The 139,368-nt window shown below is 43.2% G+C and overlaps 13 protein-coding genes and 1 long non-coding RNA gene across 18 annotated transcripts in view; 8 read left to right on the forward strand and 6 right to left on the reverse strand.

The window, feature by feature from the left end:
* Nucleotides 1-1,064: 1,064 nt before the first annotated feature.
* Nucleotides 1,065-23,544, forward strand: slc7a8a (solute carrier family 7 member 8a). Its single transcript, XM_083993238.1, has 11 exons — nt 1,065-1,820; nt 7,840-8,044; nt 11,370-11,521; nt 16,766-16,891; nt 17,665-17,818; nt 18,342-18,465; nt 18,674-18,777; nt 19,196-19,292; nt 19,390-19,539; nt 19,865-20,042; nt 20,689-23,544. Exons 1-11 carry the CDS (start codon nt 1,688-1,690, stop codon nt 20,853-20,855), a joined length of 1,590 nt encoding a protein of 529 aa, XP_083849364.1. The 5' UTR covers nt 1,065-1,687; the 3' UTR covers nt 20,856-23,544.
* Nucleotides 23,545-23,736: 192 nt separating this feature from the next.
* nedd8 (NEDD8 ubiquitin like modifier) lies at nt 23,737-27,034 on the reverse strand. Its single transcript, XM_083993237.1, has 4 exons — nt 26,824-27,034; nt 26,630-26,677; nt 26,427-26,509; nt 23,737-25,118 (listed from the first exon to the last, which is right to left on the reverse strand). Exons 1-4 carry the CDS (start codon nt 26,839-26,841, stop codon nt 24,989-24,991), a joined length of 279 nt encoding a protein of 92 aa, XP_083849363.1. The 5' UTR covers nt 26,842-27,034; the 3' UTR covers nt 23,737-24,988.
* Nucleotides 27,035-27,330: 296 nt separating this feature from the next.
* On the forward strand, nt 27,331-30,431 carry gmpr2 (guanosine monophosphate reductase 2). Its single transcript, XM_083993230.1, has 10 exons — nt 27,331-27,417; nt 27,920-28,060; nt 28,213-28,332; nt 28,418-28,501; nt 28,594-28,767; nt 28,901-28,982; nt 29,335-29,441; nt 29,630-29,672; nt 29,826-29,985; nt 30,089-30,431. The coding sequence occupies exons 2-10, from the start codon at nt 27,974-27,976 to the stop codon at nt 30,276-30,278; spliced, it is 1,047 nt and encodes a 348-aa protein (XP_083849356.1). The 5' UTR covers nt 27,331-27,417; nt 27,920-27,973; the 3' UTR covers nt 30,279-30,431.
* A 1,508-nt stretch (nt 30,432-31,939) lies between these two features.
* Nucleotides 31,940-34,563, forward strand: LOC311002039. 2 transcript variants are annotated; one of them, XR_014596215.1, is made up of 3 exons: nt 31,940-32,010; nt 32,548-32,864; nt 33,240-34,563. It is a non-coding gene; the product is annotated as an uncharacterized lncRNA (long non-coding RNA). The 2 variants fall into 2 exon arrangements; XR_014596216.1 differs by having other exon boundaries at nt 32,548-32,846.
* A 297-nt stretch (nt 34,564-34,860) lies between these two features.
* On the reverse strand, nt 34,861-36,789 carry LOC311001916 (uncharacterized protein; the record flags this gene model as incomplete). Its single annotated transcript, XM_083993094.1, has 2 exons — nt 35,352-36,789; nt 34,861-34,878 (listed from the first exon to the last, which is right to left on the reverse strand). The coding sequence occupies exons 1-2, from the start codon at nt 36,672-36,674 to the stop codon at nt 34,861-34,863; spliced, it is 1,341 nt and encodes a 446-aa protein (XP_083849220.1). The 5' UTR covers nt 36,675-36,789.
* Nucleotides 36,790-43,254: 6,465 nt separating this feature from the next.
* Nucleotides 43,255-46,183, reverse strand: cideb (cell death inducing DFFA like effector b). The gene is made up of 5 exons (XM_083993233.1): nt 46,027-46,183; nt 45,415-45,529; nt 44,911-45,069; nt 44,591-44,781; nt 43,255-44,102 (listed from the first exon to the last, which is right to left on the reverse strand). The coding sequence occupies exons 1-5, from the start codon at nt 46,050-46,052 to the stop codon at nt 43,961-43,963; spliced, it is 633 nt and encodes a 210-aa protein (XP_083849359.1). The 5' UTR covers nt 46,053-46,183; the 3' UTR covers nt 43,255-43,960.
* Nucleotides 46,184-46,774: 591 nt separating this feature from the next.
* Nucleotides 46,775-52,292, forward strand: tinf2 (TERF1 (TRF1)-interacting nuclear factor 2). The gene is made up of 10 exons (XM_083993227.1): nt 46,775-47,136; nt 47,963-48,165; nt 48,273-48,392; nt 48,769-48,864; nt 48,968-49,078; nt 50,020-50,143; nt 50,238-51,024; nt 51,558-51,613; nt 51,726-51,805; nt 51,979-52,292. Exons 1-10 carry the CDS (start codon nt 47,109-47,111, stop codon nt 52,096-52,098), a joined length of 1,725 nt encoding a protein of 574 aa, XP_083849353.1. The 5' UTR covers nt 46,775-47,108; the 3' UTR covers nt 52,099-52,292.
* A 133-nt stretch (nt 52,293-52,425) lies between these two features.
* Nucleotides 52,426-65,000, reverse strand: dhrs4 (dehydrogenase/reductase (SDR family) member 4). Of its 2 annotated transcripts, none has more exons than XM_083993232.1 (9): nt 64,812-65,000; nt 54,246-54,361; nt 53,891-54,068; nt 53,606-53,707; nt 53,406-53,476; nt 53,267-53,318; nt 52,993-53,127; nt 52,827-52,882; nt 52,426-52,724 (listed from the first exon to the last, which is right to left on the reverse strand). In XM_083993232.1, the coding sequence occupies exons 2-9, from the start codon at nt 54,356-54,358 to the stop codon at nt 52,610-52,612; spliced, it is 822 nt and encodes a 273-aa protein (XP_083849358.1). In that variant the 5' UTR covers nt 54,359-54,361; nt 64,812-65,000; the 3' UTR covers nt 52,426-52,609. The 2 variants fall into 2 exon arrangements, with proteins under 2 accessions (XP_083849358.1, XP_083849357.1); XM_083993231.1 differs by lacking the exon at nt 64,812-65,000 and adding an exon at nt 54,670-54,805.
* efs (embryonal Fyn-associated substrate) lies at nt 55,227-67,304 on the forward strand. Its single transcript, XM_083993225.1, has 8 exons — nt 55,227-55,391; nt 55,915-56,123; nt 56,936-58,198; nt 58,362-58,478; nt 60,072-61,022; nt 61,161-61,217; nt 63,389-63,646; nt 64,855-67,304. The coding sequence occupies exons 2-8, from the start codon at nt 56,112-56,114 to the stop codon at nt 65,038-65,040; spliced, it is 2,844 nt and encodes a 947-aa protein (XP_083849351.1). The 5' UTR covers nt 55,227-55,391; nt 55,915-56,111; the 3' UTR covers nt 65,041-67,304.
* A 234-nt stretch (nt 67,305-67,538) lies between these two features.
* acin1b (apoptotic chromatin condensation inducer 1b) lies at nt 67,539-92,747 on the forward strand. 2 transcript variants are annotated; one of them, XM_083993223.1, is made up of 17 exons: nt 67,539-67,727; nt 69,970-70,035; nt 70,141-70,252; nt 70,345-70,418; nt 71,526-72,959; nt 73,075-73,160; nt 78,180-78,300; nt 83,866-83,911; nt 85,133-85,278; nt 85,493-85,639; nt 85,781-85,952; nt 86,155-86,300; nt 87,774-87,881; nt 88,230-88,337; nt 89,187-89,595; nt 89,680-89,777; nt 91,056-92,747. In XM_083993223.1, the coding sequence occupies exons 1-17, from the start codon at nt 67,593-67,595 to the stop codon at nt 91,446-91,448; spliced, it is 3,801 nt and encodes a 1,266-aa protein (XP_083849349.1). In that variant the 5' UTR covers nt 67,539-67,592; the 3' UTR covers nt 91,449-92,747. The 2 variants fall into 2 exon arrangements, with proteins under 2 accessions (XP_083849349.1, XP_083849350.1); XM_083993224.1 differs by having other exon boundaries at nt 71,529-72,959.
* A 1,099-nt stretch (nt 92,748-93,846) lies between these two features.
* ajuba (ajuba LIM protein) lies at nt 93,847-102,834 on the reverse strand. The gene is made up of 8 exons (XM_083993226.1): nt 100,875-102,834; nt 97,895-97,996; nt 97,173-97,240; nt 96,923-96,985; nt 96,078-96,208; nt 94,591-94,642; nt 94,256-94,324; nt 93,847-94,071 (listed from the first exon to the last, which is right to left on the reverse strand). The coding sequence occupies exons 1-8, from the start codon at nt 102,472-102,474 to the stop codon at nt 93,940-93,942; spliced, it is 2,217 nt and encodes a 738-aa protein (XP_083849352.1). The 5' UTR covers nt 102,475-102,834; the 3' UTR covers nt 93,847-93,939.
* Nucleotides 102,835-109,009: 6,175 nt separating this feature from the next.
* On the forward strand, nt 109,010-111,361 carry mrpl52 (mitochondrial ribosomal protein L52). Its single transcript, XM_083993234.1, has 5 exons — nt 109,010-109,046; nt 109,466-109,535; nt 110,562-110,629; nt 110,890-110,954; nt 111,062-111,361. The coding sequence occupies exons 1-5, from the start codon at nt 109,013-109,015 to the stop codon at nt 111,218-111,220; spliced, it is 396 nt and encodes a 131-aa protein (XP_083849360.1). The 5' UTR covers nt 109,010-109,012; the 3' UTR covers nt 111,221-111,361.
* Nucleotides 111,362-118,593: 7,232 nt separating this feature from the next.
* Nucleotides 118,594-134,278, reverse strand: mmp14a (matrix metallopeptidase 14a (membrane-inserted)). 2 transcript variants are annotated; one of them, XM_083993229.1, is made up of 10 exons: nt 133,045-133,180; nt 125,627-125,775; nt 124,637-124,759; nt 123,725-124,032; nt 123,468-123,629; nt 122,696-122,835; nt 121,935-122,073; nt 121,658-121,808; nt 121,089-121,204; nt 118,594-120,740 (listed from the first exon to the last, which is right to left on the reverse strand). In XM_083993229.1, the coding sequence occupies exons 2-10, from the start codon at nt 125,680-125,682 to the stop codon at nt 120,424-120,426; spliced, it is 1,512 nt and encodes a 503-aa protein (XP_083849355.1). In that variant the 5' UTR covers nt 125,683-125,775; nt 133,045-133,180; the 3' UTR covers nt 118,594-120,423. The 2 variants fall into 2 exon arrangements, with proteins under 2 accessions (XP_083849355.1, XP_083849354.1); XM_083993228.1 differs by lacking the exon at nt 133,045-133,180 and adding an exon at nt 133,821-134,278 and having other exon boundaries at nt 118,595-120,740.
* Nucleotides 134,279-136,689: 2,411 nt separating this feature from the next.
* lrp10 (low density lipoprotein receptor-related protein 10) overlaps nt 136,690-139,368 on the forward strand; it is an 11,963-nt gene continuing 9,284 nt past the window's right edge. The window contains exons 1-5 of the mRNA XM_083992704.1: nt 136,690-136,711; nt 138,040-138,221; nt 138,392-138,424; nt 138,712-138,856; nt 139,284-139,368. The exon at nt 139,284-139,368 is cut by the window's right edge and continues 109 nt beyond it. Of these exons, the coding sequence (XP_083848830.1) occupies nt 138,173-138,221; nt 138,392-138,424; nt 138,712-138,856; nt 139,284-139,368 (312 nt within the window). The 5' untranslated portion in view covers nt 136,690-136,711; nt 138,040-138,172. The remainder of the gene's footprint in view (nt 136,712-138,039; nt 138,222-138,391; nt 138,425-138,711; nt 138,857-139,283) is intronic.

Raw genomic sequence — 139,368 nt, forward strand, 5'->3', positions numbered from 1 at the left:
TTACAGAAGTGAGCTGGATGGACTCTCAGTGCTTTGACCTCCTTGAAGAGATGGGATCTTGTTTTGCACAACAATGTGCAGTAGTGACAGGCTAAAAAAAGCATCATTGCTCATGAGGGAAGGAACCCATTTGCACGACATGTGTGTGTATATGCTGAAAGTATGAAAGTAAGTTTTTCGTTTAAGAAAAACTATTATAGCACAAGTTAATACAGTAGATATACATTTAAACAGTAAAGCCTAAACGTTACTGTAAACTGAGATTGAAATATTAGTTATGGATTGCATCATGAAAATGTATCAAGGAGGAAATTACTCATCTGTCAAAAAATGTTTTGACAATTCACCTGAAGGAAGTCAAGAGGCTTTGATGAGTGTATGAGCGTAACAAGCGTCTGTATTAGTGTGTAGAACCACAAACCATCTGCACGCACTTTAGGGACATTATGAAGGACAGGCAGCAGGGAGCAAACATTTTACATTCAGACAATGTTGAACAACGGCGAGGTCATGAAACCGCAGACAGGGGAGTCTCTCATTGTCTCACTGAGAGAGCAGAAATCTCCCAGGTGCTGTCTTCACCATGTGGCCAGGAAATGTGTTTATTCTGTCTTAATGAAGGAACTTGGTCATAAAGAAAAAAAGAAGCATTGTATAGAGTGTGGTGTGTGTGTGTGTGTGTGTGTGTGTGTGTGTAGCTATGTGTGCCAGCCATATAGAGGATGGAAACAGCAGCAGCAGTGTTGCAGCATGCAGACTGACTGAGGAGCTAAATTTAGACTCGGGCTTCTGCTGCATGTTGCTGAATAATAAGTGTGAATGAGTGATAGTGAGAGTGAGTTGGAGACAGTGACAGTGGGAGGAAGCGTAAAGGCAGAGGGAGCTGTAAAGTAAAGACGGCGCGTGCAGTGCGCGCGGTGGAGGAGTGAGTTCGGGAACAGCTGAGAGAGAGAGAGGATTAAAAAAAACAGATGGGAGGGTCTGAAGGAGGAAAAACAAGGGAGGAGGGGGTATAGGCAGACGGGGGCGGGGTCCTACTGTAGACCTACTCATATGAAGGAGCACGAAATGTGCATTTACTCTAATACAACCTCTCTGAGTACAGGTTGGATGTTTTTAAAACAGACCTGAGCGACTTTACACGAGAGTTATCCGTTTTTTTTGTTGTTGATACCCGGAGCAGCTCGTGCAGAGAGGATGCTTTTTCTCTCTTGATCTCACACCTGGAACAAAGAAACAGTGAAGGGCTCGTTCTTGTCTTTGTTGTTGTTTTTTAACGAGCCTCTTTGCTTTGCTGCTGTTTTTTTTTTTTTGCGTGCAGGACTAAGTTATTTCCTTTCTGTCACTTTGAAGCGATGCCACTGGAGTACGCGCTTTGGACTTGATGTGCGCTTAGAGACCTGTGGGAACCTGTGGCACCACCTGTGACAACACCAGCAGCACCGCAGACAGTTCAGCTCGGCTGTCGGCACCGCACAGACCTTGAAAAAGAAGAAGAAGGAGAAGAAGATCCAGCTGCACGGTGCAGGTCGCTGACTTTCACCCGGCAGATAAAGCTGCAGCGCGTCTCGACGCGTAAAAGGAGGACATTAGGAGCGCACGGGGTGCAGGTGCTGCGAGAGGTGGGACAAGAAGGTCGCCTATAGAGTCGGTTCGTGTTTACCCATAAACTCCCAACCATCACACAATGACGGACGGACCGAGGCAACGAAGCAGCACAGCGGGATCCGGGAAGGATGCTGCCGGCGAGGAGTCGTCGGGAGGCGGGGTGGCGCTCAAGAAGGAGATCGGACTCGTCAGCGCTTGTGGTATCATTGTAGGTGAGTGAGTGTCACTGTGGAGGTGATGATGGTGACGGTAGGCTAACAGATACAGATACAATGTGGTGCTTTTCAATTCCCGTGTTTGTCTCACAGTTGGACTCCACCCTGCATTAGTGTAGTGTAACAGCAGGCGTCCCACAAAGTTACCTGTGTGGACAAAGAGTAGAAATAACAACACACACACACAGTCCTCCTGGAGCTGCTCTGGGATCAGATTTCACCCATTCAACCTACAGCTGCTCTAATAGTCTGTGTGAACACGTTGACTTTTGGACCCTACTGTATGCAAAGACTCGGATGTTGTGCATGGTTATGGTTTGTTTGACCACACACAGGGAGTGATATGTGATGCTCAGACAGTTTAAAGTGAGCATGTGCTGAGTCTTCACTCATGTATAAAAAGAAAAACCTCCATGTGACTGAGTTTTAAAAATAACACCATACAGTCCTCACACTCATATAACATACCAACCTTAAAGGACACATGTGTGTAACTGAAACTTTCTGTCCCTGTCATGTTTTCTTGCATCATGGCTCTTTGCTGTCGTTAATCAGTCTCAGTCTTTCATCATCCTTCCTCTTCTGATGGTGGTGATGATGATGATGATGATCTTGTCACACTCACTCATGTCTTGAAGCTCTCAGGATTTTTGCCCATTCAGAGAAATCTGCAGGCTTCATCACATGACATGATGAAGCCAGTTGGACAGAGCTGCCATATTCTTAAATATTCTTAAATATACACACGGCAGCACAGCCTCTGGTGGTGACTTGTGGGACCCGGTGTTTATCTTGGCATCTGTTGCATCATATCATATCGCACCATTCATTCTGTAATCTGTCCCCTGCAAGCCTCTCAACTTAATTACTAAGTCTAAAGCAGCCTACTTGCTCTAATTACTTGAGTGGCCCTTTAATTTGCATTGTGGAAGTGGACAAATACCGACCTACATTCAGTTAATCTGCATTTATAGGGAAAGTTTTTAAACTTCTTTTCATGCCTGCATGGAGGCAGAATAGTTTAAGTTGATTGTTGGACAATGGTGATGTTTAAAGTCTTAATACTAGGGCTAAAGCTAATCTAATTTTAATTATCAGTTAATCAACAGATTATTTTCCATAACTGATTAATAAGTAGGCTAATATGATATGGCGTCTTTCCAGATCAACAAAAACACTTTATAATACTATAAGGGGACTATTTGTAAGTTTTTCTATTGCTAAATAACAAACAGTAGTAGTAGTAGTAGTAGTAGTACTGTAGTAGGCTAGTTTGTTTCGGTCCATTCAACAGACACATAGCGATGGACTGGACTATACATTACCAAGTTTATTACGAATCAATACATTCGTTACTCATTAGTAATTAATGCATTAATGCTTGTTTATCATATTTTGGTTGTAACTTGTCATTATACGTTATTACATTATAACATTATTTATTTGCTAGTTGAAGAAACGCTGTGAGTTCAGCATCAAACTCGGTTCCTTTTCTCGCTCAGTGATGGTATCTTGTTTTGTTGGAAACTATCCTGTTTTGTGTCTTTGTTTATCACTTTTTCTCTTCTACTGAAGTCAGCATGCTAACCAGCTGGCCTCAGCCCAGTTGGCTCATCACTTACTAATACAGAGTCACCAAAGTGATAGCCTACTTTCAGTAGATGTTTCATTTAAACCTTCTGTAATGTAAGTGTAACAATGACTGAAGCTTTTGCTCTTTTTTAAAAAAAACAATTATTAAACTAATAATTCAGATTTTATGAAAAAGTAACACAGCTCTAACTACCATGTCTGTATCACACAGACTTTATTACAGTGGCAGACCAGTCGATGCACACGATCGGCCGGCAGGAATAAACACCATCAGACAACCGGCCGATCGATACATAAGCAGGGACGAAATATAGCACAGGTTGTCCAGATGGGACTGAGCCGTGTGTGTGTGTGTGTGTGTGTGTGTGGTCTACGTGTTGACCTTGACAGGCTGAAGAGAGAAGGGAGGGGATGAGTCATTCATGCTTGTGTTTCCACGGCAACGGGAGGAGAGAGGCACGGAGACGTGTGTGTGTGTGTGGATGTGTAAGTGCACATGGGAATTCCCAAGTGTTTTTTAGAGAAAGAGAGAGGGAGAGGAGAAAGGAGGTGATGAAGGAGGAGATGCAGGGAGCTGACGACCTTCAGTTTGTTCGCCCCCTCCCCAGGTTGCAGTTGCACTGGAAAGTAGCACAGAAGTCGACCGCCACACATTTGTATTCATGTTCTCACACCTCTCCAGAGTGATGATCACGCTCCGATCACTGACAGATCAGTGAAGAGGCCTGTCAAAGTCGTAGCCCCACCCTTCAGCATCTTTGCACCCACATTGAGATAACTTAATCACTTCTTTTATCGCCCTCCATTCATCTACCGAAGAAACAAGTTGGCAGCGCTGAGCTTCTCATGCCATCTTAGAAGATTTTCTTTTTCTTTTTTTTTTTTTTTTTATGGCCGTCCAGAGTTCGGCACAGTCACCAGACTGTTAATGGCCGCGGCTTTTGTCCTTGACCAAGTTCGTTCGTTCATTCATGCTCATTCAGCTCACATTGTCATGTGCGGCGGAGACGTGAGCTCAGGTGACTCGTCTGATCCTTTCACTGCGAACATGCCCCGCTGGGTTTCCATGAAAAGGGCCAAGCACACAAGGACATCAAACGCTTTTTATGGCCTTATTGTACAGTACAGGCATTTATCACCCACCCACTCACTCACACACACACACACACACACGTATAAATCCCAAAAAAATGTGCAAAGCCAGGAATTGGAATTAGCAGTGAACTTTTGGCCACGTGGAAGAGAAGGCCCCGCCCTGATAATGCTGTTTTATTAGCTCTCCTGGCTTAGCCGCGTCTGAGCTGGACTCCAGTCTCTGTGCTTTGTAACAGAATTGCTGAATAGTTTCTAATCCACATCACTTTTATTAAACATCTAATTCAATTTTAACCTCGTCTTCTTAAAATCGAATCGCCCTGCAGAACGCAAGTCCTTAATTGACAGAAATACAAACGAGCCGAGGTTTGATCCAAGAAAACAGGGAACCGCTAGTTTGTCCTGGGGTCTAATTGATGTAATTACCTTCATTACAACATTACTATTAGTGGTTCTGTCTCCTGTAAATTGCCTCAGTGTAATAATAGGCTGCATGCATGTGCACAGGGCCTGCAGGATCCGAGGGTCAAGCAGCAGGTTTCCTCGGCTTGGTGGCTGTTTGAACAGGGATTTAACACTGAGAGGAAAAGCAAGAACTAATCTAACAGGGATTTATAAAGGCTGATTAGCGTTATACCATAATGCTGCACAAACACACACACACAAACGCTTGTTAATATTCATAGCCTGCTGTTAGTGTGAGTGGTGTTTGGCTGAGAGGTGGTATTCAGTCATGTGCCATGGAGAGGCCCAAATAACTAACACAAATAACAGCTTATTTCTCTCTCTGGTTCCTTCTTGTGTGTTTGCTCCACTTAAATATACTTAACAGGTATTAGCTTCATGACATATAAGCTGAAATCTTTGACATTTTTGAAATGATTGTTGTTGTTTTCCAATTAGATATGACCAATGTGCCAATAATTGTTGATATGAAACAGAAAAATCCCATTATACGATTAGGCAGAGATTACCCGCTCGAGATGCCCAATAATTAAAACAATTATTTGATGCAAAAATTAATCAGCATCCGGTTTGATTATCAGTTAACAAATGAGATCAAACAAAGTCCAGAGAGCATGTCTGAGTCCAATCCTCTCCCTCGACGAGACACCAATTCAATAACGATGCAGGATATCAAAGTATCCAGTGACAGAGGAGGCTGAGGCCTGGAGCCAGCTGTAAAAAAAAAAAAAAAAAAAAAAAAAAAAAAGACACAGACTACAGTTCAGATGTTTTATTCTTGATACAAATATCCAGTTGGTCTTCGATCAAGGTCAAGAGACAGTCAGCGGTGGCAGCACTGCAGCACATTGAGGGCAGAAAAAGAAAAAAGAAAAGTTCCCCCTTTTGCCTGGTTGGAGACAAAAGGATGTAAAAACTGCAAGAACAGGAAACATCAAGATTCCACGAGTCAGCATTGGTCTCACATAGTTGTGTGTGTCTGTGTGTGTGATAATGCACATGACATGAACACACAACATGCAAGCGTGCACATTTGATCACCCCCCTCTCACCCTTCACTCGCATCACCTCTGCAGGTTTACGCTGCAGGAGTCTTAGCACGGAGCAGGGAGGGAGATAGCAGCAGAGAAAAAAGTGCTGAGTCAGCACACAACTGTTTTCTCTCTTTTCCACCCTCCTTGATGTCAAAGGTCACGCACCGAGGACCCCTTTTACCTTTCACCTGCAGCTGCTGGAGTTACATAAGGGAGCGGCCATCGCTCGCCGCTCACATGATGCATGTGGAATCCGTTAAAGTTGAACAACGTTGCATCTCCTCATGCTTCAGTTGAGCACATGGTTTGGCAAGTGCTCACATTTTGCTTTGGATTAAACTGATCTGAGAGAGCAGATCCTTTTTTTTTATGTTTGCAGGCTGATTATTTTTAACCTTTTTTAGCCATTTCCTCAAAGCAGCTGCAGTTGTTTATATTATTATTATTATTATTATTGATTAATCTGCTATTAATCTGTTAATTTAGAGTAGTTTAGCCCAACGCTGATAAAGAATAATCCAATTCTTTTTCTCATTGGCTGCACTTCACTCAACTCTTCCGGCTGAACGTGTCCGTATCATTCATATCTTTGACTTTTGTACCTCCAGTCGACTTGTTACGATTCAAAACCTTCAACCTTTGACCCTGCCGCCTTTTTTTATTATTTTTATTTTATTTTATTGGCTGCACGAGTTGAAGCACAGTCGGCCGAATCTGATCGCAGGCTCCTGACCTCCGACCTCGGCTTTGTCAGAGGTGTGAATCCTTTTCACGCCGGGGGGATTGTTGCGTCCGACTCCCACCGTCTCTCTCCGCTGCCTATATAAACTGCCTGGCACGCTGATGCTCATTGAATATGTCAGATCGTCCTCTTCTCATCACGCCTCCCTCTTTGCACTCTTTCACCCCGCTCCCTTGTCTTGCTCCATCTCTTCATCAATCTGTGCGAGTCAGCAGATTGCAGGTTCCCACTTCGCCTGCCTCATCATCACCGTTCAAACTGTGCTCGCTCTCTCTCTCTCCCTCGCTCTCTCTCTCCCTCTGTCTTTGTACACATGACCTAATTCTTTTTCCTGTTCACTTTGTCTCCTTCCTGTTCCACTTGTCTGTCTGTCCAGTGTCCACAATCACCACAGCAACTACATTAACAATTAACAATTGCATCGGTCGGCCTTATGTCCATGTGCAATGTGGTGAACATTGCACATGGACACAGGCATTTGTATTGTTACCCGGCTCCAGTATAAAACTAAACACACAATATAGGAAGTATTTTTTAACAGTAGGCTCAATGTTTTTAGATTATTTACCTACTTTTGCAAACAGCTACTTCTTCATTCACTTCCATATGATATCAACATGTACTTAACAGACTCTTGACATCTCCTGAGTCTGTACAGTATATAAACAGCTGTTTGGTGATTTTAGGCTGAGTTATAGGGTTAACTGTCAGGTGCACTGAGCCTTGTTGTCTTGGCGCGGTTGCCAGGTTTGGCACAACTCCCTGAAACCTGTGCTGCACGCCGACTGGCAACTGTTGTATGTAGCTCCTTGTCAAACCAAAGACGTGTTGATCCATGCTTTATTTATTATTTCCACCTGTTTCCAGTCTTTCAGAGTGGTTACAAGAAGAAGAAAAGAAATATTGCACTATTTGTTTGAGTTTTTTCCCTGGAGGACATGCAAAGTTAGTTTGAAAAAATACCTTCAATTATGATTTAGATAATAATATTAATAGACTAGAAACATGAAAAACATCTGATACAGCTCCTAAGCGTTCCCAGCTTGAGACTTGACACCTCTCTGTCCTCCCTCTCCTCCTCCGCCAGGTAACATCATCGGCTCAGGTATCTTCGTCAGTCCGAAGGGAGTGATGGAGAACGCCAGCTCCGTGGGCGTGGCCCTGCTCGTCTGGGTCATCACGGGCGTCATCACGGCCATCGGAGCGCTGTGCTACGCCGAGCTGGGCGTCACCATCCCCAAGTCCGGAGGAGACTACTCCTACGTCAAGGACATCTTCGGAGGCCTGGCTGGGTAAGAAAACACTTCACATCACCACGGTTCCCATTCACTAGTTTTGATCCGAGTCACTTTTTCTTTTCCTTTTCCTTTTTTTTTTTTTTACATATGTGCCGACTCTGGGGTCAGCGAGGTTCGATCACCTGTAGTAGCACCCTGTGAGAATATGACCCAGTTTTAAAGAAGGGGCCTCTCAAATAATGGAAGTTAATTTGACAGGGATTTAGGTGAGCATACCGACATGTCTAGATTCCTCTCTTTATCCTGGTGGATGAGCTTTCTGATGTAGGTCAGACATCTTGATCCAAAGCAGGAGGTCTCTTCAGCTCGTAGCCAGGTACAGGAGTTACGGGGAGAATAAAAGATATTAAGACTCACATGGACACAGACAAAAGCAGCCGGCCAAGGTGACTCTCAGAGGTAGAGAAGTCATTTGTTTATTTGTTTATTTGTTTATTAAGATCCCCATTAGCTGCAGCAAAGCCACAGCTATTCTTCCTGGGGTCCAACAGTATCAAATATACAGTTGAAAACACAAAACATAAACATTATAAAAATTTAAAACAAAAAAAACAAGTGAGCGATATGCTTAACCTAACAAAACAAAAACAGAATAAGTGTTTACATTTCTTAACTGTGCTTCATTCATTCTTCGTTATATTAATTGTTCACATACTAATCCTATTACCCACATTTCTACATATCATATATGTATACATCATTACACATCACACATCATACTTGTATATACATTCATTCTACAGAATATACATTATAATAACACATATCCTATATCCATCGAAATATACTCCATATATAAATATACCATGTTGTCTTACTATACCATGTTGTCATGCTGCTGCTGCTGCTGCTGCTGCCGGCGCGTTATTAACCTATTTCAAACCCTTCATCCGTCTTCCAGTCGACCATAAATGGTTCGCTTTACGGTAACAGTAGCCTAAACGCTTGGGAACCACGCTAGGTTAATTTCCTCACAAAAACAACATTGTTTGTTAGAGTAGATTTCACACACACACTGTGCCTCTGCCCAGACTGTAAACACAGATTAGACCATTGTGTGTGTGTGTGTGTGTGTGTGTGTGTGTTTTTTTTTAACTATCAAAAGGATGCATAGCCTATTATCAGGCCGTTTCGGGAGAGGAATTCGAGCAGACAAAACAGCCAATGATTGTTTTCGTCCCTTTGTGCAGTGGCTATCAATACACATCAATGAACCCTAACCTTCAGATGCTTGGTTTGAAGTGTTGAGGCCACACCGTTTCCCTGTGCCCTCCGTCTAGGATAAATAAACTGTGGTCAAGGGGCGTTTGTTTTTGTTAATCTGAGCTGCTTTTATCCCCTATGCCTGTGTGTGTGTGTGTGGTGGGGGAGGGGGGGCTTCAGTTGTGTTTGCATGTGTATATAAGTCAATAACGACAGCGGCGGAAATACTTACATCACCTGGTCGCCGCCGGATGAAGGCGGGCTCGTAGGAAAGAGGAAGCGCTCGTAAAGTCGTACTCTCCAAGACAACGTGATTGGATGATGTTTAAAGTACAAAGGCTCTTTGTTACCGTCACATGAGGGCTGCGTTACACCCAGAAAGTGGAGTATAGAGGAATGCAGCAAAAGGGGGGCGGCCTAATTATTGTAAATATCACATTTACCTTTATTAATTCTGTGTCTCATTATTTATATTTGTCTACGAGTGAGTCTATGAGACGTTCAGGTTCTTTACTCGGTTAAAACTAGTAGCAGGGAAATAGTTTTCTGAATTTATTTGGATTTTGAACTGTTGGGCTACAAGACAAGAAACTATTTGAATATGTAAATTTGGTCTAAAGGAAATTAAGTGAGAAGAAATACCACTAAATCCTTTATAAGCTCTGCAGCAGACTTTAATTAAAGTACAATTAGAGAGCAATTATTAACCTTTAACCATATGTAATAAGTCATGTCTTATGCAGGACTTCTGTCAGTGTGATTATTGACACATTGACCTGCAAACAGCTTTTTTATATAGTGACACTTAAATAATGTATACTAGGCTTTCTAGGCATCGTTTTATCATATATAAAAACTTTTAAAAGTGCATTATCTAAGATGAAGTAAAAATGTTGCACAAATTGTTGCAAAGGTTGGTCTACATTTTTTACGTACACACACACATACACACACACATTCCAGCGGGACACAATCCCGTTAACGCAGTCAGGTGTAATGATCCCTCTATAAGCTTTCGGAGAATTTCATGGAAATACCACACGTCTGGTCTCTCCTGCTCCACTCGGCTAAACCCCAGCCCCATGTCATCTCACATCTGTACAACCGCCTCCTCCTCCTCCTCATTCATCATACATCAGTGTCAGCTTCCGTACGCAGGCTCTAAAATGTTTTCAAGCCAACTGATACCAATAGTGAGTTTTTCTTTCTCGACGTTCCTCCTACTTAAACAGACTTTCACAGTTTGACAGGAACGAGTCACTGCAGTTAAACCAGCTGCCAAACATACATTTTTATTAGTCTTTTTCGCCGCAGCTTGGTCTAAATGTTGTGTCGCTGACTGACTGACTCTGCAGCAGCAAAGAAAAGAAAAAAGAAAATTCACAGACGCCTGTAGCTGAGAGTTAAAGTAGGTTAAAATTGTTGTATTTGAAGTTTCTCGAACAGCCTGTAACCGACAGCCCGGGCTCTCCCCCTTTTGTTTTGTCTTGAGGGCTCAAACAGCCTCGTATTTGCATTGCCTTTATCTCCCGGCTTATTTATTTTTTTCTTCTACTGATTGTGTAAACTGTGAAATCTTACAAAAGAGGGGAAAAATATCCAAGTTGAATTCCCAGAGCCAAAAGAGACCAAAAGAGTTGCTTAAAACACAATATTCAACATACTGTGATATGAAATAGAAGAAAAGCAGTAATATTCAACTTTGGGAGGCTTAAACCTATAAATGCCTCCAAATGATCAATTCATTATCAGCAATAAATCATTGTATATATGCTTCTCACAGCTACATGACAGTGGCTTGTAATAGAGGCCAAGAATACATAGTAAGGAAGACAAAGAAAGAGTAAACATAGAGTAGGCTATACATTCATGGAGGCCTCAACCATAAATAACCTGCTTTGAATGGGAATCTGTAAATGAAAGGATGTATATGTGCTGTATATGTAGCTCTGTGGTGTGTTTCCTCCTGTTTATTCTCACCTGTTCGTGGTCCTACACACTGTATTTGATCCCAACACCCTGCTGTTTCTCACATGCCTCTGTGTTTCTAACCACCACCACCCCCTCCTTCCCCTCCCCCCCCTACCTACCCCTCCTGTCCCCTTTTTTGTTCCAGGTTCCTGCGTCTCTGGATCGCCGTGCTCGTCATCTACCCGACCAATCAGGCCGTGATCGCGCTGACGTTCTCCAACTACGTCCTGCAGCCTCTCTTCCCCACCTGCTTCCCCCCGGAGAACGGCCTGCGCCTGCTGGCTGCCGTCTGCCTCTGTGAGTAGCAGCAACGTCAGCTCTCAGACTGATTACGCTGTAGTTTTATTTCTTTCCTCAATGAAAGTTGAAGAGAGAAAGAGAAAAAATAACCCTTTATCACCTGAACCATTTGTTGGTGCGGATGCATTGGCTCCCTGAAGGAACAGACATGCACAAAATGCCCAACAATCTTAACACAATGACAAGTCTGTCTAGTAACAGCAAAAAAATCAAATCGACAAAAAAGCACATTGAAGCAATAGTCTGTTGAATTTTTTTTTTTTAATTAATATAGTAGCAAATATTGTCAAAAAAGTCTGGAAAAAATTTAAAACAAGTTGCCCTAACCATAAAAGAAAATACATATATGTGCAGTTAATAATCTCAGATGCGATTTGGAGACAACACGTGATTAACACAAACTGCAAAGTGATGATAGAGAACATAAAAGTAAAAATTTCACTAAATATTCAACTATCTGCTAATACCAGCTACAGAAATATATAATTTTATCATGGTTATGTATAAAGGAGCTATTTGCATATTTGCTATTTGCATGCATATTGAATTTGCAGCTCACAGCTGTTTACTTATTAGTGTAAAAGAAACATTGCAAGTTTTGGATCAAGCTTCTTTCTTTTATTAAGAGGAAAGTCAAATGTTGATTCTTGTCTCCGTCGCAACTTTTCTGCTACTGGAGTTAGCAGTTAGCTGTTTAGCCCGTCTATTTACAGACAAAACAAAAACATACAAATGGCCCCTTTAAACAAACGTTGGCCTGTGTTGCTTAATGTCATTTCTAAGAGACAGACCTGTACTTGAAAATGACTCATCACATACGATAAAGGTTTTACAGTTTAATAACACTTCTTTCTTTCATCAATCCGCTAAAAGCTGCGTCTTCTCACGGACTCGGGTTTGATAAAGCAAAGATAAAGTAGCAGCGACACAGTGTAAACAGACACAGACACAGAGGGACACGGCGTCCTTTGGCTGTTGTGACGAGCTCAGAAGTTGAAAAGCAGCCAGCCAGCGAATCTAAGAGGCTGCACTGTAAAATGGATCAATAAAAAACAAATGGGAATGAATGCAATTAACCAGAAGCGATTTGGTGCACAAATGCTGACACGGGTCGGAGTCGGCGTTGAGACACTATAGCTGCTGCTGGATAAAGTGTGAAAACAAAACGGTCTGCAGGAGTGGTTACATCATCAGAGTCGTCTAATTTAAGATATTTAAAGTGTCACAGTTATGTCTTTATGTCCGTCTTCTCCTCCTTCTGCGGCGCTCTCCTGTTATTTAACGTTTGGCGGTCAGAGGGGCAGCGGGGGGTTAAAGGTGGTGGCAGGGCAGCTGGCAGCGAGTAGTGAATGCATGAAGACAAATGGATGGATGTGTTTGGCGCTGACATGACGGTGGTTGATTTGAATCCGTCAACAAAGTTCACACTCACTAGTCAAATACTGCAGGCAGCCTTCAGACAGAGACAGAGACAGAGACAGACGGGGGAGAAGAAGGAGAAGAAGAAGAAGACAAGATGTTTACTGTCCGCCGGTGTTTGTGCATCACTATGGAGCAATCCTCGCGGTTGATTACAAAATACGCGGTTCACCGTTAATACCTCCGTCCGTCCTGTCGGATAAACAAACCCCACAATTTCATCATTCATCATAACAACTGTGTGTCTCAGCCCACGTAACCGCATCTTGTTTAAATAACCACTGAATGTTTTTTGAGGGGAGAAAGAAAACAACTTTGTCCCCTTTTTTTTTTTTTTTTGGTTTTTCCTCCAAAATATCGTCGGTCTGGTTTTGAGCTCAACTGGAAACGGGTTTGTCCATTTTTAGCTCCTGTAGGTGAGCGACCCAAAGATAAGTAGGAGCTGGTAGAACTGGAGGAACTGGAGCTGTCATGTTAATGTATGTAGTACTAATGCAACAGTGTCACTGGGTTTGTGTAGGAAGGAGACATAGAGGCTACTGTATTTAATATCTGTTGTCCCTCAAATCCTGTGACAGATGGTCAGACAGTAACAAGCAACACATTTAAGAAGTGAGAGATCCATCACTTCTCTCAGAAACGTTAGTTATGTTTTCACTTTCACATCTCTGTCATGCGGGAACTCTCACAAACGGTTGAACAGACCTCATGCATCATCATCAATCATCATTTATGATTCATTTAACAAGAAAAACATTCGCAACAGAAATGTCGAAACACAACAGTTTTTGTTTTGACGTTTGGATGAAATTTGAAAAGGTGCATTTGCATTAAATCCCAGCAGCAGAAAGCCTGTATAGGTAGAATAGAAGATTAGATGAGGTCTATTATGATTAGATATTAGTTAAAGGAATACATTTAGGGAAAGAAAATTATATTCAGATTCTTCTTAGGTGGTAATGGGTGAAATCTACTCTGGTCTCTACTAGTTAAAGCAGAGTAGAAACTATAGAGGAACAGAAACTGAATGTGTAGGCAGAAAACATGAAGTGGTCCATAGGGTCACACAAAGTGAGAAGACGACTGGTTTCTTTCGAGCTTCTTCTCTTCTCTTGTTTGATGAGATGCTCTGACAGCTTTTCATTTTAGTTACAGACATCGACCTACATTCACCTGTCACTTCTGTCCCACTTTCAGAGCAGAAAAAAAAAGAAAGAAGGAAAATCTCAGTTCTGACAGGAACCGCTCGCAGTCATTTTATTACACAACTCTGGATTGTTGTTTTTTTTAGGAAAGACTGATTTTCATTGGCTGAGTCGGCAGAGTGATGTGAGTCAGCTGTGCAGATGTTGTCAGGCAGAAAAGTTGAGGGTTTTTGTGCATCTGTTTTATCCAGTTGTTATTGTTGTTGTTGTTGTTCAGGGGGAAAGTGGGTGAGAGGTAAAAGCTGTTTCTCCACAACTCTGATTGATGTCATCCTTGTTGTTTATAGGTGTGCGTGTGTGCGTTAAGACCTTCGTGTGAAGGGTTGGATACTGTATAATAGCGTGCAAGATATATATCCTTACTTTATTTTACCTAGAAAACCGCCCATAACCAGATCGAGTCACACCGCCGGCGGCCCCGATTGGTTCGCTCGTTTCAATCCACAAAAGGGAGAAGGTTTTCCAAAGGTGTACCGTTACAAAAAAACACACGTTGGGTTGGGAGTCTCCCTGGGGTGCGTCTCTTCCTACAGATGCCAGAGCACGAGGTCATAACTGTCGTGTTTTCCAGCCGACTCGCAGTTAACTCAGCAAGTTTCCACACACATGCACATGCACACACACATGTACATATCTAAATGCATAACACATTTTGTATACTCAGCTTACAGGCAGCTGAGCGGCCCCCACAGCTCAGAGATTCGAAGAATGTGTGTGCAGGTGTTTACCCGAACCCTGCTGGTCGTGTGTGTTGTTACTGTAACGTTGTGTAGTGACAGAGAGATCATCTGGTTCCTAAAACAAGTCTGTTTACCGGCGGGTTGAGGTAAGAGGTTTAAGATGTATCAGGTGGATCAGACAGAGCTCGTTTATTGTGTCTCTGTGTCTCTCTGTGTGTGTGTATACACCACACACCACACAAATCAAGTCATGAGACGGACTGTGTCTGTACAGTCTCACATTTCCTGTTTTTTATGTGGAGGGAGCTGCAGCAGCAGGTCTCCCCCCACCACCACCACCACCACCACAACTGCGGTTCTGTCTGCTGAAGTCATTTTGTTTTTGTGGGGAAACACATGCAATTTATGCCTCAATTTTACCCGCCTTTAAACCCCCTCCCCCCCTTCCACTCTCCTACCTAAAAGCCTCCAAAACGCCGCCCCGCAGCACGTGCAAACCAGCTCAATCCGCAAAACTCCATCTACAGTAACACACATACACACATCTGCAGAGACATGCATGTCTGTTCATGTGCATCTGCCGTTTGTTCCCTGCAGTGGCAGCTCAGCCCAGAGTTATTTAATGTGATGAACTTAATCCCACGGAGTCAAACAGGCCCATTATTTAATGGCACCCCACTGGCCTGAACCCACTGGCCTGTTGTACGCAGCAGTACAGATCAAATCCATTATCTTTGTCTGTGTTAGCTCGGCCTCGAGCTCGGGGGCAGTGGAGCTGTATGTACAAAAAAATGTCCCAGTTTTTAAAATCAATAAACCAAATAACTGATAAAAAAGCAAATGTCAGGCGATCGGTTTGTCAAACATGTAAAAAATATATAATTTTTTTTTATAATTTATTACCCAACAGCCATTAGGTGATACACCAGAGTAACATAGTATAATATATTATACTCATAAGCATCATAAAGCGATAAGAAGATGCAATTATGTGATATTAATCTTAGAATCATTATTAAAACTGAGAAAGTAGCAGAAATACAAACTGTAATATTTGTTTAAAAAGAAAATCTCAACACTTTTATTCAGCAACATGAGTTATAACCTTAATTATTTAGTATTTTTCCAGTCTAATAGTTGTTGCTGGGTCATGTAATAAAGTAAAAGTGAGATGTTTCTGTAGTTTTTCTGATAAATATAAAAAAAAATGTAAAACAAAGCTAATTGTGTGACTGAAGTTTGTGTAACCTTAACCCTTCTAAAGAAAAACACCAGTGCAGCGCCGCAGGTTGGAGGAGATAACGGCTCAAGTTCAATGCGATGATGCAGCAACAGAGTCAAAGGTCGCGGCTGCGTTTATGACACGTCACATAGGCTACGTTCAACTGTGCAGCTTTTAATCTCTCTCTCTCGTTTTACTGTCCTGAGATCAGTTCACTCGCCTTCGAGAAAACGTCAAGGTTATTGGCTTTTATCAGCGACAATAACCACTTTCACAACTTCTTTTCTTGGGCAATTTTACGACGACTGTTACTACAAACGATGCAGTGACAGTGTTTTGTTTTACAACACCAATTAAACACAACGATCCTCTGCTTCTTCTTTTACTAATTTCACTGCCTGGCCTCACCTTCAACTCTCATACTAGAGAACAGTCTGTCCAAAGTCGTGTTGTGCAGCCAAATGTCATTTAAACGAGCATTAATTTATTTCCAATTCCCCTCTAGGTGCAAAAATTTCGAAAAATATAAAAATTTCACAATGAATTTTGGAGGAAAAATGCATAAAATGATGCACAAGACATGTAGAATAGACTGAAAAAACAATATAAGTGTGGAAAAATGGTGATTTAAAGCGGAAACACAATGATAAACGTGTTTTTTAATGGATAAGATAAAAGCTAATTGTGCGTTTTGTTGCGTTTGTGTGTGTTTTAGTGCTGCTGACGTGGGTGAACTGCTCCAGCGTGCGGTGGGCCACCAGGGTGCAGGACATCTTCACCGCCGGCAAACTGCTGGCCCTCGCCCTCATCATCGTCATGGGCATCGTGCAGATCTGCAAGGGTGAGCTGTCCGATGCCATCTGTGCATCCACACATACATACACACACATACACACACACACACACACACACACACACACACACACACACACACACACACACACACACACACACACACACACACACACACACACACACACACACACACACACACACACATTTTGCGGTCAACGGGGACGTCCTCGGTCACGTGGGAGTGGGGCCGTATGGACTCCCCGCGGACGCCATAAGGGTTCAGTAAGTTTCTGGGGGCCCCCTATCTGGTTAAAACTCACATCGCCAACATCAGCACGCCCGGGTGGGTTTGCAGTTCAAACATGGCCGAGGGCCAGTTATTACAGGGGCCACAGAGCGTAAGGCCCCTGAAACAACACGATGGGGGTTCCTGTGTGACTGTTTGAAGATGGTGAAGAGTTCAGTGGCGGATTTGACGGGAGATTTTTAGAGTGTATATATGAGAGAGCAGAGAGAGACGACATACTTTCATGCTTTCTAGAAATAATGCCAAATGAAAAAAAAGATTTATGAAGATTATTTATGATTTAGACGTTCGCCCCAGTGCAGGATTAGACAGCGTCTCAGTCATTTTCAGGGGGATCACAGTGGGGAGACACACTGATTACATTGGAAAATGGTTTTCAGCTGGATTTCCTCACAGCAAGAATGAACATTAGCGAAACTCAGTCCTGTTTGCAAATGTTGTTTGTTGTTAATAAAGCAAAATGATCCTGATTATTCATGTTTGTTTGTTCCTCCTCTTCTCCACCCGTATAGGAGAGTACTACTGGCTGGAGCCCGCCAACGCCTTCGAGCCCTTCCAGGAGTACGACGTGGGTTTGATAGCCTTAGCCTTTCTACAAGGCTCCTTCGCCTACGGAGGGTGGAACTTCCTCAACTACGTCACAGAGGAGCTGGTCGACCCCTATGTGTACGTTACTCTTCTACGCGTTGTATCGTTGTGTGTGTGTGTGCTTAGAGAACGACTTCTTTCTTTCTCCAGCGCTGAACGGGTCATACAGCTGATGCAAAAAGCTGCTTGTAGCTATTTTCGGTGATTAGCAGTCGCATACCAACTGAGCTTCCCAGTTTAATCCCTGATCCTTTTTGTTAAAGCTCTCTGAAATTTAGTCAATTTAGCATGAAGGAAACTCTCACTGTCTTTCCCTAATGTCTGGCTGCTGACCTAGAACAACGTCCCCGTGATATGAAAAGGTTTATTTTTTAATTTCCTTTCAGTTTTCTGTCTATTTTTCTGTTATTTTTTTGGAAACTCACATTTTTAATAACCTTGGTTTCCATTAATACACCTACCCTGAGATATCATTTTTAATTTCCTGCTTCAAATCCCCCCGACCCCCCACTCCTCGCCCTCCTTTTTTTAAAATTTCCTCCTCATCCAAACATGACTCTTTTTTTTTTTCATAACATTTTCTTTTATTGTCTCCGTGCAGGAACCTTCCTCGTGCCATCTTCATCTCCATCCCCCTCGTGACCTTCGTTTACGTCTTCGCCAACATCGCCTACGTCACGGCCATGAGCCCAACGGAGCTGCTTGCCTCAAACGCTGTTGCCGTGGTGAGTAGGTCTGATCATGACGCAGGGTGGTCCCATGACTTCATTCAAACACACACACTCACACACACCTTGATGGTTGAATGGCTCTGTCGCCCCCTCTAGTGGTCCCTCCAGGCGAATGCAAGTCAAACGATGTGTTTGCATCTCAGTAGTTGCATTAATAGCCTATATATATATATTTTTTTAAACTTCTGTGTTTGTTTGACAGACGTTTGGTGAGAAGCTGCTGGGAGTGATGGCGTGGATCATGCCCATTTCTGTGGCGCTCTCCACCTTCGGAGGAGTCAACGGTTCCCTCTTTACCTCTTCAAGGTGAGTTGGCTCAATATTGACACATTGCACCTCTGGATCACCGTCAGACCATCTTTGTCTTTGTTTTTTTCAAAATACACAAACAACACCAACACAATGTCAAGAAATAGCCAAGAAATAACAATTCATTCCGTCATAATGTCTAGAAATAGACTAGAAATAACGGTTAATTGCGTAGAAATAGCCCAGAAATAATTGATTGTAATTGCCAATTGCAAGGACTTTGCATGAAATTCTGGTCTTTCCAAAAAAAAAAACATGAAAAGCATGTGAAAAACATGACATTACTATGAAATTGACAGTTATTTTGAGGCTATTTCTTGACATTATCATGTAATTAGCAAAACACCTTATGACTCATTACATTGTAATGACCACATTTCCCCGCTGAAATTCACCGTGTCTCCGTCTTGTATAGATTGTTCTTCGCCGGAGCCAGAGAGGGCCACCTCCCCAGTCTGCTGGCCATGATTCACGTGAAGCGCTGCACTCCCATCCCTGCTCTGCTCTTCACTGTGAGTCCTGCTCCTCAACAACATGATCTCCTTCATATAAGTGAGATTCAGTCTTTTGTTGTGACACTAACAAACCTTCTTCCCCCCACCACCACAGTGTCTATCCACGCTGCTCATGCTGTGCACCAGTGACATGTACACTCTCATCAACTACGTGGGCTTCATCAACTACCTCTTCTACGGCGTCACTGTCGCCGGGCAGATCGTCCTGCGCTTCAAACAGCCCGACATGCACCGACCGATCAAGGTTTGTTAATGTGTTGTTGTTGTTGTTTTATCTATCATTATCTTTTGTACTTTACTCATGAATACACAGGACTATACCACTTTGAGTTTTCAGAGGAGTATAATGTGCAGTGATTCTACTTTAAAGCAGCCAAAGACTTGTTATTGAAAGCTGCTCTCTAGTGGCAGGACAGATGTACTGTCAGAGAGATGAGTATGCAAAAGGATGAATAAAAAGAGACTAAATAAAAAGACTAATGCAGTTTTCAAAGAGCCTGTTGAAGCATCATCATACCAGATTATTCTCAGTATTTGACTGTGAACCTGTGCTGCTGTGCTCCCTCCAGATCAGCCTGATATGGCCGGTGATTTACCTCGTCTTCTGGGCCTTCCTGCTCATCTTCTCCCTCTACTCTGAGCCCGTGGTGTGCGGCATCGGCCTGGCCATCATGCTGACCGGCGTCCCCGTCTATTTCCTGGGAGTCTACTGGGACAACAAGCCACAGTGCTTTGACGCCTTCGTTAGTAAGTAGTTGGTTTATATCCCGGGCTTGGTGGTGTTAATAAAGTTGTTTTAGGGTTGTTGTTTTGTTGGTTTGTTTTAAATAATATTGTTAAATAAATATGCAACAATCAACAAACACGCAAAACACCACTCATGTCATATTTGCATCAAGTTGGCAGCTAGATTTGGTTAGCATAATGTAGCATAACAACTGGGAGGTGCTAACCTATAGCTCTGTTAGGTTTTATGAATGTATCTAATAGCACCTTTAAAACTAAATTTAAAAACAGATTATATATTGTTTGTTTTAAATCCAGTGAAATAGTCTTATATCAAATACCATATTATATTTTAGAGGGAGTAACATAGCTATTTTTCGGGCCGGGACAGCTGTTTCCCCCTTGCTTCCAGGGTTTTTGCTAAACGAGGCTATTCCCCTGTTAATTTCAGTTCTGTTCTCATTGTACACATATACAGTGATGTTGCACTTGTAGAAGTAGCAAAATGTGTCATAAAATGTATTTTTTTCCAAATGTTCTACAAATCCTGTGTCTAATTTAAAGAAAAGAAAACCCAATAATTCCTCATACACACTGGTTATGCATTATTAAAAAGCACATTTACTGCCCCATCCCTAAAACCTCTTATTGTTTTGTTTTTTTCCAGACAAGATGACGTATCTGGGCCAGAAGTTCTGCGTGGTGGTTTATCCTGCAGAAACCGGCAGCGGCGGCGGCGGCAGCGGGAGTGGAGAGGAAGGAGAGGAAATGAAGGAGGCCAGGTCTCCTCTGTCCAAGGAGGACGGAGACAACCACAAGTCAGCGGACTGCTAAAGTCTTTATCACCCATCGACCCCCCACTCCCCTTCGCCCCCAAAAGAAAATCAACGGGCAAAAAAAACCGACGCACACGTGGGCGCACACATAACACAAAGACACATGCAGACGTACTACACCACGGTTTGTAGTGGGTTTACTGATCAACAACTCGCGCCCCCTCCCACCACCACCACCACCACCACGATTTGTCTTTCGGATTTTTATTTTTTTTTTAATCTGGTTTTCAGCATCGCATCAATCAATCGTTTCTGTGCCAAATATAGTTTGAGATGTTGAGAGTAACACGACCTCAAGCCTTTTCAATCTGGGGTCCTTCAAATGTGCAAAAAGGAAAGGTTAGCACCTTCCAACTCCTCAGCGCATTTACCTACTCATCATCATCATCATCATCATCGTCGTCGTCGTCATCCTCCACCTCCACACACTCTCTGCACACTCCTACTGTAAGAGCGACCTTTCTTTTTTTTTATTTAGTATTTTTTATTATTATCAAAAAGACTCTTACTGTACTGTGATGGCTACGCAAACAGTTTTTTGTTTTGTTTTGTTTTGTTTGTTTTGTCTTTTTTTTTTTGCCACATTGTAAATTTTTTTTGCTTTGTCATACATTCAACACCAAAGCTGTATTTTGATTGTCGAAGCAAAGAAAATCAGATTCAGATCAAGTCATTTCATGTCGTGAAGTCGTACACCAAGTGCTGTTGTTTCGTTTTTAAAGGTGACTGTGATTCCTAAATGTTTCTCTCATATATTTTTTTTTTTTTTGTAATTGTGATAATTGTTTATATCATTTGCCTTTTGTTGTTATTTTAGTTTTTATATGTTAATTTCAGATTTGTTGATATTCTTCTTTTTTTTTCTATTGGACATCATATTCATCTGGGCCTATTTTTTACTCTTGAAACTGCGGATGTGTACACCTGAGAGATGACGTGTGATCTGTGCTTTGCATTTGGTGAATGTGCTGGTCAATGATGCACACTTAATTGTTAATTGCCTTAATAATTAGAATATATTCTGTACTTGGGTGCCATTGTAGCTGTGTTGTTTTGACTGAGGCAGTGAGATAATTAACCCATTAAAACTGAGGGTGCAGCGTAGACTTTAGACAACTAGAGAGAAGAAGAAATAGACCTGATAGTTTTCACCATCACGTTTGCATCGTTAATGTGCAAAATCCCGACACCGACACATGTGAATGCCCGTGTGAAAACAGTTTAAACAAGGTATTGATTGTCTTTCATGTTTTACAGCAAAAGTATTTTTGTAGCTTGACATCTAGCTGTGTTTAGTTTTTTTTTTTTGCTTTTTGCTTTATTTAGAGGAATAGAAAAGAGGCTTTACTTTAAAAAAAAAAGTTTTGATTCACTAAAAAATTATTTTATAGTGCAATATTAGTGCAGGCACCAGCAAAAACTGAACATACAACGCTAATGAACCCATTCTGTGTTATGTTATCTACACCTATGATGTATGTTATTGTAATGACACCCCTTCATTCATAAAAACACACATTTATTATTATATTCTTTTAATGTCTGCAGCCTTTCTATAAACCTTGTGTCTCAGGGCATCCCCACTGCCTTCTCCTTACATACACTGCCTAAAACCTCCAGACCATGAAAACTCAACAGAGCTGCTTCATCGCTTCTTTGAAATCCGAGTCTGTTTCGTGGTAAATGTCTTTACTGGTGCTTCTAGATATTTATTTCCTCAGGAGTCTCAATTTTACAACTGATTCCCCCCTCCCTCCCTCCCTCCCTCCCTCCCCTGCAGAAAAAGTTCACACAGGATGTGTTGGATAATTAAATCTATGGGTGTACCATTTAAAATAGGCAAGTAATGCAAAGGTTGCTGTTGTAAAACTCTAAGGGGAACAGGGTGTCTTGGATGTCTTTACACGTACAATGATTGTGTGTGTTGTGCCTGTACAGTTATTGTGTATTTACAGTATGCACAGATGTCATGATGGTCTGTATTTTGTCTCTTAGTAAATAAAAACCACTGGCTAATGTTTGAAACTGTAATTCAGGGCCTCATTTATCTAAATATCTAAATATCTTTATCTTCATCCCATTGTTCAATCATTTGAAAAATGTGATTAATATTTTTCTTAAGACAATGCTTTCTATAATGAGAAGATATTTAGAGACATAGACTTTGTGAATTTCTAAGCAGGACCCTTACTGTGCATAAATGAGGCCTGAAATGTTTCCACCTCAGAATTCAAATGCTGCAACTTTGCATCTCAGATCCTGTACGATGCGATGCACGACTGAAAATGTCAAGAAAGCACAACACAACCGAACCGTGCCCGTATATTTCTCGCTAATGTCGTAACTTCCTCACTGTTTAGGGTTTTTTATCTGCTGCAACGTCCATCAGTGCTTTAATTCAGACCAAAACAACCTTCAACATGGAGGAAATATGAAGTTTTCTTTGTTGTAATGTGATTTTAAAGTGATTCTTCTCTTGCCGATATAGTATCATCACACTACAACAACAACCTGCCTGATGACGATGGTCATTTTCAATCATTTTGTGTCTACATTTGCCTTTTGTAGTCCACCATTTCCACCGATGTATCTCTCAAACTTGTGTCTATTTTTGTGTTAAAAGTGTAAATGTACATATTGGTGTGTGTGAGTGTGAGTGTGTGTATGTGTGTGTGGCAAGAATAAAAAAAAAGTACACAAATATATCAGACTTTTCATGTCTCCTTTGTTCAAATGTACACACACAGAGGAGAGTGTGAGGCATTTTCAGCATCGACATGAGTTTTTATTCTACTCACAAACTAAACCACAGCAAAGGCCAGTTTCACACAACCCTGTGTGACTTTAATGGGGGGTGATGGGGGGGCTGCATACAAACACAGCAAACACTGCTTCTCTGCACATACATACAAACCAACCTAACAATATTCATGTACAGTCAACTGAAGCTTCCTTTTCTTCTTCTCGCAGCAGTAAAAATATGCAATCGGCACAAAAACAAGTGATTCTCAACAAAATGAAGCCACATGAAATGTTATAAAACATAATCCTATTGAGTGAACATGTTGTCTGTTTATGAAGCGGGTGGGTTGACACACAATAGGAACTTCTAATAGGAACAGTTTGACATTTTGGGGAATGATCTTTTCTTCCATTAAGAGCTGTTTATTAGCACAAAACGACTGGAAACCGATTGTCTGGCTCCAATGATGAGAAACTTCAACTCGACTACTGTAATTAACATGTTTTATTGTGTTTTATTTTTGCATCTTTGACAGAGTTTAATTCATTAATCATTTCATGGAGGGTTACACAGCAGACCTGTCAAGTCGCCTGGTAGCCGCTGAGAACCGAGAACCAATCCAGCACATAATCCTCCCTAAAGCTTCAACAGGCATTTCAAACTTTATTTATTGTATTTTCTATGGATTAAACAAACTAGTTACAATGTTAAACTTCAGAGGTGACGAACGGCGAGTTAAGAGTGTTTCCCATCCTCCTCTCACAAATCTAAACTGAGCTTCACAGGAGAGGATGACGTCTGATATGTTGAATCAGCAGCTTTGGATAATTATACTACGTACGTGCATGTGGGGAGCGACGTGTGTGTGTGGGAACAGAATAAAACAAGCATGAAGCAGAACAAGCAAACTAACTTCCCCACAGCATCTCTATATGTCCGTTATCTCTGCTCCGCTGATGAACACAGATAACATCTTTGTTTGAATACCTTGGGGAAACTCTGCTCCTCCTGTTTCAGAACTGTAGAAATAAACACAAAAGTATTTCCAGCAATCAAATGAGCTCTGGGTTGTGGATCTATTACCAAATATTGTCTAATTTTTGAAAGTAACGTGGCCTTTTCCTCGCCAGTTTGGCTTAAACATGAGGAGTGTCAGTGGGGAAAATGTTTTTTACAACATTTTTTGTTTTGTTTTTTTGGCTGAGGAAAGGAGCGGCCACCACAAACAGAGCCCGATTGATCTAACTCTTTCTACCAACGGCTCCGTTGTTGCCTACAATGCCACCAGGTGACTCTGCAGCTGGTGGTGGTGGGGGGGCTGTGTGACTTCAGTGTATCCTCTTTAAGTGTAGGCATTGCAAAAGCTAAGGCAGGTTTTGTAGTGACGGCTACAACGCAGGCGCAGAGTAGAGGCACCTTGGAGAGCGGAGCGCGTGGTGGCCTCCTCGCAGAGCAAGGACCAGATGGAGAACGGAGCCTCCCTGGATTTTGTAGTCTGCAGCTGTTTTCTCATCGTTCCTAAAGGAATAAGATGCAGAGCAAAAAACATGTCAGGAAGCAGAATAACATCTTTTTAAAAAACTTTACTTTACTGAGACAGGATTTCACAACCACATAGCTTTCAGAAGCCAATTCCATAGAAAACAAAAACATTAAAGCAGAAGTAAGTGGTCCAGTCGTTTTCGCTAATGCTGCGTTCCAGGCAGGCTTTTGAAATCGTAAATTACAGCTTCAAGTCACAACTTACGACTTTGTAGCGTTCCAGGCAACCCACTTGTGTTTTTCCGACCTGTTTTACCGGTGAAAGTCACTATAACGGCCACTCGTAACTTCCGACCAGTGAACTCGTACCAGATCGAACTGGTACCACTTCACGGTCGGAAAAATACGAGTTTCCTTGAACGCACCATAACAGTCCTCGTCCCTACGTCACCACATTCACGGCGTCCCTTGGCTGCACACACAGCCCTGCATGCCGTTCTCTCTCCTCATTGGATAAAAACTGTAGGATACGATAAATGTTTTCTCTTCGGCTCAGAGCAGAGCAGAGTGACTGACAGACCCGTGTTTCAGACCAAACACTCTATGTAAGTGATTGCTGTCGGAAGATATAACTATTTAAGACTTATATTAACACAAATATATCACTTACTTCTGCTTTAATTATCAGATATTATAAAACATACTTCTAATTATTGTCAATAAACCCCCAGATGTGCTGAACGACACTGGGTTAAGGACCGGGGATATTTGGAATCAGGTGCGGAGGTGCCTATTGTCATCGCAAATGCTGTTTTGAAGGACTTTAAAAGTGGAGTTTGTTTTGTTTTGTCAATGTCAATGTTTTGTTGTTATTGTCGCTATGTGGTTAGCTCTGTTTGTCTTTTGCTTGTATGTACTGTTAACTATAAATATTCAAAATGTAAATAATTAAAAAATAAAATAAAAATAAATCCCCTGAAAAGAAACAAGACTGGTCAGTCTTGCAATAATGGGTTGTATTATTATGACAGGGTGTAGTAGTCTTTTATAAAATGCCAGCACTTGATAAAAGCTGCTAGTTTTAGTTCTAGTTTTAATTCATTTTTATGTATCTTAAACCTCTAAGACTGTTTTCTGCACCACACATTTATTTCCCCTGGTTACAATAAACTAAAGTCAATGCTGAGCTGAAGTTGAATATTTTCCAACTTCTCATGCACTCAACACATTTGTTACTATTGAAGGTGCAAATCATTAAAAAAAAAAAAAAAAAACTTGTATCCGGAATCTGCCCAACTTTATGCTTTTAATTAAGTATAAATTAAAAGTCTGTCTTTATCTTACATCTGTTTTCCACTGTAGATCAACCTCTGCTGCTGTGGAGGAATCCCTTCCTTCTCCTCCACCCTTTCTTTAATCCGCTCCACCTGGATGGGCATGATTGCAGAAAAACATTTAACACACATTTATGAACTGCTTGTTATTATATATATATATATAACACACAGCGATAAAAGGGATGAAATAATGGATAAGGCTACCAATACCTTATCTGTGGGCTCTATGTCAATCTCTATCTCCTTGCCAGTGAGCGTCTGTGATAGAGATAATGTCAGGTTATTGTTAAGAAATGCATGACCATAGATTAAACTCAGTGACTCAGTAATATTTTCTGTTTCTTAAATGACTGGCTAACAGGTAAAAAAAAACCGTGCTAATCGTTGTACTTGCTCTGTCTTACCTTCACTTTTATCAGCATCTTTGTTGACTTGTTTTTATAAACTCCACTGGTGCGGGATCACTGGTGTTATTATGTTAACTGGATCTAGATGATTTGACCAAAAACGGGTTGAGATGTTAATGTTGATACGGTGTTTAATGAAGAAACTCGATATTCCCTTACAAAAAAAAATGTTCAATGGGTGTTTCCTGTGTTTCTCGTTGGATCCTACCGACCCCCTTTTTTCTGTTGTCAACGGTTCCGCTTCGGCTAATGTCAGACTTAGCATTAGCTTAATTTACCGTCGAAAAAGCGACTAAATAACATCCTAAAATAACGCGTATTAACGTGAGCATTGTGTTGACAAAAACAAGGCGAAATGTGTTTTATAAATACCTTGAAAAAATAACCGTTACGACATCAGCACAACGTGACGTAAAGCGAGTCTCGTATTTGTAGTTTTTCTCTACGCACCGCCCACACGACGCGGACCGTAAAGAACTACACGGCGGCCGTCAGTTGGTGTCCGCCATCGTAAAGCTTCCCACGGAAACAGGAGGAAGGGAAACAAGGCAGCGCCACAGAGAAAAAAAAATCAATCATACTTTTCTGAAGGTAAATACAGAATTGTTTGCTAAATATGTAAGAAAAGTAATTATCTGGCTAACATATATCTTATGCTAAGGTTACTTGTGATATGCAAGTGGGATAAATTATGACGTTTTAACTGGTGTAACCTTGAATTTTGACGTGGGAGCAGAAGAAGCGACGTTGTTCTGATCTGTGTCGTGTGGGCTAGAGTCAGTAGCATTAGCAATAGCAACTCCAGTAGCCTGTAAGCTGCTGAAACTGTCTTATTACACTTGTAAGTTATATAGAAATGTAAGTGTAAGCACTGATCTAGCGAATAATGCCACATCTTAAAAAAAAAAAAAAAGATATTTGCTTTTGATGATTTTAATGGGCTCCTTTCCTCCCATACAGCATGTCTGTGTAGTTACTGTCATTTAAACCATATGTCATTGTGTGATTGTATGAAGAGGAGTTAAAAAAAGGTGCAGGAAAAGCTACAGCACAAAGCACCCATCCTGATCTTTGACCTCCTTCTTTTTCACAGATTCAGGGACACACTACTTTGTTTCTCTCTTTTTTTTAAAATCCTGTTTCCAAAATGCCTCGCATTGAGAATGACATCAAGCTGGACTTCAAGGATGTGCTCCTACGTCCAAAGCGAAGCACACTAAAGTCTCGGAGTGAGGTGGGGTTTTCTTTTTTATTACCTACCACATGAAAACTGACTGACCTAAATGCAGATATTTCCATTCCCTGAATGATTAGTCATCCCTTAGTTATGACAGATCGTTATCACCACTTGAACAAATCTACAAGTTCTCGTTGTTTTTGTTCCAGGTGGACCTGATGAGGAGCTTCACCTTCAGGAACTCTAAAGGGACCTACAGAGGGATCCCCATCATCGCTGCTAACATGGACACTGTGGGGACTTTTGAGATGGCCCTGGCCTTGCACCAGGTAGTGCCATGGGATGTGTGTAAAATGACTTATTAATCACAAAGCAGATGTAAATATCTTCATTAATGTGTTGCTCTTTGCCTAGTTCACCCTCTTCACCACGATTCACAAACATTACTCCGTGGACGACTGGGTGGAGTTTGCAGCAAAACATCCTGAATGCGTAGAGGTACAAATTCGTCATATTGGCCTTTTCATTTCAGTGTTTTGTAATGATGGCGTTGTTGACACATCTTGACACATTTTCTGTTTATCTCCCAGAGTGTAGCAGTCAGCACAGGGACCGGTGACAATGACTTTGAGAGGATTTCAGCCATCGTGGCGGCGGTGCCTCAGCTGAAGTACATCTGTGTCGACGTGGCAAACGGCTACTCTGAACACTTTGTCCACTTTGTCAAAGACGTCAGGGAAAAGTTCCCCACACACACCATAATGGTTTGTAGAAGTCTGTTTAACCTTTAATCTACAGTGTGCTGGGCTGGGAAAAAAAGAAAGATTGTTCACTAGTTACCATTTCCTGGATGAGTCATCATGACGGAGACATTTTCTTTTAAATATTTTTTCTCAGGCAGGAAATGTGGTGACAGGAGAGATGGTGGAGGAGCTCATCCTGGCTGGTGCTGACATCATCAAAGTAGGCATCGGGCCAGGTGAACAAAACCTAACACTTACTAACACAGTCCATCCATGCAGACAAATCATAATTACTTTATCGTGCCAAACAGATGTTCACTTTAAACTTTTAATAGGCCTCAGGGTTGTTTTCATAACCATTTACTATTTCTTAACACAAAAGCATCCTTACCTGTGACACATTGTTAATTTGTAAATACACTTCATACATAACAATGCATTTCATTATGCAAATAATTGAAACTGCCTAACTGTCTTCATATAGGATTAGAGGACTATTCCTCCTTGGGAATAATTGGCTATAGGCAAGAAGTTGTACAATATATATTATTATTAGTCATCCTTTTGTCCCTGTGTCTTCCTGCACAGGCTCTGTGTGCACCACCCGTAAGAAGACAGGGGTGGGCTACCCTCAGCTGAGCGCTGTGATTGAGTGTGCAGATGCAGCCCACGGACTGGGCGGCCACATCATCTCTGTAAGTGACTCTCCGATTAACTGTAAAACCTTAAATAATGTCCCTTTACACTGTTATTATTAGATATGAGGTGTTACTGTTGTGAGCTGTTTGCCACCGTTTGTCTAAGAGTCTGCACACATGCAGCATGATGAACATGAAGTCACATGTGGTTGGTTTTGTCTTCTCATCTCCTCTCTCTCTCACAGGATGGAGGATGCACTTGTCCAGGAGACGTCTCAAAGGCCTTTGGTCAGTTGTTTTCTTTTTCTCTTTTATTCTGTGTTCAAATAAACTTTCATTCATTCTTTTTTTCTTTTTTTTTAATTGAACTCAAAATCCAGCCATAACAAGAATTATTTCTATTAAAACTAGTTTGTTTGGCTTTTTAAATGTGACTCTCAGGTGCCGGAGCAGACTTCGTGATGCTGGGTGGGATGCTGGCAGGTCACTCAGAGAGTGGCGGCGAGGTCATTGAGAAAAACGGCAAGAAGTACAAACTGTTCTACGGAATGAGCTCCGACACAGCGATGAAGAAACATGCAGGCGGCGTGGCTGAGTACAGGTCAGTGGTTTTCTGGTTGTTTTCCAGTTTCACTGATCACTAACCTACAGTGTGCATTGACGATAACACTTGTATTTTATGTTTCTATATTTCTTCCATTCAGGGCTTCAGAAGGCAAGACAGTCGAAGTTGTTTACAAAGGTCCAGTGGACGTGACAATACGAGACGTCCTGGGTGGGGTTCGCTCCACCTGCACCTATGTTGGAGCAGCAAAGCTGAAGGAACTGAGCCGCAGGACCACCTTCATCAGGGTCACCCAGCAGCTCAACACCGTCTTTGGCAACGACAGCTGAACGTCTCAGTCCTGCTTCAGATCGAAGGAGAGGTCCTCTTCACTGCCTGTCTGACCGCGACAACCTGTTTATCCATTGGTCATGTCTACACACAAGTGCATAGACACATACATTAATATAAACTCACTGTCTTTTTAACCTTTTTTAAAAAAGCACACAGACCCTGAGTCAAATAACATGAATGTTAAATCCCTCTGTGTTTCAGGTCTCTGTGTGTTTACACAGTAAGATGGAAACTAGAGCTGTAACTCTTCATCTTCCTTTGTCTTATTATTCCAATGCAAGATCCTGAGTGATGGTATGCAATTCAGTTTATTCTACATGTTTCTAGTCTGTGCTGGGAATACTAAAAGCCTTTATTACTCATATATAGCAGATTATTTAATAGTTCTGGCTAATTTGGAAACTAAAGTATTTTTTAGAAATGCAATCATTCCCTCACTCATGATGTTTTGCACTTTAATGATTTGAGAACCTAATATTTAGTTTCTGTTATTGTTTCATTGAAATGTTGGTTTGTTCTGGCTCCTACTTTCATGATTCCTTTTTTCTAATAGCAGGTGAATTAGATTTGAGATAATATATGACCCAGTGCACTCTGAATGCAAGTACAGAGGGAACATGCAGTAACTAGTCTTTTAAGGCCAACTTGATAGTAAAAGTGTTATTCATTATAATATGCAGATTTTGTATTCTCTTGTTCTAGCTTCCACTGATCCATACCAAAGTCTGTGTGGGCCAAATTAATTTACGATTTGTAGCCTTTAAAACAACTGGTCATTCCTTGAATTAGCCGTGGGAGTTTTGCACTGCAGGTATTGGGTGTGGTGTCACAGTGTTGGATTTGTAGTTACTCAATTTAAAACAGTTCTCATATGATCTGTGTTGTTTCATTTTGTTTCATTATTGTCATGTGGGTGTGAAAGTGGTGTTTTTATGTTGGCAAAACATAGAATTATACTGCAGTTTATATATCTCTTTTTTCATTTCACCTTTTATCCGGTCAATAAAAACATTCCACATTTTACAATTTTACTGGCTTTATTACTGATTGAAACATTCATAATTTATACATGTTTATGACCCAAAAACCAAGGATTTAATTGTTGCATTTTTGCTGAAAGATCCTGTACATTTGAGTGCAATGACAAATTGACCACCACAAGATGGCGACAAACACCTTACCTTGCTGGGTGCATTACAAGCAGTCTAACAAATTAACATTGCAAAGATATTACTATGCTCATGGAGAAGTGGATTCATATTGAATTTTGCATTCAAGAACTGTGTCTATGCGTTCACTTGTATGTGTTTGTATCTGTAAAGTGTGAGGAGTCTCTGAGAAACAGGAGGAAATAATAAAGGCATAGGAATGTGCATAGGAAATTTAATACAATAATCTGTCATTTATGCACACAGTCTTTATCATGCTCATCACAGAAACCTGCCTCTTTTTTTATTTACATCTTACAAAGGGTTTGATGCTACATATAAAAAGCAGTCATTGGATAATGGTAATAAGAATAAAGTTTCATTGATTAAGCACTTTTCATACAACATGATTGTTAAGAATTCTTCAAGTTAGAGATGGTTTTGTATTCATGCTTTTATTTTTGAAGTGAGTGGGCGTTTTATTTTGAAGACAGTTTATGCAGTTTTTCTTCCTGCCTCACGTTCTCTGATTGACCTGTTGTGTGTTGTGGTACCCGCTGTCACCGAAGTCACTGACGATGTAAGTTATGGTCATAGTGATGTGAAATGAATATGTACATGTGGCTTAATTACCTTTTCTGATAATGATGTGTAGCTCCTGGTGTATAGTTTTGCACTCGTTATTAAAATGTCCGTTTTCTCCATAAGCATGGTAGCCTTCATATTACTTTCGGTTTACATGTGTGTGCTACATAACTAAAAGTTAAAGCTACATTCATGAATACTAAGTGATTGACACTGAGATAAATGTATTTTATTTACTGCGGAGCAATTGTTTAGCCTACTGTGTTGAATTGCATATGTTTAAAGCAGTACACAGTGATAATTAAGTCCTTTATTTCTTGTGATTTCTTGTGTCTCGTGTGCTTTCTGGCCGAAGCCTGCAGTGGTCAATTAGGCTAAAATCAGCATCAGAGGTCACACTACACTCCTCAACAATGATGTAATACTATGAGCTTCACAAACCATAATATATATGAACACAAGACAAACAGGAGTTAAACCAGTCACACAAAGAATCACACTGACCTAACAGGCCTGTTTTAAATTGTTCTAGACGCTGACTGCACATGAAGAGGAGCAACTATTTTTACAGGTTAAAGTGAAAGTGTCAACAGTTGTTCACGCTGCTTTACCTGAACAAAGTCCATTGAAGACACTGCAGCAGAGGGGAAAGGAGCAGCAACGACTCAAACACTCAAACAACACACAAGATGCAAAGATACACAGTTTTTGTGCAGGGTGTGAGAGGGGAGAAGATGTATGTGGACCTGTGTGAGACAGAGGAGCAGTTCAAGAGCATGACTGTGCTCCAGCTGAAGGAGAAGATATATCAGAGGCTGCAATACGACATAGGTAAACGCACCGACTGAAGTAAAGAGCCACTGCTGACACTGACAGTACAACACAGTTAACATGAACATTAATGATTGATTAACATTTAGAGGAAGGAAGCTGGAGCAAGTTAAAGCATTTTAATAAGGTGCTGCTGCTGTTGTTGGATTAATCAGTTTGTCCAATAATGTAAGACAAGAAATAAAAAGATGGCTTAAGTTCAGGAAGTAGTGGAGCTGGGCATAAAAGCCCCCCCCCCCTTCTTTTTACTGACACTTACAGGCCTCAACTGTACCGTTCACATGAACATTTTATTGTCGTTAAAATGCTAATTTCTGTGAGTAGGTGAGTTAATTAATTTAGCAAGATGAAGAAGGAGAAATAAAATTTACTTATGGTTTTATTTTTGATCAGATGTGGAGGCTCTGAGGTTGATCTTCATTGACAAGCTCCTGTACGAAGACTCCCGCCTGCTGTGTGAATATGGAATCCAGCACATGTCAGACATTTATGTGGCTCTAAAGGTGTGTGGTGGTGGAGGACCGCTGCCTCCTGACAGAGAACATGGTGGTATGGGAGACAAGGACGGTCGAAACCGAAGCATGGAAAAGCTCTCTAATTTTCATAGCTGTAACTGATTTGTGACAAACTGACATGTGTGAATGAAAATCGCAATATGCTCAGTTTAATCCATATGTGAAGAAGTAGGCTAGCACCCTGTAGCAGACACAGCAAATTTTAGAAGGAAAAAAGAAATTTTGACGCATGAAAGTATTTTTTCCCCTCCATTTATTTTTGTGATAGCACTGCCTGCTTTGTAGGTCAACTCATCAAACTTACATCAACTGTGTGTCTATGTAGATATCTTTCATGCAAGTTGTTTGTGCTAATGTTTTAGTTGTTAGCTGTAAGGTAAGCAGGTTACTTTACGTTCGTGGCTACAAGGGTCTGTGTTACGGCAATTTAGTATGTGAACCTTTCCAACCAAAAATTTTATTGCATTATATGTTTTCTTTGAATTTCAGTTTGCCTAGGTCGTGAAAGACAAACACAAAAGGGTTAGGGTTAAGGTAATGATCAGACTATGGTTGACAGTAACTAATATAGGCTACTTGAGGGATACACACACACGCACACACAAACATCAATTATGTTAAAAAGTTAAATGTTAAAGGTTTTTGATTACAATGTTACATTTCACCCCGGGGTGTGTTACAACTAACCCAGACTATGGGTGAAGTGTAACAATTCACTCCTTATGTTTGAGACTAAACCATGCATTTTCTACATTGCAGAGATAACAGCTACGCCATTTAACACACATGTAACTTTGTCTCACAAAGTCTCATTTTGAACGCACTGGCTTAAAAGAGCTCCAGGAAACAAACAGAAATGTCAAACATGTTACAACCATGGGGTGCCATTGAGCTCAGTGGGTAGAGCAGGCACCCCCAGATCAAATCCCGACTCCAGTGGCCCTTTGCTGCATGTTGTTCCCCCTCTCTCAACTTGATAGCAGAAGTGTTATTTGTTATCATATGCAGATTTTGTATTCTCTTGTTTTAGCTTCCACTGATATACCAAAGTCTGTGTGGGCCAAATTAATTTATGATTTGTAGCCTTTAAAACAACTGGTCATTCCTTGAATTAGCCTTTGGAGTTTTGCACTGCAGGTATTGGGTGTGGTGTCACAGTGTTGGATTTGTAGTTACTCCATTTTAAACAGTTCTCATATGATCTGTGTTGTTTCATTTTGTTTCATTATTGTCATGTGGGTGTGAAAATTGTGTTTTTATGTTGGCAAAACATAGAATTATACTGCAGTTTATATCTCTCTTTTTTCATTTCACCTTTTATCCAGTCAATAAAAACATTCCACATTTTAAAAGTTTACCTGCTTTATTACTTATTGAATCATTCACAATTTATATATGTTCATGATCCAAGAGTCACAGATTGTATTTTGCATATATGAGTTTACACCAAAATGCTGAGAGAGCTTGTACATTTGAGCGCAATGACATATTTACCACCACTAGATGGCGACAAACACCTTCAACACACAGGCAGAAAACCATAGCAATATACAGTGATGTTACTGGGTAAGTTAGAAGCAGTCTGGCTAATGAAAATTGCCACAATTAAATATATATTGATCATGATAGTACATTGCCCATAGTGTATGATAAAAATCACCTAATGACTGATATTTGCACTAACATAATATTTTTATTCACATCACCTTAATGCAAATCAATGACATTGATACCTTTGTACCTCTTAGCTTTAATGATCAATAGGTCCCACTTATTACAGCAGTTCACAAACTAGCTCTGTAATGAACTCGCCACCAATTGTTTTTCCACAGGAACATTGAGGCCTCTGAGGTTGCTGTGAAAGTGATGATCCAAATAAGCCCCCTTTTTTGGTATTCAACAAGCTATTTTGCCCACAGGAACACCTCCAATAATGCTGCCAGTTGTCACTACTTTGGTCACTTTCTGCCCCCAGTTGAACAAAGGGGACTAGGTCCTGGTTGTTGAGGCTCATGGTGATTGTGGGTATTTCTTCCCTCTGGTACTGCCCAGTTCTTCTGAAAAAAGACAATGTGGAAGCAGCAAAGTTCCAAAATACTTCCAATATTTCAGGTCGTGGTACGTCCTCTTCTCCATTTTCCCCCTGACGTATGATAAATGCAGGGGAAACCCTGTACTGTTTTCCTGTTTTGGCCATGTTACCTGCCTGCATCCTAGCACCTTGTGAAGTGCTGGATGCATCACCACAATCATTGTACCCTGTCATGAGACAGCTCAGCTGGTTATCTTTGTAGCGAAGACCATAGACTGGTCCATCCCTCAAGTTTTTGTCACATAAACCAATGGTCCAATCAGACTCTTTGGGAAGACGAACCAGCCATCTCTGGAAGTTCGTTACTGGCTTAGTGCTACGGATTAGGAGAGTAGCAGAGCATTGTCCCATCCAACTGTTGTAGAAAACTGACCTGTTGTCTTTGGACAGTGACATGTTGGGGCTGAATGTCTGTGGCTCAAAGATCAGGTCTGAACCAGTGGAAAAGATCTCCTGGTGGTTTTCTGGATCAACCAGCATCAACAAGTCTCCCCTGAACTCTTCTGCTTGCCTCAACATAATTTCACCACTCTGTCTGATCTCCTGGACTAGTTTGTCACGGTCGCTGCCAGGCTCCAAGCCTTTTCTCAGATCCACGGCCTTGGCCTTTTCCACATCCTGGTGCACCTGTGAATACATCTGCAGGAACCTGAAGGTATCTTTCTCATTCTGTGCTGCTTGCATGCTGCTCTTGCTGGTTTTGATGGACACCATACGAGCAGAGACTGAACTTTGGATGCTGGTCAGGGAAATATCACGCAGCTTGGTCACAGCCTCAATCAGACGGACACTAGACTGACTCAGCTTCTCCCTCTCACTCTTCTCCCACTTCTCCAAACTCACGTTCTTGTCATCAGTTTTCACCAGGAGAGCCTTCTGCTCATCTTTGAGCTTTTCCATGAGATCTTTGTGGGCTGTGGAGAAGGTCTTCATGTTGTGTAGGCGGTGCTGGTCCTCAATGGCGCAGGAAACGCAAATACAAGTCATGTCATCCAAGCAGTAGTACTCCAGGAGTTTGCCATGCTGGGGGCATTTAGTGGTGCCACTTAACGCCATAGGCTCAGTCAGAGGATGGGTTTGCAGTAGTACAGGTGTGGTCAGGTGGACCTGCAGGTGCTGGACACACATGGAGATCTCACATTTCATGCAGGTCTTCCGTGCTGGTTTCCTGTCCTCCTCGGTGCACATGTCGCAGAGGATTAGTTGCTGATTGTCAGACATGTTAAATACAGGAAATCCCTGATTTTACTTTAAAGTGATAAAGAAAGTCCATATGATCCTCCTTGGTTGCTCTGATTGAAGAAGAAGAAAAGTCTAAATTTACTAAACCCTGTTGTTTACCAGTTTTCTGATCTGTCGGTCTTTTGTCAGTACACTCACCCACTGCAGCACTACTGAGCAGTTTAGTTTCTCAGTAAGAGGTCATATGATTATAAAAACTGGCAGCTATATCAAACTCACAGGGTGGAGCTGTTTTATCAGCAGACTACATTGAGTTTACTGTGAAGTTTCATTTAACACTAAAGACACCATTAACACAAATACATGTTTGTGTAACTCTTTGTGTGAGGAACAGGATTAAGGATAAACATAATTGACACAGACAGAATGTATTAAAACAAAAACTCTTCGAACCAGAAGGCAAAAATCCCTTGTTGATCTGATCTGAACATGTACTTTTGCTTGAATAATAATAATAATAAAAAAAGAAGATACTGAACGTCTCAGTGTTGTTTCAGATCGAAGGATAGGTCCACTTCACCTCCTGTCTGACCCCTACAAGCTGTTTAGCATTGGTCATAAGTGAATAGACATGTATATTAGTATCCTGTCCTTCTTTACCTCTTTTTTTAAAAACACAAATAGATATTCTTCCATTTGGAATTTAAATGAGTCAAATAACATTAATGTTTTTTTTTTTTTTTCTCAGCCAATTGTGTGTCTACTGTCTACTGTTTTATTATTCCAATGCAAAATACTGGGTTATATAACGCAAATCAATATCTACTACATGTTTCTAGGCTGTGCTGGAAATACTAAAATCCTTTATGACTCATAGCAAATTATTCACAAAGCCTAAATATGTATTAATAGCTCTGGCTAATTTGGAAACTGAACTGTTTCTGACATGCCATCATTCCCTCCCTTGTGATGTTTTGCACTTTAATGAATTGGGAACCTAATATTTAGTTATTGTTCAGTTGAAATGTTGGTTTGTTCTGGTTCCTACTTTCATGATTCTTTTTTTTTAAATAGCAGGTGAATTAGATTTGAGATAATATATGACCCAGTGCACTCTGAATGCAAGTACAGAGGGAACATGCAGTAAGTAGTCCTTCAAGACCGACTTGATAGCAGAAGTGTTATTCATATAATATGCAGCTTTTGTATTCTCTTGTTCTAGCTTCCACTGATCCATACCAAAGTCTGTGTGGACCAAATGAATTCATTCATGATTCATAGCCTTTAAAACAACTGGTCATTCCTTGAATTAGCCTTGGGAGTTTTGCACTGCAGGTACAGTATTGAGTGTGGTGTCACAGGGTTGGATTTGTAGTTTTTTTTAAAACAGTTCTCATATGATCTGTGTTGTTTCATTTTGTGTCATTATTGTCATGTGGGTGTGAAAGTGGTGTTTTCGTGTTGGCAAAACATAGAATTATACTGCAGTTTATATTTCTCTTTTTCCATTTCACCTTTTATCCAGTCAATAAAAACATTCCACATTTTAAAAGTTTAGATGCTTTAATACTGATTGAATCATTCACAATTTATATATGTTCATGATCCAAGAGTCACAGATTTAATTTTTGCATTTGAGTTTACACCAAAGTGCCAAAAGATCCTGTACATTTGAGCGCAATGACAAAATTACCACCACTAGATGGCGACAAATACCTTAAACACACAGGTAGAGAACCATAGATACATACAGAATGTGTTTGATCAAAATTATCTTACTGGGTACATTAGAAGCAGTCTGGCTAATTAAAATTGCAATGGTTAAAATATATTAAACAAGATAGTACATTGCCCATAGTGTATGATAAAAATCACATTACCGATATTTGCACTTACATCATATTTCCATTCACATCACCTTATTACAAATCAATGAGATTTATACTTTTGTACCTCTTAGCTTTAATAATGATGATCAATGAGGCCCTGCCAATTACAGCAGTTCACAAACTAGCTCTGTGATGAACTCGCTGCCAATTATTTTCCCACAGGAACATTGAGATTCTTGAGATGTGTGTGAATACATATTACCATGTCTTGAGTTATTACAGTAATGACTTTGCCCACAGGAACACCTCCATTGCTGCTGTGACCAGTTGTCACTACTTTGGGCACTTTCTGCCCCCAGTTGAACAAAGGGGACTAGGTCCCAGTTGTTGAGGCTCATGGTAATTGTGAGTATTTCTTCCCTCTGGTACTGTCCCGTTCTTCTGAAAAAAGACAGTGTGGAAGCAGCAAAGTTCCAAAACACTTCCACTGTTTCGGATTGTGGTTCATCCTCTTCTCCGGTTTCCTCCATGTGACTTGTGATCAATGCAGAGGAAACCGTGTGCTGTTCTCCTGTTTTGGTCATTTTACTTGTCTGCATCCTAGCACCTTGTGAAGTGCTGGATGCATCACCACAATCATTGTACTCTGTCGTGAGAGAGCTGAACTGGTTATCTTTGCAGCTCAGACCATAGATAGGGCCATCCTTTAAGTTCTTTGAATTTTTGTCACATAAACCAATGGTCCAATCCAATTCTCTGGGAAGACTGACCAACCACCTCTGGAAGTTGGTAACTGACTTAGTGCCACGGATTAGGAGAGTGGCAGCGCATTGTCCAATCCAATTATTGTAGAAAACTGCCCTGCTGTTGTTGGACAGTGACATGTTGGGGCCAAACATCTGCGGCTCAAAGATCAGGTCAGTGGAAAATATCTCCTGGTGGTTTTCTGGATCAACCAGCATCAACAAGGCTCCCCTGAACTCTTCTGCTTGCCTGACCATACTTTCACCACTCTGTCTGATCTCCTGGACTAGTTTGTCACGGTCGCTGCCAGGCTCCAGGCCTTTTCTCAGATCCACAGCCTTGGCCTTCTCCACATCCTGGTGCACCTGTGAATACATCTGCAGGAACCTGAAGGTATCTTTCTCATTCTGTGCTGCTTGCATGCTGCTCTTGCTGGTTTTGATGGACACCATGCGAGCAGAGACTGAACTTTGGATGCTGGCCAGAGAAATATCACGCAGGTTGGTCACAGCCTCAATCAGACGGACACTAGACTGACTCAGCTTCTCCCTCTCACTCGTCTCCCACTTCTCCAAACTCACGTTCTTGTCATCAGTTTTCACCAGGAGAGCCTTTTGCTCATCTTTGAGCTTTTCCATGAGATCTTTGTGGGCTGTAGAAAACGTCTTCATGTTGTGTAGGCGGTGCTGGTCCTCAATGGCGCAGGAAACACAAACACAGGTCATGTCATCCAAGCAGTAGTACTCCAGGAGTTTGCCATGCTGGGGGCATTTAGTGGTGCCACTTAACGCCATAGGCTCCGTCAGAGGATGAGTTTGCAGTAGTACAGGTGTGGTCAGGTGGACCTGCAGATGCTGGACACACATGGAGATCTCACATTTCATGCAGGTCTTCCGTGCTGGTTTCCTTTCCTCCTCTGTGCACATGTCACAGAGGATTACTTGCTGATTGTCAGACATGTTGTTCGATACAGGAAATCAAAATTTTGCTTGAAAAGTGTAAAAGAAAGCCTGTAGGATCCTCCTGGTTGCAAGGTCTAAATTTGTTCAATTCAATCTTTTACCAGTTCCTAATCTTCACAGTCTTTCGTCCGACCACTTGGCCAGCAACAACACAAAGAGTTTCTATTCCCCGAAAGAGGTCACATGGTGATTTTACAACTGGAAAGTCAAACAATGAAGGTGTGAAGTTCAATTGTCAGCAGGTTAGGCTGAGTTTACTGTTACATTTAGCCTACCACTAAAGACCAACCTAATAAAGGACTAGTGATTAACACAGATGCCACAAAAACTTGTTGTAGCCTAATAAAAGGTGACAAAATGTGAAATTCAGAAAGCAAAAGATCATGAATATCTTACTTATCTTACTATCTCACTTACCAAGCAAACATAAATATGGTAAATAATAACTTACTTACATATTTTGTGTATCATTTCTTGATAGTGACACAGGGGGAAAAAGAACATTTTTGTTTATAAGAAATAAGCTAGCTAAACTCAGTTAGGCTATTTACTGTATCTAGCTAACCCTCCGCACTCAAAAGAAGCAAGAAAAAAAAGAGGCAGAAAAACGCCCCTCCCTTCACCTGTAACTACACGGTCCGATACCAACACTGGCACTGACCAGTCAAATAATCGGAGACGTCGTTGATGATCGATCATGACAATATAATTCTTGAAGTTTATGCCAGCCAATGACAAAAACCGTCGAGGTTTAGCGCCGATTTCTTCAAAGTTTGCCGGTAAGTCAATCTAAATGTCCGTCCAACATCACGCTAATGAAACACCAGCGGTACCGTCCTTCGCTCAGTGCTAACGGTGGCTATCGGTGACGTAGTTGACATTAGTGGCCGCGATAATGTGTTTTAACCTCACAGCTAGTGAACCTCCTCTCCTTTGCAAGGTTTATTCACTGTGCAAGCTTCAATTAATTTCTCGAAATTCATATAGATTTTTTTAAAAGTCTTGTTTGAAAATGCTGTAAAATTGCTGGAGCTTTGATTAACAGGTGAATGATGAAGAGGGGAAAATGTGCACAGACTTTTCTGTCTTTCAATTGTTTTTGAAGATTTTGGGAAAGCTTGGGAAAGTATTTTCCTTAAATAATATGATTTTTCTGGGATAACCTGACGAAGGCCCAAGGGACTGAAACGTTGTGCTTTCATTAAAACATTTACAATGCAAGTTAAGACAGTGTGCAGGAGCTTCCTTTGATTTAATGGGCTCTATGCACAGCTCCACGACGCCCTGAACTTAATGCTGCTCCTTTGTTTCCTGTCTTACATTATTGGACAAACTGATTAATCCAGGTGTGTCTGACCATTGTGACTACACAGACACACCTGGATTAATCAATTTGTCCAATAATGTAAGACAGGAAACAAAGGAGCAGCATTAAGTTCAGGGCGTAGTGGAGCTGTGCATAGAGCCCATTGTTTGGTTGCACTGGTCTTCTCCCTATACACCTGTCTGCCTTTGTAGGTGTGCATAAGTTTTCAGTGGTTCTGGGATAAACCAATCATTTATTTCTGTTGTTCACAGGAATAATCACAATATGAGGCATTTAGTCAACGCAAGGCTGAGACCAAAGGCCGCTGCTGCGTGTGGAGAGACTTCAGCAGCAACGAACACAGCCTTGGCAGCTTTCAGCATGAACCAAAACAGTGCACTGTGCCTCCCTCTGGTCACCGAGAGTCAGAAGCTGGTCTGGGTGCATTCAAACCAGATCAATTCACAGCTGGACGGTGCAGGAGAGCTGCTCAAGGCCTTCGACAGGTCCCCGTACCTGACAAAGAAAGAGACGGCTGCACTGGCGCAGCGCTGCTCCCTGCCCCCCGACCAGGTGAAGGTGTGGTTCATGGTGCACAGGCTCCGCTATGGCATCAGCTGGGACTACGAAGACATCCGAGAGGTTCAGAGGAAGCTTAAGTCGAGCCAGACGAAGGCTCGGGGTGAGCAAGATCTGCAGAGCAAGGTGGGTGAGGTGGTGAAGGGGGAGATAAGAAAGAATAAGAAGAGAGAGAGAGAGGCAGAAGATTGTGATGGGACGAAGGAAGGAGAGCTGAGGAGGGTGCAGGTTGCAAACAAGAGAGGAACGATGGGAAAAAGTCTCTTGGTGAGAAAAATGGAGCAGGAGCGACTAAAGAACAAAGAAAGGGAAAGAAAAGTTGACAGAGACAGAAGGAACACCGGCAAAAAGTGGAAGAGGATGGAGACAACCCACCCTACAGTGGGAAATAACAGGGTGGCACAAGGCGGTGATGGGACGATGGAGGGAGAAGTGAGAAGTCAGGGTCAAGTCGAGGGGGAGGGGCCAAACTCCATCCAGTCAGAAACAGAAAACAAATTAGTATATGTCAGCGTGTATCCTGCCGAGCAATGCGTCACGGTCTCTGATGAGCTCTTCACTCAGCTTCAGATGCACGAAGACCAAATCGAAGTGGCGGAAAGAGCTGAAGTCGCTCCCGCCGTTGCCACCAACTTCAATACCGGTACGGTCGCTGGTTTTGAGGGGACAGCAGCACCGGAGACCAGGAAAGGGGGGGGAGGCGTGCGTTCAGAGTTCGTCACCGATGTCGACAAGCTGAGGGAGCTCCTCAGTAGTCCGGTCGTCCACACTTCATTCGCCCTGAACCCGCAACAGGGCTCTCAGACAAACGCCTCCACCATCCACGACCCGATCAAATACGAGGGCAGATACAGAACGAAGAGCAACAGTCAGTTGAAGATGATGAGGGCGGCTTTCCGTCACTGCCAGTACCCGAGCAGCGAGGACTTTGACTACCTGACCCTGGCGATCGACCTCCCTCGCCGCAGTTTGGTGAAGTGGTTCAGTGACATGCGCTACTACGTGAAAAAGAGGAAGCCGACCTGGGTGAATGAGATGCAGTACAAACAGATGCTGTCCAACATCAGGTACTGGCAGGATCTGGAGACGTGCGAGGGCCGCACCTCGGCAAACAGGAAGAAGTTGTCTGCGAGAGAAAAAACTCAGAAGCATGACAGTTCCACCAGAGTATAAATGACACCACCGCTTGAATTCCCCTAGTTCTTTTTGTTCAGATTTTAATGTTGTTTTATGGTTGACATAACAGTATTTTAGTTATGGTGGTTACATAACATGTTCCTCAGTATACACATACTGTATTTGAGAAAAAGTTCATAATTTGTACCTTGATACAAAGTTATTGTTATTAAAATAAAACTCTTTGATGACTTCTTACTCAGCGTGACTCGTCTTATGAGTAATTACATCAATTATATTCACAAAGTACAAAATTAACAATCATATTTTTTCAGATCAAAACAACAATGACCACATAATTTTATAGTGGTTTGTCTGAGTGGACAGAAACAGTATCATAATCCAAACCAAATGAACAAAAGTATAGTACAATTACAGGATATTATTGCACAAATAACTTCAAACAAAAAGAGACAATTTCTGACACTTAACAGTGTGTTATATTCTGTTCAAAGCCTAAAGTGCAGTCAAAACATTAAAGGGTACACTATGGTGCACAGTTATACTATAACACCTTATGAAATTATCACTGTTTACATGTACAGATATTATGTAAACATATACTTTATTACTGTCATCTGAAGGAGGTAAAATACCACGTCAATTAAACAGTACAATGTCTCGCTCACAAGATGATGAAGAATAAATTCAGGACAAACTCAGACAAACCTACAAGTTATGATATATCGGACCGTTATATTACATATAACTGGGTTTCTCCAGGGCTCATCAGTTCCAGGTGGCGGTGTACTCTCCCCTCTGTGGCTGCATAAGCTCGGCACCTTCAATAACGCGGCGGATCATGGAGGCGGATGTGATGAGCAGGTGTCCAGCGGCCGTAAGGAGAGCGGAGGCCATGCGGAGGGCTTCCCTGAAAAACAGCACCGGGATAAACCATTAACAAGGGGATAGGATTCACTCAAGCCACATTCAATGTAAGGTCTTTAATAATTCACACTGGCTGCAAGTTGATTTAAAGCACATTTATAAAATGCCTTTCTTCTTTCTTCTGAGTGAGGAAACAAAGGTAACATTCACATATCAAAGAAGCAGTGTTGGGTCTGAATACTTCCACTTTTTTTTTTTTTTTTTTTACTATAATGAGCTTCAGCATTTTTATTTTTTATTTTATTTTTATTTAGCACAGACAATATCATATAAATAAACAACATGAACAATCAGCATTACTGGGATGTGCAAAGGGGAGGTATGAAACCCAAGAGGGCTTATATGAAAACCTCACCCTTACATATTCAAATATAGGAAAATAATTGAACAATAATGAAAAATAAGTAGAAAAGTAAGAGATTAAACAGAAAAGTAAGAGATTAAACTAAAGCATGGGCCGCTTTTCCTTACCTGAGGATCTTTTTGGGACCCAGACACTGGAAGTCGGCGCTCACGGAGTACAGGCCCTGAAATGTGGCCTTCACACTCAGGGAGCCAAACAAGTCCTTTGGGCTTAACTTGTAAAGGTCAAAGGTGACTCGAGCGATGTCTTTCCCGGTCCTTGGCTTGTTGTAGTCTTGAGATTTGAGGACAACCGCACCCTGGGTGAATCAACAACACACACATATATTAGATATCCATGATGCTTTATTTACTTTACCACTATAGTTGACAAAAGGTAATTGTACAAAGCACTTGTTTGCTTCTTTAGGGGGGGGGGGGGAACGTACCGGCTGTGGTTTCCATGTCTCTCCGGGCTCCAGGGCCATGAGCGTGGTGTTGTCGGGCAGCGTCATGAGGAACTCATCGGAGTCCACCTCTGTACCGTCCTCCTCACATACCAGAGACAGAGACAGAGCAGACAGGGACAGCAGCAGCGCCTGGCAAACCTGCAGCACAGAGAACAGCTAACAGCATTAACACACAGATAACTTTCTGGATGAAATAAAATAAAAGAAGAATACCTCTTAGCTTTACTGTCGACATGTTTATATCAGTTTGGCTGCAGTCGTGACTCGTGACTAATGACTTGACTTATCATGTCTGACATAATCAGTACCTTGAGATAATGTTACATCCTGTCAGCGTCTCCAAGACTGTTATCTTTCAATCAACTTAATGACGCAGTGTTGGTTAACTTTTTAAGCAACTTAAGTTTCATCGTTTCAATGTTTCATTCTTTCATCTCTTTTTTTTTATGAGTTTCTGAACTTTTACTTTTATTACACTCTCACCCTTTCTTTCAGCTCCTCCAGGGTCCCGGCTGTGATGCCCTTCTTGGTTTCCCTGTTGTTATTGCACACTCTGAAAGGCCTCTGTGGTGCGGACCACACTCGCTTGGTTACTGATCTGAGGACAGAACAAGAGGGATGATGAAATTATCCATTTGATAAGAGTAAACACAGCAGGCATATTGACTTATAATAGCAGAAAAAGCCAAGGTACATAGGACTGGCTCTGTTATGTTCAATATGTCACGACATTGTGACGGTGAGACAGTATGAACAACACCATCCATACAGCGGTTTTTCTACATTGAATCACACTCTATTATCGATTTCCATTGACATTGACTTTCACCTGTTTTGTTCTTTTGTTTTTACCTGTTATCTTATTCAGTGGTGAAACAAGCAAATATCTAAAATCATCTTTCTTCATATTTCACAGAAAATATTGTTACGAGTCCTCTGGACATCATAACAGGATTAGACTTGGACATTACATATTATATTGTTGAGTCAATTACTTATTTTCTAGGCCTATAATCTACATTAATTGGTGATTTGTTTTTATGATCAACTTCGACACAATATCATACATCATACCAAAACTAACACTTCACTTACTTGATAAATGAGGATGTGGTATCCATTCTTGTGTGTGTCTCGTTGCCTCTCTGTTGTCAGAGTTTCGTGCCACAAACACTAATAATGTCTGTTCTTGTGTTTGATCCAGCAACTGGACTTTGCCATGGACCTGATGATTACTTACATACAGAACAGCACAGGGCAAAGTTCATCTGGCTCATGTGTGTGTGTCTGTGTGTGTGTTTGACAAAACAGATTTATTACCACTATAGCTCGACTGATACTAGATATTTGAAGCCATTGTTATTTAAAGTTTTAAAAGATCTGATTGTGGTGTGTTTTTATATGACCATTTAACAGATATTAACAGTTTCCAATATGTTTTCTTTGTGTGTGTGTGTGTGTTTTTTTTTTTTTTTTTTAGCTTTTCCAACTGGTTTTATTTGTAATTATTTTATGTTCGTATCCTCCTCAAAATGGTCTGTTATCCCTAACAACGTCCGATTTGTTTTTGTTTTAATTATTTTGTTTTTGTAAATTAACCAAAAAATTAAATACAAGAGACGTAAACTCCGGAGGCAAACTCTGGCGCCTGACGCTACGTTACGTTATATCCGGGTTGCGACACTGCGGTGCGCTTGTTTAAATCGCTTTAACTGTACGCGTGGACGGAGTTTCCCCCTTTCAGCCGTTGTGTCTCCCTGGCGACGCCTAAGCTCCGCCCGCGCGGGACACGCAGAACGACGCATTTAAGCGAGTGACGAGATTCCCAGTGAAGGCGGGAGGACGAGAAGCAGTAGAGAAGTTTCAGCAGCAGCAGCTTTGTTTTTTCGCGGGTGGACAACAACAATAACGAAACTTGAAAAAGTGTCGATTGTAGCTCCCGTCGTCTCCACAGTTAGTAAACACCACCACGGGAGTTTATTTTTTTTAAACAAACAACTGCGCCCAGTGTTGACTGTTAACTCCGTGTTGTTGTTGAAGCTGACACCGGTAGCAGTTTGTTGAGGTTGCTAAGCTAACGTTATAGTTTCCTGACGTTAGACTCGGGTCAGTCAGCCTCCCTTGGTTTTAGGTTTTAGGTTTTAGGTTTTGCAGCAGCCTCGGACCGGTTCGGTGTTATGGCCACACGGAAACCCAAGCAGCCTGGTGAGTGTAAAAATAAAAACTGGGGCATGACACAAGCGGGATGGCGTCTTGTTTGACAGCTGGTAGCAGCCGGAGAGGAGCAGATGATGATGAGCTGTTGTGTTTTATATCCATAAATGTAAGGTGTTTAACATCAGACCCTCTTTTTGTGCTTTACAAAGGAGATGGAGTTATACATTAAACACTATGTACCTCTTGCAACAGAAAAGCTGGAAAAATAGTATTTTTATAATCCTAATTAGGCCTATATTCTCTTGTATAAATATATGTTTTGCACTATTCTCGTTTCATTTGTATTTTGTCTACAATAACCACCTGTGTTGTATATTTGCATTACTATTTTTATTTTTATTTTTATTTATTTGTGTTATTTACCTTTCCAGCACTTCCAGGGCTCCAGACTAACTTTTTTTTTTACTAGGAGCATAGTGACCACTACAGTAACTTCAATTTTTAGAGGAACGCAAGCAGAAAATATAGGGGTGTAATATTCCCATTTCCATTTCATTCATGATCCTCACACACATTGGCCTGCTGCCACCTGTAATGACAGATTTCAGATTTTTGAGTCGCCCCTTTCACCGGTGTAAGTAAAAAAAAAAAGAAGAAGGTAAATTTACTGATTGCACATGCACAAGTAGATGAAAATTGACTTCCACTGTCTCAAAAATTAAGGGCAAAATGCTTCATTTAGGGGCAGTCTGGAGCCCTGACTTATGATATTTGTGTAAATGGTGTGCAACAAATAAAGTTAAATAAAAAAATAAAAAAAGGAGGAGCTGCTGTGAACTACACCCAGTGACCTGTGTTTTGTGTCCGGCCCCAGATGTCAGCCTTCCCTTCGCTGCGCTCCAGGTCCTGGCTCCGCCCGTGCGCCTGGTGTCCGCGGCTCTCTGGAAGGTGCTGACGGAGAAAGATGTGATGCAGTACGGCGTCGTGGAGGAGTTTGTGACATCGACCTGTGAGTCTGTCCCCGGGCTGCTCACCATGAGACACCAGGGGAAACTGGCGCTGGGGCTGAGAGCACGGGTGAGTGAGTCCCACAGGAGAGAGGAGGAGAAATCAGCCCTTTTCTACTCCTATAATATAATCCATGGCTCTAGTGAATGACTCACCATCCTCCTCCGTCTTTTCAGCTGATCTTGGAGCTGTGCCGTCAACAGCCTGATATGAAGATGATTGAGCCTCACCTGAAAAGGTTCAGAGTCCCGGCCGCCACCTCATCCTCCTCATCCTCCTCCTCCAACTCCACTGTGGTAAATTATATTCAATACTCAAAATATCTCAACAAACTGCACCGCCATTTTTGTCACAGTAAACTCCACCACAGGATTTCATTGGGATGAATACGTACTGAAACACCACCATATTTTAAACTCTATACCGTTCATACAGATTATATGACATTGTGTGTTCATAAAGTATTTAAACAAGGGGACAGGGATTCTGATTAAGTTATACAAATCAGCGACAACTGTAATGCAAACAATACAATATAAGAAGTGTCTTTCTGTCAACCATCTGTATCCAGTTTTAAATATTTGTAGGAGTTCCAGAGGATTGTCTGGTTTAAAATCTTGTGTTCTTGATGTTTGTGTGAGGTTCATGTTTTTGCTTTTTTTTGTCTTCCAGAGGAAAGATGTAAAATTAACAAGAACAGTGGAAAACTTCCATTCGTTCATTCAGACGCTAATAAAAGACCCAGCAGAGAGAGAAGAGTTCTACAAGGTGTGTCCTTCTCCTTCAAAGTCACATGTTTAATACTTTTAATCAGGTGACAGATGCAACAATGTACTGACTCATCATCACTGTCACTATTTTCCTCTGACAGGAAGAGTTTCCTGTGGAGTATGGGCCAAAGTTTGACGAGGAACTGGAGAAGCTGCTGTGGGAGTTTTTGATTCGACTTGATCAGTTGCTTCCAGTTCCCAACTTAGCTCAGGTAGAGTGTGCTGGTTTTGAGAGCAGCCCAAATTAGATGTAATGTATATTGCTCTTTTCACTGCTGTTTTAAAGTGATACAACAACATTTTTTTTCGTGTCTTGCCTCACTCCCGAGTCCATGACAAGCAGATAGACATCATCCTTTCGACCGTGCCTGCAGTAACAAGGGAGATAGAGCCGTATCGCCTGTAATTAGCTTAGCTCAAACGCTGGAAGTGTATAGGTAGTGTTAGCCTGCCTGCTACCTGAGCCGAAATCAGCAGTCAGAAGCTGATTTAATTTTAGCTCTCAACTCTGTAAATATATCACTTTATCGACATTTCAAACATTTTTAGGCGAGAAAGTAGCTGTTTAGATCAGCAGTGTGTCGTTAATTTATCTGAATATCAGCTGTTTACAATTTTGTTTGGACGAATTCAGCGCTACTCAAGCTAGCCGTTGTGACCAACTTACTTCCGGTTACTTTCACAAAATAAAACACCTGTTGTCCTTTACATACAGAAAACCATGACAATAGAATTTGTACTTTTACTTTGAAATAGGAAGCTAACCTACCCTGGATGTAGCTAGCTTGAACCAAAATAAACCGTCTTTGCTTGAACCCTCTGTTTTGACCGATCTGGTCCCATTAGCGGCATTTGACCGCTCAAGATGCCTTACCGGAGAGTTTTGTCAGCTCTGAGACGAAGATCGGTCCGTTTAGAGTTGCTGAAGAGTGTCTCTGATGACTTTAGGTGGAGGCAGGTTAACACTACCTACTGTATATACTTCCAGCGTTTGAGCTAAGCTAATTACAGGCGATACGGGCTCTCCCTCGTTACTGCACGCACAGTCGAAAGGATGGTGTCTATCTGCTTGTCATGGACTCGGGAGTGAGGCAAGATATAGAATAATCTTGTATCTCTCGTATCCCTTTAACACAGTTTCTATACTGTTTAGACTGTGTCCTGGCTCAGTGATACCCCACCTGTCCTGCAGGAGTGTGCGCGGTCCGCCACCCAGCCCCAGCTCCTCAACATTTTGCTTCAGCATCAAACCTGTCTCGGGCATCTTGAAATAGCAGGTTAGAAGGAGCAAACATTTTGTCAACACAACCATGATGGCACGAGTACAGCATAATTACAATTATGTTTTTTCTTTTTTGCTTCTTTTTACAGCATCTCTCCCTCCAAACATGGGAGACTCCATCCTGGATTCACTTTCTCTGCCACCGTCTGGAAGGGTAACTTCAGGGGCTGACCCGTCCACTGGGGACACACAGACAAGAGACAAAACCACAGTTATTAAGCCTGTTATTGGACTAATTTCTAACAAAGATGTGCCGGTCATGATCTCTTCTAGAAAAAGGACACAGAGGGGGGAGGAGTCAGCCAGCACAAAAGAAGCGACTAACAAGAAATCGGGACCTAAAGGGAACTCTGATTTCACTTTGGTTAAACAGAGACAAAAAGCCAGTGATGATGAGGAGGAGGAAGAGGAGGAAGAACAGCAAGAGGAGGAGGAGGAGGAGGAGAGGATCACATCAGAAACAAGCAGAGGAGTTAAACGCAAACAAGCACAAAGTGAATCTGAGGAGGAGGAGGAGGAGGAAGAGGAGGAATTAGGGGAGATCAGTTACAAGAAAAAGAAGAAAAGTGGCACCAGGAAGCGTTCAGAAAGCGCTATCGGAGCAGATCTGGCAACCTGTTTGAGCCAGTTGGGCGTCAAAAGCCTCAACCTGCCCGTTGACCCGTCCCTCTGCTCCATCTTCGTATCCTGTCTGACCCGTCAGCCCAGAGTCGTTGTCAGAAAGATATCAGCGGCTCCTGCTGAAGCTAAAACCACACGTAAGGAGCGGCAGACTCAGAGTAGGAGTAGGTCACCGGTCAAAATGCCAACGTGTAAAAGCTCGAGCATCCAACTTCAAAAGCCTGACTCGGACGCTTCGGGCTTGGATGATAAAGAGTAAGAGACAGTTTGACTCGGCATGACGCGTTAGTGTTGTAGTCAAGTGCGTGCTCAGCCTGGAGCTTTAGAGAAACTCTCCTGCTGGATTTTTAGTGACTAGTTGTTCTTCATCTCTGTCGTGGGTTGTTGTGAACAATAATTATTTGATTAAATTATACATATGAACAGATATTCTGGTCTGCTGATGTTTCAAATCTCATAATGTGTCAAAATCAGACATTTTAGTTGAGGATATCGAGACAAAACACATAGAGATTTGTATAATAAATGGAGAAATAAAACAACAGTTTATTTAGTTTAGTCTGTCTGTGAAAGTTCATTAGTGATGTATAATGTATGTACCCTATATTATATTATATTATATTATATTATACTATTCCTTTAGAACTGCAGGTCCTATAATGTCCCTTATAAACACCCTTGGTAAAGCAGATAAATGGCATTACAGAGACTGGTTTTCTTGTCTTTTTACATTTACCAGCTATTGAACTATGACTTCATGGTTTAATTATGTTGTTTCTATTTGGCAGAAATCATCCTGTTTTACCAGGTGTAAGCAGATCTCCCCAACCGTGGAGCAATGCAGGTGAATCAACAAATATTGACATTTGTTTAAAAACCAAACACAGGGATTTAAAAATACATACAGTATATTATAAAAGATCACAAACACAAACTGCGTTTACTTTCACATTTAGACTTGTTGGTTGCTTCCGGGGACGGTGAAGAATACGTCGCTGATTCTGAGGATGAGGCCACGAAGAACTTCAAAGGCAGGGTATGTCTGCTCAAATGAGAAAACTGTGAAAAACCCATGAAAGTGTGTTGTGTCTGTGTGTTTTGGTGATTTCAAACGCTTGTACGCATTTGAAAAATAGCAAGTTCTTGAAAGATTCAATAAATAATCTCACTGTTGGTTGCACTAATGTGTTTTCTGTCTGTCTCCCTCAGCTGTTCATGAAGCGTTACTACAAGACCAAACACGGCACATACGTTCCCACACTGAGGGAGTTCTGGAGACCCGGGATGGTGCGGCGGGACGTCCTGTTTACTGGCGGTAAACGCCGGTGATAACACCTGACTGCTTGAATCATGGACAACAATATTATTTGAAAACATAATGCTAATTAAAATTTTATTTTAAAATGTTAATGTACAGTTTTTGTAAATACAAATTATTATTATTATGTTACAAATACATACTTTTTTTTTTTAAATAATCATTTATAACCTGTTCAATTAATAAAGTTTTTTGTATTATTGTATATTTTATTTGCTGCTTTTAAAGTGTCATTGGATCACACTAGGAAACTTCCCAGATAAGTGCACACAGAGAACAAACCAGTTACAAACCTATGTTATATATACTTATGTAAATAAAAAAATTATTATCTGATATCTTGATTAGAAATCATTTATTATAAACATCAGCTGAGGAACTTCAGACAACTTAAACAGTAATGTGTGAAGTTATATGACGCCTCAGAATAGTGGATGGAATCAAAATACAGCCAAAAATAATCTACAAAGACAAACACACAATTAGTGTTCACTACACATAAGTTTTGCTGCCAGTGGACGCTCAGAGTCGACAGCTCATCCCTCCAGTCACTGTGATGGTCTCTCCGGTGATATAGGAAGCCTCGTCAGTGCACAAGAAAGCGATGACTCCACCGATTTCCTCTGGATCTCCGATTCTGGAGAAGGAAAAGATGAAATATTACATTAAGAAATTATCAATATATGTATGAAACTCACAGGATATTAGTGACAAGGTGCCATGTGAATATGAGCTGCACCTTTTAATGCTGAGCTGCTTTTTGAACTCGTCCACGACGTCTTCATTTTGCCATAACTGAAAGAGAGTAAAGTATAAATATTACAGAGATATACTACATCAGGAGGAAAATGAGAAAAGAAAACAGGATCTGAGTGAATGAGACAAAGAGAAAAGTGTTTTCTCACTGCAGAGCTGAAGCGAGTCTTAATAACTCCAGGCGCCACACAGTTGACTCTTATGTTGCTCTGAGCCAGCTCAGGGGCCAGGGCCCGGGTCAGACCCAGCAGGGCTGTCTTACTAACGCTGTACGGACCCAAAGCCTGCAGAAACAGAGAGCACAGACCAGATGGAATAAAAACATAATCATGAAAACTTGATGTCTTCCCAGTTTCAACACTGAGTCTAGTATCCTGACAGCAGTGACAGGAGAAAGACACACAACGTTCTGCTCCCACTGACCTGCATTGGTTGGTATGCAGCCACTGATGACACAAACACTACATTTCCCCCTCTACAAGAAAAAAAAACAGATACTTTAAAGTTTTACAGTCTTTATTATTTGGATCTTGCTTAAGCTGTATGATATTTTGTCACTCACCCCCTTTTCTCCATGTGAGGCGCCACCAACTTGGTCATGAGGAAGGCTGATTTCACATTCACAGACAGGATCTAGTTAAAGACAAATTGGATAAATGATACATCATTTTCTAAAATAGTTTCATAAATGAACCTGCATGGAAGACAGAAACCTCAGACTCATTTATAAATGAGTCCTCTGGCTTCATTCGTGCTGTGTACCTTGTCCCAGACTTCCTCTGTGGAGTCCATGATGTTTCCAAAGAAAGGGTTGACTGCTGCGTTGGACACCAGGATATCAACACCCCCGCACTTCTCAACGGTCTGCTCCAGACACAGAAGGAGACAATGAGTAAAAAGAAACACCTACAGCCTCATAATGATGCGTTAAATTAAAAATAAAACCATATACTTGCAATATTTCATCTCCAATTTACCATTTTTATCTGTAAACTCTCTATTACATACATTGACTCTGCAGATGGTATCCCTGAGGGTGTGACTCACCAACTGAACCAGTTTTTCTCTGTCCTCCCCACTGCCAACATTACATGTGGTTCCAGTCACTTGGATGCTCTGGCTTTGCAGCAGAGCCACTGCCTTGTCCACATTGGCCTGTCGCCGGCTGCTCACCACCACATGTGCTCCCCTCTTTCCCAGGGCCTGAGCGGCAGCCAGACCGATGCTGGGGAAGGCAGGAGGAGACCTCTGTATTAGATTAAGCCTATAGTAATTATCATTATTATGATGAATGTGCTGTTTTACGTGACATGCAACTTTGCCACAAGAGTTTGAGATTGTCCAGATTGTGGTTTTTCCATTGCAAAACGAGCAACACAGGAGTAAATGACATGATTCTTACCCATCTGTGGAGGCTGTGACTATGGCTACCTTTCCAGCGAGGCTGCTTTGAGACATACTTCTTTGGCCAGCAGCAGGGTTGGTCCTAAGGCACCTGAAAACACTCCTCAACATCACCTGTACACAGAGATTCAGAGTCAGCCAGTTATATTACTTATGAAAACACTGGGTAACTAGGGCAGAGGTCATCTGAGTTATGGCAGCTGAGTAATACAGTGAATAAGCAGTGCATGGAGTTGAGAACCACTTTTAATCAGCCTTTTAGAGTAATTATACACTCATCAATCCATGGTACAGCAATGTAAAGACACTTAAATTGGTGTTTACAAGGCAGATTCATACAACTCAGTTCAAGTTTATGTTTTTACGCAGTGGGCTTCCAAGTATAAGCAAATGTGCAAATGTGATCGGGAGCATTATCTCACCCTGCCGTTCATGCAAAAGTAAACACGAGGTTGCACAGATGAGGAATTTGCCCAAAAAGTACCCCCAGAGTACAGCAACACCAGGACCTTGGACTATACCGACGGTTCATGTGTTGCTGTAGCCAGTATTTTCCGGGTACAAGTCCCGCTGTCAAAATAAAAGCCTCCAATAAGCAATCACTCATTATCGGTGGTTGCTTGATTCAATATAACATCAATGTCGATAAAACAATAATAATAATATGAATTTGTTAAGATTATTGTAAAAAAAAATGTGCTGTATCAATCCATGATAGCAGTAGTTTAGTTTGACGTACATGTGTTTTTAATTTACATGTTAGTTATTCGAGTAGTGGCAAAATACCATGGTCCGTAAACGCAACGCAAAGCAATCGAGCCAATCACGTAAAAGCTGCTCTCCGAGCTGCGGCTGCCCGCGCGACTTCACAGCTCCTGGATCGGTCTAAACATAAATAACGTCTGACGTCGACACGCACGTTACGCTTTGAGATCAGCGGACTGCGCGTGCGTGCGTGCGTTCCGAGGAGGTAGGCGGAGAGCTCGCTCTGTTGTCATCATCGTCGCCGGAGAAGATGATTGAACGGCGATGGCCACAGATTTTCACGCTTGAAAAGAAGTGATTTTTTTTTTTTACGTATCATACCATAGACTGTACGCACGGTACGAAGTTTAGCGGCGATAAGAGAAAAGGAAAAAACAAGGTAATTATTTTTTACAAACACAGCTTTTACGTGCTAACGTCGGCTGGTAACACAACTCGGCTTTAGCGGTTTTACCCATTGTTGTGTGTTTTTTTTTTTAGCGTTAGCAAGGAAAGATAAGCGGCGTTAACGGAGCTAACGTTAGTAGCTAGGCCGCGGCAACGTATCCCCACTGCATTACGGTACTTACACTTTAAATTATTTATACTATAACCCGGTTGCAGGGGCGGTTTTAAAGTGTATCCAGCTATTCGTGCTATTTTAGTCACCACCCATTTATCTGTGGTGTTGAGTCAACGTTAGCTTTTCTTTTTTTTTTTAATGAACTGGCCGCATTTAACGTAACGTAACGTCCCTGGGCGTGGAAAAAAAGGGGATAGACAGGTGTTGCAGCTGCCTACCTTTTCATTTCACATGTGCCTTTGAGTCAGTCTGGATGTGTTTACTTATTTAGCCGTGGGAAAAAAAGGGCGTGAAAAGCTAAAAGCACATTTCTGTGCCGTGGATTTTTTTTTTTTTGCAGGATCCTTATGAAGACGGACGAGGAGGAGATGTGTCCTGCCCAGATGCAGCTGTGCCCGGGCACTGAGACTCTGTGGCGGCCGGTACATCCACGAGAACCGCTGCTGCTGATCTAGATGGATGCATGAGCTTTTTTTTTTTTTTTTTTTTTTTTTCTTTTTAAAGAAAGTTTTTCAGTTTCTCTGAAATCCATCCACAATGTCTGTCTCCGTAAGTACAGTATTTGTTTCTTTGTTTGTATACATTTGCATGAATCCTGTGTAATGTGATCACACTGATGGGCAAATGTGATCAAAACTCATTTGTAACATTATTATATAAGAAAAAATCGGATGGGGGTGTTTTTATGATCATATTATGGCACTATATCTGGACAGTCATTGCCTCCATTTCTGATTTAAGGGGGTCCCACATGGCTCAACGGAGCCTGGTTGTCCCCAGGGGGTTGGTTTAGAAAATGAAAGGGGTCTTGACTCTCTGGCTTTGGGTTGGCAATTAAACCCTAAACAGCAAGGGACAGATGTGCCTCTCATCCCCTCCCCCTCCCTCTCATCTCCCTCATTACCATTAAGCTCTTGTCCATTTCATCATTGATCCTCCCTGACTGTGCCCCTTTTTCCTCCCCTGCCTCCTGATTTACTGACACAGCTGTGAATTTTGAGTTAATCATTATGCTTAGCTTTTACATTTTCCATCTTTTTTTTGTTTTTGTTTTGTTCATCCATCCTCTTCCTGTCTTCTGTCTTTAACACAGACATTTTACGAGATCTTCCCAAGTCACTCCTATTCACTCTCCATTCAACAGCTCTAAACAATCAACCTTTTTATGCCCCAGACTTAGCATCGCCGTGTCAATGTACTTGTTTGTTTGTGGTGTGCAGATGTGAGACAACTAGCTTGTGTGAATTTTGGCTGTTGATTAAAAACCCACGTTCGTATGGCTACTTGGTGTGTGTGTGACTTTTGTGAATGAGTGGGTCTGTCTGTGTTCATGATTTCCACTATTGTCTCCTCCCTCTCAGACCGTGTTGGCGAAGGCGCTGTTTGACAACACAGCCGAGAGCCCGGAGGAGCTGGCGTTCCGAAAAGGCGACATCTTGATGGTCCTGGAGCAGGAGCAGGGCGGCGGTCCGGGCTGGTGGCTCTGCTCCCTGCACGGGAGGCAGGGCATCGCCCCCGCCAACCGCCTTCGACTCCTTCAGACCGCCGCTGGCCCGGGCGCGGAGCTCCGCCGCGGCGCCAGCGAGGACTCTGTCTACCTGTCGCCCGGTTCCCCCCTGGCCCGCTCCGGCGTCAGCTGCAGCGCCGAGGACATCGACGGAGTGTATCGGTCCCCGCCGGGTGTCGGCGAGGGACGAGGAGCCGCCTCGAGGCCGGGCGAGCTCCGTAGGGTGGAGGGTGGGCGTCCGCGCTCCCACTCCAGCTCTGGCACCCGACCCCGACCCGACTGGGACATCGGGGTGGCGGGACGTCCACGCTCGCCCTCTCTGAGAGGACGCGGCACAGAAATAGCAGGCACACTTTATCAGACTCCGGTGGGTCCCACGCCGCAGCACGCCCGGCAGCCCGGGGCGCTCATGGCTTCAGAGTCCGTGTACCTCGCTCCCAGCGGCGTGCCGAGGGCGGCCGACGAGCCAGAGGACAATACGTATTTGGTTCCCAGAGAAACACTAACGGCGGGACAGACAGACGACTGTTACTTGGTACCCAAAGGTACGCCGCTCGCAGGCGACGACGTTTACCAGTCGCCTACAGGAGGCGTCGTGGTCAACGGAGCGCCCGGCGCCCCCCAGCCCAAAGCGAGTCAGGACGCTCCTGGGATGTATCAGACGCCGACGCCCGTGGGAGCGAGCCTCCACAGGACTTCAGCCACGGCTCTGGCCCACCAGCACCCGTCTCCGTTAACCTCCGCTCAGGCGTCTCCCAGACCGCTGCTCAAGGGAGTGTCGCCCAAACCCGGCCTGGCCGCCCACCGGGGGTCCCCTCTGTTGGTCAGAGCGGGTCAGGTCCGGGTCCCCGGGTCCCCGAGTTTCGCCCGTAAGCCTCCTCCGCCGGCGCCTCCGGTGAGGGGAGTCACCAGGAAAGACGCACCACCGCAAGCAGAGTCCAACTCTGTCCCCAAACCAGCTGCTCAGACCGCCGCCTCCGCAGCGCCGCAGGAAGACGACAAACAAAAGGAAACCCCTCAGAGCAAAGAGGAAAGGTTGAATAATGGGCTGGACAAAAGCAGCAACGTGCACAGAAAAGGAGAAATCCAGGATTACTCGGATACAGGGGACGACCAGGTGTGTGGTGGTCTCTACTTCTCCTACTGTTGCTTTTTCTGACAGGAAATACTTTGTTTTGTTAGTTTTATCTTTCATGAGTGGATTGTTTTCACATGTTACGTGTCCGAATTTCTTCAGCATGGTTCGCCAACTTGTGTGTGTGTGTTTGTTGCCTTGGTAGGTTTATGATACTCCTCCCAGCGGCAGGTGGCAGCGTCCAGTCCCATCTGCCCTCGATGACGACGGCATCTATGACACCCCTCGCTGCCTCCCACCACAGGCCGACTCTGAGTCGGAGGTAAAGATAACTCTGGTCACTTTGTTTCTGCATTCCTTCGGTGGGCAAGAGGCAGACCCAGCTGTTTGGGTTTTAAAGAAGTGCGTTTCCTCTCAGGTCTGTCTTGTCTTGTGCTCGAGTGTCAAACCAGTGAGTCATGTTTATGTTTTATTGCGTCAAACTTGGCCTCATTAATATCCAGTTGGCTCTGAAATGGCAATTTAACGAAAAGTTTCAATTTGGAGCTGTATCCGTCACCAGTTCCCATTAAGTTTGCACCTGCACATGTCACATGCGTGTAATTACAATCCTTCGTAACTTAACCTGTTTCATAATGATCTAGTAGAAACCCAGTGCAATAAATTTCCCAGGAGCGAGCTGGGAACTCTGGCAAACTGGCATTGGGAAAGTCGTGTCTGTACAAGCGAAGCGATTCACCAGTAAAGCGATGACTATCAAATCCCCTGTCACCATTTCTTCTCACATTCCACCATTAGTGTGTGTGTGTGTCGCCCTGCCCCCCCCCCCCTCCTCAACGTCTTAGGGCAAGGCCACACCTGTCTCAGTCTGCTGTGGGAGCCTGTCTATCCAGTCCAAATGCTGCTGCTATTTTCTCCCAGTCACACCCATCTGTCGGGGCCATGCCAAGGCCACACCACACCACCACCACTTACCCCACCCCCCCCATCCTCCCCCAGTGGTCTCCCCCCCTGTAATGTTACTTGAACACGTCTGCCAGTTGCTGAATTATTTTTTTTCCATCATTGCCTGCAATTACTGCTTATGGACCGCAGGACTCGCTGCTTTTACACTTTGATGTTGGAAAGGTCCACATGTGTTTCTCCCACTGGCCGGTGACTCCAGCATCTACTTATAGACTATTACTTTTCTGTCTGAAGCAGGGACTGTAGTTTCTAAACTCAGATGATGACTTACAGACTAATGTCTTATATTTATTTTTCTATGTATTTATTCATTTATTAATTTCTAATATAGGATCTAAAGCACTTTAAAACCAGTTTAGATGTTGTACCTTTATTGTTTTTCATATTCTTTCCTTTTTTTTTTTTCTGTTGTACATTTATTATCTGCCACATCTCAATTTTCTTTAACAAAAAATGAAAAAAAAGTTATCAAAATGCTTTTGGAGTAACAGTTCCAGGGGGGGTCCGGCTGGCAATGGATTTTCATATAATTGCGGCAGATAGAGCTCACTTTTGAATCGTCCAAAACACACACTATGAAACATCCAGATACCTCCATACTGCTCGTCCGTTCTTCTGACCCAAGTGTCCTGAAGCCGCCACATGAAAAATGAATGGGATCTCTGTTTTTAGCCTTGTTGTAGCAGTAGCTCCCAGTGGCTCTGTTGATGTTTGTGTGCATGCGCGAGATTTGCTGCGAGATGTTCATTTGTTGTTGTAAACCGTTGGATGTATGATGTGAACACTGAAGAACATCCCGCAGCAAATCTCACGCAGCCACTGGGAGCTACTGCTACAACAAGGCTAAAAACAGAGATCAAATTAGTTTTGGGTGAAGTATCCCTTTAACCTCTCGATCAGTGGTACAGAAACCCCTCGTCTAAACGCCGTCCCTGTCTCTCCATCGTAGGTCTATGACGTCCCCACCATCACCCTGAATGTGTCGACGGCGGAGATTCAGCCGGACGAAGCCGAGGACGAGGTCTACAGCGTCCCCACGCTCCCGGGCGTCCCCCTGGGGCCGGGAGAGTCGACCACCAGCCTCTCCGGCGAGGACGTCGTGGTGCAGGTGGGGAAGATCTACTGCGGCCCCGGGTCGGAGAAACGAGCCAGCACCGGAGATCACAACAAACGAGACTCCTCGGAGCCCGACTGCGGCATCTACGACATGCCCGCTCTGACGATCGAAGTCCTCCCCCACTCGTCCTCGTCCTCCTCCACCTCCACCCGCCGTCTCTCCGTCTCCAGCAACGGCTCGGGCGACGTCCAGTGGCGCGCCTCGCTCTCCAGCCTGGTGCACTCGGTGCTCAGCGCCGCCTCCTGCTCGCCCTCCTCTCTGTCCTCGCGGGACCTCGCCACCTCGCTGGCCGAGATCCTGTCCACCTGGAAGGCCAGTCACTCGGGCGACCCGCCGCCGCCTCTCCAGCAGGCGTGGGCTCGCCTGTCGGACCTGCTCCCCGCGCTGTCCGCCGTCGGCAACGCCCCTCCGTCCGAGGGGCTGTTGTCGCTGGTGCAGCGGTCCCTCGAGGAGAGCGCCCTCCTCCTGCAGGCTCAGGGCCGACCCCGGCTGCCTTCTCAAGAATCCCTCTCCCGGAGGCCGTTGCCCGCGCTCCCGGTGCCCGATGGGAAGTCGTCCGGAGGCGGCATGGGCTCCCGGAAAGGCAGCTGGATCCAGGAGAGGCCGCTGCCCCCGACTCCTCAGCCCGCCTTCCCCTTGCCCCCCACGCCGTCGACCGTGACTCTCACAGTGGGACCCATCAACGGAGAAGACGACCCCAGCAACGAGTACGCAGGGATCGGGCTGACTCCCATCCCAGCGCCGGTGCCGACTGGAGACAGCGTTGGATACGTCAAGCTGCAGGTCGGTCCTCATGAGAAAATCTCATTCATCTTTCAGGTTTTTTCATGTTTTGTGTAGTTTTATGGTTTCAATACAACGAAGCACCAACTACGAATGTATCTGTATACACATCTGACTGTTGTCTCCTCGCTGCACCAGGGTAAACCTGAGCCACTTCCTGATGAGAACGGACAAACTATCACTGCAGAGCCAAGGGTGAGTCCTCTCCTTTGTGTTTTATTACCTCGAAATATATGTAACACTAGTCTGCTCCTAATGTGTAAAGGCAAAGCAAGGCAGCTTTATTTATATAGAGCATTTCATACCAAGTGGCAACTCAATGTGCTTTACATAAAAACAAAACATTTAATGGTCCAGTGTGTAAAATGAGTGGAAAACAGTGACATCTAGCAATCCGATTCTATTATTTATCTATTAAATGTTTATTTATGAAGGTGAAACTCTTGAAGCGTGCTCTCTGGTAGGCTGGATTTTCCATTCTGTACAAACATGGCGGCGCAATATGGCGAAGCAAGACCCTTGCTATATGTATATAAAAGAAGAATTATAAGGCTATGAAAACCAAACAGATTTTATTTTATACCGATTATACAAGCAGGAATACTGATTTGTATTAAAACAATTGAGAGGACTTACAGTGCAAATCCAACATTAAGATTTAAATTCCTTACGAGAGCTCAGCCACAAGCACATGAAAAGAGAAATGTTTTTAACCTGGATTTAAAAGTGCTCACAGTTGGGGCTGATTTCAGTTCTGCTGGTAGTTTGTCCCAGTTGTGTGAGTCAGTAGATCTCAGAGACTTACTGGGTTTATACTCTCCTAACATGTCTTTCATGTATTCTGAACTGTCCTAATTTCGGTTTAAAATGATTTGTAGTGCAGAAACAACACTGTGCAGCAAGTCTGCACAGATAAGTCATTGATCCACTGCGTTCACAGCGACTCTGTTTACTAATGAGCAGCAGCAGCAGCAGTGTGACTCATTAATCCAGCCTGCAGCAGCACCTCTTTGGCTCATGATGCAGGCGAAACCCATCGTTACTCATTACGCCACACTCTCCGTGTTTACCCAGCGTCGCCTATAGTTTGGATTTCTGACTCAGGAGTCTGCAAACTCGTCGCATGGAGAATTAGTTTTAGTCTAATTCCAACATCAAAGCCTGCAGCTGCAGACGCGTAACGACATGCATAACCAAAGTGACAGTCACGTACTGTCTCGTGTTATCTCTTCAGTCACTTCTTCCCTCTGTTGCTCGGCGCTGAGGTCACCTCTTTTTTATCGCTCCGTCTGCGTTTTTCCTCTGCTCCTTTAGTGAGATTCATTGGTTACACCACCGGCGATCAACAAGAGGACGCTTGTTAGATCTTAACAATCTTGCCTTTACATTGAACGGCGGCCGCAGGACAATAGGTGATAGAAAAGCACAGTCATTCTTTCAACAGTGGCACTCGGTGACGTAACGTGTGCGCGTGTGTGTTTGTGTCAGACTTTAGCTGACTTTAAGTTCAGCATAAGATCCTGTCAGTGTTACTGGGGCGAGAGTTTCACATGACACAGTTATGCACCTTCTGCAGGCATCGCTGAGAGGCTTAACTTATTAGTGTTTTGGCGCATTTAGGTGACTTCAGCTGCTCCTGCAAAAACAAACCTGTTTTTTTGAGTTTGGTTCCTTTTCATTTAATTATGTGGCAGAAATCAAGGAATCTAATCTAATGCAGAGTTAGTTTTTCAGTCACCACTGTGTGCACTAATCAGAGAAGTCCACAGGATGTCTGGTGTCTCTGATATTGAGTATTTAGATCAATGGTTTCAAAAGAGCAGAGCTGCGCCTACTGTTTTTTTTTCAACATCTGTAATTATCTTTTTAATTTACTCTTTTGCTCCATGAAATGCCAGAAAAGTGGAGCCTAATTTCTAAACATATTTAATTCACGAGGAAAGCATCAACATCAAACCCTCTCACTGGAGAGACTAAAAGCAGGAAGTGTTTTGGTTTGCTTTGATGTAAAGCACTTTGGGTACCGACTGGCTATTGTGAAGTGCTATACAAATAAAATTTGATTGATTGATTGAAGTGTTTTGGCCTTCTTTTTTTTTTATAAATAGTCGCAGATTAATTTCCCCGTCAGCCAAACCAATCTATCAATCGACTAATCCTCGCACCTCTGCTGAGGAATTTAATGTAATATGATTAAATGGCAAAAAGCATGAATTTCATTTATCAGACAGAGGTTCTCATTCATTTCCCCCTGATGAGATTTTTTTGTCCCAGTGTAAACCTGTTTGTCACAAGACCACTGAAGATAACAAGACAGTGCTGGCGACACTGTTGTGTGACTGACTCTTTTTTTTTTCCTTGTGCAGTTGACCCCGTCCCCTCCTCTGCCCGTGTCCCTCTCCCTGGAGGACTCGGAGCTGCTGTCCTTCTACTCGTCTCAGAGCCTCGCCCACCTCTCCTGCCTGGCCGACGCCATCGACGTGCTCTTCAGCAGCGTGCAGGGGAACCAGCCGCCACGCATCTTCGTAGCCAGGGGAAAGAGTCTCATCGTGACGGCGCACAAGCTGGTGTTTATCGGGGACACGCTCTCCCGACTCCTCACCTCTGCTGACCTCCGGGCCAAGGTGTGTAGAGAAATCCTTATGCACACTTTGATCTCATCAAACTCATCAAATACACAATCCAAGGGGCGGTGCGTGGCGCAGTGGGTAGAGCGGCCGTCCCATGTTGAGGCTACAGTCCTCGCCGCAGGCGTCCCCGGTTCGAATCCCGCGTCGGGCAGACCTTTCCTGCGTGTCATTCCCCCTCTCTCTGCCTCCCCATTTCCTGTCTATCTCTACTGTCATCACTATCAAATAAAAGCAAAAAGCCGAAAAAAATATACTTTAAAAAAAAAAAAAATACACAATCCAACAACTTCAAAACGCTCTGGTGGACAAGTTGTGACCTGCACATTCACCACGCTATGAGATAATAACGGGACGTTACGAGACAGAGTTGTTTTCGAGGCAAATGCAGAGACTGTTTGCAGAAAAACTGCCCCCGACGGGAAAGTGCATCAGCGGTTTTGCATGAATTTACCTCAAACGTCTCGTAACGTTCCGTTATTATCTCATATCTCGGCGTTTTGGAGTTGTTGGATTGTGTATTTGATGAGGGAAACCAAGAAATCCCATTAGCCTCCGTAGCGTAGCTCTGAGCAGCTTGCAGCTCTGCTCCACCGTTCTAAAAATAGCTTGCACCGACAATTAAAGGTAACGAACCTACTGCTAAGACTATAGGGATTATGGGCCAATTTGCCAAAATGTTGAATTATCCCTTTTAAATTGCCCCTCTGGGACAAATAAAGTTCTTTGATTGATTTAATTGATTGATAAAGAGGAACTATGCAGGATTTGTATCTTAACTATGCTACGTTTCTACCTTAATCAAACAGCTTTGGAGTAATTGTGAGGGTTAAATAAGTGACTTGTAACTTGTTACGAAGAGAATGGAGGCTCTCTGCCTTCCACCTAGCATCTAAACCAGGAAACCCGGTGTCCCAGCTTTCGTCTCGTCCTTCTTCTTTATGACAGATAAAACTGCACAAATATACATGTTGTAACACGTATATAATATATATATATATATATAACGTTATCCACCGCTCCATGGATAGCTTTCTCGCCGGCTTTATTGAAAACAAGTGCACATGGCCAGGAGGAGGGTTAGCAAAGCAGCGTAAAAGCGACCGGACTTACACAGTTCCTCTTTAAATCACAAGGCAAAAACTGAATTCACGTGTCAAACCTGTGTAATAATTCTCTGTTTTCTGTGTTTTCCTCTGCTTCAGATCACAACCTCGGGGGGCCGCCTCTGCCAGGCCTTGAAGTCGGTCGTGGTGGCAACAAAGGGCGCTGCACAAAGCTACCCGTCGGTATCCGCCACCCAGGAGATGGTGGACCGCGTCGCCGAGCTCTCCCAGCAGGCGGCCGGCTTCTCCACACTGCTCCAGCGTCTGGCAGAGATATCCTCATGATATTTCATATCACTTGGCGTTTTAAAAACAAAACAAAACAAAACTTTGTCGACACTACACATCTATTTTCTCTCTTTGAGATGCCTTATTTGTTGGTAGACTCTTTCGTTACCCTTTCGTTTTCACTGGGAATCGAAGCAAGTGAAGTTGAATCCTGAAAGTGTTCGGCCCTCGCTGCAGCCGCCTGTTACCGAGCTGGGATCTGACTGCGCTGGTTCTGTCCTTCAAATGTGTGTTGGTTTGCCTTTTGTTTATATACTGACCTCCGTGCTTTCGTGCCAGGCACACTTTGTCTGTTTGAGTGTTAACTTATTGAATATTTGAAGCCCCTCCGCGGCTTGGAGTGTCCGAGTAGACTGCTTATCTTGGGAGCTTTGCTTTGTTATGTATGCCGTATTTTTCTTTCCCCTCACATGATAGCCATTTTCCCTTCCTTCCTCTATTTATTTAGCCACCCCCCTCTCACCCCCCCATTCTAAAAATAGCACAGAAGGAGGCCTTACATCCTGGGTCTGGCCTACTTTTTACTGTGATACCTGAAAGGCCTTTTGTGATTAACACTCTGAAACTGTGGAAGCAGCACATCAAGTGTTTTTGGCCTTAATATGGGAGAAATGTTACAAAAAAAACAAAAAAAAAGGGTGTGAAATAGGAAGTTTTCCTGACTTGCATCCGTTATCTGTGCAAGTGTGTGTGATGTGTTTGTGTTGTGCTCATTTCCACGACTAGCAGGAAAAGATAAGCTGTGGTGCAGTTTGGGAATCTGTTCGCTGGGCTTGTTTTTTTTTTGTTTTTTTTTAAAGAAACATCTCTCAACATGTGTTCAATTTCCATTCATGCAGTTTTACACAAAAAGTCCAGCAAAGAACGAGATGGTATCTGATGAACCGATGCAGCGACTGTGTGTGTGTGTGTGTGTGTGTGTGAGCAGTGATAACCTGGTGAGAAAAATGTCCTAATCCTGTTCTTCCCCACAGTCACGTGGTTTTGCCTGACAGTGGATAGGAAACCTGTTGACCGAGGTTATCTGTCTGTACACGTCGTGTTATGATCCGCGCGGTTACATCTCGTTGACTTCCTTCGCTTCTTTATCTGCGTTTCCCATAGGATGCTTGTCAACCTTTCACTGAGGGAGCACAGTAGAAACTAAGGCTGGCTACTACATGCATAAATCATAATTAATGCAAAACCTAGCAATGAAACATCACTATCATTACTTTCCATTTTCCATCACAACATAAATATAACTGTATTTTTGAAGAAAGAAAATAATCAAATTACAATCCAGCCAGAATAAAACTGTGAAATTAAGCATAACCTACTTTTTAGGGGTTGAAATGGGAGAATTTCATGTTTGTTTTTTTAAATCCATCAAAGCACATCCCTGTTTTTCCCATCTCACACTGTTTATATAGTGTCTAATCGCACATTCTCGTCTACACTAGTCAGATCAGGTGCAATCGTCTACACACAGACAGCTCACTGTGACGCTGCCGTGGAGCATTAAGTAGACTGGAAGTTGAACAAACATGGTTTTGTCACGCTAAAACACTACAAATCTACAAATCCACGTAAACACAGGGCCAGTTCGGTCCCACAGGGTGCTCTTTAAAGGTTTCGGATCTGTCTTCTGTATCATGTTACTCAACCTGATATTCAAGTTTTAATTCTCGGATGCAGAGCAGTATCGTCAGGGCATTGCATAAACGTTTTCTTTTTTCTGTTGTGTGGCTCAGTTTTAAGTCATTTCTTTGAGGAGCACTGTTGCCTCGTGCTGTTACATTTTCTCTTCTGCAGCGCCACCTTGTGGAGGTTTGAAGTATTACTTAATTGAGACCTCCCTGCCAAAACACTACATGTATGAAGAGAGCATGTTCAGCAAAGTAAGCTTTAGCTATGTATTTATTATGGTCAGTTTTTATGTTTTGTTTTTCCTTCTTTTTGCTTTCCAGTTTGCATGGCTTTAACTTGCTTAGATTTTTCACCAGGGCGACTGTACTTGGACATTTACCATGAACAAGTTTTGTTTTTTCCAAAAAAAAACATATCTTTAGTTACAATTTAAAGATATGGCTGTATTTTCTTTTGTACATGGAAGTTTTTTTTTTTTTTTTTACGCTATGTGAACTCAAATGACTCAGTTATCCATATTCGCTGAGGTATAGAAATGAGTCTTTTGACTTTTCTCTTACAATAATATAAACCTAAATCTCATTACTTTACACTACATTTGGTGTCTGTCTTGTATTCCTGTTCAGAATGCACAAATACAACTTTTGCAATTAAAAAACAACTGTGTTTGTATTATTGATTTCAGTATATAATTGTTGAAAAATGTCATTTATTGTGTCTTCAGGGGGGAAAAGTAATTTAAATACTCCACATAAACTCTTATTAAACACAGAATAACGCTCGTCAAGTGAAGTGTGCCGAGTGTAAACTGTTATGTGACTCGGAGATTGCCGAGTGTTTCCGGAAACTGCCGAGCGGTGACGCCGAGTAGCAGCCGTAGCGACGCTTGTTGGGAGTTTAGACAAGCGGAGGGGAGCAAAATGGCGGACGAAGATATTACGCTTGATGGGAAACCTCTACAATCGCTCCGAGTCGCGGATTTGAAAGCCGCTCTGGAGCAGAGAAACCTCCCAAAAAGCGGACAGAAAAACACTCTCATCAAGCGACTGAAAGGGGTGAGTTTTCTCCCGTGTTGTGGACGCCTGTGTCGAGTCTGGCTAAGTTCAGTAGGAGGAGAGAGACGGAGGAGGAGGAGGAGGAGGAGGAGGGGGGTTAGTAACATTAGAGGCCGTAACGGTGCGTGTATGTGTGTGTGTGGGCTCGGAAGCGGGAATACATAAACCGCCTCGCTTGTCGCGCTGTTAACGCACAAACAAACAGTTTTTGTTTTCGTTTTATTTTGTAGTTGACGGTGTGAAGTAACTGGCGGCCGACCGAGCGGCTACTTAACTGGTAACTACTACTACTCGCCGACCGTGCATCGTGTTGCACAGCAGTTGAACTGTGCACCTGTCAAGTCGAGGCCTAAGCTCAGTGCAAGCGAGCGGCGAGCGGCGAGCGAGTAGCCGCACATAGTGTACAGTACATGTCCAACCGTGCCCGCGCTTTGTGTGTGTGTGTGTGTATGTGTGTTGGAGTGACGGGGACGCGCCCCGCGATGTAAACACACAATTTTCCGAGCTTCGCCAACGAGTGTTTTCTGTTTGTTTTTTTTTGTTTTTTTTAATGCAATTTTATTTCGAGTTGTAGTTATTATCACAACAACACTGTTTGTTGTTGTTGTTGTTTTTCTTAGCAGCCATATGTTCCAGGGCCGTAGCGAGGATTTTTTTTTTGAGTAACACCGAGGTCATGAGTCATATTTGCCCTCTGACTGCAGCTAAACATGTTATCAGGCATCTAAAATAAAGCCAACATTATTATTACTATTCATTACTTACTTATAAACCAGGGGTCTTCAACATTCTTCAGACCAGGGACCCCCAAACTGGTGGAGAGATGGAGCAGGGACCCCTTACTATACACATATATATTGTATAAAATTGTGTTTTACCTATATTAAGCTGGGCCTAGTGTCATGTATAAAGCTATTCAAATAATTATACACAGGTTCATATATTAAACATGTATAAAATTGTGTTTTACCTATGTTAAACTGGGCCTAGTGCCATGTATAAAGCTATTCAAATAATACACAGGTTCATATATTAAACATGTAGTACAGGTACAGTGAGTAGGGGGGTCGTGCCACTACCATTTATAAACAAACCATGTTCACTGGTACCAATGCTGATATGAACAATGTCTGTCAATTGCATGAATCATGAATACAAGCTATTCACATCAAAGTTTTTTTTTTAAATGTAAATGTGGGAATTAAAAAAATATAAAAAAGGTCTACTCAAATAAACCAAAAATTTTGCGACCCCCGTTTTTTATATAATGTGTTCACGTTTTATTTCGCACAGCTGTAAAAGCACCATTTTAAAGAGAAGTTATGTGGTGGATGTAATGAATCCTTTATTTATTTATGTATATATTGGTCTACAAGTTTTCAAATGAATTTTGAGTCATAATAATGTAATGTTTGGAAGTGGATTGCAAAAACAGTACAGACTAGGAGAGTGGGGTTACTTACTAGCATGCAACAATGGTTGAAGTCTGGTTTGAGCCAAGGATTGTGTAATTACATGGTATGTCAGTATGCCCTCAAATGTTTAATTTATAGCCTGGGTTGCTGAAATTATCCAAATACCCAGAGAGTATAAAGTGAATATGACCTCAGTGTCCACAGTGGTAGTCATGGCACTGGGAGGCAGCTGTTTATGTACTTTTTTTTTTTTTTTTTTAAGGATTGCTTACTAATACAAGAGCAGGGCCTGCATATCATTTTGTTTATCGTGTTTTGTGCCAAAGAAAATACTACTTCAGCTGATAGGAACGTGTTACTACTAATTATTTCACCACAAAATCATGGCACCGTGCCACTAGTGTTTCCAGTTTCGCTGTGATTTGCATACATTGAAAGCCTGTGTGAAACTCAGCCAAGCTTTCAGTAAGATGGCCTATCACACACATGTTACACTCAAGTTAGGTGCCGTTGATTTTTGAGATGCGGGAGAGTGTATTTGTAAGAAGAATAATGCAAAAGTTACAGCAAAACTGGTTTGCATCAAAGAAAATAACCATTGTCGTAGCTGGTTTTGTAGCCACATTTAGTATTAATTGAAATAAGTGCTGAAAAAAAACTTAAAAGTTCTCAGTTTGAGTCCAGCTAGAGAACATTGTTGCAGCTCTTTCTCCTTCACTATCTGCAACAAAAAGACATAACAATACATAAGCAGAAAGACTAATGATTTATTATGCAGTGTACTCATCAGTATACAGTAACTTTAACTAATTCCCTTATTCCAACAGGCTCTGATGCTGGAAAACCTGCAGAAGTCATCCTCCTCCCACAGCGGGCTGCAGCCCAACTCTCAGGTACAAGGGGATGTTTAAAGATGCGTCACTTTGTTCATTCTTTGACAACAAACCTGATCATTCCTGTCATTTCTAAGCTGTTATTTGGTCCTCATTGTGTTGTAGATCGGGGAGGAGATGTGCCAGAACAGCTTCATAAAACAGTACCTGGCCAAGCAGCAGGAGCTCCTTCGCCAGAGGCTGGAGAGAGAGGCCCAGCAGGAGGAGGAGGCCGACGGTAGGAACCCAGAGGGCGTGTGGTCATGACGGGTTAATCCTCATTTTAGTACTGACCCTTAACCTTTTGCCTCTTTGCCTCTGCGCTGACAGAAAGCCCAGCAGTGGCAGAGGAGGACGAAGACCACTCAGAGGACAACGACACCTCTTCCTTTGTCCCTGACAAGGTGAGCGACGTCCACACACCGGATAAATAAAACGAGTAAAATGAGGATTTCTTCCACCAAACAGGACACATGCAGCTGTTACACACACGAACCATACGTGAAAAATCTGTTTTCTTGAGTCCTTTTGTGTTCGGTTTCAAAATTAAAGGACCAATCCAGGCAAATTTAACCAGGGGCTCTAGTCTCCTAATATTTAGTTTCCTAATATTTTAGGTCTAAATGAATGAATCTGAAGATTTTCTTTTTAATGGCTCCTGTTCTGCAGTATTTCTGTGTGTCCCTGCATCGCCACAGCAGCGTATAATGGGAGCAGACGGAACTTAGGCTGTTTACATCCCACAAAACCGCAATTTTTCTTCACAGACAATGTCAGATGGCTTCAAACATAACATTGTGATGATTTTCAAATAATTGAATGGTCATTCAATGAAAAGAAAAATCGAACAGTTTATGAGACGTCTTGTCTGAAAAATGTAAACGTCCCTTTTTACTGTGGCAAAAAGAGAAACATGGAGACACTCCTACAGCCACCAGAAAGCTCTGTGAAACTCTGTCAAATAAAAAACAACTGAAACTGCAGCGCATACTCTGCAAAATGTGGACCTTTATGAGAAGATACTGGAGAATATTCACGTTTTGACGAGAGGAGACTTCGTCCTCATTGTGCGCCCATTACATGGCGAGGACTTAATTGAACGGTACCGCTGTCGTGATTTCATTTTTAAATGACGGACAGCTGTTTTTCAGGCAGTGATTTAAAATGACGGGCTGGTGGTACCGCTGCTCCGGTACGGTGCATTCAGGTACCAAAATGTGGTACTGTTTGACTTTACGTGAATCGATACGGTGGGAATTTGGTGAATCGATTCGGTCGGTACCAAAAAAGGTACCGAATGTCGGTACCCATCCCTACAGGAGACATTAAAAAGAAGATATTCAGATTCTATTAGACCCAAAATATTAGGAAACTATGGTTGAATTTGCCTGAATTGTCCTTTAAAGTAGGCATCGCTATAACAACTGTGATGTTTTAGAATTAAAGATCAACTCATCTATAATATTCTACATAATGTATGTATCATACGTCATGTCAATGTTTATGCCCAGCAGCATCGCGCCAAACCCTCTCAGCCTGAAATGTCCCGGGCGGAGGAGCGAGGAGGAGGAGCTTCGGTCATCGGTCACGGGATGGTGGCGTACAGCGCTGACATGGGCGCCGGTCCGGCTCTCCTCAGCCAGGGCGCCGCCGCCGACGCTCCGGGAACCAGGATGACAAGAACCATGATGGGACACAAGGAGCCACCTGCGCCGTCTCCTCCCCGCGCCGTCGCCTCCCTGTCGGTGCGCGTCCTGGGTAAGCCCGACCGCCAGGGCGTGCCCCCCGCCGCGCCGCGGGCCCCGGAGAAGGAGGGCACCGCCCCCAGCGAGCCGGGGTCGGCCCACCCCGTGCTCCACCTCAGCCGATCCGCCGGAGCGTCGGCGGCGAGCAACGTCCACAAGGACAGCGACGAGGACGACGGGGACGACGAGAGTGATGATGACGACGAAGAGGACTGGGGGCCCGGTCCCGGCACGGCGCGGAGGGGCAACAGAGCCCCCGCCCCGCAGCCGCAGCAGATGCCCCCCAGTGCACCGTCGGCGTCAGCGTCGGGCGCTCGATCCAAACGCAAGCTGCAGCCGCCGCAGCACATCCCGCCGCCGCAGGTTCACCACACGCCCATGCAGCTGCGCCACCCGACGCCGCCTCCGTCTCCGCCGCCCGACCTGTTCCCCCTCCCCGACACCCCCAAGCAGAGCCCGCCGGACCCCGACGACCAGGACGGAGACGGCCCCGAGCCCGCGCGCCGCCAGAGGGGAGCCGCGTCTTTCCCGCCTCCGTCCCTGCAGAGGCAAGACTCCGACTCCAGCTCTCGCTCCAGCAGCCCCGAGCCGCCCGCCAAGAGCCGGCCCGGACCGCTGTCGCTGCTCGTGCACAAGATGGAGTCGGAGCGGGCGCTGCACGCCTCCTCCGCGGGGCCCGTCTCCTCCGCCGGGACGTCAGGAGGAGACGCCGCCGCCGCCGCGCACTCCATCGCCGGCTCCTCCAGCGAGTCTCCGCTGCAACGGTTAGAGAGGAAGAGGCAGCAGGAGAACAGGGAGGTGGAGGAGAAGGAGAAGGAGAAGGAGAGACGGAAAGCACAAGAGGAGGAGCGGGAGAAGCAGCGCCTGGAGGAGGAGAAGGAGAAGGAGAAGGAGAAGGAGAGGAAGCGGCAGGAGGAGAAGGAGAAGGAGAAGCAGCGTCAGAAAGAGGAGCAGGAGAAAGAAAAGGAGAGACAGCGCCAGGAAGAGGAGAAGAAGAGAGAGGAGAAGCGGCTGAAGGCGGAGGAGGAGCAGCAGCAGCGGGCCAAGAGGCAGCAGCCGGCGGCGGCCAAGGTGGTCGTGACGGAGGCGCGAGAAGATTCAGGCTCCTCGTCAGATTCTGACTCCAAGTCCGACTCCTCTTCATCACAGTCGTCCTCCTCCTCCTCTCGGGACAAGCCCGGCGCCGGCAGGCAGCCGAAGGTCAGTGATCCAACCGTCTCTACACATCGCAACGTCCCCCCGTCCTGCACAGCCAATGAAATCTCTTTGTCACTATTCGCCTTTCATTGTTTTCACTTTTCACAACATTTCACAGAAGACAGACCACGGACGACGAGAGGCCGAGGACGAGAAAAAGACCAACCTGGGTAAAGGGGCGGAGAAACGACACCTCCCGAAAAGGTCAGTACCATCACGTGTCATTAAAATACTGATAATCCTTGATGTAATTGATTACTCATATTACCTGAAGGTGGAGTTGAAAAGTTACACCTGCACAGGGATTTGCATCTGGATCCTGTATGCACCACCTCCTTTTTTTTTTTTACAAAACACAACTCTGCCCACATCTTTCCCAGAATGATTAATAATAATGAATTAGCTTCATAAAATGCTTCTTTATAAAAGAAAAATAGATATTTATGTAACTGTACACCATATCTATACAGCATAAAGAGCACTGTGTGTGTTATTGAATAATATAATATGATGCACATATTTCTCTAATGGCTCCCTGTAATATGTCACAACACTGATATACAGTCTGTATCAAATGAATTTAGTGTTTTTCCAGGTTCCTACTCTCTCTATCAGCCTGCATCATTATGGCACTGATGTGTATCTTCTTTGCTCCTTATGTCTGACTGTATTTGAATTTAAACAGGCCTTAGCAACAAATCTGCAGCATGCTGGAAGAAAAATGGATTTAACATTTCATTAACGAGTCACAAATAAAACACTGAAGCACCCCTGTGTAGAGCTTAGATCACCGGCCGCTGTGATTTATCATAGAAGAGACAAACACAAAGATGTACAGTATTTATGATTCGCCTCTCTGGATGTCTCAGTTTACTTTTGACTTTGGAGGCACGGGTTGATTGTATATCACATTTCAGGATTAACCTTCGCAGAGAGGCGAGAGAAGTTAAACACAGCGATGAAATCACAAAATCACTTTAAACCCCTCTGGCTGCTTTATTGATGAGCTTTTAAAAAAAACTAAACACTGTCATTGTGGCTGCACGCTTGACTTATTTTAACCTTCAGAGTAAAGAGCAAAAACAATCTGCATTTTTAATATGATTACCAAACAACAACATGTTGTGAATATTTCCTAAACTTTAATAAATGTATTCATATTTTAGATGTGCAAGGTAATAGAGGACACAGTTTTTTGTAAGGTGGTTTTTGGAGATCACGGTTCACTGGCTGCGTTCATGAAATATTTACAGCTACAACAAAAAGGGCTGTGTCATCACTGAAGCTGAATACTCTTAACACGAATACGGTGGTCTTGATAATTTCCTTTTTCGTTTGTCAGCAATGGGCAGCAGGCTTATAAACGGTCTGTGCCGTCTGCCCCAATTAAAAACATTGGCCACAGAGCTGACAGCATGCCTACAAGATGTTTTAAAGCAGACTCGGTTGTAAACACACCCAAGTGCTTTTCTGTCATGCTCCTAATTATAGCAGCTTGTATTCCTTGTCAGGTGTTTAGTCTAGTTTAGTTTAGATCAGCTGCTGCTGCTCTCAAGAGAGGTAAACCATCCTGCTTATTCTTAATTCTTGTCTGCTTAATCTTATTTGGCTCAGTTTCTGGCAGCAGAGGCATTTTTGTTTTATTTTCTGGAATGCGCCACGTTTTTTTTTTTTTTTTTTTTTGAGCGTCGAGCGTCGAGCTTTTATTTTGAAAATCCTCAACCGGAAGGTGTTTTTTCCTCCCACTCCCGCAGACTTGACGCAGGTCTCGCTAGCCAACATGGCCGTCATGCATGCATTGCATCCCTGATACCGACGCAGTGTGCGGGGCTAATCAGCAGCACAGACCATCGCGACCGGCTTGTTTTCTTTCCTCTATCTCGCGTCGCCGACCCGCCCGAGTCCACGTCTGGTCCCGAGAAACAGCGGCAGCGACACAGGGGGGTTGTTTTGTTGCTTCCCCCACGGGGGTTTTCCTCCTTTTCTCAAGGCCGGGGCCATAATGCTGTCCGAAGGCAACAAAAACGGGTAAGAGTGAGCCAGAGGGCGACCCAAGGCTTCAGGTTGCTGCTTGTACTTTTATTTTTTTGTACCTCCACTCATCCAGGAGGCATCGATGTATAAACTTAACCCGGTGTCTCTGTTTCCCTCCCGTCTCATTCACGCTGCTGGTTTTAGCCCCCCCCTTTTTTTTTTTGCTTTTTGCTGTTGCTGTTAAATTTCATGTCATTAGTCCACATTGGCCTGGTTTAGGAGCGTGTTACATGTGAGCAGGACCGGGGGTGGTGGTGGTGAGAGTCTTTTGTTGGATCAAGGAGCAGGGATTTTTTTTTCTTTAAAAGAAGAAAGGGGGGGGGGATGGGGTCTCCTTTCTTTTTTGATGTGAGCCTAAAATAGCCTTTCAATGAAGAAACATATTGATGAATAAATAATGGGCTCAGATTTCATGGTGTGATGGGAGGAAGCATGTGGACAGTGATTCTTTTCTCTCTCCTTCCCCTTCCTCCTCTGTCTGTCCTGTTGACCTCAACAGCGTCAGCCATGCCAGGTTCATTAAAGATCAGGGTTATTTAATCATTCCTGTATTAAAAAAACATATATTTTCTTATTTAAAAGTGAGATAATAAATGTTTAGTTTTCGCCATTAAGGCTCCATCATGACCATACTGCTCTGCATCTTGTCGTCTCGCCCCCAACGGAGGACTATATTTGTATTTTTAGGATTTGTGTGGCTGTAGCTGTTAATGATCTCACTGTTGTCAAGGGAGATCATTAAAGCAGACATCTGTTAGCTGTACAGTCGGTGTGAATGGGCCCTTATGGTGTGATATAATTCTCCCAGCTGGCATCAGCACTTACACTCTGGTTCCCTGGGAGCCGACCACTACATGTGCGACTTTAGTCCGTTTTTTTTTTTTTTTATGAGACCAGGGGTTTGATTAGTTGTTGGCAACCGCTCTCATGGCTGGATTAAGTCAGGTTTTCTATTCTTTTTTCTTTTGGAGAAGTAAAGGCTTATTTTAATGATTATGATTGTGTGTTATGTGCTTCCTCATTCCAGTCCTGTCGTATGAACACACAACGCTGTTTGAAATGTAGATGGGACGGTGCGGTGGGCTTCAAGGCTGAAATCTGAGAAGAAGAAAACCAGCCAGTGATTATTACATCACCTCGGCCTGGCCTTTTCCTCTTTTCCTGATCCCAGGGGGTTGTATTTCTACTTGACATCTGTCCCCCTTTATAGCCAGCGCAGGTGTGCCCCCGGCCTTGCCAAAAGAGCCCCCCGCCGCACACACACACACACACACACATACAAGACAACTGACATCCACACCTAGGGCAAATGGCGTGGCGTGGAGGAGCAGGCGGGGGGGTAAACGCTGTCCCTCTGCATACACTTTATGTCGGTGACTAATCTCTAGAGGAGGAGGCTGAACAGGCTCTCTGGCGCTGTGGGCAGGTTTCAGTAGTTCAGAAACTTAACGGCGCACTGAATAACTTTTTTTTTTGTTGCCAGTGGCGGTGGCGTTGCATATCATAGAGGAAAAAAAGAGAAAAAGAAAAGCCGAGCGCCGGTCCTCTGAGACCGTGTGCCTAATAGTTTGCCAGCTGGGGGATAATTTTACACTGGTGATCCAGTCTGAAAACCCCCCGAAGAGGAGGAATGACTTATTTTTTTGAAGGTCCAAAGCAACAGCGCGTCCAACGTCCGTCACCTGGTTGAAGAAGGAGAAGTGACTTTGATCTGATCTGAGTGGCGTCGTGTGCTGCGGCCGCAACTAAACGTAAATCAACAAAAAAAAAATCAATTTTCAGCTTTTCTATAAAATAGATTATTCCCTCGCTCCAGACTCTACATAGGACAGACAGAATAGGACGTTTGAGGACGTCACCTTGGGCAGATTCGTTGTAAAGAGCGAGCTTTGACGCTGAATCTCTTTATTTGATACTTTTAAGTGTTTTTAAGTGTTTTATTTACGTCCATCCACCGTGGCGTGCGATGCAGAGAAGCTAGCTGTGTAATGAATCAGACAACAGAGGAGAAATGTGCTGTGTGATGGAGAAGAGAGGGATGCTGGAGGAGGCGATCCTTCCTCCCACCCACAGGGTGCTGCCTCGCTGCCTCGCTGCCTGTGTCGTCACTCGGAGGCAGCAGAGGAGGACGGAGGCTCTCTGGTGGAGCTGGCAGGGGGCTGTTGAGGGGGGCAACTAAAAATATAATGATGATATCTGTTTGGATTCGCTCTGTCGGACACGACGGCAATAAAACAACGACGAAGACCGTCTGGTTGTTTCCACTGACTGAACACGGCTCAGATAGAGGTGTTTATGTTGTTTTTTGTAATGATGGATAAAGATAAAGATCACACACACACAGGAGTCAGCTGTTTGTGTGTGTGTTGTGGGCGAGGAGTTAGTTCGAGGAGTGTGTGTGTGTGTGTGTGTGTGTGTGTGACCCTCGGTGTCAGTTAGCTGGTGAGTTATTTATAGTCAGAGTGACCCAGATCGTTGGCCTCCAGCACCCTTCCTCTGACTCCTCCAGTCCGCCTCTGTCTTGTCCTACACATCGTTTCGTCTCCTCACACACACACACACACACTAAACCTTAACGTTAGTGTCCACTAGTCAGTGTCGAGCTCCGACAGGCCACATGTCTCTGTCTGGATTATTCACAGCTGGGTTATTAGTTACAGCTGCAACTCATGATAAGTATCCATCCTTATTGACCTGCTCTTTGTTTTTTATGATTAATACTCTAATTGTTTGATTTTCAAAACGTCCATACTCGTGCTGCTTGGTGCATTTTCATTGATACAGCTTTAAGTTATCACTTTGTTTTCATTCATACAGTGTTATGCAATATCAAATCACAGTTTTATGTATTTTACAGTTTTGATACTGGTGTTTCTTCCCTCTGTCACACTGACTCTGAGGTTGCATCCTAGTGTCTGAGTGGTCAATACCACTTATTTCAGAATATAAAACGTTAATAATATGCATCTTCTACAAATAGGAAGCATTGAATGTTGACTTTTTGTTTTCAGCTTGAGGAAAAACCAGCGTTTGACTTTTTACAATTTGAAAATTTCATCTTGTCACAGATTGAGAATCGGTCGACAACTTTGATCTCGATCTAAACGCCTCTTCTCTCTCCCGCCCTTCTCTCCTCCTCCTCACCCCCGTCCCCCCTCTCCCTCCGACTCGTCTCTTTTCCTCCTGCAGGGAGGTGTCGGAGCCCAGCGCCGCTGCCGTGACGGAGGTGGAGCCGGACTCGGAGAGCTCCATGGCCCAGCAGCCGGCCTCCGGGGCCGAGCCGGAGAACAACGAGAGCCGCCTGGAGGAGGTAAGGTCGCTGCCGGGGTGGGGGTGCCCGGGTCTCCTTTTTTTTGCTCCGTTTCCCACTAACCTGCATTCTCATTCACACACACACACATATATATAAATATAAATTATATATATATATATAAAGCATGTGTAGCTGGCAGTGGGAGTCGAGAGGGTCACTCAAAACCAACACAACTCCAGCGTTTTAACATTAATTGAATGTGTTTGGCACCTTTTTTGTAGATTTACTTTTTAGATTGAGTTTCTACACTGTATTTGTATTAATTAAATGTATTTTTTAAGGTGACCAAACAGGGGTTGAGTTGGAGTTGGGTCCTGACATAAACTGGAATGAACTAATCCTTTCATCTGTGTTTTTTTTAATGCAACTAATAATTTATAACCAGCTCATTCACATTCATGTAGACGATCTCTTCCGCACACGTCCATCGTCCGGCTGGGGCTTTGTAGAGGGGAGTTTAGCGCCGCTGTGGTAAATCAGACATCCATGATGCCACGGAGAGTGTGTGCATGCTCCTCATATCGCTGTCGTTGTGTATACTATGTGTTGGGGACTAGCAGGCAGCAAGAGAAACGCCAACACGCCAAGTCGGTTATCGATCGCTGTTTATCCTCTGTGGTCGGACTAAAGCGCCCTTAGCCGTCACGGTTGTGTTATTAGCACCACTCAGCTCTTTTTTCCGACGGCAGTTCAAACCATTTAGAAGCGCCGCCAAGCCGGAGGCAGAGGTAGTTGATGAGGAGGGGAGCTCTTTAACCGCTCGTGCATCTCGGTGATTTCACCACTTCAGCTTCATCTTCCTGCCTCTGCTCTTTCTGTTCTCGTGACACTCATCTCTTTGACCGCACTAAAGAGACAGTCTGGATAGTTTTGCCAGGGTGAGACCAGAGTATTTCACTCAGTAGTTTCCTGTATTTAAATGATAAAATAATTATAGACATTTTCACAACTAGGGATGTCACAATTACTTGTTTTCACAATTAATCGCAGTATTAAACGTTATGATTCCTAAATACTGTCACTTTCCAAAAAAGATAATGTTGGAAACTCGGAGGCAGATGTGCACCAAAGTTAAGGTAAATCTAAGAAATACTGGTCCATGTACCTAACGTAACGTACCATTGGTAGGAATTTAAATCTTAACGTGTCATTTGTGATAAAAAAACAATTAAAATAAACTTAACCTTTTGGTATAGATAACAATGAATGACTTGAATATTTAATACACTTTCCCTGGAGGATTAATAATTGGTTATATATTTATAGTAGAAACTTATATATAATATTTAGTGTAAATAATTAGTAATGTAAATAATTATATTTTGACTCGTATTTGATTTTACACATTCATATGTTGTGAAATGAATTGATGCATAATAATCGTAATACCATGATTATTAAGCACAACCCGAGTTACACCACGGATCGTTTGCGTTAGGGCGAAGTGCTGTGAGTCTCCGCAGGCGTCTGCTGTTGAAACCAGACGGCGATCGGCACCAGATACATAATACACTGCACGTTCTTATCTCGAGCGCCTCCGCCTCAGTTACATTTACTGGTGAGCTTCTGTTCCATTGAAGTTATTATCAGCATGCGCCCTTTCTTTTTTCTTTTTTTACTGTGTGTGTCTGTCTCTGTCTCTCTGTTTCTGTGTGTGTGTGTGTGTGTGTGTGTGTTTTGTTTCCCTCTTGGGTTTGTATGAGTAATGGACCCTGACAGTGTGTGTAGAGATGCATCAGGGCTGTTTCTGCTGTTTCTTTCGCCCTGTTTTCATTCTTCCCTGCTCTCTTGCTTCCTCCTTTCACTGCCTCTCTCTCTCTCTCTCTGTCTCTCTTCCCCTCTTTGTCCCCCCCTTTGACTTTACATCTTTTTGCCTTTTTTTTGTATTCCCATCATGAACGCTTCACTCTCACTATATATATTTATGGTGTGATTGCTGTTTAAAACCCCATTGATTGCTTTGTTATGAAGGTGCCCATGCCTCTTCCATTGCCCCTAATGGTACCTGCTGCGTACTACTACCACCACCTCCACCACCACCACCACCACCACCACCACCACCAACACCTCCTCCACTCCTCCTACTCCTCCTCCTACAACTCCTGTCCCGCTATGCCCAAGTGCGTTGCCGCCGCCGCCGGTACCTGAGTTAGGCCCAGAGTTGTCGTTGGCGACGACGACGAGTAAAAACCTGAGCGTCCCCCTCTGTAAGCCACCTCCGAGCCGCCATGATGCTGCTGAGCACGCCAGCCAGCCGGGGACTGGATGTCGCATCACACCACCACCACCAACCGACCGACAGACCGACACACAGCAGCAGCAGCAGCGGCAGCCATGGTAACTGCAGCAGCAGCACACAGTTGTCATGGCAACCCCAGCCTCAGGGGGGTTGGTTGGTTTGGTTTGGTTGGCTCGCTGATCTGATCTGAACCGGACTGGACTGTACCGTACCGAGCTGCTGCTGCACTTGTTGTGTGTGGTGGTGATGAATGATGATGATGGATGATGATGATGATGATGGAGGAGGAGGAGGAGGGGGAAGGGGGGAGGAAGGGGAGTGCGTCTAATGCTCCGATCGCCTCCCCCCCACCCACCACTATCTCCACCCCTACTCCTCTCTCTCTCCATGGCTTTTCCCGTCTGCCATTTTGAGGATACGCACAAGTCTCCCAAGTGTCGTCCCACCTCAACATCCATGCATCTGTGCCCCGAAAGCCAGATGCAACTCAGAGGAAAAGACAATAAAACTCTTCATTTTTTAATTTTTTTTTTTACTCCACCTCCAGTCCCATGCTGCCCTCTGCCTGTGGGGTGGAGTAATGACTTTGGACTGCTCTAATAAACCCATACAGTGATTTATGTCATTGCCCATTTTTCAGTTTTAAGCCTTTCAAACACGATAATCTGCGTGGAAGAGATGTTTGTGGGACTTTTTGGATGTGATTTATTTGACATTTTGGGCCTGTTTTTATTACTCCCAACATCTGGAAAGAAACGCCGGGGGTTTGGTCAAGTTTGAGGCTGTTATTTTCTCGCCTTGACAAGCTGACCAGCCTTTTAATAAAGGGGGACACATCTTCAAGTGATCGTCACAGGAGAACTGCATCCTGCATCGGCTCCACTGTAGCAGAGACTTTCAAGGACATGTTGCCAAACACCAGTAACGTGTGCATATGATTATGCACTGCGGATTTTTTTGTGTGGGTATAAACGATGCGTTGACAGACATTGATCGTCCACACCTGGGCCAAGAGAGCTGGATATGTCAACAGATCATCGCGTCTCCGTCCTCTGCAGCCACGCTCCCTCCGTCATTGAGCCTGAGTGTGACTCAGTGGATTTTCACCAGGAGGTAAAGAGATGCTGCTGCTGCTCTGGGCCTGTCAGATGGATAACTGCAGTTGCTGCTGTTATTTATTTATTTATAAATCCATCTCTTCACTACACCCACAACCTGGCCCCTTGCATCTCAGATGACTTCATGCGAGCGCAGAGGCATCGACGCCAGCGATGCCATAAGCCCTCTCCTGTTTGAGTGCGTCCCTGGATTGTATTTTTAAACCGAGCCAATTGCCGCTGGATTGTTTTAGCACCTTTTATTCCCATTAAGAGACTTCACACAGATTTTCCTCCTGTGCTGCCAACCCTGCAAAACCAACTGAACGGAAAGAAACCCATGAACTTAAAAAAAAAAAAAAACCACAGGAATTTGAATATCTTGGACAACAAATGAACATTTCAAAGGACAACCTGTTTGTTTCATTTTGACATTTCAGTTTCAACCAAATGTCAGAGAGACTTTGAGGACTGTACAATCGGAGAAGATGGACACCTTTTAACATTTAAAGACACTTAATTCAAGCCAAAGGATTGTTTTGCCAGCGATCGTGGACTCTTAACAAAGCGAACCTCAGCCTGACCCCCGTCTGAATCTCCCGGCTGCCCCCCTCCCCCCCGAAAAAGACTGAAACCTGAGCAGTCGATCAGCAGAGAAACGCTGCTCTCCCAAGCCCCATTCAAGAAAAAAGTCCAGTCCAAGTGATAAGTTCCCGCCTGGTGGCTAATCTGCACACTCAAAACGAGCCCCGCCCTCACTCCTCTGCCTTCTCTGATTGGATCCTTGTTGCCTAGATACAGTACACACTGTCGTGCGGGTTGGGCCATAGTCGAGCCAGTAAGGAATCAGGTGTCAAATGGTACCAGGAAATGACTTGTCATTATTCCTCTATTTAAAATGTTATATACACTTAAATGATTAATTGTATAAAAAAAAAAAAAAGAGGAAGCATTTTCATTCTTCCTGATTTTCTTTTTGTGAATAATTGTAATTTAGTACAAAAAAATGTTGAACAGTCAGGTGTACTGCAGTTTTAATTTGATACTTTGACACCAAGCTGATAATGATGCTCATCATGCATTTGACCACACTGTGCATCTACAGTTGTCTTGTTGTAAACACATTAATCCCCGAGGGTGAATTTTAACTGCAGTATCGATAAAGTCCTGCTGACTGATCTGATCTGATCTGATCTGTGAGTCTTCAGCGCTCAGTTCTCCACCTCTGCTTCACAGAACCAATCAACCGCATCACAACAGTGCGGACAGCAACTCCCCACCCAGAAATGATCATATTAATATGAGTGGTACACTATCGTCGCGCAATTTGTATGCTGAGAGCAGCGTTTAGATGGCGGATAATGAAATAGCTCCCGTCCTCCCTGTTAATGAAGGTCGTTGTTCAGGACGCCATTAAAGCTCTTAGAAAATTAAAGGGGGGGTGGGCGACGTTATTCATATATGATTTTAAATGTGAGAGTTAATTAGAAGGGTTCAATTATCTTTCATTTAGATGTGTCAAAAGAGTAGAAAAGCACAGACAAACCTTTTGAAAATAATCTCCCGGTTGGATTGAAATCACAGCAGGACGAGCGTGAAATGATCCTGGGCTGTAATAATTGTAGGGTTTCGGTAGTGAAAGAAATTTGCTAACCAGCAAATCGTGGGGAAATTAAATCCAGTCGGCGTTGTAAAGAGACGGGATCGGCTCTAACACGCTGACAGAGACTTCGCCGGTCGTCTTTTCTCAGAGCACTCACCATCTTGTAACATTATACCAGTTTAAGATGTGATCCAGTTTGAGTGCACAGGCCTACTCATGTCCTACTGCACAGCACGTACTGGGTTTGCCCTCTAGAGTGCATCCCACACACACACACATACACACATACTGTATATATGCACATGCACTGAAACACAAGGGAGGCCGTGTGATGATTTATCTCCGTGTCTTTGAGCAGAGGTGGAAGGCAGAGATGTGTCTGGAGTCTCTGTGTTATCGACCAAAAGCACCCTCCTCTTCTATTCTTTCTTAATGTAGTACAATTGGAGCCTCCGGGCTTCTGTTACTTACTTAACCCCCCCGTCCCCCCAACCCCCTCCTCCACTGTCCTGTTTCACCTCCTCTCTGTTTTTATGCCTGTTTGGGTCTGGACTCTTGGTTCTCATCTCGCCCCACGCCCCTGGGGTCTCTGTATGTTCTCTCTCTGTCTCTCTCCCCTTCAGAGCACCACTCCTAAGGCTTTCGCTGCTCGCAAGATATCCCTGACAAGTGAGTATATACCAGTTAAACGTTTCCCCCCGCCTCCCGGATCTTCCTACGTGAGGACAACACGAGGAAAGAGACAAGACAGAGAAAGAAAACATCCTGCCTTTTTTTTTTTTTTTTTTTAGTATTTTAAACCCTTGTGTTGCACACATTTTTCCTCCAGTTTTTCCTCTGCTGTGTCTCAATTCGAATACTTCCATGTGTACTTACTTCTGTAGTGCCCAAATTTCGACAGTTAATGTTGTCTTAAATCGTATACTGTCATTGTGCACTTACAATAACTAACGACCGCAACGGTTGCCAAAGTCTCCTTTTTTTTCTTTTGGACCGCTATTATCGCCTGTCAACACATCTACCGCTTTGTTTTGTTTGTAATTTCCACTAGCGATCATGAACTCTTTACTTTTTTTTTCTGTTTTGCGTGTGTGCGCCACCTGTTTAATGCGAGGTGGAGATAACGCCACCGCTGTGTCAGCTGGCTCGTCTTACTGGTGGAAAACATTTGCCCGCCGATATGTTCGTTTATATATTATATTCCGCTACGTAGCCACAACGGCGATCAATTGAGACGCACTTACATACTAAAAATAGTTAGTGTAACTATGGAAGTATTTGAATTGAGACACAGCAGTAGAAGTAGCAAGTGGTGGCATTTACTGGTTGCATCCAAAGAAAGTTGTTTGACACCCTTCAGAGCAGAGCAGCCGTAGTTCAGACAGTAGGCCTGTCCACTGGAGGCAGATACATAAACTAATTCATACTTCTTTCTTCTGTGGATGATAAAACAGAACTGCACCAGTGGTATCCTTTCACAATAAAGCGCTCTTGTAGCTCAGTTACACAGGATTCATCAGTGACACTTCAACAAACACTTAAGTGTGATTAATGTGCTGTTTTGTTAACACATACACAGTCACCAAGACATAGTTTACCCCACTATTTGAATATTGAAGCTGAATGCGGCCTCAGTCTCAATGTTTCCACAGCATACTGTACTTCCATCAGCTCTTTGTGGTTTTCCACATTTCCAATGAAAACCTTTCCAGTGAAAAATATTTAGCTTCAGCTATTAACATAAATATTTCTTCTTCTAGTTCGTGAGCTCACGGTGGCTTTTCAATCAAGTTCTCTTCAGCAAAGAGTAAATAAACCATTCTGCAGTGGATTTTCTGTCTTCTCGGTGATTAACAACATTTGTTTTTTGTTTGTTTTTTGCTCGTGCAGGCAGTAAGACGTCTCCAGCCACCACAGATGGAGGAGCAGCAGAGCCTGAGACGGGAACGGCAGCAGGGAGGAAGAGGAGGTGGGGCTCCAGCACGGCAGTCACCGCTAAGAAACCATCGATCAGCATCACCACCGACTCACTGAAGGTACTTACACAGCATAATCAATCAGGGAACAAGCCTATATTTGTTGTATGGAGTTATAGTTTGTGCTGTAACCTGTAAAAGTCCCTCAAAAGACAGTTTTAAAGGGTGGAAATGTTTTTTTCTCTATTACATCCTTATAATTAACTAACTACTTTTCTATTGATGCTTTGAGACTGAGCCGCTGACTGTGTTGTTTGTGTCTGTGTCCTTTCAGTCTTTGATCCCGGACATCAAAGTGAACCAGGAGGCCGTGGTCGAGCTTCACCCAGAGGAGCTCCAACTCTCCGGGGACGAGGAGAACCTGGACCCCAGCCGCGGCGACCAGGACAAAGGACTCAAGATCCGACGCACCGTCACACAGGTAGAGAGACGCACACATCCGTCCTGTCAGCTGAAAAAGAGAGAGCATTGTTTATTATCAACACATCTCAGGTTACATATCCATTTTCCTGCAAATCAGTGTGTTTTATTATTTTTTTTCCTACCTGTGTTTGCTCCCCAGGTCGTCCCAGGGGACGGTCAGGAAAATGGGCAGGCAAATGACGAGGAGGAGGTGGAGAAAATGGAGAAGGAAAAACAACGCAGGACCTCCAGAGACAAAAGGAAGAACAGTCTCTCTGAGGAAGCTTTGGAAACGCAGACAACCATCAAGATTGAAGGAGAGGCAAAGAAAGGTGAACTGCGTCACCTTCAAAGTTTGTGGGTTTTTAATTGCTGCAAATTGCAGGCTACAAATCTCTTCTGTCCTCCATCGTCCCTCAGGCAGAGCTTAATATTTTACCTCTTTGATTACAGACATACCTGTTTTTTTTTTCTCTCTCTCTCCCTCCCTCCGTTACCTGTCCCACTAACTCCTCTTCCTCATGTTTCCCTCAGTCACTCCCAGCGACAGTCTGGTGCGCCGCTCCATCAGTCAACAGAAGTCCGGCGTGTCCGTCACCATCGACGACCCCGTCCGCACAACTAGGCAGCCCTCGCCGCCTCGTGGCAAAGTCTCAAATATCATCCACGTCACCAACCTGGTGGGTTTGTAACTCGGTACATTACAGTACAAAAGACTGGAGGAAGCAGTGAAATGTGTTTGTTTTTTTTCTCCAAATCCGTCAAACCTTTGCTTCTTTTTGACAAATCAACATCTATTCATAAAGAGAGATCCAGTTTTTTTTTTACTTAATTTCCCCAGGAACTAAAATTATGTGGAGAGGAAAAGTTTGTACAGAGAAATCAAACATGTCCATATTCACCATACACATTTTTCTTGGATGAGACACGTTGTGTTGATGCCAGAGGAAACCACACCGCCGTCATACCCATAATTAGAGTCAGGAACGCTCACCCAGGTATTATGGCGGTAGTCAAGTATGACTTTAAGTTGGGGGTGCAGCGCATGACTAAACAGACTATGACAAGACAAGACATTACACATTTAATGACTAGCATTCACCGAGGTTTTTATTTAAATATGTGACTTAAAGTTACACATGGATAAGAGCAGCAGGTTTCTGATGCCACGCAACCCTCGGTAATGTCTGAAAAACAGGATGTCGTATGCTGCATTAGCGCAGAATCCAAACAAACAGGATGAAAGCGATGGGGTGAGACTGCAGACACTAAAAGCATCGACATTTCCGACTTGTGGAGTGCAGAAACAACTTTATTTTTTATATTCATCAGGAGAGAAAATGTGAAGTGTGGCCTGAAGGTGGCACCAGAGTAAACAATATGGTGTTTCCTCAATTAAAAGGTCTTTTTCCCAGACAAAGAGCTGAGTTGAGCTGAGTTTAGGACATGTCTCTGAGTTGTTGGACATGTCTCTGTTTGACTTCCTGTAGCACTGATCTATAGAAAAGGTGAAGGTGAGGATTAGCAGAGTGATTAGGGCTCATCCACTGGGGAATGTGATCGTTGGTGCCAGATGTTAAATAGATTTCATTCAGATTAAACCTGTAGGCCTCGTCCTCATCAGGACATGTTCAGATCTGATCTGATTAGAGCTGCAACAATTAATTGATTAATCGAACAATAATTAATTATTAAATTAATCGTCAACTATTTTGATAATCAAATTAATTTTTTAAGAAAAAAAGTCAAAATTCTCTGATTTCAGCTTCTTAAATGTGAATATTTCTAGTTTCGTTGTTCCTTTATGACAATAAACTGAGTATCTCTTTGGTTTGTGGACGAAACAAGAGATTTGAGGACATCATCTTGTGGTTTAGGAAACACTGATTGACATTTTTCAACATTTTATTGACCAAACAACTAATCGATTAATCGTTTAAATAATCGACAGATCAACCGATAATGACAATAATGGTTAGTTGCAGCCCTAGATCTGATCTGATCTCTCAGTGCTCCGGTCAATACTTAGAGAGCAGAGGGATTGAAACTCTTAATGTACATTACAGTGATCTCTCTCCCCCATCCATCCATCCTTCCTGAGCTCTGACTCTAATAACTGAGTGGTTGTGTTTTATTTTTTTCTCCTCCTGAAGGTTCGACCCTTCACTCTGGGCCAGCTGAAGGAGCTGCTGAACCGAACGGGCTCCGTGGTGGAGGAGGGCTTCTGGATCGACAAGATCAAGTCTCACTGTTTCGTCACAGTGAGTACCAATTCACTGATTCACCGTTGAACATTTTTGGGTTGTGTTGGGCATTCGTGCATGAGCCAGTTATTTTTAAAAGATGGTTTGGTGTTAGAACTTGTTTACTTCTGAAACAGACATTAAGGAAACAAGTGCAAAAATCAGCTTTTGCATGAAAACGGCCGAGTTCAGATCTTGGTAGAAAATATTTGTGTGATTATTTTCTCACCTCACCTTCAGCGGCGTGTTCGCCTCCATCCGGCTCCATCTGTTCAGTGTGCGCTGGTTAGGATGTGATGTAACCCTTTTTTTTTAAAAGATAATTTCCAGATTTTCATCCTGTTCCCTCTCCTCCCATCTTCACAGTACGCTACGGCAGACGAAGCGGTCGCCACCAGAGCTGCCATCCACGGGGTCAAGTGGCCGCTGAGCAACCCCAAGGTCCTCTGCGTGGACTTCTGTGAGCAGGACGAGGTAATGAACGGCGTGAAAAGCCAAAGTAGAGACTTAATTGTTCAGCTGTCAGCACCACACGTAGTGTAGTGGAGAATGACTTGGATCGCAGTCGGTGGTGGAGAACATACAGTATTTCAGCCCTCAGGTGAAATCTCATTATTTTACAGTATGAATGAATCATTTTCTCTGACACACGTGATGAGCCAACAAAGGGAGCAAAGGACCACTAGTAATTATACCCTGAATCATTTTGTAGTCTCTTGTTATCCCCTATTTTAAACCATATCAAAAAGATTATAAATAAACAAAATCCAATGATTACTAATTAAGATTCGATTTACAAAAAAACCATACTTGAATAATCGATAATTAATAACGTAATTCACTTATAGAAGAACTTCAGAGTTGATGATTCAGCATTTCTGTTAAGGTGCAGTGTGTCAGATAGCGGGCGGCTTCTGCTCTCCCAAGTAAAAACGTATGAGAAATGAAATATTAACAGGTTTATTTTTGGAGATGAGCTTCCACACACTGTACTACGAGACCTCTGGGGTTGTTTTGAACGTGTGGGCAGTGTCGAGTCGTCCTCCAGGTTTTTGCTCTCTGTTCAAAGTGGGAGAGAGTTTCAGCACGGTCTCTTATCTCTGGTGTTACACGGCACATTTCACCGTTCGCTGCAGCTGCCAGATTCAACTGTGTATAATTTTTTTATTTGTTGGCAGCCGATAATCAGTTTGATTTATGACGAGACATAAAAGACCTAAACGATCCTCGGATGTTTAATGCATCTGTTTCTAAATTTAGCGTTCTCTCTCCATACCGTTAAATTTAAACATCCCTGGATTTGTGTCTTCATTTCCCACACAGCTGGACTTCCACAAAGGCGTCCTGAAGCCAGAAAGAGAGGAGGACCATGTGACCCCGCCAGGCGTCCCTCAGGCCCGGCTGCCTCCGCTCATGCCCGAGCGAGACAGGGACAGAGAGAGAGAGCGCGACAGGGACCGGGAGCGCGGAGACCGGGAGCGAGACCGAGGAGTCGCCATAGGAGGAGGAGGAGGAGGAGGAGGCGGCGTAGGAGGAGTGCGCGACCTCTGGGCCGAGCGGGAGAGAGAGATGGAGCGGAGGGAGCGGGCCCGCGGCGAACGGGAGTGGGACCGGGACAAGGTCCGGGAGTTCGCGCGACCGGGAGAGGACGGACGGCGGTCCCGATCCAGAGAGAGGGAGAGGAGGAGGAGGGAGAGGGGGAAGAGCAAGGAGAGGAAGACGGATAAGAAGGGTAAGAGGCTCGAATCAGACGGCGCTGACGTGTTTTCTACTTTATGACAGAATATTCACCCGTTCTGTGTTTTCTCCCCAACAGAGAAGGGAGACGAACCTCCCGCTAAACTTCTAGACGACTTGTTCCTCAAGACCAAAGCGGCTCCGTGTATCTACTGGCTCCCCCTCACCGAGGAGCAGGTGGGTCCTTCACACACTGATTGGGGTTTCGCACCGGCAGGGCCTGGTTTCCCGAACCCAATTTTGAACGGGCCGGCGCTTTCAGATTGAAAAAAATAACAGGTTTAGAACCTGAAGAGTCTGTTCTCAAGGAAACCAAGAAATAGTTGGTTCTTCCCTGTGAACCGTGACATCAGGAGGAGGAGGAGAGGGCAGCCACTGAAAAATAATTTGCAGTGGTCTTCTGAAGAAATGAAATGTTTCGTGGCGATTTGGGCGTTTGCAGAATCTCAAGAAAAGCTACAAGTAGCTAAAAAGTACAAGAAAGAGCAAGTTGTATGAATTTCCTTTTGGGGGCTTAAGTAAAGTAATTCTTGTCTTTGAACTTGGTAAAGAGATGGTTAAGCCTGGGTTCACTCCAACGCCAGACCAAATAATGAATAAACTTAAAAGGGATAGTTCAACATTTTGGCCCATTGCCATAATCCCTATAGTCAAAGCAGTAGGTTCGTTACCTACTACGCTACAGAGGCTCATGGGATTTCTTGGTTTCCCTCATCAAACTCATCAAATACACAATCCAACAACTCCAAAACGCTCTGGTGGACAAGTTGTGACCTGCACATTCACCACGCTAGGAGATAATAACGTAACGTTACGAGACAGAGTTGTTTTAGAGGTAAATTCATACAAAACTGCTGATGCGTTACCTTGAATTGCACCAACAATTAAAGGTAACAAACCTACTTCTAAGACTATAGGGATTATGGGCCAATTTGCCAAAATGTTGAACTATCCCTTTAAAAAAAACTGAAGAAGGATTACTGAGACGGCAGAAAAGCAAAAAGTGCGCTACTGTTACTGTTTACTTGCACCTGAGTAGCGCAGAGTAACGTACGGCCACTTTGGCTCCACTTGGTGTGAACGCTGCTGGTTCTCCTGAAAGCACCGAGGTTCTGAGACTCCAGAACGGAACCAGAACCGCTTCCGTCTGAAAGCACCAAGGTTCTAAGACTCCAGAACGGAACCAGAACCGCTTCCGTCTGAAAGCACCCGAGTGTTCCCAAATTCAGCAGTTTCTTCTTGAGATTTTTTGGGGATTATTTTGTTATATGTATTTTAGAGATTATGTATGAGTTGGTATAATTGTGTTAATTTTTGTATGTTGTTATTTATTTGAGTCTGATGTAAAGGATTTATATCCTGTATCAGATATTTTTCATTAAATTTCATTAAATTTAATTTCTGGTTGCGATTTCCCTCGTACATGTGAGTTGACCGCTTGTTTTTGTCCACCAGGCGGCGCAGAGGCTTCTGGACCGCACGGAGCGACAGAAGGAGCGCGAGCGACGGCGCAAGGAGCAGCAGGATGAGGAGGAGAAGAAGCGGGAGGAGGAGAAGAAGGAGAGGCTGAAGGGCCGCGAGAAGGACGGTGGCGGCGGCGGCGGGGGCGGCAGCGGCATCGGCGGCGGCGTGGCAGCGATCGTCGGAGCGGCCGGGGGGCGAGGGCCCGACGGAGACCGAGAGAGGGACCGCGGCCGAGACAGGGAGGGGGACAAGAAGAGGGACAGCGGTCACCGGCCAAGACGACCCTCGGCCGGCGCCGGCGGCGGCAGCGGCGGCGGTGGTGGTGGTGGTGGTGGCGGACGGAGGTCCCGTAGCCGTAGCAACCCTAGGGACCGACGCCGCTGAGGAGAGGGAAAGCCGAAGATAGATAGAGAGAGAGAAGAGAAAAAGAGAGAGGGAGGCAGCGTAGCAGAGGACACGGCAGACAGGAAGTCCGCCACCTCTGTCTCCACCTGCCCCCCGCTGCGCTTTAAATCGTCCACCTTGACGCCGGCGTTGTCTTCCACACACTTCTGCCATTTCTCCCCCCCTTCCTCCTCCTCCTCCTCCTCCCCTACTTCACCTCCTTTGATGTCGATTCACACAGAAAAATATTAATTACATGTTTGATTTATAGTTTAAGGTTACGGTTCATCTAGCTCCTCCCTCCCTCCCCTCCGTTCTTCTTTTTCCTCTTTCTTGTCTTCCAGAAGCAAAAATCCCCCTCTCCTCTCCTCCCTCTCCCTCCATCCATCCATCCCAGTAGAGAGCAGCGTTCCTCCTCCTCCTCTTCGTCTCTGTGTAGTGTTGTTAATTATCCTCCGTTGAAGAAAAGAAGCAGGGAGGGCGGTGGTTTTCTGGCTCGCCTCAGCATTTTGTCCCACTGAGGTTTGGGAGCTTGCCTCTGTATTTTAGTTTCTGTGGGTGCACAGTTCCTTCCTCCTTCAGAGCCCTGTAATAAAACCAGTCCAAAATAGATCCCTGACCTTCAGATATTTTCTAGGATCGTTTTTTTTTTAGTGCTTCACTCTTCAGCACTAAGATTTTTTTTATATATATGAATATATTCAACTTAGGGTCACAGGCCGTCGAGTTATTTTCTTTTATTGGAAGTTTTATGCATCATGTTTATTTTTCTTTCTTTTTTTCTGCCTTGGAGGCTTTGTTGTGTGTTATAGCAGGTGATGTTTGTGCGAGTGATAACCTTCACCCCTCCCACATGGGTACAACTGGTACTGAAGTCTCAACACTGTAACCTAGAAAAGAGCGATAGGAAGAGACGGGGTATTACTACTACGCTGTGGTGATGCGCAAGAGAGAAACATATAAATGCCCATGTTTGTATTTTGGTGGAATATTTACAAAGGGGCATGAAATTCTAGACAAAGTGGAGATTTATTCTGTAAACGACTACAGGAAGCTGACCTTCCCTGCACTGAAGTCTCCGGTTGGAAATCCCTCCTATGACCTTTTCAATCATATATATTTAAGAGGGAGGTAAAAGGAAAAGTTTATCTTCTAATAGATTAAAGGTTTCAATTTTAATATTTTTAATTTTATGTTTTTAGTTTGAAACAGTTCGATTTTGTTGCTTTTTTTTCTCCTCCTGCAAGTGCTGAATGTACCGAGAATTTAAAAAATGAATAAATTTAAATTGGTTATCAAGATTGTCTGCTCTGCTTTGGGTCATTTCTGTCTTTTATTTGTATTTTTGATGAAAAAAAAGTCACACTCTGATATTTCTCTTTAGCTTTAATTACGGTATGCACTTGCTGTGGCATCGTTTCGATAAGCTTCTGCAATGTCATTTATTTCCGTCCACAGTTGCATTAATTGTTAAGATATTAACTTTACTCACATTGGACCACGTTTCTTCCTTTAAGATTATGGTTCCCCACTATTCTTCCAGTTTTTAATAATGTGTTGGACATTTCTTAACCCAATTCTAGTCTCAGCAATCTCCTTAGATGTTTGATTCGCCTGGTGCATGCCAATAATTTAACCCTTCTGAAACAGATTAACATCTTTTCCACAACCACAGGAAGTGTCTTCCAACATGGTTGTTTAAGAATCAGTTAGGGTTAAATAAGTTGTTCCCAGCTGAAACATAATCATCCGTGCAGTAATTATCCAATGGGAGACTCTTATCTATTAGCTTAAGTGGTGACTTTTTTTTTTTGGACAGGCAGTGTACTTGAACCATGGATGTTCAGTGCAAAGGAAAAGCTCTACAATACTTGAAATGCTGCTGTGCAACAAATGTGCAAGATGTATTGAGACACGGGTCGTTGTCGGAGCACAAAAATGAAAATATTTATTACAACATACAGAAACTGCAGAAATGTTTTTACCCAAATTGTACAGATTCACGTAACAAATCTCTTACAGTAAAGTCAAATTTAAGTGCAAAATGTTTGCTAGCGATAATATATGTACAAAACAGTTTAGCAAAATCCCTTGTTCTTCTACAGCAAACAGTAGCCACATTGGGGGGGGGGGGGGGGGGGGGGGGGGGGGGGGGTACAAAAAAAAAAAAAAAAGCAGTAGTTTCTCTCCCGTTCCCTTATAACTATGGTACAGTAATAGTACAAAGAAGTACAGCAGGCAGTACATGTGACAAAAAAGGACTGATCCGAGTCAAAGACACAAAGTGAATCAGTGGAAATGTCTTAATATCAGCAGTTTCATCTTGGTAGAAAACAACGAATGACTTGAGCAAAAAAAAAAAAAAAGGAATTAAGAATGACAAAATGTTACGACCAGCTTTTTTTCTTTTCTTTCCTCCATTCCTCCTCAAAACATCCGTAGCTGCATAACCACCGCCGCATTATCATCATCATCAGCATCATCATCATCATCAGTGTGTGTTGTGAGGGGGAATGTTGTGTGTGGCGCACACCCTGCTCATGTGACAGGAGTGGCAGAGGAGATGCGAGTCCAGGGGGAAGCACTGCGAGCCGGGCTTATCGGAGAGCTGCTTACCACACTCCTGGGGAGGAAGAAAGATGCAGATAAGGACGGGAGGGAGGAATGCTTTAACACAGGAAGTCGACTTCATTGCGAAAAGCCACATCAGAACAGCGCGTAACTGTGGTTTTCTTCTTTTGGTTTCCTCCTCTCTCTTTAATAGTGTGATATTTTAAGGGAACAGAACAAAATCAAGGATCACTCACCTCACATTGGTAGCACTCGAAGTGATAGTCCTTGTTCATTGACACGACCCTGAGGATCTCTTCACTGCCCTGAGACACAGCACATAGTTTTGTTTTCAGTCTTATTGGAGCACTTTAAGTGTGAATCATCAGAAATTAATGCTGGGGAAATACATGCTCATTTCATATCCCTGTAATGACCATTCAGCACTGCACTTAAGAAAACTTCAATAAAAAAAAACATCTTAAATTTAAAAAAAGAAATACATGCTGGGGAACACTCATAATGTAAGACAGTTAAGAGAAAGAGTAAGAAATGCACATGTGCATGAAGAGCAGGCCTCAAACTCACTCACCTCAGTAGGTAAGATGGGTTGTAAACAGGCAGCGCACTTAGGGGCAAAAGTCCTGTAGGGGTGACAAGTTTTTTTTTAGTTGAGTAATGTCTCAAGGGGAAGTGGGATGAGTAAGAGACATTCTTCAAATCTTACACATGTAAAAATGACATTTCCTAACAACATCCATGTCACATGTCAAAGACTCATAGTTTTTCAGTTAAGGTTTTTCACACTTTTGGACCACAAGACTTTGATAACAAAATTAGGAAAACCCTGCTCCTCTGTATTTCAAAGTGTGTTTATTTTAATTCTTGTGTGGGTGGGTGGACACATGAGGAAATGCTTCACATACTCTAAAAACACTGTGTCCATGTGTTGTTGCTTTACTGCAAGTTATAAAAGTTAGTTCCCACCATGTAATTTTGATTGGACTAGAATCGAGTCATTCAAACAGCAGCGAGACTTTTAACCACATATCGCTCCGCTTTACGGGTGTTTACGTCAGAGTGATTGATAGCTCTGGTTTACGTTAATTTGCGCTACATCAATGGCCGCTATATTGAATATTTTAGACCGTCATAAACTTCGCAAAAACTAAACGTATGTCAAATGATGTCCGTCTGGTCACTGGAAGAAGATAAAAGGTGAAGAAAGAAGCCTGGATACTTCAACTACGTACACCGGAGCTGCCGTGTAGCCGAGTAGCTAGCTAGCAGGTCAGGAAACTGTTGTGCTGCTTAGCAACAGTCCAGCGCCATTACAGTCTCAAAAGTAGGTCAACGTTGCTAAACCAACGCTAATTGAAGACTAGAAATAGTAAAAATACAAACAATAAAGTTGGATAAGACTATTTTTAAGCATGGATTTGAATAATAGGCTACTGCACAGATTAAATAGAGATGTGAAATTGAAATTAATTCCAACATATCACATGATATTTGGGAAGAAATATGTACTGAAGTTCATTTGGTAACTAATTCAAATGTATGGAGGTAATGGAAGGTAATCATGAGTTTTTTCAGACACTTCATATTATGGCTAAATTTAGCACAAATAAATGCTGGAGAAACTGTGGTCCTCACATTGGCAATCAGACCCACATATTTTGGTTATGCCCGAAACTGAAAAACATTATGGCAAGAAGTGTTTGAAACACTTAATTAAGTATTTGGTGGAAATATTATAATGAATGGATGGACCCAATAGTGGCTCTACTATGTCTATTACCAAAAGGCTCAAAGGAAGAGCCAAAAACTATTGTTGCTTATTGGCTGTTAACTAATATATCTAGGCGCCTTATAAATAAAATGTGTTATTATTATTAATATCAATATGGCACTCGTAAAACTGCTGTATAAAAACAATATAATACGTGTGATGTAGTGAGTTTCCACACGGGTACAAGGCCGCCATGACCGCATAGCAGTCGTGTTGCTTGAACAGGAAGGGGGACATCTATCAAAATGCCACAACTGAGCCGCATTTAAACAGGTCATATGTCTCACTTGTTGTAGTCGGCGACACAGTAGATGTTGCTGTGCTGGTCCACGGTGAAGGGCACCCCGTCCAGGGCCTTGGAGCACACCACACAGCGGAAACAGCCCGGGTGGTACGAATTCCCGAGAGCCTGCAGGATCTGAGGGTGAAGAATGGTGAGTCGTGTCAGAAAGTAGTATACTGATTTAAAAAGATTAAGTCACGTTTTCATACAGGCACAGATAACTGTCCCATGTCACTAAACATCCAACACAAAGAAGACATTGCAAGATATTGCCTAAAGAATAACCTATTTTTCATATATTATTTTAAATCTTAACTTTATGTAACATATTACCACCTCCTGAGTGCTCACCAGTCACAGCCCTCAAAACCTGGAAGTGGTTAAGCCATTCAAATTATGCAGAAAATAATGTGCAGAGGATGATTCACAGGCACTCTGGTAGCTTTCTATTTATATTATGGGTATTATGTGGTTCAAATATGGTAAAAAAGTTTTAAGATAATCACTACAGAGCCCCCATTTCTTTATTTATCAGAAGCCAAAGGCAAACATTCCTCTTAAATCTGCCGTGGGAACCCGAAAAGGAGCCAACAGAGAGTGACGTCACTGAATTTCTCTGTCCTCTGGGAGGGTGGATATGGAGGGTGGAGGGGGTGGGGGGTGGGTCTCTTCAAAGGAATTTGGATGTAAGTAACTAAAAATTACCCAGGGAAGGTTAAAGGGTTGGAGTCTAGTCCTTTAAATCCAACATAAGTCTACGTGGTTAGATGTATTTGTGCATCTCTTCATGTGGCAAGTCTATACACACATGCACATACACACACAGACACACACACACACCCCTCTCACCTGTTCAAGAATAAGGTGGCCACACACACTACACTTCTCGGCAGCAGCCTGGAATCCTGAAAACTGTAATTAAAACAAAGAGATTACCATTAGGAGAAAATCAATCCTCCCGACTCTCAGCGCGTCTGAATGTGTGTTTGTTCGTGCGTGCGTGCTTGTGTGTGTGTGTGTGTGTGTGAGTGTGTGAGAGAGAGAGAGAGAGAGAGAGAGAGAGATGGATGACAAAACACGCCTTGACCTCAACTCTTACCATGTAATCCTCTTTACAGTACACAGAGCCACTGACATTGTAGAAGTCCTTGTTTCTCAGGGTGCGCCCTGCGGAGGGAGAGAGGGATGGCAAGACAACGCAGCGTGATAAACATTTTAATTAACAGTGAATGTTTTTTTAAGAAATAAGCTGTTTGGAGAAGGTGTGGCAGCAGCGGCGGGGGAGGCAAAAAATTCAGACTTAAAGGGATAGTTCAACATTTTGGCAAATTGGCTAACCCATTGCCATAATCCCTATAGTCATAGCAGTAGGTTCGTTACCTTTAATTGTTGGTGCAAGCTATTTTTAGAACGACAGAGCAGAGCCGCGAGCTGCTCAGAGCTACGCTACGGAGGCTAATCATGGGACTTTTTGGTTTCCCTCATCAAACTCATCAAATACACAATCCAACAACTCCGAAACGCTCTGGTGGACAAGTTGCGACCTGCACAACGTAACGTTACGATTGGAGTTGTTGGATTGTGTATTTGATGAGTTTGATGAGGGAAACCAAGAAATCCCATGAGCCTCCGTAGCGTAGCTCTGAGCAGCTCATGGCTCTGCTCTGCCTTTCTAAAAATAGCTTGCACCGACTACTGCTAAAACTACAGGGATTATGGCAATGGGCCAATTTGCCAAAGTGTTGAACTATCCCTTTAAGTTCAAATACTTTTAAATCATCATTGTTATGTTTGGGGTGGGGGTGTGGGGGGGTCACTCACCACAGGACACACAGGTGAAGCAGCGTGTGTGATACAGGTTGTCCAGAGCCTGGCAGGCGTTATCTGCCCCGTACACGCCTTTCCCACACTTCACACAGGTTCCTGCCGACACACACACACACACACAACGTGGGGGTGAGTGAAACGGACACACAAACATGCATTTAAGCTCGGCGGCTCTTAGCACTTCGTTTACGACGCATTCCAAGAGGATGTGTCTGAAATCCAACTCCACACAAAGTGTCAACACTTGTAAATCCTCTCGTTCGCACCACCTAGGGGATTTTCACACAGTTTTAAAAACCCGGCGCTCCCCGTGCCAGCGCTGTTTGCTCATCCACTCCAAGTGTCTCTCCGTTAAAGCTCTGTTATTAAAGGGAAACTCCGCCGGATCCAACTTTTCTGGCAGTCGTTGCAGTAAAATAGGAGACTCTTTCTTCTGGAGTTTAAAAATCTGACTTCAAACCCCACATTTGGAGCAATTTGGAGATTAAACAAGACCTCACTCCCTCTTGAAGTCAGGAACATTAACTAGCACAGGAAACAACAGCACAGCAGTGGTAAATTACAGAATGAACGATCATTTTTTTTCTAATCTAAGTCAGTGGAAGAGGTACTTTCACTTTTCCGGCTCTTTTTTTGTCAGTCTCAAGTTGGGGATAAGGTTTCGAGGTTTATTTACAAGAAGGTAAATAAACAGTTCTAGGTCAAGATTAACATGTTTTCTAATTTTCTGCCTCCAGGCTGTAAAGAAGCAGCAACTTTAAGCCACTCAAACTTTTACAACTAACTCCCTTGTGTTCCTCATCCAACAGAAAACAGCTTGGTAGACGCTGAGCACCAGTCAGGGCACTAAATGTAAAGTGGAAAATTGGTGGTGGTGGTGGTGGTCCGGGGCAGTTCTGTGATCTATTTAAGGGTCTGCCTGCATTTTTTCCCCTTTCTAATGTGGCCGAGGGAGTTGCCACACAAATCCAGCATTCCTGCGCCTTGCTGTTCCCGATCTTGGACAGTCCCTTCGATATTTAGGAACGGGTAGGCGCTCGCTGCCAAAGCCAGAAACCAGAGAGCCCAGGACTTAAAAACTTCAGGCTTTAAATATATCATCTGAAAATTGCTGCATAGCTGAGAGACAGCACTGTAGCTTTAAAAAAAAAACAAAAAAAAACGTGTAGAATAAAGTTAATCTTAGTACAAAAAGTAAAAAAAATACATCTGAAAAATGCCCCAAACTAAATTATAACAACTCTTTTTGGTTCCTAAAACTACTTAGAGTGTAAGAATATGTATCACATGACTTGTTTTGTGCCCATTTCTTGTTCTTTTCACCTTGTGAATAAAAGACACAACACTCTTTCATTTGCTTTTCCGCAGATTAGCGCTGCTGAGTCACTCTACGCTATTATGATTTATAGAGGGAATATTCTTCTTTTTTTACTTTCTTTTTCACCAGTGGGGATTTTCTGGTGTTTGGCATTACCCCATTACACAGGTGTGTGTCTGTGTGGGGGTGTGTATGTGTGTGTGTGTGTGTGTGTGTGTGTGTTGGCGGAGCGTCTGTCTTCACGCCTCACAGCCTCTGATTTCTTCCTAATGGCTGAGAGGAGTACAGTATTGTGTGTCCCCTCTGGGCACACATACCTGAGCAGAAAAACAGGCTACAGCACACCGCCCCTGCACACGCCAAGGCAGCATTACACACACACCAACACACACACACACATGACTCACACACACACAGTGCGTTACTGTGGCCTGAAGTCACTCAGGGGAAACACACCCTGCCACAGGGAAACAATACACACACATATACACACATATTCATCCAGGCGGCCACAGTGCCATACTCCTAACCTGCTCCAATCACACACACACACACACACAAATAGATCCTCAACTCCGGTTGACTCACAGTAATGGCCGGACGTGTGTTGGAGTCGCAGCGTTACAGCAGTTTAATGTCCATGTAGACACGCTGCATTAGCCCTCTGTGTGCGCACCGCACTGTGGCAAATCGACAACGCCTGCCTGAAACATCAGCTGACTTTGCCTGATGTTTTGAATACAGGTGTGTGAGACTGAATTATCTCTCACACACACATCTACAACTTTGGGGTCTTTCTACTTTTATTACTTTAAGGATATTTAAATGTGACCTACGTGTTTTGCCTCTTCAGCCAAACACACGTACTTGTCTGGATCGGTATCTGAAGCCTGAGCGCTTTCTTTTTTCTTCCTCCTACATGCTTTGTGTATTACAACTCAACATGTCTCTGCAGGTTCTGAGGTACCAACCATCCATCCATCCATCCATCCATCCATCCATACTCTCTTTCAACTATTAATCTGTCCATCCATCCCTGCAACCCTTTCATTTGGAGAGAAACCTGTGATCTGACACCAGGCAGCGGAGGAGAGAGGACAATAATAACACAGTGAGGGAGGGCGGATGCTGTGTGTGACCCAGCAGCAGCAGCAGCAGCAGCAGCAGCAGTGGCGCTCTGTGTGAACACACGAGATGCCATGCATGAGCTGTGACTGCAGTGGCTCAAATTAGGGGATGTGATTTAACAATTTGTGTTAAACACAGCTCAGTTTTTTGCTTGTTGAGCATCCCTCAAAACTTTTGTTTAAGTCAGTAATGCATGAATGCATCGGCCGATATTCGCCCTCGTTGACCGACACCGGTCATCGGAAAAAACTGATGGGCAGTGGCCGACGTTTATCTGTTCAGTGGACTCAGAGGAAAAGCCAGTTTTGTTTTTCTCTTTTTGTTCAAGTTAAGTCAGCGAAAATGTCATTTTTTTCTGAGTAATGAAGATTTCTTGGTTGCCTTTACACAAAAGAGGAATAAACAACAGAGAAAAAACATCGGTACCAGCATCGACCATGGGTTAAACATCGGTATCGGCCCAGAATTTCACAGTCGGTGCATCCCCTAGTTTAGTAAAGAAAAGTAAAAAAACAAAAAGGTCCTCACCAAAGTACTCCTGGCGGTTCTCTGCTCCTCCGACTCCTGGATCCTCCTGAGGTTTGCCCGGCCCCGCGGCGGTGGAGGGCCCCAGTGTTGTGGCGCTCGGTTTGGACAGAGCGGTCAGGGCGAGCGACTGCTCCTTCAGCATCAGGCCCTCAAGGAGCACGTCGCCCTCTCGCACCGCGTCTCTCAGCAGGAGTCGGGTGAGCTCCTCCTGGTAACGGGTGCCGGGCAGGTCGGAGTAGCTCGCCCTGTCTCCCATCATGCCGCCGCCGCCGCCGCCGCCTTCTTTGCCTTTCACACCCACCTGCTGCTCGTCCCACCACTCGGGGCCGCCCTGGTAGCACGTCGCCCCCGGACTCCCGACAGCAGGCGGGTAGGAGTGTCGACTATCGTAGGCGCCCGGACGCGTCCCTCCATCCAGGTACTGAGCCCAGGCCTCGACAGGCGTAACTCCGGCCCGGCCTGGAGCGCCATAACCAGTCACAGAGCCCGCCGTCGCCATGGAGGGCGACTGCTGCTGCGGGGGGATGCCTCCGGAGTTGGAGTAGCGAGAGTCGTAGCCGAGGCTGATGCCGCTGGTCCGGTTGCTGCTGCAGCGGCTCCCCATGGGGCTCCCTCCGCCGCCGCCGCTGGCCGTGCTGGAGGCGAAGCTGGACCTGGGGCTGACCAGCACCGACTCCTGGAGGCTGAACGACGAGCGAGGGCTCACGGTCGGTCCCGGCGGGTAAAAGAAGCTCCCGCCGACCACGCCGCCACCTCCTCCGGTCACATCGGACGGACGATGCGGCGGATGAGAGAGCGACGCAGGCCGGGTGCTCTCCCAGAGTTCGCTGCCCGTGCTCAGGCGTTTGTAGAACAGAGCCTCCTGGAGGGAGAGACGCTTGTGCCTCTCAGGCTCGGAGAGGTAACCGTGCTCGGCCATACCGCCGCCGCCGCCTCTGGGAGCCGACCCGTACCCTGCAGCAGCGGGGTACGGCGGCGGGACAGAGTGAGGCGGCGGCTGGGAGAGGAGCTGCTGTCGCCTCACCAGCTGCTGCAGCTCCAGCGAGTAGCGTCGTTGGTTGAGGGACGTCTTGGAGCCAAACGCCCCCAGAGGGTCGCACTCGGGACCCAGGCCGGACTCGCGCCTCATGTGGGAGTCCACGCCTTCGCCGAGGTAACAGGAAGCTCGCTGCTGCGGGGAGCGGCGCCTCAACGGGGCCAAGGTGGAGGGGTGAAGCGGCTGCTCGCCATCTGAGGGTATGATGGTGCCCACCACCACCGTGGAGGAAGTCTGTGGTGGCGTGAGGAGCTGCGAGGGAGCCATTCCCATCCCTCCACCCCCTCCTCCTCCTCCTCCTCCTCCCCTCCCACCGACTGGAACACATGCATCGCTTGTGGTTGCAGGGGCAAGCGAGAACTGGCCGGGTCTCGAGGGCGAGGCAGCTGCAGCAGCGCTGGGAGCTGGTGGCAGACCGCTGCCCCCGCCGCCGGCTCCAGAGTTGGCGTTGCTGTTGTTGGAGTTGTTGGCAGAGTCGTGTTTTTTCTTTGAACTGTTGAATTTCACACTCCCAGAGTCCGTTAACTTTAACCTCCCCAATAACTTACTTATCGGCTTGTCCATGATGAAACCTTCCTCTGTCTTTCTTTCTTTTTTTTCTTTCTTTCTTTCTATCCTGTCTGGGCAAAGTCAAAACCTACAGCTTCCCCTATAAGTTACAGATTAATGTGCTCAAATACAGTGTGGGTAGATGTACAGCAGAAGTAGATCTACAGCTTTCACATAGACAACTTGAAACGTCAGGTTTCAAACTCTATTATGACAATTAAAAAAACACAAAACTGGCCTTGAAACTAGCTCAAAGCTAAATATGGACCCCTTATATATATATACATATATATAAACACACACAATAAATACAGAACAGATAAATAATAAGACTTCTAAGACATTTCAGGGTGGTTACATGACTAAAGTCCTCTGAGTCATCTGGTCGGCCCTTATGTGGAAAACCCACAGGCACAGGTAGGCTGTGGTGAGCCAGAATCCATCGGATTATTAGACAGTTACTAACAGTTCAGATCAATCCAGCCAGGGAAGCAGGACAAAAAACATACATCCAAGGACACTTTCTGTGTGACCTATGGTCGTGGAGGGCCTCCTTTGTGGACCCTCATGTGGCTCCACATCTGCATCTTTCTCCACTGAAATGTGCTTCAGCAACCTCGGTTTATAACATACCGTGGTGGTGGTTATCCAGTGCGGTGCGTTTCATACAAGTGATTGTGTGTGTGTCTCCGTTTGGATTTTTCTTTAACAAAAAAAAAAAAAAAAAAGAGGAAACACACACACACACAAAGCGGAGAGGTTCAGCAGGATGCAGGCTCTCACCACTTCATGTGGGGTCCAGTGTAGACAGGAAAATAAATCCGTTTGTGCACAGATACAAGTCGACTCACCCGACTTCTGCCATTCATCCCATAAACGAGACAAAAACAAAACAAAACAAACAAAAAAAGCGCTCGGTGCAACTTTAAAAACAAAAACGTGATCAAGTTGAACTCGGGGGCGACTGGAGAAGAAGGAGAAGGAGAAAAAACACACACACACGTAGGCTACGACACTCCTCGGTCCGTCCGTCCATCCGCCTGCCTGCGCTCGGCTGCTTTTATCATCCCCGTTTTTCAAAAAGGAGAGAGAGAAAGAAATCCTGCTCCGGGACTCGGTGGAAATAGTAGCGGAGAAGTTTTGGACACAGAGAGAGAGAGAGAGGGAGAGAAGGAAATGAGGGAAAGCGCAGCTCCGTTACTCAGAGAGCTCAGCGGCCCGGCGCTGGACTTAAACTAAACGAGCCTCTCGAGATAAATAAAATCCCTCCCCGTGTGCATTGCACGGTCGACAACTTTGTTTCTTTCTTTCTTCCCCCTAAATAATTACTTACCTCCCCCCTCTTTTTTTCTCTCTCTACTCAGCTGTCAAGTTATTATCGGCAGATGGAGCCACTTCCGGTTACGGCTTTTTCAAAATAAAACCCCTTCCTTTGCTGACAACTGAATGTTTAATACACACAAATGATGTCTTTACCATGTCTGTACCACTTACCAATGATTTTATTGTATCTCTATGATACATATCATATCTCTATGATATGTGAAGACGTGAACGACAACTTCTAACAGCCTGAATGAAAAAATATTTCATTCACTGCACAATGTGTCTTTAAAAAGGATAAAAAGATTTAATCTGATTCCCAACTTTGTTTACTATCTAATATCCACAGGTCAAGGCTGTGGACAGGATAAGGAGACGCCTGCTCAGGGGGCCGTAAACCATAAGGGCCACAAAATCAACCAGGTTTGCTTTGTTATTTCATTTCTTCATTATATTGTTGTCTAATGGCCTAGGCTACAGCAGTTCTGCAATAAAACCTCACCTGCTTCAGATAGGTGCTGGTCCAACATGATGGTTATTTATGGTGCTGTAACTGTATGAAATTATAAAAAGAAATGTTCCGGTTGCTTAGTCTACTACTCCCCAAATGATGTAAATTAGGGGAGATAAAACTGATAGAAAAACCCACAACACAACATACAACTCAACATCAGCATCCAAAATGGTTATGCACATCACATCACAGTGGACATTATCATGATCAACACTTGTGAGAACACCTGATGTCTGGATGTAGGCTCTATTTGCACATGCGCCTTTATTGTGAAGGGGAGACGTGTGTCCTGTGTGAGTGCAGCTTGACGCTTCCCTGCTCCTTTATCAGTCGCGGCGGCTCGTTTCCCCGGCAGGCCGGAACACCTTTCCGCCAGACATGGCTGTTTCGTCATTCATACGCAAAACTCCTCGGAGGACGTGCCCACTCCGTCCAGACCTGCTCCAAACAATAATGCCCTTAGAATATATGTCTGTAAAAAAAAAAAAACGTTTCTCTAATATACACCTATCACCTTGGGATAGTTTTGTGTGGGTAAAGAATAAAAAAATCCCAACACCCCCACACTATATCTCACAAAATCTTGAGTCAACAGTTTTCAAAGTGAAATAAAATCTTTGAAAAGCAGTAAAAAGTCATTACTAATTCTTGTTAACTATATAACCAATCAATTAACCACAAAGTCTAGAGACCTAACAAGGATAATGTAAGGTAAGTGATACATGGTTAATCAAGAATACACATAATACATTTATGACCATCATTTATAAGACAATAAAGGTGAACCTGAGTGCTACTGAAGATAAAACATATTTCTGATGTGATGCTTGGAATGAAGGCATTTAATTAATGTCATGCATTCATGTGTTTTCCACAACTGAAGCTGCACATTTTTACATTATGACTTTTTAAAGTTGTCATGGGGCTTTTAGAGGAGAGACTGTAGGGATGGTGATATCCCCATAGGCATCGATAACACAAAGGACACACACTGAACGTAAAATGCACTTTATGTAATTACTCAATCGGTTAATACAGTTTCAATACAGCGAGAGAGATTATGTGACCCCCACCAGGGTTGTTATTATATCTACCTGTGAAATGAATGCTACAGTTGTCCTCTACATATGGGGCCTTAAAAACTGATGTTGTAAAGGATACCAGATTTTAATGAGTATGATATGTCAGTCTATTGTGTACAAGGTACACATTTTTAACCTTGTACTTAATCAAATTACCACAAACTAACTATTAATTAGCAACAAATACAGACACATTACACAACAAGTGGGTGAAACAGGGGATTAATTTGCCCCTGGAAAATGACAGGCTAACCATTAGGTTGATGTTTATTATGACTGAGCTCTGGATACTGATGTGTGATGTGGCTGTGTCTAGTTGGCACAAGTTTAAACAACAATTAAATGTTTCTGTTTTCAGACAGGCTCTTACTTTGGCTTTGTTCTCCTAAACATAACCCCAAAAATCATAACCAAAACTAAATCTTGGTATGTTTTGTTTTGTTCACTGTGGACTAACCTCATTGTGGGCAATGTGGGCAAGTAGCCTACATTTACTGACATGCTGCACTTTGAGTACAAATTTGAGTATTTCTGTTTAATGATTCTTATTTTTTCTTTTTGTACATTCCAGAGGGACACCAGTATTTTTTACTAACAACTGTAGTTACATTGCAGGTTAAAGGTTTTCCTTTCAAAACACATGATCATCATGTTCAATATGACACACTGTTACAAAAGAATCTATATTAGTCAAAAGTAGATAAGATATGGCATAAAAATGATTCTCACACATTGACACATGCAGAATAATACAGCAATGTAATATATTGCTAGCTATAATAACACCAGGTGCCCGTTCTGCTTTACTATTATCACTTTGGAGCCTTATCTATGGTCATTAATGCTGATTTACTATTATCCCTATAGGCTACGTAAAATTTACAATGCATGACTTTTTATCTTGAATCATGTCATATCATAGAACCCACTTCCTCATCAAAATCATTTCATGTCCCACCGTCACTGCCATATCCTGCTTACTGTACATACTACAATACAACCCTGCTGTAAATAACATAGGCCTATATATCCGGTATTTATTATTAATCTCATTGGACGACTACCTCATTGTTTATTTGCACTATACTAACTGCCCACCTTTAATCCACAGCCACTTTTATTTGTTGTATTTGTGTTATTGCTCACTTGTTGCTGTCCTCATTCTGTATGTCCTTCTTTTATATGTGTGTACAAGCGAGTCAAATTCCTTGTATATCTGCACATATTTGGCAAATAAATATGATTCAGATTCTAGATGAGTAGCCTATCTTATTTTATACTTGTTAAAGTAATTCAAATGTGCAGAGTACTAGTGTAAAAAAAAAAAAAAATCTGCAAGTGCTGCCACTGCATATTACAGAAAAAGTGAGATAAAACCCGCATCGTTTAGGGAAAGGGGAACTACTTTGTTGAACCAGCAGCCTGAGGAATGCGCGCAGGGACACGGCGGAGTGACGCGGCTGGTGGATTTTTTCGGCGTGTCTGTGTTCTCCAAGGACGATACAGAGTAAACATCCCGCTACTATTTCAGGACTGGCCGGCATGAGTCAGTGCTGATTCCGGGCCGTTTTTTTTTTTTTTTTTTTTGTGGCAGTTTAACGGACACACCAACACACAACAAGCCGCCGATAAAGCGCCGCTCTGTTCATTAACAACCGGCGTGTTTGGATAGGCTTGTCGGCTTTTTTTTTTTTTTTTTTTTTTTTACTATCTATCTGCCCCGGAGCCCCCCTCCAGATGGGAGCCTTTCATGGGCCCTGCGGTTCACCGGAGTCCCTGCAGCAGCAGCAGCAGCCTCTCTGCAGCAGCAGACTCTCCACCTCACAGGGCTGCGAGTGGCAACTTGTCTGAAAAGCTAACAGAGAAATTCTTCTGGGCTTAGTGTCGGAGCAGTTCATACAAAAACAATACTTTGAAGAGCTGCGAGGGAGAGAGAGAGAGAGAGAGAGAGCGGCCCTTGCTCTGTGTGGCTTTTCTTCTCTTTTCTCCCCCCCCTTCCCCAGCAGAATACAATATTATTCACAGAAAGAGACACATGAAGACACACCAGCCCCCTCCCATCTTCCTCTGTGTCTGTAATCAGTGCTTTCAACACTGAAGAAAGGAAACGTTTTATGCTCCAAGTAATTTCAGGAGATGACTGTTTTTCTTCCAAACCAACGGGTGTTGAGTCTTTAAAGTTGGGAGACACATAAGGAACAGCTTATGAAATTAAAATGGGTAAACTTAAGTGATGCTAAAGTATGGGTCAAGCTCAGAAAACCCACAACCTAGAGGTCCACGTCACCTAGATGGCCCAAAATCTGTCCAAGGGGTCACTAGATAATACTGAGACTGAACCAAACCTTCAGAAAAACCTTGACAATCAGAGAAAGAAAACATTTCATAGGCCGACATGGTCACTGTATTCATGTTTATACGAGGCCAGAGGGACAAGGTGGTGACAAGTATAATGTTACGTGACGTCCTGTTCAGAGGCCAAAAAAAGAAAAGAAAAGATGGGAATCACTGTATTACATCACCCCTGGCTATATCTGATAAATACATGTTGTTTTAAACCTAAATAAACAAACAGGACGATCTCTGCAGCTTAAAGCCTCCGAGGCCAAGCCGAGATAACCCTGGCCTGATCACATCATTTTTCTCAGACATGACTAAGCTCATCCAGCAGAGACATTATAAACTGTTTACTCAAAACACCTCATTACAGCCCACCTGACTCTGACATTGTAATGTCGTGCCTATTTAACGTTTTTAGTGTCTCTCCACTGAAGGCTCATTGTGGTTACAGCGACTACACATGACATGATGGCTGGACATTAGTTAGGCCTCTGTTCCTGGGCCAGGTAATATGAATGAACAACTTTATGAAGAAATATAGAGCACGTGGGCGCAATAGAGAACCAAAACAATTAAGGTTTTTTTTTTTTTTTTTTTAAAGCAGATTGGGAACATTTACCAAAACAACTTACAACTATGTTGAGGAAGAAATACTTATTGTCACTTTAATTGTTTTGTTTTTATTCGTTAATGCACTAAAAGCCGTCAAAAACACTGAAAGAAGAAGAAGAAGAAGAAGAAAGCCCCCCTAGCACTCTGAGTACAAATTTGAGTATTTCTATTAAATGACTCTTATTTTTTCTTCTCATTTCAGAAGGAGACCAATATTTTTTATTGACAACTAGGTTAAAGATTTCCCCTCAAAACACATGGTCATCATGTTCAATGTGACGCACTGTTACAAAAGAATCTATATTAGTCAAAAGTAGATAAGATATGACATAAAAAATTATGCTCACACATGGACACATGCAGAATAATACAGCAATGTAATATATACCTTGCTATAATAACAATAATGGGTGCCCATTCTGCATTACTGTTTTCACTTTGGAGCCTTATCTATGGTCATTATGCTGATTTACTATTATGCCTATTTATAATAGTAAGCAAAATTTACAATGCATGGCTTTTTCTTCTTTTTTATTTATTTATTTTTTATTTATTTTTACCTTGTATTGACTTTCTTATTCTATACTTCAGAAAGAAGTAGAAGTTGTAGAAGGAGGAAGCCCCCTGTCAGTCGTGTATCTTCAGCGCCACCTGGTGGTCAACACTGAAGACTGCAGACAAGATGGCGGCCACCATCAGGACGTTGTGCTGCTCGGGTAAGACAGAGGTTATTCATTATATCTGCGGTGTCAGACGCACTTTTAACCCCGTGAAGCTCTGTTTTTGTCGTTGTAAATACCTGTAGCAGCCGCTGCCATTGATAAAACTTGTGTTTGTGTGACTGGTTTAAACGTAGAAAGGCTCGTCGTCCACCGAGGCTAGCTAGCGCTAATGCTAACAGCTCTGTCAGGTGAACTGTTGACAGCATGGTGATGGGTTTACCTCAGTGGCTACAGAGGAGATAAATACTCTTCTGTCGACAGTCTCTCGTGTCTAGAGACAGACACAGTTTGACATGAGTGTGTGTCCCCGAGGCTCCAGGTGATTGCAGGTGTCTGGAGGTGAGTCAGGTGACCTCACCTCACTGGACTCATGCTGTTTTCTACTAACTCCTCTTCTTGTTGTTGTTTTCCAGTGCTGAGAAGCTCCAGCAGGCAGTTCAGCACAACGTGCGGGGTACAGGCTGGAGAGAAGTGGAGGAAAGAGTAAGTTCACCCTGACTATTGGTTTGTTGTTTGTTTTTTCACTCCATGTTAGTGTTTATTCCATGATCAAGGTTTTACTACAAACTGGAGAACAACCCTGCTGCCTCCAAAACCTGGTTTGTTTGGTAAAAGTTTGGGTCTGTGTAACATTAAACTCAGTATAGACATGGTTGAGACCTGAATGAAGCTGTTGATTTATTACTCAACCTTGAGGCTTTAAGAGAAAATCACTGTTCAATTCTTGCTAGATCTCGCTTTTTTGTACCCAGAATTTTCTAAGAAATTGGCCGCAGGTCTTTCCAATATAAAGCTCCATCTGACTGGAATACTCTTCCTCCTCATTTGAGATCCATTACCTCCTTTCACTGCTTTAGGTCATCTTTATTTTCTTTTGTTAGAAGAACTTATTCATGTTTTTAATTTGAGTATGATCCATGTACTATCAGTTCTGTGTTTTCTGTTTTTTTCGCATATCATTTGAGGACAGGGTTGTGGGTGGGAGGGGGTGTGCCGACAGCAAGCATCTGTTTTTATTTCATTGTTATTTGTTTTGTGGTGTTTTTCTGTTTTCTGTACTGTCTGTTTTGTACTATTGTTTTGTTGAATGTATCTACCGGTATGTTTGTATGTGTTACTTGTGTACTCAAGACCCCCTCGAAAATGAGATGCTACATCTCAAGGGGCTATCCCTCAATAAATTCAAATATCAACTTGTGCTTAACCTATAGTAGTGAGGTGAACACTTATAGCTAGAGAAATTAAAACAAATTGTGGTTTATGGTGAGATAACCTTTGGAAAAACCTCAGGAAACGAAACAGTGACAGCTTCATTCTCCAGGAGAAATATTTTTGCCATTTGATTGTAAAGTTGGATCTATAATGACATGTGTTGACAAAAGTCTTATATACAGTAATTTTCTGTGAACACAAAGCAGTAAAGTGCAGAAGTAAAGCAAACATTTTCACAATAATTGTTTGTAATTCTAGTAATATTCAAATACTGTATATTTGTGTGATTCCTTGCAGACATGGACTGGCTCGAAGCGGCACAGAGTATGGACCTCTGACAGATCTGCCTGACTGGTCGTACGCAGGTATCTGTGATTTCAACTTCTTTAGACGTATTTCAGGGGACTTGAGCTGACACTGATGTTAGTGAATTTGTCCTTTTAGGGGTCAAATGTGTGGTTACCTAGTGTTTCCATCTGTGCTCCATCTGCTTCACTCTGAACTTGTTACGCTGTTAGAAAGCTGCAACTATGATTAATAGAAATGCCATAAGTACTTGAAGCATGCTTTGTCATTTAATTCATAGTTTGCATTGTGAGTAAACTTCCTGTGTTTCTGTAAACAGATGGGAGGCCAGCACCGCCGCTGAAGGGCCAGCTGAGGAGGAGGCAGGAGAGGGAGGTTATAGCAGTGAGTATCACATACAGTATTTATCTTTCAACATCTCTGTCTGCATTTTAATTCTGACGTACACTCATCTGTAACCTTGGCTCTTTGTCTCTGTCTTCCTCTCACAGCGACGCATCGTGATGCTGAACGCTGAGATGGACAAAGGAATAGAGATGTGTAAAGAAAGACAGGACGAAGCCAAAAGAGTGGAGGAGCACAAAAAGTCTCTGTTATTCAAACCTAAAGGGAAGTTATTAATGAAGAAAAAGCAGAAATCCCAGAGTTAGACACAAACCATCACTGTAATCACGTAACATAGTCACATTCTGTTTGTTTGATATGTTTTATTAAGGATGTATGGGTTTATATATATATTATTGTTCATTATTCACAGATTTCTGAATTAAACATTTCAGTTTTTTGCTTTAAACTTTGAACACGGGGCTGTTTGATCATGGATTTAACTTTACAGATGAACTTTAATGTCTCTCAGCTTCCACTAGAATGCAGCATTTCTCCTTTTTTAAGGCGGTATGGAGAGCCCAAACGCCATTTTGTCTGGCGCTGGGCTCAGAGAGGAGTTTTGTTGGGGGAGGCAGAGGAAGGGAGGAGCTGGCAAACATAATGTGGCACTGATTCAGGACCCTCAGTGTGTGTGTGTTTAAGAGAGAGAGTGAGGGGTTCACACCTTGGCATGCTGTAGTAGCTCAGTGTTATTAGTCGAAATACATGACGAATGTTTTGGTGAAGACCACCGCAGTGAAACAGCTTAGTTCAGTTTAAGTGGACACCTAATAAAAAGGAAAAAACCTCATGTGACACCGGCACCAGAGGCAGAAAAGACAAACACAAACCTGAGGTCGAGCGCTGGATCATGTTTGTAGAGAGAAGTGGGTGCTTTTTTGGCAACATCTGGTCTCTAATTAAGCTTTTGTGTCGCTCATTTAAAGCCACTCTGGGTTTTATTTTCACGGTGCATCTCGGCCAATGAGAGGAGAAGAGCTGGAATTTTTGTCTGTGGCCTTCTTCTGCAGCGCGGTGTCTGGAAAGATGATTAGCCGGCTGCTGCTAAGTTGGCAGAAGGCTCGGTCCCACAGAAAGTGTTTTTTTTTTTCTTCTTTTTTTTTTTCAAAAACCCTTAATCAAGCTGCAAAAACTTGTGTCTTTTGCATCATCTCGTTTCAAGAAGCAGAAAACATAAATCAGCTGTGATGAAACTGGATTCCAGTTGTTTTTAAAGGGATTTTTTTTAAATAGTTGTATTGTTGTGAGTGTGAGTGAGGGTCTTGGATCTTCTCCACCTCCTGTTTTTTCTTTTTCTTTTTTTTGACGCCTGGACTCAACTTTTTAGTCGTGTGCACTTTTTAGTTTTGGTGTAAAGCGACATTTCGCAGAGACGCCGGCCTTAACGCAGCTGCGCCTTTGTAAAGTCAGCACTAATTTACAGTGACTGTGATTTATAAACAGACTATTTACAAAATTAGGTAAACCTCTCCTGTCTCCCCCCTTCACTCCCCCTCACTTCAGCTTTCTTCTCCCTTCTTCCTCACGTTTTCTTCTCCCTCCATCTCTCCTCCCTCTCTTTCTCTCTCTCTCTCTGTGCCCGGGTCTTGTTGCAGACTTCAGCAAAGCCCCACTGTAATTAGGGCTGCTAGCCGCTGAGTTGCAGATTCTTTTCTGTGGAGATGGGAGTTTTCTCCCCCCGTCTCCCTCTCCCCTCCTTGTCTTAACTTTTTTATACGGTTGACCAAAGGAGCTGAGTGTTTGTCATGTCACAGGAGTGTGGGAGGGACAGACGCTGCACAGGCCGCAGACAAATAATAATAATAATGTTGTAAGAAGTGTCAAAGCGGGGCTCGATTCATCCCGCGTATCCTCACACCTGGACCATCAAAGACCTCCGACTTCACTTCACCCACACTGAGAAACGTAACCCCCTCATTCTTTCTCTTGACTCACCATCTTTTCACATCCTGCTTTTCTGCGAATGTCTCTCCCCCCCCTCCATCGCTCCCTTCCTCTCCTCCTCGTGTTGTTTTGGTTTTCTGGTGAAATGAGAACCAGATGTTGCTTATTGTGCAGAAGTCAGCGGCGAGCAGGCGGGTGGACAGAGGAACGGAGGGAGGGAGGGAGGGATGGAGGGAGGAGGAGGAGGGTGTTTTTTGCAGGGCAGGGGGGCGTTAGGTGAGGTCAGTCTGCTTCGAGATGGAGGATGAGACAGATGTGGCTGGGTTTTTGGAGGATTAGCTGACGGGCCCTCTGTAGTCTCACCCGCAGAGCAGAGAACAGGGAGGGTTTCCTGGCATGCATCCTGACTGGGATGGAGGGACGGAGGAGGGAGGAGGAGGAGGAGGAGGAGGAGGGTGGGCATCAGAGTCGGGGGGTTTGTGGAGGGTCTGATTCAGCACTTCATTCCCCAAAACACCGCTTCCTCCTCCAACCGTAGGGGTCGTGACCTGGGAGGTTCCTCACTGGGTGTACGGTGGTGCTGTCTGTGTAGCTTGATGGGCAAAATTACACAGCCTCAACGTTTCGAACTGTACGCGACTGTATGAAAAACCCACAGGCTGCAATTATCTTTGTTTGTTGCTCGCTGGACAGTAAACCACTTATTTGTTTTCCTGTTATGAGACATGCTTCTACTTAAGAGTTAGGCTGTCTGCACGAGTCAGAGCCTTGCACGGATGGGTTGAGTTAAAAGTGCAATAGTTCCTGGAAGTATATAAAGTAGCACAAAGTTCACTTTACGCCCAGGGAAGATGTACATTTCAAAGTAAAATCGTCTTAGTTACTGAGAGTCAAGGAGAATGGGAAATGAGGAGGAAAAAAGTGCTGTTAAAAAGTTACAGTAGAAAGTAAATTGTGCCATAATGTAGGTCACCCAAACAAAGTCTCAGGTTGAATTGCAAGCAGCTGTCCTGGCCACTTCCTGCCTGGCATGGAGAAGGAGTGCTGAGCCCGATGGTTGTTCCTGCACCGCCCAGTCAGACTGAATGAGTTCAGCATTAAAATGGCTGACAGAGAGAGAGAGAGAAAGGAGGAAAAGAAGAAGAAGAGTAGAAAAACCAACATGGCTGCCAAGAATCTCATCTGTATTCATCCCTGCGACCTACAAGACAAGGAGAGCAGATGCTTGGCTCGCGGAGCGGGTAGCACCTCCAAACAGACGTCCACATTACTGTACGGAGCATCCAGAGCTAAGTGAAAAAACCTGCTGTCTGACACAGTCTGAGGAGTTTTATGTCTTCACTCTGCCTTTGTCTGATCAGCAACATCCTCGACAAGCATTAAACATGGCCGTCCCATGTCTGACTGTCTCTCCACACACACACACACACAGAGAGACAAAGAGAGAGAGAAAGGGATGGCATCAGTGAAGGAGGCAGGAGGCAAAAACCAACAGGTATCACCACACAGTTTTTTTTTTTTTTTTTTACAGGTCTCATGGTTTGCTAATAATTTCCTAGAAAGGACCAGTGAACGGTTCCTGGAAAGAAGTATGTAGTTGTTGGTTGTAATTACAGGCAACATATGGAGACATCTGGTCCTCAGCCACTTAATTAATTCCAGTTAATAGCATTAGATGCCAACCTGCAGGGAGCCACTTTCCAAAAGTTGACCTAATAAATCTCCAGAGCAGGAACAGGATATGAAGGAAGAGAAAACAGACACACATTATTAAATGTTTTTTTTTTACCTAGGGATTCCCCTATTATACAAGATAATATAAAGAGTATTATTACTTTTTTTTGTCTTTGATAACTCATCCATGAACCATAACCAATTAGGCATTTGTTTGCTTTTCAGGCACACTATTCAACCAATACATGAGTAGTTTCTGCGGTTTTTGTGATTCCCCTTGGTTAGTATTTAGTAATACTGTCTAGTTTAATTCCTGGGAAGTATCCACAGCTGCAAATAAACACAAATTTCCCAACAACTCAGAACCAAATGAATCATTTTCTACCCAGGAAAGGTGAAATGTAAGCATTGCCTATTTGTGAAAATTCCCTTTTGAGGGTGTTTCATCACCTCTATGTGGTATAAACAGAGTTATATGAATGAATCTTAGTCCAGATCCTCTGTAGATATTTACAGGAACTGAAAACTGATCTATAAAACCCACAACCTGTGTAAAGGTTGTTTTTTCTTAGAGAGCGGAGCCACGAGTTCTGTGGTGAAAGGTGGAAAGGTTCGTACATAGTTGAGCAGCATCTACACATCCATCAGCGATCCAGCGGAGGTTTGTCCAGAGAGACGGATTCGTCCAAACAGTTATTGTGCATGAGAGACAAATGGAAACATCAGGTGACAGAGAGAGAGAGAGAGAGAGAGGAGTTTGGACAGTGTGGGAGGAAAGTGGATGAACAGATGTGAGGAGGAAAAAAATAGAGGAGTGAGTCAGGTTAGTGTACAGTATTTTTACACAAGTGGAGCAGACAGGCCACATTTGAACAAAGACACTACAAAGAAACCTCTCTCTGACTCACTTTCCTCGATGAACCAATAACTCCATCAAGGTTTTTTATCCCACCACACCGTTGACAGGCTAATTATCCACCTGGACTGGATCAAGGATGACCCGTTTAGATTTACCTGGCTAGAAGGTCAAAGTTAAAGGTCACAGCGACCTCACAAAACAAGATTTTAATGAAGTTAATATCTCGAACCCCATTCATTCATTCATTCAAAATTGTATTAGGTAGGAAAGACCCCTTGAGAGAAATCCTCTCGTTTTTGAAAAGGTCCTAAAATACATTACAAACCAAAAGAAACAGGAACAAAACACAATCAACATCAACACATAAAAGAAATGAGTACAAGAATGAGCACAACCTCTCACTGGCCACAAATACGCCACAGCCTAGTGAGCTATAACATCATCTGAAACATGTGAAACTCCTCAATGGACTTCCTTCGGGTTTGATGCAAATGTTTACATGGAGTCAAAGATGACCTGACTGACCCCCCTGTGATCTTAGAAAACACTTTGTGGCCTTGATGCATTCATACAGGGATTGTAACCAAAATAAAAATCCCACAAATGGTTAATGTTTAATATAAATGTGGGATGTAATGTGAAACTAGTCTGAGTGGTGGAGGCAGACGACCTTGAGGCTGTAATTCTAGTGTCAAACCTAAATACCCAACTCTTTCCAGTGGAGAGGAAGTTCACAGAAACATGTGCTTTATGGTCTTTAAAGCGACTACTGGGTAAAATCCACTCACCTACTGTACTCTTGAACTAATCAAAACTTAGATAACAAATGAAACTAATCATTAAATTCACACAAAATATATTTTGGCCTCCTGAAAACTAAGAAGTCATCCATCAAAACAAGTTCCCTGAAGCTGAATTAGCTTCCACAGGTTATAAGAGCCAATCAAAACTGAGATAAGACTGTTTTTATAAAAGCACTTTTTTATTGATTAAGTGATGCTGTCACTGCTTCAGCTGCTAAAAGAAAAAAAAGTCACATAACAAAGTGCGATAACAACTTTTACGATCATGTTAATGGGCAGACGAAGCCAAACCGCCATTATTATGTTTTCTGGAAAATGACATTTACACGAAAACAGAGCTTTTTACAGACTAAACCATAATTACATGTGGTACCATACATTTTCCTTATAGCTGGTCTTGTGGTTTGTCCCAGGTTGTTGTTGTTGATGTTTACCGTTACACTCGCAGTGTTACAGCATGTGAAGAGTTAAAGAGAAGAGAAGGAGGAGGAGGAGGAGAGGGGGGAGAGAGAGAAAGAAAGAAAGAGCAAAAGCAGACCAGAGATACTTGTGGTGAGAGGAGGAGTGGTTTGAGACTGAAGCCTCATAAAAAGAATAATTTTGCAATGGGTGAGGAAATAAGGGGAGAGGGGGGAAGTGTGTGGGGGGAGGGAGGGAAAGAGGGGAGGGGGGTGCATGCACTAGAGGTTTTTTGGTAAAAATGTGCAGAGGGAAAAATATTCTCGATCTCCCCCCTCTCACTTCTCCTTTCTCACTTCTTTTTCTTACAGTTTCCCACACTTTTGCTTGTAATTAATTTTAAAGAGGGACAGCATAAACTTCTTTTTTTTTTTCATAAAACTCAACACACATATACTATATAAACACACATACAGTTTACACACATGCATGCTGCTGCAGCCCCGGCCTGCGTGGCGGTGGCCAAGAGGCTCAGATGTTTCAAGAATACCAGATGCTCAGCTGGAACGCACTTCTCTGAAAAATGTGACCGTTCAATCACTTTTTCCGACTCCTTCCTCAACACATGACTGTTGGCTGCGTGTCCAAAACAACCAGCGGTGTAACTGCATCCAGACGCAGGCACAGGCAGGCTCCATCTGTGGCCCTGCAGCAGCAGCTGAACCACCCCACACCCCACACCCCACACCCTGCTACCCCTACCCTCCCCGGTCTGCCCTGGACGTCAGGATGTGAAGATTTGTCACACATCACACCACATCTCTTTGTTTCCTTTCTTTGTCTGTGGTGATGATATCACTTCAACATGGAGGTCAGGACCATAAGAGGTCAGCTACTTCTGAAAACCTTTTTTGAAAATAAAATCTTGGGAGTTAAATTAAGCTAAGCTAAACTAAGTTAAGTTAAATTAAGTTAAGTTAGGTTAAGTCAAGATAAGTTAAGTCAAGATTAGTCCTGCAAAAAGAGTCTTTATTTACACTTATCTTACAACAGCAAACTTTATCATCATATCATCAGCACTATTCAGCTGACATTAGTTTGGTGTGTTTTTTGTTCTTTATAATCTTAATTATTGTTTTAATAGGTGAAAATGATTCCTGTAAATATGTTATCTACTGCAATATACAGTACATAACAGTGTAAAGGAAGGTTGTTGTACAGGTAACAACTTTTGAGGGTCCAAATTAGTGTTAAACAATGACATAAAGTAAATATCCATAATATCCATTTAAAAAAAACTCACTTATTTGGGAAGTGTAACTTTTGAGGGACATTTTATTCTCCAGAGCAGAAACATGTTGGAGGAAAAGAAGCGAAAAAGAGAAGTGTGAAAAAAATGGCAGATGTTGACCTGATGTAAGATGATGTCATTACCACAATTAATAACTATGTTTCCAAACACTTTTCCAGTTTTGACAAATGGCTGCAGCTCGTTACGATGTCGACACAACATGGTGTTATAGTTTGCAGATACGAGCTGCCTGCCAGAGTTCAGGACGTGAGGAAGATTACAGCGCTGTGATGATGAGTCTCGCTGAGCCAGAGCCACTCAAGTCTAAACTGAGGCTTGGATTCAGATGATAGTTATGTGAAAAGTGCCAAAATTAAAACAATTTTAACGTCCAAAGTGTCGACGTTTTAAAAACAAAGACAGACTGTGATGTTCTCAGCTCGTCCACAGTGTTAGTAAATGTTTATACGGAGCTTATTGAAGCTAAATGAGGGGATTAAAGTAGAGGCACACTTCAGTGTTGAGTCAATAACAAGTCACTGACTTTAATATACTGTGATTTTTCTCCTATTCCCTTTTCTCCCTTGCAAATTCAATATCTAAATGTGGTTATGTTGAATATTTTACCTTTATTTGAAGTATGAATGTGTGTGTGAGAGAGAGAGAAGCACTGAAAAAGAAGTGTTTTGACTGTTTGTAGAAAATAGTTTAATTTCACTTTATCTACTGAAATACAAAAGTGAAGAGAGGCAGAAAAAAAAATCTCATTGCATTTTATTGATATGATCATCATTATAAATATCATTACCATTATCATTGTTATTTATTAATTAAATCAATTCACCTTCAATTTTGATTTGAGTAAAAAAAGAAAAGAAAAAAAAGACAGAAAACAGTGAGCACCATCCGTGTCAAAGTTCATAAATAGCATTGCTTGTTATTCTGTGCCAACGTCGGCATAATTTCGGGTGTTTCGGTACAAAAAGAAACTCCCCTGAACTCACATTAACCCTCTGATCTGATCTAATTCACCACACGAGTGTAAACTGGGATTCATTATTTCCACCATTGTCATGTTATGCCTCTGTCCAGCAGGACTCCAAATGACAACGTACAAAAAAGAAGAAAAAAAAAAAAGTCATTATAACTTTAACCAGGAGAACAATAATAACAATAACCATACTTATAATAACAACAGAATTCCCATAACAACAATGATAATAATTACAAATTGCACCATATTGTTGGAAGCTGTACCGCTCACTGTACATTTGGACAAGCAGCCCTGCTCGCGTTCAACAAGAAATGTACTGGAATGTTTCATCATGTTAAACCGAAAACAAAAAATTAAAAACAAAAAAACAAAACAAACTTAAAAAAATAAAACAAAACAAAAATAAACACATTTCCCATCTGACTGCTTGCACTGAAAGTAGAAGTTTTTATTTTTATTACCTGCACTGTTTAAGTATCTGCAGCAGCCTCATGTAAAGTCTGACTTAAGTCTGGTTTAACAAATCACATCAATACTCAAACTAATACTTTGCATTAGGGACGTGCTGGTTAAATCCATCCAAATGTAATTAGGATGCAGAGTAACGATGATAATAACAACAAAAAACTGAACATGGTCGTCTTTGGTTTATTAGCAGAGCTGGGTCATGTGATAAGATGTTCTTTAATAGTGCTGAAGAACAAAACAAGACTCAATTTGAGATATTTGAACATTTTTCCCTTTTTTTTTTTTGCATCAACATATAAAAAAATGCTTTAAATGTTACATGTTGTGCCGTCTGTCAGATACATGTGATTGAAATCTGGGTCTGAGGTTTGATACTCAGCTCTGCTTTTAGTGGTAGAAAGAAAAAAAATCAAACAAATACATGGCTGAACTTTATATTGAAACCAAAACTCCCTTTCACCCTTTCAAAATAAAACCCAATTCCAGAGACAATTTCTGAAAACACAGATTTTGTAAAGAGACATGTCTGTTTTTTTTCGTTGTTGTTGTGGGGGAAGGGGGGGTAACGAACCAATGAATCAGACAGCAGTTCAGCTGGAGTCGTCCTGTTGGAGCAGAGGGAGGAGGAAGGAAACAGGGATGTTTTCTTTTCTTTGTGTGTTTTTTCTCTTTTTTTTTCTCCAATACCTTGGATGTGAGGGAGGAGAGGCCGGAGGGGGAAGTCGATGATGAAGATGAGTCTTTGTGTAGTTCCCTTCTCTTCTAAGCGAGACCGTGGGTATGTTCTTTTAATCTCTGAACACAGATCAGTACATGTAAATAGTTAAAATACAAATACACATTTTCCTGATTTCAGTTTCTAGGGCCTTTCTCTCTTTCGTGGCACATTACAAACCACCCAAAACTTTTAAACACATCGTCCCGTTCCTATCCCCCACTTCTTCTTATTCTTCTTTCCTCCTCTTCTTCCAGTTTCCATCTTCACCCGGCCCTCGTTCTCTCTCTCTCTCTCCGTCTCTCCATCTCTCTCTCTGTCTCCCCGTCTCGTTCTGTCCCTCTGCGGCAGTCTGTCAATCGCCCATCGCTCCCCGTCTCTACACCTTGTCCAGGAGGGATCTCTGGCAGTAGAGGAGGCGTCGGGGCGTGCCGTACTTCCTGAAGAACAAAAGCGCTCCCAGCGTGATCACCACCAGCACCAGGAGCAGGAGGGGGATCACCACGGCGATCGGCCCGGCGCCGCTCTGCGACTCGTCCACCTCGATGATGATCACCTCTTCCCGGCCCTTCTTGGGCTCCTCGCTCTCGCAGCCCATCCAGTCCCTGAGCACGGACTTGGGGTAGCCGGACTCCACCTTCATGTACTGGTTATTGAACTTCCAGTACTTGTTGGCTTTGTAGAAATACGTGTACGCTGAGGAGGACGGAGAGAAGGAAGACCACTGGTTAGTTTTCTGAGTTTTTCCACTTATTTTCATTGTCAGCCCATCTGCTTTTACTGTCCTGTCTCAGAAATACCAGAAAGTTGTGAGAAAAAATCAAAATGCAGCATCTTGTAAGTGCCAGAATTTGAAAATATCCCATCTATTATTACTAACAACAAAGAAATCCACACTTAAAACCAAAAATCTTCAGAAATCTTTGCACTTAAACTATTGATTAATAATCAAAATAGTTGTCAGTTCATTTTAAGTCAATAACCGACTCATTGTTTCAGCTCTAAATCGTCCAAACTCTCTGTTTAAAGACGCAGAAAACTCACATCCGTCTTCACTCATGATGGCGGCCTTGATGTTGTCCGGCGCTCCGCTCCACGTGCTGATGGGCTTCGGGTAGCCGCTGTCCACGGTGCGGGTCTGCTCGTTGAACCTGTAGTACCTGACACACACACACACACAACTGTTACACATCTACACCAAAAGAAACCAGCTGAAACAACTAATTAATAGTCAATTACACATAAATTGGCTCAGTATATTTCAAATTAGCCAAAACTGCAGAAAGACAGAAAATTTAATGGAAACCAAATGAGGTTTTTTCTGTTTATCTACCAAAATTCAACATGAACATTCATTTGCAATTCAAATTATAAATGGAAATGTACAAGAAATTATATAACAATGATGATACATGTTTATTCTAATGATATTGTTTATCCCTTTCTATTGTTTCTATATATATTTTATACTGTTTTGCACTTTTTCTGATGCTCTTTACATTTTTCTTGAATCTGGTTTTAAAACACTTTGTTAAGAAAAGTGCTAGATTCAAGTAAATAAAGTAATATTACTATCATGATTGATTTTTTGGTGTCATCACGTCTAAACTCACTTGGAGCCTCTGAAGAAGTACGTCTGTCCCGTGGGTGTGTAGAAGAGAGCAGCGTCCAGCTTGTCCTTGGGGAGGCCGGTGCCCATCTCCGTCAGGCTCTGGGGGGAGTTCTTGTCCATGGTGGACTCACTGAAAACCCAGTACCTGTCGCCTGGAGACAAAAGGAGGAGACAAACAAAATAAAAATAACAAAGATGAGAGGAGTGAAGACAGACAACAAAACAGGAAATCTCATCAGCTGCTTTCAGTCTCGTCTCACACCCACACCTACACCTACCCTTGAAGAAGACAAATTTGCCATCGTCCCTCTCGTAGGCGGCGTTGATGTTTGACGGAAGTCCTTTCCAGAAGTGACCGATGGCCATGGGGTAACCTGGCAACACCTTGTTGTTACGCACACGCCAGAACCACTTATCCTATAAAACACACACACACACAGGTGGATTAGAGCTACAGAAGAATATAATCCAAGACATTTAGAGCTGGATCAGTGCAAAGAAGTCAATTTTAATGCTGTTTTTGAATAAACATTATAGCATATTGCTGCTTCTCTCTATTTTATATCAAAGCAAATTTAATATTTTTGGGATTTGTGGCATAGATTGGGACATTATAAACAGACAAAGATAGATAAGATCAGATACACAATCATTGATAATGTAGGATATCCCTATTCGGGGGATGTGAGAATAGGAGAAGGTGCAATAGGTAAAATGACTGTATATTGTATGTTTCTTTTTGTGTGTGTTTTATGTATTTTAATGTTTCAATGACTTGTTTGCACTGTAGGAGATGCACGTCAATTACGTTGTTGTGGAAATGACAATGACAATAAAGTTTCTATCTATATATTTAAAGCCCTCGTGTGTAGCTATAACTGGAAACAATAATGAAAAGGTTAATGTGCCAGAATTAGCTCAGGTCAGTCCAGCGGCGGCGGCAGCAGCAGCACAACTCAGCTCTGTCCTATAGATATTTACAGTTTGGTCTCTGAGTACATTTCAGAAAAAAAAAGAAAAAAAAAAAGTTCTCCTGTACCTTAAATACAAACTTTTCCCCTCTGAGGACAGCGATGGTGTCAAAGTGTCCCTCACAGATGTCTGGGCCGTGATCGGGCTTGGTGGGGGTGGAGGGCTTGGTGGGTCTGGGAGGGGGCGGCGGACCCCCGGACTTGGTTCCTGTGGTCAAGGTGTCGAGTGAGAGAGAGAAGTGAGAGGTGGAAACCAACCAACGCATTTCACATGAAGCTTTTTTTAATCGTTTACCTCAGATCTTTTATTGCACTCAGGTCATTTGGACGTCAAGGTTTTAGGGACTTTTTTTTTTTTCTTTTTACCTTGCTTGATTTCCAAATGTTTTAAAGGTGTATATAACATTAGTTACATGTGGGTGTGTGGTTATAAATATGTGTGTGAGTGGTTATTAGAGGAGGGTGAGGATGGGGATGGTTGGACTGTTGTCTATGTATATGTGCTTGTGTTTGAATGTGTGGGAGAGTAATCTGAATGTGCATCTTCATGTCTTGTCGCTCTTGTTCCCTGTTTTGTTAGTTTGTTTTGCCTACTTTTACATCACATTTCAACAGTTCAATTTTAATGTTGTTATCTTTTCATCTGTTCTTACAGATTAGTCAATGCTGCTATAACCTGGCTCAAGACGTCTTTTCTTGTCCTACAAGATAATGTTTATTTGTGCATTGTCCTGTGTTAAATAAATAAATTCATATTCCTATATTTTCTCCATAATAAAGGATGTAACTAAGCCATTAATCGCAGCCATTTGTCCTGTTTTTTTCAGGAGAACAACCCACCATAAACTGCCTGGATGCCTCTGCGGTCGTCGTCCGGGAGCTGGAAGTTCTCGGTGTCGAACCACTGGTAGAACGGCGCCATGATGGCCGAGGGGTTGTTGGAGTGCTCCAGACCCAGAGCGTGACCCAGCTCATGGACGGCGACCAGGAAGACGTCGTTACCTTCAGAAAAGGGAGCAGGAGACGGAGAAGATTCAGCTCGGTCTGTTTTAGTTTGATGTCTGATCAGTCGTCCTGTCGTCTCTCCTGTCTCTTACCTCCCTGGTCGACGCTGCCGGTCGTCCAAGGCTCGGCGAGGTCGAAGTGCGTGTCTCCTCCGATGCCCTGTCCGGGGAAGTAAGCGTGAGCCAGGAAGCCGCCCTCGCCGTCGAACGGTGTGCTGTCTCCGTGGAAACCCTCGGAGAAGGAGAGCATGATGTCGGCGTACTTGTCGACCTTCCCTCTGATCTGGCTGAAGGGGATTTCTCTGAAGGTGAGCGGGATCGCGCTCTCCCAGACCTTGAAGGCCTTTCTGATGGCTTCGTACGTGGCTCGCTCTCCGACCTTGGGGGTGTAGTTCTCTATGCTGTGGTGCAGAGACAGAGACAGAGGCAGAGGCAGAGGCAGAGGCAGAGGCAGAGGCAGAGACAGAGGCAGAGACAGAGACAGAGACAGAGGCAGAGGCAGAGGCAGAGGCAGAGGCAGAGACAGAGACAGAGACAGAGGCAGAGGCAGAGGCAGAGACAGAGACAGAGGCAGAGGCAGAGGCAGAGACAGAGGCAGAGGCAGAGGCAGAGGCAGAGGCAGAGGCAGAGGCAGAGGCAGAGGCAGAGGCAGAGGCAGAGGCAGAGGCAGAGGCAGAGACAGAGACAGAGGCAGAGGCAGAGGCAGAGGCAGAGACAGAGACAGAGGCAGAGGCAGAGGCAGAGACAGAGACAGAGGCAGAGGCAGAGGCAGAGGCAGAGGCAGAGGCAGAGGCAGAGGCAGAGGCAGAGGCAGAGTCAGAGTCAGAGTCAGAGGCAGAGGCAGAGACAGAGGCAGAGGCAGAGGCAGAGGCAGAGGCAGAGGCAGAGGCAGAGGCAGAGACAGAGAGACAGAGGCAGAGACAGAGACACAGAGTCAGTCACTTGGACGTAACAAACTAAAGATAAAAAGTGGGAGTTTGTAGTTGAGGTGTGTTGGACGCTGACCTGAATGTGACCTCAGACTTGTCCCACTTCAGACCCTGGATGGCGTATCTCTTCCTCCTCAGGTTGGTTTTCAGCGCCGGGCCGAACTTGTCAGGGACACCGCACCGCGGCCGGCTCATCGCCCTGGCAACAGCAAAATAACATTCCCCCTTTTCAGCTTCAGCTATGTCAAATATTTAAACACATTTTTTTGAGGATGGCATCCTTGATTTTTTTTTCTAAACTCCTTTAGTTCGTCTTTAAAGGGATAGTTCAACATTTTGGCAAATCGGCCCATTGCCATAATCCCTATAGTCATAGCAGTAGGTTCATTACCTTTAATTGTCGGTGCAAGCTATTTTTAGAGCGGCAGAGCAGAGCCGTGAGCTGCTCAGAGCTACGCTACAGAGGCTAATGGGATTTCTTGGTTTCCCTCATCAAACTCATCAAATACACAATCCAACAACTCCAAAACGCTCTGGTGGACAAGTTGTGACCTGCACATTCACCATGCTAAGAGATAATAACAGAACGTTACGAGACAGAGTTGTTTTCGAGGTAAATACAGAGACTGCTTGCTGAAAAACTGCCCCCGACGGAAATGCACATCAGCTGTTTTGCATGAATTTACCTCTAAAACAACTCTGTCTCGTAACGTTCCGTTATTATCTCATAGCGTGGTGAATGTGCAGGTCACAACTTGTCCACCAGAGCGTTTTGGAGTTGTTGGATTGTGTATTTGATGAGTTTGATGAGGGAAACCAAGAAATCCCATTAGCCTCCGTAGCGTAGCTCTGATCAGCTCACGGCTCTGCTCCACCGTTCTAAAAATAGCTTGCACCGACAATTAAAGGTAACAAACCTACTGCTAAAACTATAGGGATTATGGCAATTTGCCAAAATGTTGAACTATCCCTTTAACCCATTCAATGACCTCCAGACTTTTGAAGCCACCTTTGATATTGACAAAAAATAAGATAAAATCAAATGTGTTATTAAATCAGGACTCACTGTAACGTGTTGGAGTCTATGGAGCCGGTGACAGTCAAACCGTAGAAACTCTGCATGGCTGCTATCGCTGATTCGATGGTCTTTGGCGAGCGGATGGCCTGAGCTCTGCCGTCCCCTGGAGGCAGGTATCCAAACTTCTGCAGCCAAGCCTGAGAGAGAGAGAAGAAAGAGGGAAGATTATGTTTATTTATGTAGATACTGATCTGTTTGAGACACATAGCTCGACACAGTTTCCCTTATCAGTCAGCAGGTACAGCTCTTGTTGTGAGTAAGCCATGAAGGAATTGCAGTCATTTTGGGGGTTTTCACTTTGTACAGTCTAAATGTTTTCACTCAGTCTGTCATTCCACTTTGTTTTAACCAGAATCAGCCTTTTTAAGCCAACTAGACGACCATTTAAATTGTGCAAACAAATGTGTCAGTGCTAATATCAAATATATTCTGCTGAGCTCACATCTTTAAACCACAAATTACACTCTACATGAAAACCTGATGTAAGAAGAATTAACTGTAGTCACCATTGGCATCGTGTCCATCCAAAAATATCTCTTTTTTTTCTCTTTTACGCTGACATAAAAATAACATTTAAATAACAATAACTCAGATTGTTTCAAAAGCTGCAACTTTAACATAAATATCAAACAAGAAAATGGGATATTTCTCTTCTAATGATATGATTATACATGATAATCATGTTTCAAACTAAAAATACTTTGTGTTCTCAAGGAGACATTAGTTCGCCTGGTTGTTGGTTAACAAGCTGCTGAATCACAGACCCAAAAATCAATGAACTGATCAGAAAAATAAAGACAATCATACAAATTCAAACACTTTATGCTGTGTCTAAAACAACCAAAACCAAAGGTCACCTAAATTAAACAGAAATAATCATGGAAAAATGAAGAGGAAATGACATTTAGCTGCTAAAAACAACAACGAAGAACTTGATGGGGTGTTTTGCAACATAATTATGTTGGGGGTTTTTTCTTTTCTGTTTTACTTTGAGTTTCTCCATAGCTCAGACAAGTCTTAGTCAGACTTAGCCAGAAACAACATCTCAGGAAACATCTTAGTCAACAAAAAACACCGAGGAGCTCGGCCACTTGTGTGAACTTGTGGCTCTGTGCCTTCTTCCAGTCAGCCCTGCGAGCCTGTTTGGACCTGCGTCTCTCAGCTCAGACGTGAAATATACAGATTGCTTGGTAAATAAGGGGAGACAAAGGGTGTGAGCGTTTAAGTGGGGTTTTTTTTTCTGTGTGTGTGTGTGTGTTTGCCAAGCTGACTTGTTAACCCGCAGCAGCCAACACACACTGAGGTAACTCAGCGCGTTAAATTTATTGTCCCTCCTCTCCATGTGACTGTGACTGTATCCCATTTACAAACTATTAAAAATAACAACTAACACCAAAATCCTCTCATGTCCCACTGATTTATTCCCGAGCCTGTTCCGGGAAACTTTGTTGTGGGGTCATGAGGCGGGGATGAGAGAGGAACCGAGGGCCAAATAAAACACACAATCTGAAAACACTGATGTCATTTCAGTCACAATGACCCAGAACCCCGTCTAGACTCTGGCAGCCAAAGACAACTGGCGGTCGTGACGCTGGAAAAAGTAACATTTTTAAGCAACGCAGAGGCTCCTCAAAGGGTTTAACATCTTCCTGCCGCTGTCTCTGTCTCTGTCTGTCCTCATGTCAACCAAAAACCACCACTATTTATCTTTACACATGAAAGACCGGCCTATTCTTTCCACTGCTGGTGGCCTAAGTCTTGACACTGCTAAAGGAACAGCTCCACGTTTTACCCACGTGTTAGCGCACAAATGTGTCAGGAGACTGCTCATGATTCTTATTTTAGTTCACATAATTTTCCTTTAAAGCTCAAAAAATAACATTTTACACATTGTGCAACAGCTTCATTGCAAAAATGACACATCTGCAGGAGCCAGGCTAGCTGTTTCTATGTGTTTCCAGACTTTATTGCTAAGCTACGCTAACAGCTTCACAGCGCTACATCCATCCATCCATCCATCTCTCCAGCTGCTTTTTGGAGCAGAACGCATCTTCTAAAAGTGTGTGTTTCCAATTATGCATCCTGTGCACACGCGGAGTTAACGCACATTTTCGTCCCCACCACAAATTAAAGTCGGTGGAATTACCCCGAATTCCTTCGTTAGCGTCATCTAAACCTCAGATATCTCTCTTGTTCCACCACCATTGGAGCTGGTTTTCTACTCAGGCCATTTTTTTTTCCTGAAGGGAGAAGAAGGAAGGAGGAGGGAGGTTTGGGGGGGAGGAAAGGAGGGATGGAAATGTAGAAAACTGGGGGCTACCTGGCCATACAGAGCCTGCCTGCCTGCCTGCGTGCACACACAGCTACTGTTGGTCATGTGGTGGGCAGAGAGGCCGGAGAACAAGGTTCACTTATGAGGACCTGCAGAGAGACGACTGATCCTCCTCCTCCTCCCTCCCCCAGTCTCTCTCTCTCTCCCCCACTCTTCACCATTTCATCAAGATTTCTCTCTGGATTATTTAAGCATCTAGTTAATTTAATTTATCCCCTGACTCTCTCTGTGCTGTGACTGAGTCAACCTGCCTCTTCTTAACGCAACGCCGAACAAATTTGCTTTACTCTGTCTCTCTGCTGAGAGCTGCTAGTGTGTCCTGTGTGGCTCCAGTGTGGTGACGCGTCTGCTTCTATAAAAACACTCCCGTGAAAAAGCCTCCCCCACACCGTCAAGACCTCCACTTCTCTGCCCCTGCTCCCAAACTTACTCCACACACACCACCAGCACCACCACCACCTCCGGTCGGGACGCCAGGTATCCCAGCGTTACGCCCCTCCCTCGCTGGAATTCCCAGCAGCCACCATCAAAGCTTCTATTTATTGAGACTTGTACATGGCCGGTATTGTTGGCCTCGCTACGCAGCCATGTGTGGTCAAAGGCCTGGCTGCTGGTTGGGTAAACACACCCCTGAGTCTGTGCGCAGTGTGTGTGTATGTGTGTGTGTATGTGTATGTGTGTGTGTGTGTGTGTGTGTGTGTGTGTGCAGTGACATGAGGTCTGAATGTATAATGCACAGACAGTGAAACACAACCAGCGTGATGTAAACAGGTTGTTTCGGTGGAGCCGGGTGATGTATACATGGATCCTCTGACCCAACTCTGACCTTACTGCTATGTATGTAGAGCTAAAACTAGTAGTCCAATGGATTTCTTATGATTTTTTTTAACAATTTGTCAATTTTAAGTCGAAAGTATTAAGCGATGTGTTCTTCTTGCTTCTTAAATGCATGAATTTCAGTTTTTTCTTGTCTTTAAATTAAAGAAATTGCATATTTTTGGATTTTGGACCACTGGTTGGACACAACAGGCAAATCTTATGTTTCACTCTGGGCTCTGGAGAAACTATAATGGACTTTTATCACCTTTTTCTAATATTCTTTTCATTTATTAATAAAAAAAAACAATCGACATCTGTCTTCTTCCCACTTTCTGTGCAACAAAGTCAGCTCCTATGCCAGAAAGTCACCTGGACAAAGGTGATTTGATTCAAAACACAGATTTCGGAGCATGTAAACTCAAAATTGAAGCAGATTTCGACATTATACTAAGTTAAACTCTTCAAGATGGGGCTTCAAGGTCAGATGGGCTTACAGCTGTGCAGTTAAAACCAGGTGTTATTGTGTCGTCATTGTGCATCTTCAGTTGGCACAAACAAACTGAAACACAGAGAGACTTGAGCTTTCAGAGCGGCTCCTATAACTTTAGTAATCTTGGTGCAGATGAGGCAATCCAGCATGTCTCAGTGTCTCAACGTCTCAATGTCTCGTGGGCCACATGCTGTATAGCTGCCATCTATTGTCACACAGTCTCACTCACAATCACATGACACACAGTTGCTATTTCCCTATTGTCTGCGCTAGAAATAAAAATCAACCACAGCAACTTCCTGGTTAAAAACAAAAAAAAAAAAGGAAAAAAATCCCCTGTGTTTTTATAGATTTGTGGTCAGATAATAAAACATGACAACATTTACAGGAAGCAAAACTGTCATTGCGTCATAAATGCATCATATGGGTTTGGACTAATTTTGTGCAACATCTACGAATGATCTCATGCTTACTGTATGTTTGCTGTGCATATTCCAGCATGTATACATTTCTCAGTGCAGTAATGTGACTATATGCCAAACTATTTTGTGTCTTGGAAAGACCCGCAGACTTTTTTTAATATTGTAAATCTGTTTTTTCAAGCTCTATAAACGAGTCTTTAAAAAAAAGGAAAAAAAAAAAAAAACTCCTGCAGGGCCGAGGGAAGAAAGAGGAGAGACAGGAGGCTGAAGGACGGGACAGCAGAGGATGATCTAAAGTGCAGAGTTACATTAGAGGAGGAGAGGTAAAGACATTAGAGGGACGAGTGGCAGAAGGAAAGCGAGAGAGAGAAAGAGAGAAGAGAGAGTTAGAGGAGCATGGCTGAATTTAAATTTGAGCGACTGAGTCAGATGTTCCTCTCGCTCGGTGCCAACGGAAAAAACAGAGAATTCAGCTCATGAGGGGCTGAATCTCACATCACCTCCGCTTTCTTGGCTCCTCCGACTCCGTTCGCACTCACACACCCGGCGACGTGTAATATTTTTTCTACATTTACACTTTTACTGGGTCAAACAGGTCAAATAATAACAACCACTGGATGGTTTTATGACAAAAACGTATTAGACCCACGCCTGCCAACAGCACACTGATAAATACTGAGAGAGGAATCAGTCAATGCAGATGACAGGTCTGAAGTACTTGTACTTTACTTGAGTATTTGCAAACTACTGTATAATAAAACTACTGCATATTTCAGAGTGAAAAAGCTACTTAATGGATTAATATTTCATTTACAGGATGTAAAATACTATTATAGGCTAAAACATGCTTATAGAATAAACTGCATAGTCTCTATTTGTGTGTTTCATTTCACTATTTGGACAAAAGGAGATGCCCACAAATAAAACAAAACACACATGCTGCTCAATAATGATCCTTTGTGCGTGATGACCACTGAAGAGCATAATACTGATAAAACTTTGAGCTTTGCCTTGTGTCAATGTTTAACTACAGTCCTTGCTCACATTTTGGTATCGCTTCCTGTCAAAGGCTTGTTGCTGAGCTGAAGGTCAAAGGACCGAGGCCGAGCTTTGCTGCACAGGCCGTGAAGCACTCTCAGGCAAATGTATGGTTTGTGATTTTGTATCACATAAATGGACCTGACTTTTATCCAACAGTTTAATTCACATAAGTGAGTGAATCAAGTATTTAGATCCTCTATTGCCTAATGTAAAACTATTCAGATATGGAGAAAAGTGGCATCAAATTATAGTATGTGAAAGTACTCATTATCATACGTAAATCATCATTAATTATGCACTTATACTGCTCTACAGGGCCTGATCTTGGTGCATAAAGTGTTATAACTGCACATGAGTTGGATCCCATGATGACATCTGAGGCGTCTCCTTGACAACTGCTCATGAAGGCCATGAGATGCAGCTGAAAGCTCCAGAGAAGCTAGTACTATAAGTAGACATTGAGCTGCACTGTGGTCTAGAAACCACAGGTGTCCCCTATTCTGCAGGTAAAATAATAATGTATTAAGTAGAAATTATCTGATGAACATTGTTGTTGTTGTGAAGTTTTATACTACAGTAGAAGTACTGTATAGGCTATACAAGTACTCCACTAACTGTGCTTGAATGCAGTAGGAGTTAAGTGAAAGTGCCTCCAGCTCTGATGTGAACTCGGTCCAAACTATGGCGGAAATGTTTCTTAATCTGGACTCCACTCTCCCTAACTTCACGGTGGAAGGTCTCCCCCTCCTTTGATGTCTCCTTTGTTAACAGGGCGACTACCATTTTTCTTAGCCACAGAGCAGAGATAAGCCACCGCCCCCCCCCCCCCCCCCCCCCCCCACCCCCCTCTGTCCCCTTGAAGTCCACCGGTTCCTCATTATCTCTGATCCAGCTGGCCATCTCATCCCTGAGTGACAGAAAGCCGCCGGCCGGCCGGCCTGTCAGAGCAGCAGCGTGCTCCCCATCCTGAGCAAAAGGCCTCCCTCCGCTTTGATGCCTACATCAACAGCAACTCGGCTCCAGATAAAAACTACAATTGGACCCATGTGTTTTTCTGGGCCAGATGTGCTGCGATCACGAGACATGTGTCTGCAGACGGCAAACGGGAAATCTCCAAAATGTCTTTTAACCAGATATGGAGAGATCCTGTTTTAGAAGAGCCTGTTGTTTTCATTTGCTGCCCACTTCCTCTGTGCTCACAACGACCAACTAAGCATTTTATTTAAGTAAAAAAAAACGTTCGAGGCAAAAGAAAGAGAGAGAGAGAAAAAAAAGGAGAATGAAAACAGATGTTGGGGAAGGTAGATTTTCTTTTTCACTCAGCCTGGATTAGGTGAAGTCAGAGAGGGATGTTCACATGTTGAGCAACACTGACAAACCACTAAATTCCTCTTAAGCCTGTAAAGTTTCTCCCTCTGGTTTCTCAGGGAGGGAACTCCGCTGACGTCCATCAAACATCACTTAATGAAATTTTTTCTTTAATTTTGTCTCCTTTTTACACAAACAGAGGCAGACGCGTCTATCTGCTGATCACAGGCTTCGTATCGAGTCGAGCCCTCAGGTGATGTAATCCTGAGCCCATAATTTAAATCTTATCCTCTGCTGCCATCAGGACCGACTGGGGCGTCTGACAGCATCGCAACACTTCGGCCTGAACCCGCATCAACAGAGGAAGATTTCTATAACTTCTATCTTTCTAACTCTAACTGCAGACACACAACACACAACACACTCTCCCCCTGCAGCTGCTGTGTGTGTTTTTCTTTATGCTGACTTTTTGTTTACAGACAGTTCATCACGGTGTCGGTGAGCCCGCCGCAGGAGGGCAGCGGCCTGCGGCGTCTCGCTCTGACTTATCCACCATGTCTGGCTTGACTCACACGCCAGCAGCTTGTGGTCAGTGACTAAGGTCCTCCTTCACTTCTTCGTGCATCCTGTGTCCTACATAACTTACAACACACACACTTTTTGCATGTTGGTGTGTATGTGTGTGTGTCATTTTTCTTACTCTGAAATAAACTTTTTCTCTGTGAATCAGTTTCCTATGACGGAGAAGAAACACCTCACATCTTCGCTTCCTGCTGCTATGACTGAATCTGACCTCTCTCTGAGGAATGGCCCCACTTCCACTGGTGGTTGTTGTTGTTGTTGATGTTACACTATAGGACAAACAGGGACGCTCAGCTCGGGGATGAAGGAGGACATTTAGAAGCCAACAATCTAAATCAGTGCTCGCAAAACCGCTCATTTACTAAAGCAGCAGCACGAGACCTGATGACAAAATCTGTCGTTGGGATGAGACTTAAAAGCTGCACTTTAGTGTCTCTGCTTGACGCCTCGGGCCTGTAACATCTCCCAGATGGAGCTCCTCCAGTGCAGCTTGTTGTGAAGGCAGCCTGACTTCCCGGCCTCCTGTCTGTGCAGTCTACACCCCCCTCCTCTCCTCCTCCTCTCCTCCTCCTCCCATCCCATACCAACCTCCAATACCTCCCCCCTACCCCCCCTTTTTCTCCCAGAACAAAGCAGCTCAGCTGAGGTTTTCTAAACTGCACACACTGCCCACTGCATGGCTGGATCTCCCCCTCCACCACCACCAACTCAACCTCTTCCTCCTCCTCCTTCTCCTTCAAGAAGCCACTTTTTTTTCTTCCTTTCTCTGGATAAAGTTTCATCTCTTTTAAACAATTCTTCGTGGAGGAAAAAAACAGAGATGAGGAATGTTTGAGGGAGGGAGGATAAACAGGAGGGGAATATAAACAGTTCCTCCCTCGCCACTGAGATTAGAGAAAACCTATTAAACAATACAGATAACAGCAAAACTATAATTTCTTTGAGCTTAAAAAAACACATATAAAATCAGACTGGTGTGAACTTTTTTAACTTTTCTACTGCAGTCTTATAAAAGTGCAGCACTCAGCAGGAACATGTGGTGAAAGAAGAAAAAAAACAACAACTTCAGAAAATGGACACAATGCATTACAGCATGACACACTGCACATACGAACACATACAGTACTATATAGACAGACAGGCATGGTCTCATATGGTGGATGAATGGAAGTTTTTGATGCCACTTACCTCGGCTTTTAGGACGTTTGCAGTGACGGAGGTAAAACCAAAGCAGCAGAGCCCACAGGCCACTGTGAGGAGCTGGGGCAGCATTCTGGTGTCTGCAAAAACTACCGCCCCCCCGGGAAAAAAATTAAGACTAAAAAGTAGAAAAATAAAAATAAAACTAACTCTCTACAACACGAGTCCCGCCGTCCCGACTGTGAACCACCAGGGAGACAGATGAGGGATCAAAACAATGCGGATCGGTGCAGCTTTAAAAAAAGAAAAAAGAAAAAAAAAGAGATAGGCGGCAGAGGAATTAATAATAAAAAAAAGTTTTCAGACACCGCATGAACTCACAAAAGCGAACTCCAGAGCAGAGCTGAGAAGGAAACGCAGGCGACCACCAGCTGCTGCTGCCGCAAACACTCCGCTGCTGTTCACTTCACTAAAGCTTCATAGTTTGTCTTCTTCCTCCTCCTGCTGCTGCTGCTGCTGCTACAGTGGGACTGTCTGTAGAGTGTGTGGACGTGGTCGGAGAGAGAGAGAGGGAGAAAGAGAGAAAGAGAGAGAGAGAGAGGTGGATGGATTTTCCTCTGGGTCCTCCTCCAGATGTGCAGACGTCACTTTTTTCATGTCTGCGTAAAGATTAATGATTCAGATAAGAGCAGAGATGGTGGAATCAGCACTGGGATTTTTATATTTACTCAAGCATACACTGTAAAAAAAAGATATAGTAGGTATATAGTAAAAAAATATTAAATGTGTAAGTCGTTTATGACAGATTTTACTTAGCTGCAGAAGTAGGACTGTCAGAAAAATCTACAAAAAAAAGTATTAACAGTAAAGGTAAAGTAAATTAGGGGAGACCAGGGTTGGTTGGCACACAAATGTGACATCGAAATGATCATCATTTTGAGCTGCACTTATCTGTTAAAACATCAGAAACTCACCCACTTTTTTTTGCTGAGGGCAAAATATCAGTTTTTATTACCAAAAGTAAAAAAAAAAAAAGCCCCCCGCACATAAAGTGTTATAAAATTGTTTTGGATAGAGATATTGGAAATGTGTTACTTCTAGTTTGTAGAGATAGGACTCAGCTACAATTTGATATGAAACTTGAAAGTCTTTGATGAGTGATGTTAACTGGGCAATACCATATGTTAACAGGTAGGCCTACTCAGACCAAATAGCAGAATTCAGGTCTATATGATATGAATTCTGCTATTTGAGTACTTTTACTTTTACTTTGACGTTACGCTCACACCCCCACTTTTTTAATCAGTGTTGTGAATATGGTATAATTTTAACAACATTTCTATTGTGACAATGTCTCATGACACTAATTTTGTGTTTTTTTATACATTGCAAAACCCTAATCTGAAAACTAGAGTTGTGGAGTTGTGTGATGTTGTATTGTTTTGAAAAGATATTTATCTAATATCCTTACATTTCCTCCCAACAAGATGATCCAAGTCACTCTGCGATATGATACATACTTATACTGTATGTATCTAAGCACATCTGGCTGTTAAAACTTTGCCCTCAGCAACTACAATTTCACATAAATGTTCCCACTTCAATCAAACCATGCAATTGAAAGTGTGTTTGACCTTTTCTGTGTAGGACGGTGTTTGTGCAGGTAAGTACAAGTTTCTCTGTGCTCACTTTGGATGTTTAAGGTGTGTACAATACTGAGATGATTATGTGACGTCACAACTTCTTAGGAGCCAATCATGCAGAGAGTGCGATATGGAAACTTGAAACCTCACATGCACTGAGATCGGAGGCAGGAGACATCTGGAGCCCAGCGCTTAAGTGTTTTGAAATGAAAAATATTTGCATATTCAGAGATGGAAGTGGATTTTTCAGGGAGAGAGGAGGAGTTGACCTAGATGTAGCTTTAGGAATTTTTAATGAGGTAACAGAACTTTTTTTTGCGTGTGTGTGGAAAAACTATATCAGACACAAAGTTATTTTCAGGGCAGGAAGATGATGGAAGGAGCATTGAAATATGCTGGAAGAGTCATGAGGCACTGGTACATGTACAAGTGAAGGTGAAGAGTGCTGTTTTGCACAAATGGCTTAATGTAGCCTGTATTGTGGATCAGTGGGTTGAACCCTTCCAGAGGTCACAAGATAAATCTGAAGGGGTCATGGTATGAGTAACAAAGCATGACAAAACTAACATGTTTAGTTAGTTTTGTTATGCTTTTGTCTTTTATTTGCTCTTTTCTTGTAAAATAAGGAAGAAAACCTATAATCTTCTTCCCTCTTCAATCTAACGAGTAGAGTATTTATCTCAAGTGTTCAAAGGAGGAGCACTTTTGCAGATTACCAGAAACAGCTGCATCATAAACAGGAAGGTTACGAAATATATCAGGAATCTTGATAGTTATTTGTGAAGAACTCAGCAAAGCACATGTTTAGATTTCCATCGCTGCTTCCATATGTCTTCAAACATGTGCACTCGGCATCTTTAAGTGAAGAATGTGAATAATTATGCTGCTCACATTTAGAAAAATATACTTATATGAAATCAAAACACAATATGTAAAATGAATAAACACAGAATCTGAATATAAAAGTCATTGAGAAGACCTTGTGACATTTTTTTGTGAATTAAACTAATGTATGACACTGACACCTTGTGTTAAGAAACACACATTTCACTTCTTAGACACCTTTTAAGATATTAACCACAGTTTGTATAAATGTATTAATGTGTAGTGTTTTAAATAGGAATAAAATTGGGTCTAAAATATTTGACTATAAGTAAAATTATGTACATTTTTATGAATGAAAAGAACAACAGCAACACACAATTCGACATCGCAAGCCCCGCCCCTTCTGCGTCACGACCTCAAACACACGGAAGTAGCTCAGAACTTGTCAACAAGGAAAGGCCGACTGACATGGTAACGTACTCAGCTTCTCCCCGCCTTGTAAAACGTCATTTTATCGTCTTTTTCACCGCCTGTAACCAACATGTTACGATTTATTCGAGTATTTAAACACCGAGTGTCGTGTTAAAAGCCGTTTTCCGGCGGTGTCGCGGCCCTAAAAAAAAAGAAAAAAGGCGAAACAAACGCAGAGAGGCTGTCGGGTGTTAGCCGTTAGCTCGCCAGGAAGCTAACTGGTAAAACGCCTGTAAATGAGGCGAGCAGCTGCCTCCTCCTCCTCCTCCTGCTCCTCCAAACCGAAACTAACTCACAGCTTTATCTCGGGACATAGTCTAAAAACTGTAAAAGAAACGTCACGAGGTATTGATCGATCCGAGTTGGCCATTTTCTATCGGGGGTTTCTTTTATTTATTCCAGTTAGTAGTGAAGAAGGGAGGGATAACAACAGTTTATTTATACCTCGGAAATGGTGGCGATCCTGGCGTCATTGTTGAGAAGCTTAAAGGAAGGAAATCGTGTTGTGTAGTTTTGTGTAGTGTTCGTGTGTTGTGTTGTTTTGTGTGAGGGCGTGTAAACACGGTGTCAAAGATCAAAATAACCCCCAGCGTACAAGCGCTATACAGTCATTTCCTGCTTATATAACACTTATTGCTCTGTATATAGCAGTTCTCACGTGTGTTGTTGTGATGCATTAAATGCGAACAACTCGTGATATTTTCTCACCAAGCGAATAATGACTGAGTACGTGTTTTAAAATGTTACATGTGGGAGCAGATCAGTAAAAGAGGTTGAAAATCAACTGCATTTAAAGGCAAATCTAATGCTACAAATTAGATTAGGGAGGATGTTGGGTAATCTGTTTGAGTTAGGATGAAGCAAGGTACTAAAGACTACTTATAAATAAATAAGGACATTCAAATAGTATTATTAGTAGTATTAAGCTGATGTCTTACAGTTGAGATCAGACAGACATAAATTAAAGAAATACCTGTTCTGAGTTTCCACAGCATGAGTCAACATATTCAGACTGATTCTTTTTGGCTTTAAATCCAAATATATTAAGACAACAGGAAGGTACAGAAATCACCTGTAGTAGTTAAAAAAAAAATGTCTATATGGTTCATTTGTGCTCTGTTGTTGTGGTTAGGATGCCACAAAGTGATGTCATGTTGTTTTTGAAAGCAACAATTGTTTCAGCCTAACACATGACAATCAAATTAAAGAGACTCGCATGTGACTATCTTTATGTTAGCAGCATTATCTCATGCCGGTTTTATGGAGTGATAATGTAATGAGGATAAATGTTTGACTGTTTATTCACTTTCTCTTCCTTCACTTTGCAGGTGAAGTCTTCCTGAACCAAAACCTGCTGAGATGGCGCCTCTCTGACATTTTAGTTTCACCCTTTTAAAGTCTTCAGTTTTTTTTTTTTTTTTTTAATCCTTTCCAACATTTTAGAGGACAAACGTCACAACAATGACCGCTACTTACAATCTCTGTGCTCTCCTGGCTTTCACCCTGACAGGTGAGTGGATGAACACCTAATGCACATGTGTTTAAATGTTTATAAAGCAAAGGTCGTGTTTGCACTCTTCGTGCCATACAACATTTATGATCAGTGTCGGCTGTTGTGATTAAATACTGGCCTGACTCGTTCTGTTTTTTTGTTTTTTTTTGCTCGTTTCTCCTCTGCAGTGTGCAGCCGTTTGGAGCCGGCTCTGTGCTCTGGTAAGGAGACAAAACCAGTCAGCGCTCTGCTTCATGTTGTGTCTCTGGGTGTCAGGAAAAAGGATTTTTCAATGTCACATTCTTGTTTTATACTTTTCCTGTAACCTGCAGTGCATCACAGTGATCGTAAAAGAGGATATCAGCCTGAGCAGATCACATTTAGCAGAACTTTCACTTGCTTTACTACTTCTCTAAACCATTTTAACTAAAGTTTGACAATAGGTGTGAGGCTTAATAGAGTTTTAAGCTTTAATAAATAAATGTGTCCTTGTCTTTCTGTCCCTCAGCCCGCTGTGGGCATTCCCCTCAAGTCCTGGACAACGAAGTGGGAGAGATCAGGAGTTCAGCGTACCACAGCTGGTCGTACCGCTTCGGCTCCACCTACGACTGCTGGATCATCAAAGGTTCAGAGGGAGAACCTGTTGTTCTCAGGTACAGAGGCCGAGGGGAGTTTAAAGAACCAGACATACGGGATGTTGCAACCGGAGTTCAAAGACAAGTGACATTAATTACTGCAAATCAGATCAGGCATACTCTCTGGGATTAGCTGAATGTCACGTTAACATTTACAGAGTAGTTTTTTAAAATAGTATTTTATCAGGATATCATCACATCACTCTGCTTCATGATGACAGATATTAATTGTGCTTTTTTAAATATCTATATACATATATACAAAGAAAGACACAATAACAACAAGCATAGATTGAAAAAACAAACAAACATTAGACCCAAAAAACAACATTACATGTGCCGTACATCTACCAATACATAGTGTTGTTGTCATCTTTTTTTAAAACAATGTTGTGCTGTCTCTTTAAGAAATTCTGTTGGTTAATTTCAAGTATTTTTTTTGCAGCTTTTCCCAGTTTTCAGTCCGGTGTAGGAAGGAATGGGTGTCTATAAAATCATCGGCTGGCGGCGAGCCGATGGTCCTCTGCGGC

This window comes from Trachurus trachurus (assembly GCF_905171665.1).
Source record: "Trachurus trachurus genome assembly, chromosome: 18".
Lineage (NCBI taxonomy): Eukaryota > Metazoa > Chordata > Actinopteri > Carangiformes > Carangidae > Trachurus > Trachurus trachurus.

Bases quoted from the DNA above. Each gene is read 5' to 3' on its own strand.
- slc7a8a (XM_083993238.1), top strand. From the start codon at position 1,688: ATGACGGACGGACCGAGGCAACGAAGCAGCACAGCGGGATCCGGGAAG. The intron at 16,892-17,664 runs GTGAGCTGTCCG...CCACCCGTATAG, and splicing joins CATCGTGCAGATCTGCAAGG to GAGAGTACTACTGGCTGGAG. The intron at 18,466-18,673 runs GTGAGTAGGTCT...TTTGTTTGACAG, and splicing joins CCTCAAACGCTGTTGCCGTG to ACGTTTGGTGAGAAGCTGCT.
- mmp14a (XM_083993228.1), bottom strand. From the start codon at position 133,904: ATGCTGCCCCAGCTCCTCACAGTGGCCTGTGGGCTCTGCTGCTTTGGT. The intron at 122,836-123,467 runs GTGGGTTGTTCT...CCTTGACCACAG, and splicing joins AGGCATCCAGGCAGTTTATG to GAACCAAGTCCGGGGGTCCG. The intron at 120,741-121,088 runs GTGAGTTTTCTG...CGTCCTCCTCAG, and splicing joins CATCATGAGTGAAGACGGAT to CGTACACGTATTTCTACAAA.
- dhrs4 (XM_083993231.1), bottom strand. The intron at 52,883-52,992 runs GTGAGAAAACAC...ACTCTCTTTCAG, and splicing joins AGACTCGCTTCAGCTCTGCA to TTATGGCAAAATGAAGACGT. The intron at 52,725-52,826 runs GTGCAGCTCATA...TTCCTTCTCCAG, and splicing joins AAGCAGCTCAGCATTAAAAG to AATCGGAGATCCAGAGGAAA.
- mrpl52 (XM_083993234.1), top strand. From the start codon at position 109,013: ATGGCGGCCACCATCAGGACGTTGTGCTGCTCGG. The intron at 109,047-109,465 runs GTAAGACAGAGG...GTTGTTTTCCAG, and splicing joins CAGGACGTTGTGCTGCTCGG to TGCTGAGAAGCTCCAGCAGG. The intron at 110,630-110,889 runs GTATCTGTGATT...TTCTGTAAACAG, and splicing joins GCCTGACTGGTCGTACGCAG to ATGGGAGGCCAGCACCGCCG.
- tinf2 (XM_083993227.1), top strand. From the start codon at position 47,109: ATGGCCACACGGAAACCCAAGCAGCCTG. The intron at 51,025-51,557 runs GTAAGAGACAGT...TCTATTTGGCAG, and splicing joins TCGGGCTTGGATGATAAAGA to AAATCATCCTGTTTTACCAG. The intron at 51,614-51,725 runs GTGAATCAACAA...TTTCACATTTAG, and splicing joins CCAACCGTGGAGCAATGCAG to ACTTGTTGGTTGCTTCCGGG.
- ajuba (XM_083993226.1), bottom strand. From the start codon at position 102,474: ATGGACAAGCCGATAAGTAAGTTATTGGGGAGGTTAAAGTTAACGGAC. The intron at 97,997-100,874 runs GTGAGGACCTTT...GTGTGTCGGCAG, and splicing joins GAACCGCCAGGAGTACTTTG to GAACCTGTGTGAAGTGTGGG. The intron at 97,241-97,894 runs GTGAGTGACCCC...CTCCCTCCGCAG, and splicing joins CTTCACCTGTGTGTCCTGTG to GGCGCACCCTGAGAAACAAG.
- cideb (XM_083993233.1), bottom strand. From the start codon at position 46,052: ATGGATACCACATCCTCATTTATCAA. The intron at 45,070-45,414 runs GTGAGAGTGTAA...TCTGTGCTGCAG, and splicing joins TGGAGGAGCTGAAAGAAAGG to GTTTGCCAGGCGCTGCTGCT. The intron at 44,103-44,590 runs GTAAGGAAAAGC...GCTGTTTTTCAG, and splicing joins GGTCCCAAAAAGATCCTCAG to GGAAGCCCTCCGCATGGCCT.
- gmpr2 (XM_083993230.1), top strand. From the start codon at position 27,974: ATGCCTCGCATTGAGAATGACATCAAGCTGGACTTCAAGGATGTGCTC. The intron at 28,061-28,212 runs GTGGGGTTTTCT...TTTTTGTTCCAG, and splicing joins CACTAAAGTCTCGGAGTGAG to GTGGACCTGATGAGGAGCTT. The intron at 29,673-29,825 runs GTCAGTTGTTTT...TGTGACTCTCAG, and splicing joins AGACGTCTCAAAGGCCTTTG to GTGCCGGAGCAGACTTCGTG.
- nedd8 (XM_083993237.1), bottom strand. The intron at 26,510-26,629 runs GTATTGGTAGCC...ATGCCCATCCAG, and splicing joins ACATAGAGCCCACAGATAAG to GTGGAGCGGATTAAAGAAAG. The intron at 25,119-26,426 runs GTAAGATAAAGA...TTATTCCTTTAG, and splicing joins ATCTACAGTGGAAAACAGAT to GAACGATGAGAAAACAGCTG.
- acin1b (XM_083993223.1), top strand. From the start codon at position 67,593: ATGGCGGACGAAGATATTACGCTTGATGGGAAACCTCTACAATCGCTC. The intron at 85,953-86,154 runs GTGAACTGCGTC...TGTTTCCCTCAG, and splicing joins TGAAGGAGAGGCAAAGAAAG to TCACTCCCAGCGACAGTCTG. The intron at 87,882-88,229 runs GTGAGTACCAAT...CCATCTTCACAG, and splicing joins AGTCTCACTGTTTCGTCACA to TACGCTACGGCAGACGAAGC.
- efs (XM_083993225.1), top strand. The intron at 58,199-58,361 runs GTGTGTGGTGGT...TTGCCTTGGTAG, and splicing joins CGGATACAGGGGACGACCAG to GTTTATGATACTCCTCCCAG. The intron at 61,218-63,388 runs GTGAGTCCTCTC...TTCCTTGTGCAG, and splicing joins CTATCACTGCAGAGCCAAGG to TTGACCCCGTCCCCTCCTCT.